The 143,503-nt window shown below is 33.4% G+C and overlaps 19 protein-coding genes and 1 long non-coding RNA gene across 20 annotated transcripts; 8 read left to right on the top strand and 12 right to left on the bottom strand.

Moving 5' to 3' along the window:
* Positions 1-4,441: 4,441 nt before the first annotated feature.
* Positions 4,442-5,310, bottom strand: LOC122606104 (transcription factor HEC2-like). The gene has a single exon (XM_043779068.1). The coding sequence runs from the start codon at positions 5,301-5,303 to the stop codon at positions 4,569-4,571; it is 735 nt and encodes a 244-aa protein (XP_043635003.1). The 5' UTR covers positions 5,304-5,310; the 3' UTR covers positions 4,442-4,568.
* A 6,938-nt stretch (positions 5,311-12,248) lies between these two features.
* On the bottom strand, positions 12,249-12,590 carry LOC122604700. Its single transcript, XM_043777570.1, has one exon. The coding sequence runs from the start codon at positions 12,588-12,590 to the stop codon at positions 12,249-12,251; it is 342 nt and encodes a 113-aa protein (XP_043633505.1).
* Positions 12,591-27,689: 15,099 nt separating this feature from the next.
* LOC122605756 (mitogen-activated protein kinase kinase kinase 20-like) lies at positions 27,690-28,883 on the top strand. Its single transcript, XM_043778711.1, has one exon. It carries the CDS (start codon positions 27,726-27,728, stop codon positions 28,746-28,748), a length of 1,023 nt encoding a protein of 340 aa, XP_043634646.1. The 5' UTR covers positions 27,690-27,725; the 3' UTR covers positions 28,749-28,883.
* Positions 28,884-35,872: 6,989 nt separating this feature from the next.
* Positions 35,873-36,772, top strand: LOC122604699 (mitogen-activated protein kinase kinase kinase 20-like). The gene has a single exon (XM_043777569.1). It carries the CDS (start codon positions 35,873-35,875, stop codon positions 36,770-36,772), a length of 900 nt encoding a protein of 299 aa, XP_043633504.1.
* A 2,045-nt stretch (positions 36,773-38,817) lies between these two features.
* On the bottom strand, positions 38,818-41,068 carry LOC122605757. Its single transcript, XM_043778712.1, has 3 exons — positions 40,337-41,068; positions 39,567-39,752; positions 38,818-39,463 (listed from the first exon to the last, which is right to left on the bottom strand). The coding sequence occupies exons 1-3, from the start codon at positions 40,790-40,792 to the stop codon at positions 39,176-39,178; spliced, it is 930 nt and encodes a 309-aa protein (XP_043634647.1). The 5' UTR covers positions 40,793-41,068; the 3' UTR covers positions 38,818-39,175.
* Positions 41,069-44,657: 3,589 nt separating this feature from the next.
* LOC122605755 (PI-PLC X domain-containing protein At5g67130) lies at positions 44,658-48,299 on the top strand. Its single transcript, XM_043778709.1, has 8 exons — positions 44,658-44,796; positions 44,887-45,012; positions 45,104-45,241; positions 46,864-46,962; positions 47,078-47,381; positions 47,484-47,707; positions 47,808-47,894; positions 47,969-48,299. Exons 1-8 carry the CDS (start codon positions 44,689-44,691, stop codon positions 48,143-48,145), a joined length of 1,263 nt encoding a protein of 420 aa, XP_043634644.1. The 5' UTR covers positions 44,658-44,688; the 3' UTR covers positions 48,146-48,299.
* An 8,957-nt stretch (positions 48,300-57,256) lies between these two features.
* Positions 57,257-66,696, top strand: LOC122602565 (DNA polymerase alpha catalytic subunit). Its single transcript, XM_043775169.1, has 31 exons — positions 57,257-58,362; positions 59,550-59,708; positions 59,833-59,916; positions 60,032-60,106; positions 60,239-60,303; positions 60,681-60,771; positions 60,884-61,072; positions 61,174-61,337; positions 61,418-61,532; positions 61,702-61,881; positions 61,959-62,072; positions 62,204-62,323; positions 62,423-62,722; positions 62,828-62,920; positions 63,000-63,118; positions 63,196-63,268; positions 63,350-63,406; positions 63,488-63,580; positions 63,674-63,796; positions 63,883-63,980; positions 64,056-64,101; positions 64,256-64,369; positions 64,470-64,553; positions 64,650-64,763; positions 64,851-64,940; positions 65,051-65,127; positions 65,295-65,496; positions 65,630-65,683; positions 65,770-65,889; positions 66,027-66,101; positions 66,304-66,696. Exons 1-31 carry the CDS (start codon positions 57,364-57,366, stop codon positions 66,454-66,456), a joined length of 4,440 nt encoding a protein of 1,479 aa, XP_043631104.1. The 5' UTR covers positions 57,257-57,363; the 3' UTR covers positions 66,457-66,696.
* Positions 66,167-66,763, bottom strand: LOC122602566. The gene is made up of 2 exons (XR_006324320.1): positions 66,635-66,763; positions 66,167-66,545 (listed from the first exon to the last, which is right to left on the bottom strand). It is a non-coding gene; the product is annotated as an uncharacterized LOC122602566 (long non-coding RNA).
* Positions 66,764-67,728: 965 nt separating this feature from the next.
* Positions 67,729-72,338, bottom strand: LOC122603278 (nicotinate phosphoribosyltransferase 2-like). The gene is made up of 15 exons (XM_043775948.1): positions 71,954-72,338; positions 70,941-71,088; positions 70,715-70,834; positions 70,491-70,625; positions 70,327-70,388; positions 70,155-70,230; positions 69,927-70,028; positions 69,488-69,604; positions 69,279-69,337; positions 68,993-69,167; positions 68,766-68,900; positions 68,597-68,695; positions 68,335-68,443; positions 68,065-68,177; positions 67,729-67,984 (listed from the first exon to the last, which is right to left on the bottom strand). Exons 1-15 carry the CDS (start codon positions 72,163-72,165, stop codon positions 67,907-67,909), a joined length of 1,740 nt encoding a protein of 579 aa, XP_043631883.1. The 5' UTR covers positions 72,166-72,338; the 3' UTR covers positions 67,729-67,906.
* Positions 72,339-79,476: 7,138 nt separating this feature from the next.
* LOC122605842 (transcription factor SPATULA-like) lies at positions 79,477-81,980 on the bottom strand. The gene is made up of 7 exons (XM_043778798.1): positions 81,517-81,980; positions 80,953-81,063; positions 80,787-80,852; positions 80,403-80,468; positions 80,052-80,312; positions 79,888-79,953; positions 79,477-79,717 (listed from the first exon to the last, which is right to left on the bottom strand). Exons 1-7 carry the CDS (start codon positions 81,946-81,948, stop codon positions 79,700-79,702), a joined length of 1,020 nt encoding a protein of 339 aa, XP_043634733.1. The 5' UTR covers positions 81,949-81,980; the 3' UTR covers positions 79,477-79,699.
* A 9,822-nt stretch (positions 81,981-91,802) lies between these two features.
* LOC122603489 (caffeoyl-CoA O-methyltransferase) lies at positions 91,803-92,975 on the top strand. The gene is made up of 2 exons (XM_043776202.1): positions 91,803-92,042; positions 92,158-92,975. Exons 1-2 carry the CDS (start codon positions 91,876-91,878, stop codon positions 92,726-92,728), a joined length of 738 nt encoding a protein of 245 aa, XP_043632137.1. The 5' UTR covers positions 91,803-91,875; the 3' UTR covers positions 92,729-92,975.
* A 4,351-nt stretch (positions 92,976-97,326) lies between these two features.
* LOC122606044 (caffeoyl-CoA O-methyltransferase-like) lies at positions 97,327-98,460 on the bottom strand. Its single transcript, XM_043779008.1, has 2 exons — positions 98,249-98,460; positions 97,327-98,099 (listed from the first exon to the last, which is right to left on the bottom strand). The coding sequence occupies exons 1-2, from the start codon at positions 98,410-98,412 to the stop codon at positions 97,529-97,531; spliced, it is 735 nt and encodes a 244-aa protein (XP_043634943.1). The 5' UTR covers positions 98,413-98,460; the 3' UTR covers positions 97,327-97,528.
* Positions 98,461-99,370: 910 nt separating this feature from the next.
* On the bottom strand, positions 99,371-100,433 carry LOC122606043 (caffeoyl-CoA O-methyltransferase-like). The gene is made up of 2 exons (XM_043779007.1): positions 100,191-100,433; positions 99,371-100,075 (listed from the first exon to the last, which is right to left on the bottom strand). Exons 1-2 carry the CDS (start codon positions 100,352-100,354, stop codon positions 99,505-99,507), a joined length of 735 nt encoding a protein of 244 aa, XP_043634942.1. The 5' UTR covers positions 100,355-100,433; the 3' UTR covers positions 99,371-99,504.
* A 4,572-nt stretch (positions 100,434-105,005) lies between these two features.
* Positions 105,006-106,250, top strand: LOC122603643 (caffeoyl-CoA O-methyltransferase-like). The gene is made up of 2 exons (XM_043776409.1): positions 105,006-105,259; positions 105,578-106,250. Exons 1-2 carry the CDS (start codon positions 105,096-105,098, stop codon positions 106,146-106,148), a joined length of 735 nt encoding a protein of 244 aa, XP_043632344.1. The 5' UTR covers positions 105,006-105,095; the 3' UTR covers positions 106,149-106,250.
* A 9,081-nt stretch (positions 106,251-115,331) lies between these two features.
* LOC122604698 (F-box/kelch-repeat protein At3g06240-like) lies at positions 115,332-116,608 on the bottom strand. The gene is made up of 2 exons (XM_043777568.1): positions 116,546-116,608; positions 115,332-116,114 (listed from the first exon to the last, which is right to left on the bottom strand). The coding sequence occupies exons 1-2, from the start codon at positions 116,606-116,608 to the stop codon at positions 115,332-115,334; spliced, it is 846 nt and encodes a 281-aa protein (XP_043633503.1).
* A 323-nt stretch (positions 116,609-116,931) lies between these two features.
* Positions 116,932-119,435, top strand: LOC122604697 (tRNA nucleotidyltransferase cca2-like). The gene is made up of 2 exons (XM_043777567.1): positions 116,932-116,954; positions 117,848-119,435. The coding sequence occupies exons 1-2, from the start codon at positions 116,932-116,934 to the stop codon at positions 119,433-119,435; spliced, it is 1,611 nt and encodes a 536-aa protein (XP_043633502.1).
* A 2,193-nt stretch (positions 119,436-121,628) lies between these two features.
* On the bottom strand, positions 121,629-122,583 carry LOC122604696 (F-box/kelch-repeat protein At3g06240-like). Its single transcript, XM_043777565.1, has 2 exons — positions 122,499-122,583; positions 121,629-122,248 (listed from the first exon to the last, which is right to left on the bottom strand). The coding sequence occupies exons 1-2, from the start codon at positions 122,581-122,583 to the stop codon at positions 121,629-121,631; spliced, it is 705 nt and encodes a 234-aa protein (XP_043633500.1).
* Positions 122,584-124,070: 1,487 nt separating this feature from the next.
* On the top strand, positions 124,071-124,785 carry LOC122604016 (17.3 kDa class I heat shock protein-like). The gene has a single exon (XM_043776901.1). The coding sequence runs from the start codon at positions 124,136-124,138 to the stop codon at positions 124,583-124,585; it is 450 nt and encodes a 149-aa protein (XP_043632836.1). The 5' UTR covers positions 124,071-124,135; the 3' UTR covers positions 124,586-124,785.
* A 912-nt stretch (positions 124,786-125,697) lies between these two features.
* On the bottom strand, positions 125,698-127,443 carry LOC122605409 (U6 snRNA-associated Sm-like protein LSm6). The gene is made up of 3 exons (XM_043778356.1): positions 127,185-127,443; positions 126,017-126,130; positions 125,698-125,929 (listed from the first exon to the last, which is right to left on the bottom strand). The coding sequence occupies exons 1-3, from the start codon at positions 127,348-127,350 to the stop codon at positions 125,883-125,885; spliced, it is 327 nt and encodes a 108-aa protein (XP_043634291.1). The 5' UTR covers positions 127,351-127,443; the 3' UTR covers positions 125,698-125,882.
* Positions 127,444-128,640: 1,197 nt separating this feature from the next.
* On the bottom strand, positions 128,641-133,758 carry LOC122605298 (histone-lysine N-methyltransferase CLF-like). Its single transcript, XM_043778208.1, has 17 exons — positions 133,690-133,758; positions 133,292-133,596; positions 132,872-133,033; positions 132,685-132,769; positions 132,416-132,559; positions 132,284-132,331; positions 132,137-132,205; positions 131,276-131,465; positions 131,125-131,194; positions 130,851-131,004; positions 130,526-130,746; positions 130,327-130,458; positions 130,072-130,162; positions 129,906-129,953; positions 129,704-129,832; positions 129,520-129,597; positions 128,641-129,047 (listed from the first exon to the last, which is right to left on the bottom strand). The coding sequence occupies exons 1-17, from the start codon at positions 133,690-133,692 to the stop codon at positions 128,859-128,861; spliced, it is 2,118 nt and encodes a 705-aa protein (XP_043634143.1). The 5' UTR covers positions 133,693-133,758; the 3' UTR covers positions 128,641-128,858.
* Positions 133,759-143,503: the final 9,745 nt, after the last annotated feature.

Raw genomic sequence — 143,503 nt, 5'->3', positions numbered from 1 at the left:
AATAAAATCCACCCACAAAAGTGGGAGGTGGGATCAAAAAATCCGACATGTTATCTGGAAAAGCTTCTCGGTATTTGTTTTAATAAGCCTCTAATAAGTAGAGTTGGTATAAGAATCATGAGTAGGTAATGAGGAATTGAGGATTACAAATCCAATTCAATGATGGGGAAATTCAGTAAACACGAAGAAAAAACAGATAAATAGAAATCTCTGAAGGCACATAGTTGCTTTAATATTGAATCAATTTGGTGGTTCACTCCAACATATAATTGGATATAATTAGATATTGAGAAATGAGAATGCTTTGTGTGTGTTATCTGAGAGAAAAACTAGAGAAAGGGAAATATGATTGTGAATGAAGAAGACAAACATATACATCCTTTTTAGGCCCATAAACTATCTTTTAGACGGTTAACTTTGATAGGTTTTTAAGTTGTCAAATTTAGTCTCTCAAATTTCAAAATCTTAACTTTAATTTTAAGAGATTTTCATCTTAACAACTTAACTTCAAGTTCGACCCTAACCAAGGGATCTACCCTTTGAATCTCATCAGGGGCTACTGCCTTTTGGACCCCGCTCCCAGGGGCTCTGCCTCCGGACTCCGTCCTTAGGGGCTTGGTAAAAAAAAATTCAAACATGTGTGCACTCTGCAATTTTAAAACTATATGATTTTTTTTATTATGATGATACCGATCAAACAACTTAATTCAGTTATACTAAAATATCTAACATTAAGAAGTGCTAAAATATCTAACATTAAGAAGTGCGTTTCTATTGGAGATGCAAACTAAGGAAAGATATATTATAAGTAATTGGGATTAGTGTCTGGAGATGTAATGAACTATCTACGAATGTCTATGTTATGCAATGATCTACTCGAATGTTTATGTAATGTAATGAGCTCGTTATTTTGTCTAAGTGATGTAAGCTACCGGGTAACGGCTTACGTGTAATAGGTTAATGCCACGTAATGTCATATTAGTTGACACGTATGTTACATACAATAGACTTTAAGTTATAGTTCATTACATTTTATAGAATTCTGATGAATTTAGTCTCCAGTCTTCTTCTCCGACGAACTTTCAACCAACTTCCGGCAACATGATAGATTCAGACAAATACTTTGACCACGAAATCCACTATATTTTTCAACTATAATAATACCGAGTAATAATAATAGTGGCCGTATGTTTAACACAAATACACAATCCATCCATCCAATTCTATCACTCCAATTTCTACTTGCTCCATAAGTGTATATACATCCAATAAATATAAATAGACAATTAAACATCACATATGTAATAAGAATCACATATGGCCATATGAAAAATTAGAGAAACGAGATTGGTGGACTGGTGGTGGTGGTTAAAAAATATATATTATATATATACATATCTATATCCATATTTAGATTTTCCTTTCAGATCTATATCTATGATATATCCATCTATATCTATGGGAAAGGACAACAACAGATCGAACAACCACCATCACGCCGCCCAACAGATTTGGTGGGTAACAGCGACTCAATGGTTCAAGAAAAAGGAGGGAGTGAATTAACAGAAGCCGGTGGTCGTTGCCGGAGATGGGAAAAAGCCGTCGGTGTTGGTGATGTTCCTGTTTCATTCCTAACTCCATCCGCCGATCCTCACACTCTTGCTCCGACTACATCGCAATCTATCAAGGTTTTTGGTGGTTCCTCGTTTTGTGTGTGTGTGTGTATTCATATATGGATGTCTCTTTGAAGAATCAACAAATCTTTTGATTGCTCGGAAAGTGATGGATTGTTTTGATAATAATTTTCATATGTTTGGCTTGTTTCTCATCCCTATTTCGACTTGTGTTTGGATTTTATGTTTAATAAAGCTTTGATGGAAACTAATTAACTCACAAGAAATCAGAAATTTGTTGGAAATGACTGGAAACTGGAAATTGGTAACCGAAACTGAAAATGCTCATCTGGAACGGGAAATTATATATATGTTGTATAAATAGTTAATTTCAATCTATCCTTTAATGGCCACATATGAAGATGGGGCTATCTAAGCATGGAAAGTTTGGTCAAACTTAAATAAAGTCAAAATGGAGACTGGAAACTGGTTGTTCAGCCGGTAGCTTGCATCGCTTAGACAAAATAACGAGTTCATTACATTACATAAACACTCGAGTAGATCATTGCATAACATAGACATTTGTTGATAGTTCATTACATCTCCGGACACTAATTTCTAAGTAATTTGTCTATATCTAGGTTTCAAAATGTATACTTAGATATGTAAGGAATATATTGATTAAAATATCCTACCACTACAAATTGTTGGTGTACATATGTTGCCACTATATATAGTCGGTCTTCACCACATATAAGGTTTTCGACTATACATGCTGACAAATTGAGAAGCTTTTTAACGGATTTGATTTGATATATTCGATTGAAAATACAAAAAAATATTTTCCAATGACACGTTAGTACGTTACCATGAATATTAGTCTACATTCTTATTGTTAACGTCACATGACACATGGCTAGTTAGCTTTTTCTTTTACACCAGAAATAACTATTGTTACATCACATAATTATCTTGTACTATACGTAACATATTCTCTTTATTTTATTTTATTTTGAGATTTTATACACATATATATACATGTATGATATGATGATGTAGCTTTCTTATTAACATGATGCATATAATCTACATTGTAAAACAAACCAAATATAAAGTTTATTGCGAAAATTAATAATGTATGTTACTCGTATTTTATTTAATTAGAAGTGTCATTATGATTATTATTATTTGTTCACGTAAAGGTTAATCTATATCTTCTTAATTATATGTCGTCAGAGTTGAAATCCAGATAATCAAGCATTTCATAGTTTATAGTTGTTGAGATGATGATTTAGTTGAAATGCAAATATTGCAATATACGCCAAATAAAATTGGACGTTGATATGCTTGGAAAGAGTTGTCCATTGTTGTCATTGTCAGACGAAATGTTTTTATTCAGTTTCAGTTTATAACGAAATTACCAATACGTACGTACTGGAAGTCATAAATAACACTATAAATAGTAGATGAATATACATAATATATTACGAAATATAATATAATATGTGGGTTTTGCTAAACGAACTTTAAGATACATTAAATAGTTATATACTTAACTAATATAACATTCAGGGGTAAACTTTTGATATTGAAAGATACAAATTATTTATGCACGTTAAGTACAATACTAGCGTTTAAGATTTTCATTATAAATATAATATATAATATAATAATATAGATAATATCTTTAAAAAAGTCAAAGAAATAACAATATTTGGCACAGACAAGCATAACCAATCTCATTCTTCTACCAAGCTTTAAGCTAAAGGGAAGCCCTACCTCACCATAAAGTAAATACTCGTTTTCTTGTTTATCCGTGGGCACACACATATTTCGATCATGTATTAATCATTATTATACAAATAACAAAAAACTCTTTAATTAATTACAGCTGCGCCATAAATCGATATATATATCCTTGCAGCAAATACAAACCAATAAGTACGAGTATATAATAATAAATTTATTAAACTAGAATACTATCTAGCTAGCTATGATTTTGAAGTTATTTTTATAATCAAGCGTTAATTAATTAGCTTTATATTATCACAAAGTTATCTTTAGTAGTCGCTATATATGGAAGAAGTTTATCATAAATTTGTACTTAAATATAATTTCGTCATCATTCATCCACGATCGATTTTGGCTGTCCTATCAAAAAAGTTATATGGAACTGTTACGGCCGTCAATGCGTTGCCGTATAGTTGGTTGACATTAACCTTTGAAAAACTTAAAATAACATATTTTTATTTTTCTTTTCGCATAGGTGCATTATTTTAATCTATATTTCTGACAATCTAATTAAAATGTAAAAATAATAATGACAATTGCAGAATAGCATGATTCTTTTATTATCATTATTTTAAATATAGAGATACATCGATCTTCCTCCTTACAAGGAACAAAAGGATTTCTTGTATCCATATCTAAAAATTAAAATTAATTTCATCATTTTCTGTAAAACAATTTATCCAGTTAGCAAGCTGAATACTGTTTATATGGCAGCTGGTTAATTAAGTAACACAACTTCTTAATCACACATGCATTATCTTCTTATACTTTTGAATTCGGGCAAACAAACTTCATTTTCTTTTTCTTTTTCTTTTTTTTATAAAAAACAATACAAAGCTTACAGAATCCTAATTTTATCAGATTAATTACCACTGTTATATATAATTCAACCATATATATCATACTACTTGAACTAATAATCAGATTATGATATACAACCATTTATATATTAGCTTATATATTGCTACACACAACTAATAGATTCAAATTACACTGCAAATTAATTAATAAAACACTAGCTAGCATATATATATATATATAGCTCGACCACAAGGTTTTTACAAACATAATATATAATTAATTAATTAATCATGCCATCACAAATTACTAAACTACTATACGTACCGGCCATATATATATCCTTAATTCCTGATCAATTCATCATCACCTAAGCAACTCCATAGAACCTAACATATAATGAGAAGCTTGATCATTAGCAGCAGGCTGACCACATGCTCTAACTGATGTCAAATTAGCATGATTGTTACTAGTTGTTGTAGTAGTAGTACTAGTGCAACAGCCAATATTTGGAGTTGATGTTTTAATTGGTACACCACTACTACCACCGGCTGATGATGATGATGCCGCGGCTGCTTGTTCCAGTGATTGGACTTGTTTCTTCAAGAATTTCATATAATGGGCAGCTTCATCCAACATAGACGCAGTATCCATCTTTGTACCACCAGGTACTAATCTTTGCAATATCCGAATCCTCTCGCTTATCCTCTCCCTCCTATGCCTAGCCGCTACGCTTTGTGGGTCTTTTGATATCTTCACGTTCCGTCTCTTTGGTGGCTTTATTGATTCCGGGTCTATTTGCACCGGCTGCAAAGCCGCCATCCTGAAAATCATCTCCCTCATGGCCTCCACTGAATCCGGCTTCTGTTGATGAAACCAACTCCCACCACGTAACGCCCTTACATGTTGGGACGGCATGATGGTAGGCGGAGGGTTGCGATAAAGAAGGTGGTGTGATAATTGTGGTGGTGTGTGGTGGTTTGTGGTGGAACTTCCACCTGAGAACTCCAAAAGTGGTGATGTGTGATCAGATAGATCTTGGAAAGGAAGCTGATGAGGGAATTGTTCAGGGAGTTCATCTAGTTCCATCATCATTTCCATTTGGTATTTTTCGGTTTCAAATTATTATATACAGAGTGATGATATATGTATTGGAATGAGAGAATTGTGAAAAAGAAATTAGGGTTTTTATGAATTGAATAGAACAGTACCACTGCTCCAGGAACATGTGAGTGGAAGGGTATATATACAGTATACTAGCTAGTCATAACATCCTTACGATGTACGGTAGCTATATAGATTAATGTATGGTAAAGAAATTCGAATATGCCTCATACATGATTCGTGAGTATGAAATAAATTGTGTTTAAAGTAAATCGATGATTGAAACGAAATTATAATAAACGATAATGATAAATATAATATGTGTTTAGTTAGAGTTATGGATTTACCTTAAATTTTTAGAATCACATCAAAATCTAAACTTGTAAGCATAGTGAATGACGACAAATATCCTTGTGATTTCGGATCGTAAACACTAAAATTTTAAAATCTTCATTTTATTAACTTATTATAAGTAATATAAGTAAATAGAAGCTAGTTGAAGAATTGAAAACGAATAAAAGACAATGTATTAATGAGAAAACGATCAATCAAATAAGGTTATAATATCTTTTGTATTAATAAGCAAAGAATTAGAGTTTAGTTATAAGTCTAATAAGAAAATTGAATATATATACAATTAAAAAAGTTAATTCAATAAAACAAATAAATTAGAAGGACAGGTGTCAATCAAAGATTACGCCATGTGTCGTTTCAAGAACATATCAATACTGTTTTAGTTTATTGGTAGATAAATAACATTTTCTGATAATTATTTGATGTTGTTAAAGTGAGTGTTGTATTTATTGCTACAACATATTATATAATATTAACTTTTTATGTGAAAAAAAAATACAAGAACCTTTTTTTGAACATTCAGTTGATGTACGATATCGAGAAAATCTTAACGTATAATGATGAAGTCTTGCACGTACTCTAAACAACGAGATGTTGACCATGAGCTGTTACAAATATTCAGAGGGGAAAACCCCAAGGTTTTGTCATCCCCAAGGATTGAACTCAAGACCTTAGGTAAAACCGAAAGTGTCTCTGAGTTCATTGGCTAATACAAGAATCTAATAAGTGGTGGTACCACATTGGGGGGGGGGGGGGGGGGGGGGGGCAAGGGAGTCAATGCTCACTTTTAAAATTCTTTTTTATATTATCTTTTAAGTTTTTTAAAATTTTACTCCCTTTGAGATTTTTTTCTGGTACCATATTTGAACCTATTATAGAAAGAAATGACATGATTTACGTTACCTTTAAGAATGAATAATACGAATAGCAGGAAATTCCTTTTCCCTTTTTGTTGTTACTTACAAATTCAACTTTAGAAATTAACTAATTAGGTTGTTACTACTTACTAGAGATGTTTTGTTTTCAAATCTCATTCCAATAGTGTTCCGGTATTCTTGCCAAATTTCAAGTGGAATTATGGCCAGTAACCATATATTTTTGATGGTTTCCGGAATCCGTACAAAGTAAATATTGGATATACTGGAATATACTAGGAAACACATCACCGGTCCGGTTTATATGGGACTAGGATCGTATTACATTTTAATGATTTTTGGGATTGGTACATACATTTTGATCATATTCGGAATGAGTATCATCAATGCCGAGTACGTTAAAAAGAACAGAAATGTTAGATTCACAAATAAATTATAAACGAATGTTTACATATTAATTTGTTGAGGTAAATTAATTATATCAAAATCTTTTCTAGAAAAAAGGATATAAATAGAATTAACAGTTTGTCCGTTCGTATAAGGATTGTTCTGTGGTTTTAAACAAACCATACATAGTTTATTCATGTAATTATTACTCGTAACAAAAACCTTTTCAAAGATTCACAAAGTTTTAATTCAGCTTGTTCATAAATAATTGAGGCTCGAGCGATAAATGTATGTAGCGATTGAATGAAATGAAGCGAATTAAGGGAAAAGGAGGCCAGGGTGACAAAACAAAATTGTAGATTTGTTAAACTTTGAAAGTGTTGTGGTTGCTTTAAGGAAACCCCACTTATCACATGCCATGCGCGTGGACCAGTCTCTTCTAAATTCGACTCATATCTAAATATCGTCTTGAATAGCCTTGGGCCGTTTGGTTCTCGAAATATATGATAATTTGGTGAAATGTATTTTGAATTTTAATTTTTGTTATGTTAGATTAAAAAAATATATTCTAAATTCTGTTTCTATCAAATTCTCATATATTACGGCCTCTTAGCTTCTTTTTCCATTTACATTGTATCACATCTTGCGAAAGACCCATAAGGTCCATAATCGAGCAACAAATCCGAAAAGCTCTGTTCTGTAATGCACCCCTTCTCAACAAACAGGGTATTTGGGCTCTTGCTCTTGTTAATTAATCAGTTTAAGGTCAAGCATCCCTAAGGCTAGATACATAATGATATTTGTCTCCTGTAATATTGACATTCATTCGTCGTATTGTTTAATATGTGATGACGGTATAGAAACCAGTGATCTCCTGTTTTTACATTGCATCACGGCTAAGAAAATTCTGGCTATAATGAGGGTGCTCACTTCCAATCAATTGTTCCATACGTGATCTACTTGCTTCGACTCAAAACATCACCGTTGCTTCTCCTTTTGACATCTCCATTCGGACTTGCCTTTTGCTAGCTTCTGTGGAAAAACATAAATAAAACATGCTTCCAAAACACTTCTTTAAAACTGAAAAAATTGTTTGACAAGTTAGTGCTTTTTTCCATATAATTGAACTAAAACAAGAAGCAACAAATGAAAATTTAGTTTTTCTAGACTACAATTTAAATACTGTTTTTAAAATACACATAAAAGGCAAATGAAAAGTAAATTTGAGTTCTAACCCAAATTTCTTTATAGATTCTACCATGTATCTAAAATTAGATATCATTGACTTGATAGTCAATGTCCTCATACGATGTCTTAGCGTCTCTAGGGGTAGCTAGAAAAAGGATTAGGAAATATTCATTTGAATCTTAATTCTGAGTCAAAAGACTCGTTCTTTCCAAATAACATGAGCCATATGATGAGGTTGGTATCAGCGATCCCAATTTGCCGTCCCCCCTCCCCCCCCCAAAAAAAAAAAAGCGGCAAAACGAATTCCTAGTTTTCCAAGTATACAAACTTCAATGATTCTAAGAATGAAGCTAAGAATGAAGTTTTGTCCTTGGTGTGGTGAGTGGCCTTGACTTATAAGTCCTCTGTTGCTTTCCATTTTCTAGTTGTCCCTCTCAAATGATAACTCAACATTCAATGATATTGTTCAAGCCATAAATGCATAATGGCTGCACCCCCTAATCAACTTTCACGTTGTACCTTTCACAACTTCAAAATCAAAATCTACGTACTTTTATATCAGTAAATGAAGTAAATGAAACCCCGACCTTTTTCTTACTTTCTATTTCATGCTATAGCACGTGGGCCTATTTTCTTATCTTTTTATGTTGACAATCCAATGAATAATAACATTATCATATGAACATGTTATGTTATATACTTTTGAAAGGCATTAAATCACTTAAACAACTGCAAACTTATAAAACCCATGACATAGCCTAAATTTGAGTGCGATTTTTTTTTTGAAAGTTAACTTTTGATTTGAGTGCGATATCTAACCAAGAGTTGTTCCAAAACCTATTTCTAGCAGTCATATAACTAAAAGACATAATCCAATATCATCAAGAGGAGCACGGCAAATCTCGTTATAGAGGCTAAGGGTTAAAGCAATATACTAGTTTTTCCGCTAATACCACTTAGGTAGGTTGGTCAGAGAGTTTTCCTTACGAGTAACGAATTAAAAAAAAATGGAAACTTTCCCGTTTAATAGGAAAAAGTAGAAGATACAAATTGAATAAAACCACAATTCAAATCTATCTTTGAGTTGATACCTTTTGGAAAAAATTAACAGCAAACTAGATGGGAATTGATTAGTGTAGTAAATAGCTAGAGGCTAAAATTAAAGAAGTGGTCCAAATGTTCCATTTTTCTTGATTACACAGGCTTTTGCTATTAAGTTATTTCCTTACATGGGTGTTCTTCTTTGTGAATAGGAGAGACCTAATTTAGTTACCTTATTTGGATAACCCCTAGTCCACCACTAGATTTAACATCTTTTTCAGATTGTCTGCCCATTTTTTCTCATTTTCTCTTTCTCATACTTTTTTCACTCTGCCATATCTCTCTGCAAAAGAAATAATAAAATTCAAAGTTACTACTACAACTCTGAACCATTTGCAGTTATCCCCACAGCACACAAAAAGAAAACACATTTTGCCATTTGGGTCCCAATCCCCTTGTAATTTAATTGGTAAAAAACTGAATCTTGTATTCATGGACTTATTAACAGTTGACATTAATTGATAACAAGTCATTGGTCAATCTACAAAATAAAGATGAAAGATGCATGTAATTAACCAACATATCCATTTGTGTCAACATAGTTTAGATCATTTTTTAGAGAAATGATATGTGCACAACGATATAATATTTCATTCTATATGCTTTAGTTTTACCTTGCCTTGACTGTAATCATATCTATATCCGTGTAATTCCAATTCCATTAGGTTTCTTCAAAATCTGTGAACCAAACATGACCTATGAGATATCTGTAATGCTCCCGAAGCAGAAACCCATGAACTAATAGGATAATCTTTCGGTACGTTCAACCAAAAAACATGATGAAAGGAGTAGTCCACAATTTTGAGCTTATAATGGTCTCAAACTGTAAGATAATGAAGTAAGTCTGAGCGAACCTCGAAGGAGTAACCGGCTGTAGCGGCTGGGTGACCTGGGCAGTGGTGTAGGCCGGTTGATCAAGAGGTGGGGTAGTTGGGTGGTCAGATGATGTAGAATGTTAGGATGAAGATCCGAATCAGTTGTCCTGTGAAGGAAATCATAAGACCGAGGAGACTGGGTATTTTGAAACGGGAAGGTGGACTCATCGAACAACACATGACGAGAAATATGGATTTTCTTGGTGGAAAGGTCATAACACTTGTACCCCCGATGATCGGACGGGTAACCAAGAAAGACGCATGGAGTGGATCTTTGTTGAAGTTTATTGATGTTGGTGGCAGGAAAAGGGGATAACACAAACACCCGAAGGTGCGAAGATGTGTGTAGGAGGGGGATTTGTGATAAAGAAGATGAGTCGGAGTGTTGAAAGCTTTTAATTTGGAAGGGAAGATGTTAAGAATGTAGGTGGCCATGTCGAGGGCATGATGCCAAAACGACGGTGGAAGAGAAGCATGGGTAAGCAACGTACGAATGATATTATTAATGGAACGTATTTTACGTTTAGCTTTCCCATTTTGAGAAGAGGTGTGAGGACACGAAAAACGAAATTGCATTCCAAATTGTTTACAAAAATTATGGAATTGGTGATTATTGTATTCGGTTCCATTATCACATTGAATGGTTTTAACAGATTTTTCAAACTGAGTCTTAACGAGGCTATGAAAGTGTAGAAAAGTCGAATAGACACTCGATTTGGTTGCTAAGGGATAAGTCCATAAATAGTTTGTAAAATCATCTAAAAACAATACATAATAACAGTGACCCCCTGTACTAACAACGGGAGAGGTCCAAAGATCACTATGAATAATATCAAACAGTGCATAAGTAATAGATGATGAATTGAAAAATGGAAGCTTAATATGTTTACCAAACAAACATGATTGACAAAGCTTCTTAGTATTCGAACTAGACAATGAAATAGACGAATTATTATGCAAAAAACGAAGTAAAGTAGAATCCGGATGCCCTAAACGATGATGCCAAATGTCTTGAGTAAAAGCTGCAAAAGCTGATGGAGAGCGGTTGGTTGGAAGAGATAGCGGGTAGAGATCCCCGGAACTATTGCTTCTAAAAATAGGACGTTTGGTCTTGAAATCCTTCACAAGAAAACCATATGGATCAAATTCAATGGAAACATTGTCGTCCCTAGTGAGTTTTCTAACAGAAATTACGTTTTTGATTAAAGAGGGTGAAACAAGGATGTTAGGTAGTTTTAAAGGTGGAAACGGTGGTTTTAAGGTGGTTTGGCCAATTCCAGTAGTGGGTATGTGGAAACCATTGCCAACAACGATTTGTTTAAAATTATTATTGACATAAGAAGGAAGCATACCTGAGTTGTTAGACATGTGGTTCGTTGCTGCGCTGTCCATATACCAAGTCTGATCAGGATTCAAGGACATCGTCTGAAAGGCATAGTCGATGTTGGTGGGCGTGTAAGAGTAATCCTGTGCAGAAACATATGACGCTGATGGAGCTGGTCCAAGTATCCCCGGGTTGCGTGACGATGGTCGAGTCAGAGGAACAGTAGGATAGGGGGATGGTGGAATCGGCCATTGGGGACGATACGGAACCTGCCATTGCTGCCATTGAGGCAAGTAGCCAAAGTTACCAAAGTTGGAGGTCCAATTATTTCCACGTCCACGACCACGACCCCCGCGACGTCCACCCCTGTCGCGGCCACGATAGTCATAACCGCGACCCTGGTTGTTCGGTGGTTAGGGATCGGTAGCTGATGAAACGGTATTCTGAACCGGAACCGGGGGGGGGGGGGGGCTGGTGGATTTGGAGCCGGATGGTATGTGGTGGCCGTGAGATTGACACTTGCTGCTTGACGGGCTTTGCGACCCTCTTCGAGAAATAGGCGAGATCTGGCGGATTCAAAAGTGGGGAGGGTGGCCGATTGTTGAAGACTAGTAGCCACGTTATCATACTCGACACTTAGGCCCGCAATCAATTGGAGAACTAAATTTGAATCTGCTATCGGGGCATGAACATTACAAAGTTGATCAGAAAGATGTTTCATTTCTTGACAGTATGCTGAAACGGACTGAAAGTCAGATAGCTTGGTGTTACTGAATTTTTGTTGAAGATACACCGCCCAGGTCGGTTTATTGCCGGTAAAAATACTTGCAAGAGCAGCCTAAGCTTGTGCGGCAGTGTCATCTGGATGAAGGATGGTTGTCAACAGATTCGGGGTGATGGTGATGTAGATCCACTGAAGTACAATGGCGTCAAGACGGAGCCACTCCGCATTAGAAGGAGTGGGGGTTGCGGTTGAAGAGGATTCTGTGGCAGGAGGGGTAAGGTGATCCAAGACCTTACACGCAGTGCACTGTACCTTAAAAAGAGCCATCCATGAATTATAGTTACCTTCTTCGCTATCAAGGATGATGGGGATATGGTTGCGGATGTTGGTGACGGTTGTTGCGGGATGGAAGGGTGTAGTGGTGGTTGTTTGCTTGTCTTTGTCGGAGCCGGTCATAATTGTAGGTGTTTGTGGAGTGGGAAAAAGGAAACAAATATGAAAATAAAAATTAGGGTTTCTGAAAAAATTTCCGGCGGCGGCGGACGGTGGCCGAATGTAAAATTAATTATATGGGTTTGACCGAAATTATGCAAGGAGGAAGATGGTGGCGGCGGTGACACTGTACTCGCCGGAAAAAGGGGTGAAATCGCTGAAATTCAAAGTTTTCCGGTGACTGTTGTGCTGGCGCGTGGTGGCTCCGGCGGATACGAAATTTTAAAGGGTTTTTCGGTTTTAAATTACGAAGCTAATGGTATAGGTGGTGTTGTGTGATTCGAAGAATAGAGGGTTGTAAGTCGATCGCACAGCTGCTGATCGGAAAAGAGAATGTCGGTCGGAAAAACAAGAAAGAAATTAGGGTTTTGATCGGAAAAGAGGGACGAAATCTGATACCATGTAAGATAATGAATCCTTTGGGGTTTTCCCTTCTCATTCATCTCAATTTATAGAATTACAAATTACAATTAACTACCTTCAAATTATTACATTCGATTACCTCAAAATCTAAACTAATATATATACGGTCTAATACAAACTTTACATCGCATACCAATGTAGGACGGGTTAATTTGTTACAACATTGGTGCAACGATAAGAAAACATCTTAGATTCTCAAATATTTGGAACTTTGTCAGTGTGATACCGTTATCGATGGTAAGTAATCAACATGAATGCTATATATCTACGGGAACTGATATTCGTACCATCTTTTTTTATAAATGTGCCACTATGTACAAACTGTGTAGCTAACTATACACGTCAATAATACATAACTGTGGTACATAAATCAAAATAAATATAAATGGTACGAATATCACTTTCCTATATCTACATATCCTGATAACAAGACCAAAGGGTAAACTAAAAGGCACAAGGATGTAGTAAATACAACGATAAAAGTGTCTTTAGAAAAGCACATGCATGGTTGCCTGAGAATGCACACACACTGTCATGAGTTGTGAATGGAAACAATCAATCCTTATATAAACACACTGACATCATCACATGTTTTAACTAAAAATTCTTGTTCTTTTACCCCTCATGTGAATATGATAGTAACAAAAAGTTTTTTTTAAACAAAACATTTAAGAATTGGAATCAGTGTCTTTCATCTTCATAATCATGGTATGTCAAACATGGAAGTTCCAAGGCCTATTCTCATTTATTTTATAATACAACACACATAATTCAATGAACATGAATCCAAAATCTTCATTTAAACTAAACTAAAATAAAACCAACAAATATGTATGATATATAGAAAGCTATATACAGAATGGATACAACTTAATTGGTTGTTGCTAATTAAACAAAACAGTGACTTCATCATTTTCCAACCAAACTGCTTATTTCCAAAATCATATATAACTTTTGGGTTTCAGATGTGAAATTAAAGTAAAAAGTTATCTAAATGAGTGGTGGAATGATGCAAGCAAATTCAACTAAGGTAATCTATCAAATATCTTGAGATCATATTCATTATTAGTTGCATGCGCATAAAGTACATTTGTGCTTATTGTATTGACATCACCGGTATCTTTGTGATCAAATAAACATGAAATTATATAATGTAAGCCTTATCAGAATGTTTGGTGATATCGGGTTATCAGTTTATGAGACATGAAATCTATATATAATATAACTAAAAGAGGAGCTGGGGGTACACTTAGCACCACTAATCTTCCTCCTCTAGCCTAATCTTATAAAAAAATCTTTAATAAAATAAATTTATAAAAAAATCTTTAGTTATCAACTCAATACTGTCTATGAGACATATTATAATGGGGAAGTAAATATGGGTTGTCCACGAGAAACACTCCACATTTTTTTTTTAATGATAAAATTCAATTTTTGGGGGCCTATCATTTATTTAAAATACAAAATAATGCATTTCAAAAAAAAAAAAAGTACAAAATAATATTTAAATATCTGAATGTGAGGTTCTCATCTAAGCTTAGATGAGAAACAACCTCATACATTCACTTTTCCCTAATATAATACGAGTATATAATAAACTAGGTTTTTGATCCGCGCGACGCGCGGGCTGTATAAAAAACTATATAATACACTTTATATATGAAGAAACAATAGCAAACATATTTCATTAGAATTACGTGATGTGAACTATATAAATAGTTTAGTAACATATAAACATATGGTTGAACAGAAATAGATTCAACCAAAAGCTTGACAAAATATGAACTTAAAGAGATAGAAGGACTTAAGCTATTAAGCTATACTTTAAATTATCATTAAGAATTTAGTAATATGTTTTTCTTCTAGTAATTCTAGTAATTTGCCTTTTGTTGCCACTAAATGATCTACATCTAGAACACGTATCATGTAGTTGTCTTGTTACAACATAACTCAAAGACATACAATTTGATCCTTAATGTAGAGTGACAATTCCACTACATTTCTCTCCAAAAAAGTTAAAAGTCACATGAAAAATTACAATTGGCTGGATATATAATTCAAAGAGGATAATTTGACTATGCCTTATGTGTTGAATGTTCTTCTTAACATCCAAAAAGTAAAACAGTTATATTCACTTGAAGGTGTTGCTGCGATTTTTAGAAATGGATTATCAACACCATGGTGGTTTTAATTTTTGTTTAATCTAGCTAATTGACTAATCCAGAAGAGGTAGAATGTGTCGTTCCAAAAGAGAAAGAAAAAGAAAATTAGGATGTAGAATTTGGTTTAACAGTGGGGTAGGTCTCGGACTCCGGGTGATTTACAATTACTTGAATTTATATGACTCAATTTTTTGGGGGGTTTTGCTAAACGAAACCCTAAGAATTTTTGTTAAAGTGTATTAATTAGTTGAACGTTTACCATAAAACTCATCTTATTTGTACTTATCGGCTATTGGCAAAGAAGAAGGTATACACCAAGGTACTTTTTATACTTAAAAGAGGATATTGTTTTATTAAAACAAAAAGTTTAAATTTGGAACATATATTCAAGGTGTAATTAATATAATGTTAAGATTTATGAGTTTCGATGTTATCTTTTAACTAATTAAATCTATTTTTTTCACTTAATTTGTTTTATTTATTTGTTTTATTTTTGTATATTCATATAGTTTTGAAAACTTCCATATAATCATCATAAGAAAAAAAGGAAAAGAACTTTATGTAATGTTGAATAAAAAATATAACAAAATATCATTAGGTATAGACGTGATTTTTTAATTAAAGAGAAGATATCATTTTATCTAATGAGAAGATCTTAGATTTCTACAATATATTTATTTATTTATTTATTATTAATTAATTAATATATATATATATAAGTTCATTTTTTTTAAAAAATATATAGTTTATTTTTGAAAAAAATATGGAGTTTGACACATAGGATAAAATCCTATGTGGCATTTTTTCAATATAGTTTTAGATTGCAAGAGGGCTTTAAAAAGCTTGGTTAACTAATTTTTATCCTATGTGACATTTTTTCAATATAATTTTAGATTGCAAGAGGGCTTTAAAAAGCTTGGTTAACTACTTTTTATCCTATGTGGCATTTTTTCAATATAGTTTTAGATTGCAAGAGGGTTTTATAAAGCTTGGTTAACTACTTTTTTAATAAGAGTTATAGATAGGTAGATAGATATATCTAATTATGTAAATAATGTTAGGTAGAAACAAAAAGCGGCAATGGCCTAATCGATAAGGCCTCTAAGTTTCTGACTTCTAATCTGTCCGATTAAGGGTTGGGCTCCACATTTTTGTGTTCAATTTTCATCATTTCATGTTTTCTTTTTGGGCTTGGTCTATGTTTTATTCTTTTATTTTCTAATGTTCTTAACTAATGGGCTAAATATGGATGGGCCTGTTAGGGTCAGCTCAAATGCTCAATAGCTCATACTCTAAAGTCTAAACCCCGTAACGCCTCATTATAATATTTTGTTAGGCTACGAATATTAGGCCATAATTCTCCTTTCCTATTGGGGACATTGTGCGTTTAGTTGTGGAATACTAAATTGATTTCTAAAAAATTTCTTACCAAAATATATGTTCAAATGCGATTTTCTAAAATAGTTTTCATGAAAAACAGATACCTAGCTTTTCAACTTGTAACTACATATTCGATAACTCATTTTTATATCTTTCCAAACTATTTCCACTTTAGAAACGGAAAACCCCATGTGTTTTCCAAGCTTGCAGCTAAACGTGTTTCCAAGATTACATAAAGGAAATAGTTTGGAAAGTGTTTGACCAAGAAACTAAAAATACTCTTCTCATTTTCTTGAAAAATGAAAATAGAAAACTATAAAACATTTTCTGTAACTAAATGCACCCGATTCTTAAGAAATCGGTTTTACCTCTCTATCGATACTATTGAGTTAGCTTTTGTTTAATAATATGCAAAAGTACATACACAAATAAAAGTTGTTAAAATGACATCTTCCCATTTGAAGGTAATATTTGGATTTGAAGTTGATCGATGCTTCATAGGACACAATGTGTTGTATACTCGATATGTTTTACAGACAAAATTGCAAATACCACCTACGTACATTATCAATTGTTCGTCTTTATAAATCCCATTAATATACTAGGTTCCTTATTATAAATTTATTTTTGATATTTCTTAATTACGTCTCTTATTTATCCGAGTAATAGTTGATCATGTTAAGATTAGCTAATAAGAACATCCTTTTCTATGAATGACTATATGAGTTCTACCTTTTTGTTTTTGTTCATAACCAATAAAAGTGTCTGAACTTCAAATGAATGTGATATATATCGGTCGTGAGTTCTTTTAGAGTTTTAGGTTGGTAACAATTCAATAGTGTGATATAATGCTTCAAATGTGCCAAAATAACATTTTTTTTAGAACGGCGTGTTAGTAGGTAAGTGGTTCGAACCCTAACAATGACATCCAAGCAGAAAGTATGTTATCGGTTAGAACCCAAAGGTACCCTGAAGATCAAATGTGCGATAACACGGTCCGCACGCATCATCTGAAGAGATAAATATATTAATTTAATATTTAAACATGTTACTTTATTATATATTAACTTAATATTTACAGTATGATGCAACTAATATAGTAGTCTCTCCGTCCCATTTTAATTGTCCTATTTTGACTGGTAAAGTCTTTTTTTTTCCCGATTTTGATCGTAAATATCTTTGTTTGTGCTATATATTAGTTGATGAAAGTTATATCAAGTGTTATATAACACAAACAAAAATATTTACGGTTAAAGTTAAAAAAAAAGACTCAAAAAGTCAAAATATGACACTTAATATGAGACGGAGAGAGTATCATATACTACAAGACATTATATTATATTATATATTTCTGAAAGGCTATATTATATTTTATTATATTGTATTGTGCCTACGAATCATGTGTATATTATTTTATATTGTATTATTTTGTATTATATTGTATTAGTTATGCCAATGAATCATGTGTCTTAAATAAATATGTATAGGTACAAGACTACAAGCATTGTGGTGAGAATTTATCTTTCCCACGTTTAAAAAGGAACTAACGTCTGTTGCTTCAACATTGATCAATAAACACTTCATATTGTTTGAAAAGCGCTTTGACTTCAATTATGTTTGTTTTTTCTTCTCATAATTCATTTGAATTTTTTGTTTTCATGAAGAAACATATGCTACATCTTTTCAAGTTTTCAGTAGTCAGAATTTACAAAATTGCAAGTTAAATTAACCACTTTGGTATTTCACTAGTAATAAACCTCGGGCGTTGTTATGACAGTTTTGGTAAGAAATTATCGTTGTTGATCTAGATACTTACTGTGCATTAACACAAAAATAGTTTGCGTTGACATATATACAATGCACACCTTTTTGATACCTTAAAAGTGTTAACAAAAAAAAATATGTTATTGTTATCTACTACATTTGGTAGGGAGAATGCAGAGAAATAAAAATTGAATAGTGTTGGTGCATTTCCGGGTGACAACATCATTATAAAAGTTTTGTCTTGAGTCTATTGAATATGTACTTGTTATAAACGTTAAGTTTTCGCGTATAATAAAGTCAACCTCGAATTGGTCAGCACGTTGACTTGGTCGAGCTCGACCTGGTCAAGCTCGAATTGGTCAACACGTTGACTTGGTCGAGCTCGACCTAGTCAAGGTCGAGTTGGGCTCGGTCCATGAAATTCGAGGTCCGTCAAGTCCATTAAGTTTTAGTATAAATAGAGATTAAACCTTATGTTTAAGGTTAATCTTCCCGTCATTTTGTTTTTCATACTTTAGTATTCCGAACCTGGTGTATTACTTGTAATTGCATTTACCGAACTAATATACGGTTCCAGTTTATTCATATTCATGTTCGTGTTGTTGATTGCTTTTGTATAATAATTTCCGCACTTGTACATTAGATACTTAATCTCGTTAGATCCGGTGGCAAAGAGACTTTCAATTGGTATCAGAGCCACTTGAGGTATTCTATTGGTTCGGGGTTAAGGTTTCAACAACGATTAAGGTGTATACACTCGATTCTTCAAGATTTTCGGTTCGGTCAAGTTTCAGACGCTCCACTCGAGCTCGACCTGGTCGAGATCGACCTCCCAAGCTCGACCTCGACCTCCCAAGCTCAACCTCGATCTCTCAAGCTCGACCTCGACCTCTCAAGCTCGACCTCAACCTAGTATGGAGCTCGACCTGGTTAAGCTCGACCTAGTCAAACTCGACCTGATTTTGTTTTGGCCATAACTTTCAAACCGTAACTCCGTTTTTGACGATTCAAGCGGCCAAGAATTCGTAAATGAGTCTACTTTCCAATGGTTATGGGAACATCACTTGACCTCGACCAGGTCGAGCTCGACCTCAAGCTCGACCTCGACCTCCTACTAGCTCGACCAACCTTCTGATATTTTGTGTTCGAAGGTTCGTGCACTATATAGATATGTATCTTTTGTTCGAGTAAAATACATTTTAGAATTTGCAATCTTGATTATGTTTAGGTTCTGAACTTGTCTAAATATTGAACTTGTAAACTCTTTTGAGTTTAGGTTTGATATCTATTAATCGAGTTTTGGACTTGTAAACTTGATCAACTTTGGATTCTAATTTATCACTTTTTGAATTGTCAAGAACTTGTAAATTTGATTTAGTTTTGGTCTAAGCTTGTTGGAATATTGAACTTGTAAACTCTTTGAGTTTTGGTTCGAATTATGTAATAAAGCAATAGACTTAAAAACTTGATCAACTTTAGGTTCTAAATTTAGACAACTCGAATCAATGATGGCTAGAGTTCTATCCTTTATAGAAGATTCTGAGAAATCTTAGAAGGAATTCAAGACCAGGCCAAAAAAGTTGTTCTAACAATGAGCTACTTGGTTATCTCTTGATTGTATATGTGAACAATTGTGTCACCATGTTGTTATGGCAATGAGCTATTGTGTTATCTCTGGATTGCATATGTGAACAACTATGGGATTAAGATGAGAATGGGAGAATTGTTGTAACAAAAAACAAACATATAGGTTGTTTTAAGAATTTTGTAGAGAAAAGGGGGGGATAAAAATTTAAAGCTTCCATGTTTTCTATGCAAAATTCTTGGATGTTCGTAGCAGTGAAGATCATGGTGTTTCGACAGGGTTTAGTCATGGTATCTTTTTGGTTTTGAATCTGTGTGACATGTGTCCGACCTAGTTTTTGGATCAAAAGCGCCTGATTTAAGATTAGGTGATTCAGATGAAGATTGAAGACCGTGATTGAAAATCCGAGTAAACTATTCATGATCTTTGCTTAACATGTGTTTGGGATTTTGTCGAAAAGCTTTTGTGATCAAGTTAATCATTTGTAGCCGAGTAATTGAAAATCAAACATTTATTTAATGCCAATGATGTAGAGATGATTAATCCGGTGACTAGTGAAGAGGTTGCAGATTAAGTGGTTCTCTATGTATTTTGGAGATGCTTACCTTGAGGGGGAGATTTGATATGAAAGACTTTAGGTGATTGGTGGATTCATGAAGATACAAGACAAAGTCAGACACTATTGGTTGAAGACATTGATCTTGTGAGTGTTGCATATCTGAAATTCAAGTTACAGAATTTATTATCATTGTGAGAGCTGATTAAATTCGATTCTGATTGTTGGAGATTCAACTTCTTTAACATATGTCGGTTAAGCTTGAAGATCAAAATAGATTGAGCGATGTCATTTTGCATAATATTTGGAGTGATGATATCCGAATTGCATGAGGAGGCAATGATGTCTGTATTACTTTGAAGTGATGATGTTTGGCGTGATAATATTGCTTGGAGCTTAATTTGGATGTTATTGTTCAGGGGGAGAATTACAATCTGAGTATTGGATTTGTTAATTGTCATTAGGATACAGAGATTTTGCAGTTTGAAGATCGGTGTGCAGCGCATAAAGATCAAGTCTTACCAAAAGAAGACATAATATTATTAGTTAACGAAAATTTGTTGATTGCAGATTTTTTAACTAATGATTGTCATAAGTGATAGCAATAGTCAAGGAGTGCTTGATTGGGCATTTCTGTTACTATTTCTATGCATTACAAGTGAAGACTTTGAAGATCGATGAAAACTTCTAAATGCTGATATCAAGGGGGAGTCTGTTGGTGCATTTCCGGGTGACAACATCATTATAGAAGTTTTGTCTTGAGTCTATTGAATATGTACTTGTAATAAACGTTAAGTTTTCACGTATAATAAAGTCAACTTCGAATTGGTCAACACGTTGACTTGGTCGAGCTCGACCTGGTCAAGCTCGAATTGGTCAACATGTTGACTTGGTCGAGCTCGACCTAGTCAAGGTCGAGTTGGGCTCGGTCCATGAAATTCGAGGTCCGTCAAGTCCATTAAGTTTTAGTATAAATAGAGATTAAACCTTATGTTTAAGGTTAATCTTCCTGTCATTTTGTTTTTCATACTTTCGTATTCCGAACCTGGTGTATTACTTGTAATTGCATTTACCGAAGTAATATACAGTTTCAGTTTATTCATATTCATGTTCGTGTTGTTGATTGCTTTTGTATAAGAATTTCCGCACTTGTATATTAGATACTTAATCTCGTTAGATCCGGTGACGAAGGGACATTCAAATAGATTATACCAGAAACATCCAAGATGATCATACTTTATTGCAAGATCGGAAACAAATAGCTAGATAGTCAGTGTTGCAAAAACATGATTTATATAATCAATAGATAACATCCGTTTATACAAAATTTATCTCGATCCCAATCTGTAGCAAATCGCAAAGATGTATATTGATGCCTTCTTACTTTTGGAACGAGAAGACAATCATAGTAGCAACATGAACAACAAAAACGTAGAAAGCGGAAGACATCAACAACAAAATCGTTACCGTGGAAGCCATCAACAAACCTGAAAGCATTAGTTTTTATTACAAACACGCTACAAATTTTGTTTTATGAAAAAATCCAAACATCAATCAATAATTCAAATTTTAGTTTATAAATTAAGATAATAACTATATAGAAATAAAAACCATAAAGTTGGTGATATTATTATTGGTTAATTACCATTTCATAGATATCAATTGCTAAAAATTTGAGAACCCACCGATGTTAAGCATCACTAGAACATTAAATATGATTAATTGGTTTGCTCAGATCAAACATGTCATTAGTAATCCGAAAACAATTAAAGACGAGGATTGCATGCTCAGATCTTACCCCTGGAGACGCAAAGCAACCGAAAATGAAGAAAATAAAATGCCTGACTTTGCACGTGATGGGGTCTTATATAACCACACCTTTTTTCAACCCTGACAATTCTCTCAAACAAAACACGGAGAAATTTCCCTTTACAAAACTAATTTCTTCACATTTCCTTACATATAGGATGGAAATCAATTTATGTAGAAAGTGATTTCCTGGGAAATACAATTCTTCGCCTTTTTTCTCTCGTTGACTTGCCAAACAATTTCCATTTCTCTTTGCTTATTTCCTTTTACCAAACACACCCTAAGACTAAAAAGAACAAGGCATGGCTTGTAACGCCAAGTGGGCCCTCCCCTTGTTTAACGCCATCTTTTCTCGTCGGATATCTCACGCCCTTCACTATTTTTGTCCAAGAACGCCTCTCGGGGCATTGTTCCGGGCGTTCCCGGGGCGTTTTGGGACGTTCCGAGGGAGAAAAAGTGAAATTGAAAGCATGTGAAGCGCCTTGTTCCGTTCAGTCTTATGTTCTACTTTTGTCGTCTGAGAGTATGAGACATTGGTGATAAAGTTGCATCGATTTTCAAAAGGCATGTCATTTGTCAGCGAGTTTTAGCTTTGTAATACTATTAATACTATCAATGAAAAAAAAAGGTCATTTATAATTGCCGCTAGAATTTTATTTTGTTTGTAGCTATATTGTAATTGATTACACATTGGAGAAAATGTAGCAATATTAACAAAGAGTATATATTGGTAGTGATATAAATTTTTATTTGCAGAGAAAAAGAACACATATCCATACATCTATGCAATAAAATAAGGGAAAATGTTACATAATGTTAACATCATCTAACTTAAATGATGTTCTCTCACAAACTTACTCACATCAATTTTTACACATGTCAAAAAGCCCCACATGATTTTCATGGTTTGTGAGAGCAACATCATCTAAGTAGATGATGTTAACATCATCTAAGTTATCCCCATAAAGTAATACAAAATGCATTAAAAGATGTAAAGTTAAAAAGTTATTTGAGCTCGTACCTTATGCATAACTTTTGGTAAACAGCATATTGATTTTTAGAATGTGTATAACATAAGGGGTCGAATATGCAGCGAATTGCAGGCTGCAGCTATTATGGCTACAGTTATGTACAAATTTTTAAAGTTTTTTTTTAATTTAAACCTTTTAATTTATACACATACAAAATTTTCTCTTGATTTTCACTTTGCTGCAGCTAAAAATGATTGTAGTCCACAGCAAAGGTGTTAAGCCCATAATATATTTAGTTGCTCAATTTTTCGGAGTAATATTTTTACTTTGTGTCTTTGTGATATCACATGGTAACTTGTACGTACGGTTTCTCTTATTGAGACACGGTTTAATTGTTTTGGCCATTTGGGCTAATTCCATTGGCCTAGTGCTCTTATAAATTGCACTTTAATATATATTAAAAGAGTTAAAAAAAAAATTTAAATAACAATATGAAGTAATCTTTACCTTTTATTAAATTTTCATTTTTATTCTCCACCTTTAGATCATATTGCTTACATCATCTTTGTCTAAATTTTAAAAAAAAATGATATTAGTCCTCCAACTTTAATTAATTTGCTTTAAACTAAAACACAATATTAATTACACTTTCAAATTGTCCGATTTGTAGTTTTTTTTAAAACATATGAAGATATAAAAATGTATTTATGTTTTTATTGTTCGTTTGTGTAATTGTTTTTATTTTGTTCTTCCAGTTATTTATTATTATTATGTCAGTTTTATTTTTGTATAAATGTATGTATATCTTTTATATGATTCTCTCGCGTTTTACGTGGATTATAATCTAGTAATACTTGAATAGTTGACTGCAATTTGTATTTGTAAGTTCGTCGGTGTAAATGTGTAATATACTTTTAAGTTACACAGTATATACGGAGTAGTTAGTTTAAAGGAAAAATGATATATTAGTCTATAAATAATTTAATACGGAGTAATATTTTTAAAAACTTTAGAATATGACAAGCAGTGGCGGAGCCAAGGGGGGCTAGCCGGTGCTTAGCCACCCCAACCAGCCATGTATTCCATTGCAAGGTTAGTCTCATAGCTGATTGTTGGCAATGTTTTTGCAATCAAGCATCCCCCAATCTTGATCGATTTCCGGTTATGCGAAAAGTATGAGTGAAAAATCATAACATTTAGTCGGAAGTTACATGTTTCCAACAAGCAAAACAGTTGAGCCGACACATATATGCTCTGAAAATGGATGCGCGGTTGAGTTTTAATTGTTATGATGGTGCTCGATGTTACATATGGTGGTGTTTGGTGGGTGGATGTAGGAATATAAGACAATGAAGAAGATGAATGTGATTATTATTATTTTGTTTTTATCCATTGGGTATCGGTATTGGTATGATTAAATATACTTAGATGGGCAGATGAAGTCAAAGGATACAAAAATAATAATAATTTATTTGAGATGCATTTCTACATTACTGATCAAAATCTGGAAAAAATTGTTTATTTACCATCAGATTAAAATTTCCTAATCAATAATATGTAGTATACTTTTTCTTTACAAGTTTGTAACAGATAACTTTTTAAATCTTATCAGTAATGTTTTTTACTAGCTGGTTGATTAGCAGTTGCATTATACTTGTATAGCATCTCAGCATTTTGGTTGAAAGTAGAAAGTGAGCGTTTTGTATTTTCGTAACCATAAACAGCTATTTTAAAAATGTTTGAATAATATATTTGTTGTAACCGGTCGAGCCCCTGCCAATCAAAATTTCTGGCTCCACCTCTGATGACAAGTATAATTCATTCATTGTATTTTTTTATTTCATCATTTGATTTGATCTCATAGTTAGGAAAAATTCTAAGGGAATTATTAAGAAAGATTTATTATTTTTCTAGTTTAAGATATGTCCTTTTAATATATCGTTATTTTACTCTATATTTATTGTATTATATATTAGATTGAGATTTAACTATTAATTCTTCGATCTAACATAAGGGGTTAGCTTAAAGCCCTAAGGGGTGTTTGGTATGAGTGAATCAAAGATAATGGAAATGTAATAGAAAACGAATATAGTGGGAAAGAGAATGAGTATTTGGAAAAATGATCGATTCCGTCGTTTGGTACAAGCAGAGAATGAATATATATAAAAAATACTAAATTTTAAATAATAATCAAATTTAATACATATAACATCACTAAAAAAAAATTTTTTAAAATTTTCATTACCATCAATTCTCTACATTTCATAGAGAATTGAGGGAATGGAATCAATTCCCTATTCTCGATTCTCTTTCCCATTCTCCATTACAACCAAACATGAGAAGTGTTTCTCATTCCATTTCCACCCTTTCCATTCCATTGTACCAAACACCCCCTAGACTTTTAAATACAAGCTTTTCTTTAAATGGTATTCTCATTTGAATATGGATGAGAGATAACAAGTCTCAATTTCAAAAATCTACTAAAATCCCCAAAAGTTTGCGCCTTAAGCTCCAACTTCAAGCCTCTCATCACAATTCCAGCTCGATTTTTTTTTCTTTTTTTTTGTTTTCCCAATGAAGACTTTTATTTAAAATCAGTAAGCTTTAACTTCTAAAAATCCCTCAAACAACCCTTACCAAATAGGCCCAAGGCCTAGTCGTCTTTATATTCCATATATATATTTCTACTAGTCATAATACCCGTACGATATACGATAGTCATATAAATTGTATCATAAGGAAATTCAAATATCCCTCATGCATGATTCGTGAATATAAAATAAATTGTGGTTAAAGTAATTCGATGAACGAAGCTAAATTACAATAAACATTAATGATAAATATAACATATGTTTAGTTAGAGTTTTGGATTTACCATAATTTTTTAGAATCACATCAAAATCCAAACTTGTAAACATAGTGGATGATGACAAATAGTTTTATGATTTCAGATTGTAAATTCAAAATTTTGATGTCTTCATGTTAATAACTTATCTATACTTCTTTATAAAAAAATAGTACTCTCTCTCCTAAATGTTGAAAGTTACACATGACGAAATTAATTAATTAAAAGGCTGCGTATCGATTAAGCATTATGTCACGTGTCGTTTTAAAAATATGTTAATCCTATTTTACTTTATTAGTAGATGGGCTAATGTATTTTAAAAGAGCAAAATAGCTTGTGCAAATTGGGTCTTGCTTGTGAAAGAATTAACTTAAGAGGTTAATTTCTTTATGAAAAGCGTGGGTTCGATCTTTATTACGAGGGACATTCTTCCGATGCTCTATATTCATCTAAAACGTCTATGAACATCCCCTTTACAACATTATCTTGGTTCAAATTCGGATAAGTTTCATCAATACTCGAAAGTGTTGTCAGCTTGTCTAAAAACAAAATTATACGTTGACCTTGTCAAACATGGTAATGTCATGCATTAATTTTTAAAATTGTAAACAAATCTTGTTTGATGATATACTATTACTTTGAACCCCAACTCTTGTATTAATTAAACAACTAATAACTATCATCATAATCTTTAATACAAGAACCAAGCACTTGTAACAAAAGTAAACCGGTAAATAGAATAGATTTTTTCCGATGGCGAATTGGCGATCCGTTTTCCACTAATATGTAACGAACTAATGATTTAACCGGTTTTTTTTTTAAATCATTATCAGTTCCAAACATTTTCCTTATCATTTCAAAATATTTGCTTAGAATAAAATTCAAATATTAACCTCATGTGAAAAACGAAACTTCTTACCATCTTACCAATGGATAAACACTTAGTAACAAATCTGAGCTAGTTAATATTTGTTCTTAGTCATGCCACTCGGATAAGATTATGTAAAGTATTTATCAGATACTTTGAACCACATTCTTCCATTAATATAACAATCAATACCTTCTAATTAATTAATCTTCTTTAGATTAAAATTCAATTCCGATTCCAAAAATCTTTCAATACCTTTCCTTGTATTTAATATTTCTTTACAATGTTTCACACACCATACAATTATTCTCTTTACTATGATAAAATAAATAAATTGTTAACTTAATGAACAAATTTACAAAATAAACAATATTCGTATTTTAAACGTTTTAATCATTAGAAAAAATAGAAGGTACCACAACAAACCGAAACCGAATCGCGTAATAATCACTTCACTCGTTGTCATATATCTTTTGCCACAAATATAAATCTTAATAAAAATTATATTCTACACGCCACATGAAAAATATCGATCTCATTCCCAAAATAAAAATATCCTTAAGTATCACGCGCTCTTTTCCTTCCAAATTTTTTAAACCATTTTTTAAAAAAAAATTTTCCATATATTTCCAAACTCAATGTCTTACACGCTTTGCTTACATACATATATATATACACCTCACTTTCACTATACCTTCTTCCCCAAATTCACATCTTACTTCCAAAAGCGATATTAATGGAGTTCATAAAAGTTAAAGAAATCGGCCATGGAAGCTTCAGTAAAGTCAGCTTAGCAAAACCCATATTTCAAAATTCAAACTTTCCGTCTTTGGTGGCTGTAAAATCATGTGGGCTGAGTCAATTTGGTTTTTTAATGAAAGAACGTGTAATCCTGGACGAATTGTCGGGTTGTCCGGAGATTATTAAGTGTTATGGAGATTGTTTTAAAGTTGAAAACAGAGAAAAATTGTATAATGTGGTTTTGGAGTATGCTTGTGGCGGGTCGTTGGCGAATCGGGTCATGAATTCGGGTCAAGTATTTGATGAATGTGAAATTAGAGATTATACACATTCGGTACTGAAAGGGATTCGGTATTTTCATGAAAAAGGGTATGTACATTGTGATATAAAGCTTGAAAATATTTTGTTATCTGATAATGGGGATGTGAAAATTGCCGATTTTGGGCTAGCGAAAAGGATAACAGAGGAGAAGGGTTCAACATTCGATATACGAGGTACGCCGTTATATATGGCGCCTGAGACGGTTAAAAAAGGGGAACAAGGACAGGCGGCCGATATTTGGGCGTTTGGTTGTTTGGTTTTGGAGATGTTTACTAGGAAGCCAGTTTGGAATATTTCGGATGTTTGTGGGCTTTTTTTGAAAATTGGTGTGGGTGAAGAAATTCCCGAAATTCCCGGGGAATTATCAGACGCGGGAAAAGATTTTTTATCAAAGTGTTTAGTGAAGGATGTGAGGAGAAGATGGACGGCTGAGATGCTTTTAGGCCATCCGTTTGTTAACGGCGGAAAGCGTTGGGTCAGTCCATCGAGATCTCCGAGAAACCCGTTTGATTTCTCGGATTGGGAGACCGAAAAATCGTGTTGGGTGACACCGTGCTCGCGGCCGGAAATGAAATTGGAAGTGGGGTTATGGACCCGACAAGAAAAGAGAGTGTCAGTATCAAATAGATTACGACATCTAGTGAACAATGAAAGACCAAATTGGTCTGATATTGAAAGTTGGATCACAATTAGATGAACTTTTTACATTTTTCATGGATTAGACATTAGATTAAGAGGATGGGATCTTGGATTTGGAAAATTTTGTAAGATTATTGTAAATATTCAAAGTTTTATACTCGTAATTCTGTAGATATGATGTTGGTAGTTATAAAGTCACAATTAACTTTCTGAATGCAGAAATACTTTCTCATTAGTATCCATATGTTTTTTTTTTAAAATGAAAAATAGTAAATTCTCCTAACCAATTAGTCTAGTAATCCTTTTAAAACATTAAGAATGTGACATGTGATATCCAATAATTCTATTTCCTAATCTTGTATTTTGATTTTTTCACATGCCATCATCTCATAGTTGATATCCACTAATTCTTTTTCCTAATCTTGTCTCTTGATTTTTTCACATGTCATTATCTCATAGTTGAGAAAATTATTAGGCTATTTGGTTACGATGATTAATCATTTCCCCTTTTTATATTATTATTTTTTACAGGAAGTTAGTAGTTAGTAGTTAGCATTCGATACATCACAATAACATCCAATTTGGCTGTATGCAAAGCTTGAACCACATAGGTTTAGGATGAAGCACATGAATCTCGAAAACTCTCTCTAATAATTTACTCATACAAATCTAGGAAGTGAAATTTGAGCCGTTTCCCAAAGCTAGAGACCTTAACAATGAACCACCAACCCATTAACATTTATATGTTTGTTTTTATAGTTACATGGATAATTAAAATTACATTATCTATATTATCTTATAAAGCATTTTGTCCTTTTTTAAAATCTCAAAAGATGATTTGAACTACCTAAATTATCTCTCTTCTTTATTCACTAATTTAAACATCTCTACCTAATATACTTATAATACCCTTAAATCCTAACTACTCATTTCTTTCTCTCTCCTCAAATCTCAACCACTCGTTTTTTTTTTCTCCTTCCTCCATAAATCATTTTAATCATCTAATTTATTCAAAATCTTTTATTTCAAAAACCGTATATCGATAAATTATAAAAATTGTATGAGTGTTCTTAAAAATTAATGCTCTTTCATTAGAGATGTCATTCGATATACTTTCGACGAATTTTTAAATCCGAGTATGGAGCCCGTATGACTAAGGCATTTGGCTATCATACTCTATGACTTATCACCCCCTATGACCTATCACCCCAACATCTCACCGTCACATTGCGCGAGTAATATTGCTCGTAAATTTTAAAATAGATTAGAATATTTATAATTATATATTTTCCTTTTCAACCTTTTCTTTTAAGTCTATATCAACTAAAATATTAACTACAAACCAAACACACCATAACTATTTATGAATATATAGTTACTAAAATAGTATAATGTAATAAATATGGAAGAAAGGTTCAAAAGTAAATTTACAAAACAAATTTATCTGTAATAATCAAAAGAGAAAAAGTAAAAGTTTATGTGACCAGTTTTTTGAATCCAACTTTCCTGTGAAAAGATAGAGATGAAACTTGGACTTGAAGCAAAGATAACTAGATAAGATATTCCAACAATTAACAGTCGGTTTAATATTAATTAAACAGTGAGAAATTAATTAGTGGCTGCTAATATTATGCAACCAAGGTGCTTTGGTTTTATTAAGTGCAATTAATGAATTTATAGTTTTTGATCATTAGTTGAGAGGTTGAAATTGTTAAAAGGACATCTTCGGTTCAAGAGGTCCTGTGTTCAAACATTATGGTAGACATAGGAAGTCTCTCTATGATAGTTTGATATTAGTATACTCAGGTTCAAGTCTGAGGACAAAGTTTATCCCCATTAATCGTCGTTTTTTCGGACGGATTAGTAAGGTATTTTCCCCTATCAGGTATTTGATAGGCATTTCTACTTCGAGGAACGTTTCTAGCGCAGATCCGGTTAAGACAACATATGCTAGACCTCCTGTTGTCGAACCATGATACGAATTATCAAGCGAAATTCTGAACAAGTCGCACATACATCCTAGTACATGTTCCTCGACGCTGAGGGCATCCTTGAAGCGCGGGGGATTTTGTAAACTTTTTTTTTACAAAAAAGTGCAACTAATAATGATGTAGCGAACATAATGTATATAAATAGGATGAGGATTCCTTCAAGTTGAAACTCCAACTTGAGTCAAGTTGAGGGGATCTTGACCATTGAATGAAAATTAAGGGTTAAGATTAAAAGATGATCTTTGCATCTAAACCCTTGAATTTCATCTAAGACTAAGAAACTCTTAACTTGACCCCTCAAGTTGAAAGTAACTCAAGAGGATCTAACATGAAAAGGACATTTGTAGAACCGGATCAGAAAATAGGGGGACAAAAAAAAGGTTTATTGAATTGATATTTTTTAAAGACACGGAAACTATTTAGTATTTACCAAATTAGTCCAAAGATGTTTGGGTAGAAAAAGAAAACCCGGAAAATAAGAATGATTATTCATATTCAAAAAGTATAAATTATCCATTTTTAGCATGGCGTGTGTTCGAGCTTGCCAATGAGTTCTTCGTTATGATTAATGTGATTCAATCGGCCGGTTAGAAAAAACCAACTGGTTCACTGTAAATTAACCAGTCCGGTCAAGTTTTCAAAACTATAGAAGAAATGTTAACATAAAAAGAAGAAATATATGTAAAAAGGTGGGCCAAAAAATTCCTTTTAAAACCCATCAGCTTGCCTGAAGGCATTGGTGTTTGAATCCGACTTTCATACCAAGTTTTTCTTATCAAATAGATTACTCCACTCTATATCAAAACCATTAAAACCAAGACCAGGTTTTTCAAAAAAATTTTTATTGATGAAGATAATTTTGATGATGTTAGGCACACGTCACTATTCACAGCACAAAAGTTAGTTTTAGTCATCCCAATGTCACAAATGATACATGTTGAGCAATGACTACAATGTTTGAACCCAAAACTTTTTATTTTTAAAGATGTGATTAGTTTCCTGGAATTTAAGAAACTTTGAACGAATATCTATAGTAGGAAATAACTAAAGTTGTGTGTATTGTATATAAACAACTCGAAATAATGTTTATTATATGTAAGAATTTTGTTTTAACCAATTAAAATCTGACAAGTGACACCTGTATATGGTTGCTACGTGTGTTTTCTTACATACAATAAACATTGTTTCGAGTTTCTTACATACAATACACACAACTTTAGTTTTTTTCCTACTATAGACATTCAGTCAAAGATAATTACATTCCAGGAAACTAATCCCTTCAAATATTTTTACTATGAGCCATGTATTTTACGAATGTGGATATCTATATGAGCTATGCTTGATTGTTCCAACAATATATTCCGATTACGTATTATATATATATATGTATTTAATTTATAACGACATATTAATTTACTTTATTCATACACAAGGTTACGGAACTCGGGAATCGGGATCGGATATGTGAACAGTGAGTTTTTTATGCATAAGATAATAGTTATTCAAATTATATATAAGAAAAAATTAAAAATATATATAAAACTTCAAACTTAAATATAACAAAATTTTTCAACTTAAACATAATTGTCTAGAAACAATAACATAATTCATAAAAGCTTTAACAAAAAAAAAAGTTTGACTTTGGTTGACCCGATCCGATATAACTGAGTTTTGACCGATACAACCGAGTTTTGACCAAGTTGACCCGAGTCTAGAACCCTGGTTAATTTTCTGATCGAGTATGACAAACTCATATCGTCAGTCGGCCGATACACGATCCGAATCAGTGAAATCGACTGTATCGGTCGAGTTTCACAACCTTGCTCATACATTACACCAGGGGCGGATGTAAGAGTCAAGTACCGGGGGGTAATGCCCCCTATAACTCTTGGCCAACAATTAAAACATATATTTACAATTTTTGTCCTGATGATGTACCATCCCTCTAATAACTTTGGGATAATAATCTCTCTTCTACCCTATGGAGGCTACTAGGCTCCAGCCCAGACGAAGCCTCCGGACTTGAGCATGGTTGCTCTTGAGAGGCTCCGGATATAGCCTCCGGATTGATCCATAGAGGCTCTGGACATAGCCTCCGGACCCTCCTCCATAGAGGCTCCGGACATAGCCTCCAAACCCTCCTCCATTGAGGCTCCTGACGTATCCTCCGGATCTAAGCTGCGGAGACTCTTGAAACCTTCAGACCTGAACATGACCTCATCTATGTTAAGTCATGGGCTTGATTTAGGCCCAAGCATGTAAAGCCCATGACCCAAATCCTAAAACCTTAGCAGCATCTCTATAAATAGAAGATCAAGGCACCAACCAAGGGGCTTCTCTCCCTCACTCTCTCTCTTCCCCTCATTTCTCTTACACACACTCCTTAGCCTACTTCGGCTTGTGGCGTCACATCTTGTGGTCACCAATTGGGCACCGCCACCCGAAGTAGCAACAATCTAATCTCCCCCATTACACCTTATAGATCAAGGATTAACCCCCCAGTAATTAAGGATAAACGCTATACCTAAACGGGTGTAGACTTATGCTTAAACATGTCCAAATATACATGGAAGTTCAATAATTTTCCAAAATGCCCCCCAACATTAAATTGACATGCTCTCGTTTCTTTAACCAAAAGCGAAAATATATATCCCTTATCATTTTATATTACAGTACAGTATTATAAGTATTAGTTTGTGTCTGACTGTGGGCCTTTTATGCTATATTGCCTCTTGCTAGTATTTTTGTAGATGATATACAAATATCTTTGACAACTTTTTTTAAGGGTTTAGTGCGACGAACTAACGTTATAGTGTGCATAAACTAACTAAAACTTTTATTTATTATATGCATAAACTTAGTAAAAATGTTTATATCATGTAACTTTTTGTGACCGATCAATCAAAACCTTACACGTGGCCTGTTGAATTTTTTTTGTTTTGCACGTGGTAAATCATATGGGCTGTCACGTATACACATTGCATGATTTGAACTTTTTTACTAAGTTTATGTATACAATAAACAAAAATGTTAGTTCGTGCACACTATAACTTTTTGGGCATAATTTGTTTCATTCCGGCGCACTAAACCCTTTTTTTAAACCATTATATCTGTTTAGAGTTATGCATTTATCTTTTTAATACATTTATTCAATGTTCTAAATTCAATTATAAATGTATAACTATTACTCTCATGTTCCATTAAACCTGTCCACGTTTAAATTTTCAAAGTCAAATTTTACGAATTTTGACAATAAGTATTTTTGTTCGTGTTATATAATATTTGATGAAATTTATACGAATCGATTGTGTTTTAAATGTATGTTTAATTGGTATAACTTTCGATTATCAACTATTATATAACACAAATAAAAATATTTATGGTCAAAGTTAGTAAAGTTTGACTTTAAAATTTTACAAGGTGACAAGTTTAGCCAGACGGAGAGAGTATTTACTAGTCTATGTCCCTTTTTCAAATGACAAAATTTAATAAAAGTGACTTATATAAGTCTATTTATATCATTTTGTAGAATTATCTATATTTGATAAACATAAGTATTCTGGTTACAACCTTAAGTTAAGGTCCTTAACTAATTTTCAAAAATATAATATGAGTATTTTTTATGAGTTCAAGTATAATATGAGTATTCATTTCATGAGTTCATGAAAAATAATATTAAGTTCAAATAGTGTTGATTCAATAAAAAATATATATATATATAATGAGAAATCAATGTAAGGATGACCCATCTAACTTAACATGGTTGTAAACCTTTAAGAGGGTGCCCAATGCCCTCGTCCCTGCGCTCGTTCACCTTCGAGGGACGAGTCCATACCATTGGGTGAGACTCGTCCCTGGTTCGTCTGATGCATTCGTTTGTGTGACTCGTTCCTGGAGGGACGAGAAAGGCGCGGGGTTCTTGTTTTTTTGTTTAAATCTAACGGATATATTGCAAAACAGGTCCCTTAATGGCCATTTTGACCAAAACAGGTTCTAAAAAGTGTCATTTTTAGATCTTAACGGCTAGTTTTTCAAAATGGCTATATATACACTTCAATTGAGCTACTTTATCACACCACTCTTTCATATATTCAAATATATTATACCAAAACAAACTTTTGTATACGCAAAATTTAGATAAAATGATAGAATTAACTAGTTAGTGACTCCAAAACTAGTCCTTAAGAGATGAGTGTATTGAGTGTGTTTTGGGGGAATTAGTCCTTGGAGTATTTTTTGCTAATGTGACACTGACAAGTACTAGTCATCGAGAGATGAGTCTCTGGCATTGGGTAGCCTCTAAAAAAGGAAGTGTATTTCTCGTTAACCAAATTTTACAGGGGCATTTTTAAAACTTTTCATTCTGGGCATCAAAAATCTCATGACCGAACTCTGCCCATAACTTATTGCATTAGTGTTACCACCTTTGTCATTGTGCCCCTTGTATACAAAAATCATACATCCGCCTCTGCATTACACGAATGTCTGATATAAAACTCGAGACTCTCACAAAAAACGAAAACTAAGACTCGAACCCTAAAGAATTCTCCGTTGTTCAAAAACCTTACCAATAGGCCACCGATATAATAACATTTTTTATAGCCAATGTACTAAAGTATTAGATATTTTACATTTGCATTATGGTGCGTACATATTAGCATATATGCAACAATAATTGTCGCATACAACAGACAATCAAATTAAGTTTCAGAATAGGAAGTTATTTAAGTTTTAGTTTATTTAACTATATCAAAAGTTACTGTAATTATCCGAATAAACAGGGGCACAAACCGCGTATATTTACCTAGGTACGTGTAACAATTAAAGATCTTACCATAACAACTTTGTTTCCAAACGCGAATGGGAAGTGATATTAGTACCACTACTTTTGATAGATTTATTATAACTATGCATTACTGACTTGTACAGTCAGCTGCAAAACTTATATGTTGTGGTAAATATATCAAAAATAGTGGTACGTGAAAACCACGTTTCCAAATCTTTTTTTTTCAACAGACGTTTCCAAATCTTATATAAATAAATTCTCCTATATATATTGGTTGCCCAATACCTTACTAAAATATCACATGATATTCGAGAGAGAAAAAAAACCTAAAAAAAGAGAGTTTTCGACTACAAAGAGAGAGCAGAGAAAATTTACGGCTGAGAGTTTACGAATACAACAATGGATATGGAGATAGTTCAAGAAATCGGCAAAGGAAGCTATGCGACGGTTAGTTTGGTTAAACCCGTAAAACATAATTCTTGTTTTCCTTCTTTAATGGCTATGAAATCTTGTGAGGAGAGCGAATCCGCTTCGTTAGTGAAAGAGCGAACGTATTTAGATGAACTTAAGGATTGCCCAGATGTTATCAAGTGTTATGGTGATAGTTACACAGTTGTTGAAAAGGAGGAAAAGTTGTATAATGTTTTTTTGGAGTATGCTTCTTGTGGGTCATTATGCGATAGAGTTATGAATTCGGAAAATACAAGTTTGTCTGAATCTGAAGTTAGACGGTATACGAGGTCAATATTAAAAGGTGTCGATTTTATTCACAAGAAAGGGTTCGTGCATTGTGATATGAAGCTTGAGAACATTCTTTTGTTCTCCGGGGACAAGGTTAAGATTGCGGATTTTGGGTTAGCGAAAAAGATAACTGATGAGCCAAAGTCAAGGTTTAAACATGATATACGGGGTAGCCCATTGTATATGGCTCCTGAGATGGTTAGTCGGGGCGAGCAAGGGCAAGCGGCTGATATTTGGGCTTTCGGGTGTTTGGTATTGGAGATGTTTACGAGAGATACTGCTTGGACGTGTTCTGATGTTGGTGCGTTGTTTAAGAAAATTGGTGTTGGTGAAGAGATCCCTCATATTCCTGAGACGTTATCGGATGAAGGAAGAGATTTCTTGGAGAGATGTTTTGTCAAGAATTCGAGAGAAAGATGGACTGCTGAGATGCTATTAGATCACCCATTTGTTAACTATGAAGATGAATGCCTATCAAGATCTCCACGAAGCCCGTTTGAATTTGGTGACTTATTGGATGCGCTTTCAGAGATATCATCAGAATCAGAAACAGAATCAGATTAATATTGATAGATCAATGGGAGAACAAAGTTGTTTTTCAGTGCCAAGGAGATTACAAGAGTTGATGAAGGATGGCTCGTGAGGATATGTCGACCGCTTGGAGTATCAAACAGATGAAGATCACAATTCCTCGGGGCTTGTATGGGCTGTATCAAAAACACCACGGAGTGAAAACCGGCGACACGGCCTCCGTATGTGGGGGTTTTTCTCGTGTCTCGGTAATTGGCACGAGTTTTTTCATCCCTTTTACAGTCCTCGCAGTTAAAGTCCCAGGTGGAATCTAGAATGTGTAGTATCGTTTTATTTCTAGATTTGTAGTTGTATTTTATCTTCTAGTGCTTGCGAGTAGGAATAGTGAGTCGTGAAAGATGAGACTACTTGGTCCTACTCTGGCACCAGGAAGATTGGATTTTTATAATAGGCATTGATATTGATAAGTATGTTGAGTTGTATTTGTTTGAATATGGGTAGAGTCTGAATTGTAAAGTACAGGAGATATGATCATTATTCTGTTGCAAGAAGTTGAAGCTCAAGTTATATGAGTTAAACTGAAGTTTCATGATTTAGATTACGAAAATTCCGATTTTGCAATTTTTGCTTCACAATGTGATACAAAGTATTAAAAACTGTATAAATTCTGTAACTAAAGTGATTGTTAAAGACTTGGAGTATCATAAAAATTTTCTCAAAAATTTGTTGAGTGTACTTCATTATAGTATCTCACATGCATCCAAGTTGAGAATACATTTGTAGTTATAGCAATATATTGGATTAACTAGTATACTAATCTGTAATCTGTCACAATTTGGCATAACCAAATTAAAAACATATAATACCAAATTAAACCACAAGTTGAAAGTAATTCTAGTTAGAGTTGCGGATATTGTTTACTACCATTAATTTCGATCTTCTGATGATATAATGTCACGTACTTGCATTGATATTCCAAAGTTCGGATTTTCTGTTGATACTAACTAATGTAATAGAAGTGCCTTATTCCCAACCATCGGTTGGTTTTGAAACCAGACCTGTTGAACGGTTTGTAGAATCTAGTCTGGTTTTTAGCAAATCGAATCGTCACTATATATATTTAAATCAACATAAAAGTTTAAGATGTTCGAACTTGCAGACCTTCTCTTTACCCCCGTCAAACAAAAAATGGATGGATGAAAAGCTGAAAAAAACTTTTAAGCGTTTCTTATTTTTAAAGTTTCACTTTAAAAAATTTTCAATTTATTCAATTTGAGTTTTTCTAACTTGTGCTTCCAGACTCCAGAGCACATGTTAACGAGTTCTCAATGAACAGATTGTTTTTATATCATCATAAAATACATTCAACGTACATCAATTCAATTTAACAGTTTCTTTTTTTCGTATGAATAATTAATACATATTCCAGCTCGCGGTATGTATGCCAACATCTTCACGAAACGACTTCACACGATGGATGTTTTCTTCAATGAATTTGATCTAGTTTGAATGTTTGGATTTCTCCTCCCGATAACTAAGGGGGGTGTTACTTGTTGCGAGTAGTATATTGTATTTTGGATAGTTGGACAGATGGAAATGGTTACTTGGTTAGCCCATTTCATTGTATAGCATGTTGTATAATCGCCCCAAACAAGATTACAAGCCCACCCATATAATGAGATATACAGCCCATTGGGTTGTTAACAAAGAAGACAGTGATCAGTTCTTTTAAAAGAAATGCGATCATCCAAGTTTAAAATAATAAGTTAAATGAAAAAAACATGTTCAAATTAGGTTAAGTAAAATTAAGAAGGAAAACTATTTTCAGAACTAAAATAGTGTAGTAGTAAAGCTAAACATAACATTTTCACTAATATTCATTAACTTCAATAAACAAATTTTAATTCCAATTTGAAACACCGACTTTTTCCCCAAATCATTTAGTGGGGATTTGCACTTATTTCAGACAATGAGATATTGACCATGGATCGACTACTTTGTTTTTCAGTGCGTGGATTCCGAATTTGTATTTGTATATAATAAAAATCCAAATACACTCAAATATCAACAAAGGAAAATCCAAGAAAGTAAATAAACATAAATATAAATATGCCCTTATACGAGTAATAACAAAACAAATCAAAATATAATACAGTAAGCACCAATTGACCAATTAAATACTCGTAGTTCCCAAAGGTCACCGACACTTTTTCACTACCAATCAGATCACTGGTTGTTGCCTTGCTCCTCATCTTTTTGACTTTTCACCCCAATTTCCCCCACGCTCTAAAGTTTGACTTTATTTTTTTTCACTGTAGTACAAAAACAATGGTCACCAAACTGTTCCTATGTTTTGTGTCTGAATGAGCTAAAATCGCCAGATTATTGTTTCTTTGACAAGTATCAGATCCCAAATATAGGCGAAACTTTGATGGGCTATACGACGGTGCACGAGTTCTTGAGAGAAATGGGTGTGTTAATGACCTTGGTCGGTTTATAGACAATGGCACACGACACCCTTTTGTTGAACCTTGGCTTGACTAATTTTCCTAGCACGTAAGCCTTGGCTTTAACCGTAAAATTTAGGTTTAATGGAACGGGTGCAGTCAGTTTACCGTTCTCGCTACTCCAATTCACACCTCCCCCGTACAATGGTACACCAACACCACGCACGTTCACACTCACGATTCTTTGACCCTTCCTTTTTTGGTAAAATTTCTTGATCTGCATAACAAAAGATCATAAGCCCGTTTGAGTTTAGACGACTTCTAGTTAGCACTTGGTTAAAACTGAAATCATAATTTGGAGTAGAGTATTTGTTACTTACACTTCCAGTAGCTAATGTCAACTCGGTATAGGCAAGATCAAGTAGTGTGGATGATACATGAACCCCAAAAAACGTACCACGATTGCGAAAGTTGAATTTAATTGTTGCGTTCAGTGTCACCATTTCAGTTGCAACTCCAGATGCATCTGCCCCCGCATTGACTACAAATTGATCAAATGCAATACTCTGCAAACAAATAACCCAGATTAACCATTCATACCCATTCTAAATTATTCACTTTAAGACCTCTAAACAGTTGCCCTTTTTAATCTAGACCGTCCAATATTTTTTTGATCCATGTTCATTCAATCTAGCTCGACAAATACTATTTTGATCATGATACAAGAGTGTATGGAAAGTGACAAGTTATATGTCAATAATTAGATGGTGGGGAAATACATTAGCGAAAGAGGCTTACATTAAAAAGAATATCAAATAAAGAGATTGAGACGTATCGACAAGTACACAAATTGTTTTATGAAAAATATTTATTTCAAATGTCTTTTATCAAAATTAATGCACAATCGCTCAAAAATCTTTTTACCTAAGATAGTTACTAGGTGTAACGAGATGCAAAACAAAATTAATCTCGATTTATCCCAATCTTTGTTTAACTAATTACATCAACTAGAATTAGGTGATGAGATTAGCTACTCATTCATGTACCAAAATGACTGATCTAACAAATAAGTTAGAATAAAAGTACACCTAAATATACAAGACTACTTAATTAACGAAATTTTGTTGGATAAAAGATTGGGAAGATTTACCCTCATGGTGATAACCGGCTTTTGAGGTCTAGCAGCTCCCCACAACACAAGAGCGAAAAATGTAAACAGAACAAAGAACCCAACAACAAACGCTAGAAAATAACACCTTCGAGGAATTAGACCCTTTCGACCATCTTCATCGTACAGACCTTCTTCCTCAATAGCATCAAAACCCTTTTCTCCTTTTCTATGATGTTGATGGTGGCTCCCTTTCCTTGACCCGGGTCGTAGAGACCCAGAGTATCTAGTAGATGAAGAGTTCCTAGATTGACGGCCCGGTGATCCACTAGGACTAAGCACTGGAGTTGAGTGAAAAGAATTTGTAGTCTTTTCACCGTCGTGAGAGTCCCTTGATGGACTCTGCACGTAATACACTGGTCCCCGTGGCAGGGACCGTGTAGGTGACGATGCTGTTAAGCTCGTCACCTCGGAATCTGTCTTTGCGTGCATAGACATTATTTTTGGTTAAGAAAAAAAAAAAGAGTGATGAGTGTGTAACGATGATATATGTATTGGTGTCAGAAACTGAAAAAGAGGAACAAGAACTGGATCTAGCTAGTACTGTCTGTGCTACACAATGGTTAGTGAGTGCTTAATGTTTCTTTCACACATAGTATATAGAAATAGACAAGGAAAGAGGTAGCATGTTATTGGGGTTAGTTTTTTGCTCAAAAATATTGGGGGTTGGTTTGAAGGCTGGATTTTAGTGAATTTGTTTATTAATAGGAACAAAGCAAAGCAAGAAGAAGGTGAGACATGTTACTACATGTATATGTATATTTATTTATAATCTATATTTTATAATGATGATGAATAATGTGGCAGCAAAATTCAATACATGTTATTATAAGTCATGTTGTGATGAAGACAATTTCTAAACAAACTACTGTAAAAAGAAATAATAATTAGAATACTTATATTGTGTTTGGTTCCATAGATATAAGATAACAGAGTAAAAGGTATGCAGCTAGTTTTTCACTTTAGAGGTCAATTGTTCAAATTATGCTATATGCAAGTGTGATGAGAAAACATTAGCTATACTATATACTCGTCTACACATGTGAGAACAACCCTTTAGGGCGTCGTCAGTATTCGAACCCGACATAGTCATACCAAAATTGAAAATATTAGTCATTTATTGGCTTTACCTTTTAAAAAAAGTTATAATATATGGTAGAAAATGTTTATAAAATATTACTTTGAGGTATTAAATGATCGTAAATGAAATATATATACTTTTTTATTTTTTTTATTTTAGTTATAGATCACAATTAACCAACTAATATTCGTTATAAATTTTAGTTTTTTGTTTATATTAAGTTTTAAATATGATTTAAAGGTGTTCCGTGTATTAACACGGGACATAATCTAGTGTAACTATATATAAATACATCTATTACTTAGGGCTCCAAAAACTAGATTAGAGCTTGAAAAGCTCAAAATGCTCGATCAAAGCTTGAGTCAAACTCGATATTCATAGGCTTCTATTTTGAAACAAATAAACAAAAGAAAACGAATAATCCTTGTTATTAGGTGTTTTGAAATCAATTTTTTGTTCCAACTCAGTCGATATAAAACTATATAAATGGAGAAATTTGATAAAACTAATATTATATATAATAAGAAAATTAATTCGTTTTTTTGGAGAACTTCAAATGTCAAATGGACATGTTTAGATTAGAAAGAATGTCACATGTCACTACAAGAATACTTCAATCATATTTAAGATTGTTTAACGATTCACAAACGGAGTGGTAGGATATCTATATTTTACTCATGAAGTTGGGGGTTTGAACATTGGCAAAGACCTCGATCTTGAGTTTTTCCCAAGATTGAGATACATGATAATGTTAGGCTACTTAGCACTGTCTACGTTCGTACGTAGACATGAGGACATAATGTCATTGGGTTACCCCAGCCAGGTGGTCAGATTTTATTCATTGATCGTTAAAAAAAAAATCATACCTAAGATTAAGTGATGATATATAGGTCTAAAACTCACAAGCTAAACATACCTAATCAACTCAAATATTAATATTTTGTTTCACATTTTTATATTTATTAGTTTACTTTCAATTTGGGTAAGTATTCTGAAACTTTATGAATTTTATTGTTGTATATATTGATCGTGGGCTTGTGGCGTGGCATGTGTTCTCGAAATGGTTAGAGACAGACAGGATTGATATTACTGCCCGGTTGGCATGAATAGAGGCGGTATTAGAAAAAAAAATTCAAGAGGGCAAAATTAAAATGTTCAGGAAAAATAAATTTAAAAGGGGGCAAAATGTTAAAAACCTATATAAAAATTTCAAATATCGATGAAAAATTTAAAAATACATGACAAAATCTAAATTTGGAAGGGGACATTAGCCCCTCGCCTCTGAGCATGAAGTAATTTATTGACCACTACCGACAAAGTTAAAATAGTACTGATTTAACTACGGAGTATTTTTACTGGTTTAACTACGGAGTAATTTATTATATTACTACGGAGTATATACTTTCTTAATTTAACTACGGAGTATTTCCTATGACTACTCCAAATTTCCAAAACCTTCTTCGTCACTATTAAACATTTCCAATTAATAAAGTTGAATAAACTAGCATTGAGTGGCAGAAGGTGGTTGCCATATGAATAATTTAGCATTCATATATATAGATGCTAGTTGGCGATTAACATATAAAAATGATCATCATCATAATAATAATCATATGATATATGATCATAATACATCCCTTGGCCCACCAATCCGTTTGATGTTTCATGTACACTAAAAAAGAAATGTTCTAAATAATGGTATTATATACTGGCCGATATGTAATTGATATCGAAGGGTACTCTGATATTTTAAGCCCGATATATTTTTGGTACTTTCACCATTCAATATCGATCGGTATTTCCGGTAATACTGATAATACCAGTAATATCAGAAAGTTTTTCACACCGATATGATTAAAATATTGTTTTTAGAGCATCGACAAAAAGTAACTTGATGACATATTTTTTTATTGAAATATACTAAAATTAATTTGGTGTTTAGGGATATTTTTGTAAACAAGTATATATAGGTGAAAGTTATAAATTTCAAATTTTATAGTTTTATTTTTTTCTTCTAATGACATTTTTAAAAAATGTTATGAAAAGATAAAAACTTCTATTCATCAATGTTATAAGTTAAAAGTATGATAAACAATGAATACTTTTCGTCACACTATTTTATTTTATTTTTTAAAAAAGTATTGAAAGATGATGATTTTAGTGAAATATTTTGAGAAAATAATTTTCACAAATAAGTGAAACAATTTATGTCACACTTTATTTTAGTTAATACGTGAACATTGGTTTTAATTTACTAGTACAGTACACGCGCAATGCAGCAATGATCGTCGTAACAACAGTGTGATTGTGGGGTAAAAGTAATTGATATAAAACGTTAAAAATTTATTTTTTTGAAGGATCAATGATTTATAGTGTAATTTAATTTTTAAAGTTAAGGGGTATTGTAGATTCAAATATTTTAAGGGATGTCATGTGTAAATATTACACAAGTTTCAACCTTTTCAAAAATAAGAATCTATTTTTTTAATATATAATACATAATAGACTGCGATAAAAACTTATGTAATTTTTAATTTTTTTATTGATACTTTATTATCAATGGTGATTCACACAATTATGGTTCATTGACTTCGACTATTCTTGACATGGTCTGTATACTATTAAGGCCGGTCCCAACTCACCCGTCCACACCCCATCCACCACCTCATTGACGAGGATAAGGTTGGCGGCGAGCTCATCCAGGCCCTCATCGTCGAATGACATCCACCCATGGATGAGTGTAGACGAGGAGGAAGGAGCATGTGTGGGTCCGTTTGAAGTTTTTTTTTTTTTTTTTCTTTTTCAAAGCTACAAAAGGGGCATTTAGGAGAGAGGAGTAATTTAAGAAGAAATGAGGAAAAAGTGATGAAAATGTATGATTGGTAGTGAGTGCGGAAGAGATGATTTAAGTTATAAAACTAAATTACACAACAATTACCTTTTAAAACTAAAAAAAAACTAAATAATAATAATATTAAACTTTATTGAAGAGTATTAAAGTTGGCTTTTCATGAGTGTTGCATATATAAAATTTCCCTAAGAAAGAAACCAACAAAGGTCAAACTAAACTCACGTAAGAAAATAAATAATAAAAGTCAAAAATAATAGTCACAAAGAAAGATGTCGAAAGAACATTAATTTGAAAAACAAATATCAACTTCAACTTGTATAACTAACCGCCCGCCCCGCTTCTCTCTCTACGTCTATCATCAAATACTAGTATCAAATATCCTGCCGAAGAACAAGGCTCCAAATGACGCGATATGATCATAATAATATTTCTATCCTTGTCATCAATATTTTTCTCTTAACATTCTTCATTTCTTCTCTATTCCAATTCCAATTATCATCATCTCTCAAGGTTGTTCTTCTTCTTTCATTTATTGTTTACTTCATAATATCTAGTCATAATTCATGGGTAATTAAATAATGTTTTGATATATGTTTGCAGATCGGAGAAACATGTTCGTTGGACGACAACAAATGTGACAACGGGTTGCGTTGTGGGACATGCCCCGCGAGTGGCAATACCCGTCCTAGATGTACTCGAATTCAACCCATTAGTCCGACTTCTAAGGTGCTGATTTGTTTGTTGGATTTTTATTACAAGTTTTATGGTTTTTAAGATTTTTTTTGTGTGACTTTGTGCTTTTGTTTTGGAATCATAGGTTAATGGGCTTCCATTTAATCGGTATTCATGGCTAACGACTCATAATTCATTTGCTCTTTCTGGTTCAAAATCACCTTCTGGTTCTCCGGTCCTTGGACCGGCCAACCAGGAAGATGATGTTGCCACTCAATTACGTGTAAGTATGATTTCAAAGCAAATTCCTTATAGTCTTATACTACTTTTGTGCATGAAAAATCTTTAGATTTGTGTATTTTTTTTTGTATTGCGATTTCTTCTTGGCTCATTTTCTAGTGTTCGTATTCCTTTGATGAATTTAATTAATGACAACCTTAATATCAAACTATACCAAAATGATTGGAGGTTATATAATTTCGTGTTGTTCCAAATTTAGAAAAAAGATTTAGCATGGTGTTTTTGATATGTAGAGTACAAGTAAGTAATGCATACTCAAACAGTATATAGAAAAAATTTCAATCAAAATTGTCCACGAATTGTGTTTTTGCTTGAAAATTTTGGTCTTTAAAACGCATGTAACACTTGTGTTCGCTATAGACGCCTGGGACTAATTCCATCTTCAAAGTCAAATATTAGTATAGATATAGACTTGGTCAACTTCGTAAAAGAAGTGCCCCTAGAAGAAAGATATATAGCAATTATTATTAAATTTTATTGGCAAATTAATTATATATATCCATGTACGGATCATCCACAAATTTAATTATATATCTGTTATACATGAGACTTGAACAACTTACAATCTTATTTGATGTGGTTAGTATGCATACCACTAAAAAGAAAGCCCTCATAGCAATGTTTTGACTTCAAATAATGTACATGCAGTCATGGATTGATTGGTTTCATATTGATATTGCACTAAAAGTTTATTACGTATAGAAATGCATCAATAAACATCTCATTAAGAAAAGTTATCACATTCAATATGCGGTTCATTTGGTTCTTTTAATTTAGTAGATCGAGTTTTTCAAGTTTCAACCTAGGATGCATGCATTATGTTTATTTTTGAACATTTAAGATGCATGTTTTAATTTGCAAAAACCTTTAACCTTTATTGCTGGGACGGGTTAGGTACGTTTATTAGGTTAGAAAATTAATTGATTAATTAATTCCTTGTTTGTCAACCTATGATATATATAAACGCGTCTTATATGTCATATCTTTGGTTGGTCATGGCTACTAGTAGATGATTATACTTATCAATATCAATTTATACGTTTTAAAAAGTAAAAACAAATTCTAGTGGCTATTCAAAGACGTACTGCTAAAACTTTCGTTAATTATATATGTGGGAAAATTCATTTATGTGAGAAAAGTATTAAAGTTGAGGAAAAAAAGAATAAAAGCGATAGTGGATTGTTACATAGTCTGGACATGGAATTGGTTGCAAATTTGTGGTCATATTGTTATGTTAACCAATACTCGTATAACTTTTGGCATATGTGAGAAAGTTCATTTATATAATTGCATGTTAAATTAAGTCGCTTTTAGTGCCATCCTTTAATTTATGTTAGGGAGAAAGAACTTGGAAATCTTTTTAATGAAGCTATGGTTGATCTTTCTTTGCCATGAAAGATCCCAAAAAACTTGACTAGGTTGTAAATTAATTTCATTTTTATTTCTTTTATATTACTGCTTAAAAAAATGGTGATGGTGCTGAGTTCACCATTCCATTCATCACACACAAGACACAAGTAAAGATAAAATGAAACCATCCTAGAGAATATTTGTTTTTTAAATATAGAGGTGTATGTAACTTAACTGATTTTTCTCTCTATGTAGAATGGGGTTCGAGGGCTAATGTTGGATATGTATGACTTCAATAATGACATTTGGATGTGCCATTCCTTTGGTGGCCGATGTTACAATATCACAGCATATGTAAGCATACATATATATCTTCTTTATATTCGTGTGCCTTAAAATTAATTGGGAGTCAAGAATCTTGTGTTGTGTAATTAATGCAACTTATTAACGTTTGTTGTTTTACTTCTAGCAACCAGCCATCAATGTGCTAAGAGAGGTTCAAAAGTTTTTAGAAGCAAATCCAACTGAAATTGTCACCTTTTTCATCGAAGATTATGTGACATCCCCAAATGGATTGACCAAGGTTTTTAATGACTCTGGGCTCACTAAATACATGTTTCCTTTGAGTCGGATGCCAAGAGATGGCGGAGATTGGCCAACAATCACTGATATGGTTGCACAAAATCAGCGGCTTGTTGTCTTTACTTCCAAATCGGCTAAAGAAGCTACTGAGGGTATCGCTTATGAGTGGACATTCGTCGTAGAAAACCAATGTAAGTTTAGATTAGCAACACTCAGCCACACTACTTTCAGGATCTTGTTTTTTTTTTGTTTTAAATAAGGAAAACAATCGGTTAACTTTTCAATTACTCCAGATGGAAATGAGGGTCAGATTGCTGGTTCATGTCCTACTCGGTCTGAATCTTCTCCAATGAACACAACATCCCGATCTTTGGTTATTCAAAACTACTTCTCTACTAATCCTAATGTAACTGGAGCTTGTATCGATAACTCTGCTCCTTTGATATCAATGATGAACACATGCCAACAGGCGGCAGGTGGGCGCTGGCCTAATTATATTGCTGTTGATTTTTACCAGGTATCAACTAATTATTTCACTTTGTCTTTATACTAAAAAAGCGTCGCTTTTGAAGTTGGAAATCAGTACTTTTTTTCTCTGTTTTTGTTGATTGTTGCAGAGGAGTGATGGCGGAGGAGCGGCAGAAGCAGTTGATGTAGCCAATGGTCATCTTACATGTGGATGTCCAAACATCGCATATTGCAGGGTATGTTCATTGTCTGATTTCTTCATACATATGAATAACTATATATATGTTCTAATGAATAAGTTTTCATATAGGTCAATGCAACATTTGGGACGTGTGACATACCTCTTCTCTCACCTCCACCACCTGCACAGTTGCCGGCAGGCGGATCATTAGGAGGTTTTGGCAACGGTTTCTCAATTCATGCCGCGGGTCAAATACGATGGCTTCATGTAGCAACTGTTATCACGATGATATTGCTAGTATTATAGGCTAATGTACCACCAATGGTCTTTCCTTAATGCCATGGACTCGTTTTGGTAATTCATATATTGATTTGGTCCATGGTCTCTCACGTGTGTATATATGTACATTCACTACATTGTTGCTGCCAAATTATTCATATCATTGTTATTGTTACTTATCTATATTTATCTCTTAATACTACTAAAGGAGATTAGAGCATGACCTCACAAAAGTGAGGTGTCAAGCAACTAGCTTAGCCACATTAGTGTAAAGTGCATTTTTAATGACATAAGATTTTAGTTAGGGACTTAGTTAAGAAGTTAGTTTGTTTGTAACTATGTTTTTAGCATGTGGTTTCTTTTTGTTTGACTACTTTCTCTGTTTCTTAACACATGTATTAGAGAAGATGTTTGTATACATGTTTCCCATGCACAAAAGATGCCTTCCACTGAATTACTCTTATCAAGAATTCAAATTTTTGCTTCTTTTCCTTAAACATATACATAATTCTATCCTTAAATTGTACTTATGTTCAAAAGATGCTCTATCAAATCAGGAAGTCAAACAAGAAACCCAGATTTTGTAAATTCCCAACACAAATCTTGAAAAGCAAGAAAATCAAACACACCATTGTTGTTACCTTATAAATCGGGTCATAAGCAACAAGTTTCTCCACACATTTTCTCTTTCTTATCTCAGTTTACTATTAATTTTCTCTCTAATCATGGAAAACGATAGTTTCAGTTTTGTGGAAGATCTTAGTGTGGCTAGCGACTTCTGGAACATGAAAGCCCGGATCATACGTAAGTGGGAACAAACCTTCAAGGTTGACATGGTGTTTCTCGATGAGAGGATAGTGAATATGGTTTTCATTTTTTAGTTTATAACATGTATATAACCTGTTTTGATATCCCGTGTAATATAAGGTGTTGATATTTTATTACTCTATCCAATATATTTTTTGTTGTATGGTTTTTATTATTGGGGGTTTTTGTATATCAAAAAATCAACACAGTAACATATTTATTTTGTGGTGTTTTTTTTTTTGTGCAAGATGGATGATTGTCTTCCAACTGTTTGATGAAATGTTTCGAATGGATTGTTCCGTGCAAAACAGGTAATTTTGAAGGTTTGATATCATCATTAATTGAAACTAATGATAAGAATAAGAAAAAGGCAGTTATCTCATATAAAAGTTTTAATTTCTTACCTGGTTTAGTGTTCTTGAATGTTGGATTTTGGTTTTACGAGCTTTATTGTATTCTGGGTTTTATGGAGCAGATTCTTCATGAAGCAGATAAGATGTTTTGAGATAATGAAGGTAATATTTGGATATGTATGTACAAGATATTAATATATATATATATATATTATGTATATGAGGCAATAATGCAAGATATTAAATTGAAACAAGCAGATTCAACTATGGAAACCCCATTAAACCGAAGGCGTGGGAAGAATACTTTGGTTTAATTTAAAACTTTTTGTTGAGATAGCAGACTAAAGAAGCAGGGATGAATCAGAAGATTGTAGATATATTTTGTTTGTTCGATCTTTTGGCAAGAGGCAGCCATCGGTCAATCAAAATATGATATAGTGATATATCGGAGGTATGAGATTCTTCTTCATATTTTTGGGTTTTTTCCCATCTATTTCTACTTCACAATTTTTGAAAATTTTATAGTTTTATATATAGATTTTACATTTTTCTTCCATGTGCTTTATTTGATTATATATATACATGTGTTTTTTAAGATTTTTTGTGTTGATGGAAAAAAGATGTCTATGAAGGATACTCAAATCATGGTATGTTTTTGTGAATTTCAATTTATATACTTCAAGCTTAAAGATGAAAAAAATAACATGAACGAATGTTTATAAAGGATACTCAAATCATGGTATGTTTTTGAATTTCAATTTTGTGAGGCAATTTATAGTTTACTATAGATAAGGTTGTGTAGAATCACTATGTTTACAGGCGACTGGGTTGTTGCTTTAGATTGATGAAGCTGACATGTCAAATATATGTAAATTTGTGGGATTATGATGCAAGGCAAGTTCTGATTTTTATAGCTACTTATGTAATAAGTTTGTTGTTCATTTAAGTTACTTACTTGGGTTATGTTTTTTCTATAGGTATATTGGTCGTTGGAAAGAAGATTGGGTACTACAGGCATATCAAAAAGCCTAGCTAGGGCTAAACTTGTGATTGATTCTTTGCCTGACAAATGGATTCGATTCCTGGTTGCAAATTTTTCTCTATACTGGATACTTAGCCCATGCTTTAATTCAAACAAAAATCAAGAATCAAAAGTGTATATGGATATATATCTTCAATGATTGTGTTAACATGTTTATATAATGTGTCATTTTAGTTGGAAGGTTAGGCCTATCTATATTACATGCAGGGCATCTTTCGTTGTATATTAATGATACAGTGGAGTTGGCTAATTATCTGGTAGAGACTTACTCATGATTTATTGCTTTATTAGATTTAGATTTTGTGTTTTTGTTGAATAGAATTCAGTTGAGGATCATGTGAACAAGTCATTCAAGTGAGTGTGTTTTACTCAATGTCTAATAATCAATATCTTAATGTTAGATGTGTCATGAGTTTTTTTTATGTATGGACAGGGACGAAGATGGAGTCTTTGGTTTGCTTCTAAATCATAATTATGATGTTCTTATGATCACTTTTTGGGAAAAAGATTTTCGTGGAAAACATATCATCAACAATAGTTGATAAAATCGGGACTCTAATGCACAAAAGGTATGGCCCTATTACTTGTCTTATCATGGTTGCAGATTTATTCGAGAAGGCTCAAAAAATTCATTATTTGATTTTTGATAAACAGGGACCCTAACTCAAATGAGGGGTTCTAATTCTAGAATTTTGGGTGTTTTTATAACAACCTGCATCTGCTCCTCAGTTGATTGTTTGTGGACATGAACATGTTTCTAATATAATGAGGTATGTTTGTTTGGTTTACTACATTTATGATCTCTGTTACCTGTTCTTTTTCTCCGAGTCGATAAGTTTAGCGATATATGTTATTCGTGACTAATGATGCAGGCAATATAGGTTGTCAACATGATCAAATTAGGTTTATCAAAAATGAAGGTTTCTAAGTGGCCGAAAAGTAGGACCCAAAAACATCCCCTCGGCTGATTTTAGTCTCATCATTTTTACTTGACATTGCAAACTAACTGTTCATCGTTAATGACTTTTATCTATGGAGGTTATCTATGGGTGGGTCGGGTAACAAGTCACATTAGTAAGACACACATTGAAGACTTTTAATGCGTTTCTTGCTACTGATAATGCCGAAGACACACATTTATCAAATGATTCATCATTTGATTTGTAAGATATCTTCACATGGAAGTCTTTAAATGCGTTTCTTGACAAAAATTAAACAAGATGACAATGTCAAAGATAGAGTCCAAGTTAACTTGACTCTTTTGCTATTGAATTATCATTTGAATCTCATCAACACTTATAATTCAGTTAAGAAGATACTTGAAGAACTGGTTAAACCTACTTGCTTCTTCTTCTTGTTCAACTCAGCTAGATACTTAGGACAATTCCTCTTTCAGTGTTTCACCTTAGCATAGTGATGACAAGACTGATCTTTAGCCGTATGCTCCTTTTTCCAAAGGGTCTTTTAAGGTTTTGAGACTAAATACTTTGTTTTCTCTTACCTAAGTTCTTGCCTTTAGCTTTACGGTTGTTTTGCTTTCTAAACCATTCCCCCCTTGATCATAAGAAATTGGGTATCTCAGATTTCGTAGGAAGGTGTTTCTCATACTCAATCAACATGGTATGAAGTTCAACTATGTTGTGCAAATTGTAATTGCGCATTAACTTCTCAAAGTCCCTTATGTCAATGACAATAGGCAGAAGATACACATAGTTTAACCTTACCAAATGCTCAAAGTAACTCTTTATCTTGAGTACATGAGCACTCACTGGTTTCTCATACTCGTGTTCAAGTTATGAAGTGACTTAATTAGCTCAAGTAATTCAACTCCAACTTGATTTCCGTACATAAACTTGAGTTATTTGATCATATCACACGGATTTTGCAATCCGAATTGCTTTTTGAAGCTCGGGAGCCATGCTTCTAGCATCAAATAAGCAACCTCAATATGTCTATTGTACCGAGTATTTTATGCTTCCAACTGCAAAGCAGTGGTACTTGCATTAGGAATGGCGATATCTGAGTTTTAATGACATCAGTTTTCTTTTCAACAGTCATTGAAATTGGGTTCAGAAAGTTTTCTCTTTCTAGCATCGACCTGAAAGCTGATTGGTGTATGTTTTGTGAAGGATTTGTTGCCTTTTACAAAACAGATTCAAGTTCAATTATCGGTATTTTCGATAATAAATCCTTAAGAAATTAATTACCCAACGTTTACAAAATAAACAATTAATTTCATTAAGGCTAGGATCCAATTGACATGCAACCATTTCATCAGTTGATCTGCTAGAAATGTTTGCACTCAAAAGGTAAGTGACGATCAGTAATTGCATACATGTGCAATTCGTAGTAAGTATGGGACCTACGTATGACACTTGATTCATCAAGTGATCCTTTGTAGTCATGTTTTGTCCCATCTTTTGCCATGGGTCAAGGTCTTACCGCTTAGCTCGCTTTAAGTCGTCCAACTAAGAACGCGCAAAATTGTCCACCACTGTGTACCAGTGAGTAAAACAACAGCCACATGTGTCCTTGACAAATTGGATGATAAATGACTTAAGTTTACTGGGTCATTCAATTTGATGTGTGATCAAAAAGTTATGTTTTGAAGATTCATGCATATCTTCTAAACATAATATGTTTATAAAACTCATTTTTATTGCCTTTAAATACAAAAGAGCTCGGTAGCTCCATTTGAACTCACAAAGAAGCGCAAGGGCAAAGGTTTGCGATGAACGCAATTAAAAACCCGCCCTTTTAGAAGGCTAACGCACTCCGACTTATACCTCTCTTAGAGTTCGTTCAAATGGGTGAGCCGGTGTATCTTTTGATTTTAGGGCACCAATTTTATAAACAAAATCATTATTTCGATATTAATTAGTCAAGTTTATTTTTTCAAAAACAATTTTGCATACAATTTTCATAAAATAAGCAAAATTAAACTTACTAAAAATACAACTTAACAATTAAGGTAAGTTACTAAATATACAACTTAACGATTTAAGGTAACTTACTAAATTTACAACTTAATAATTAAGGCAATCAACCTAATTTTGGTCACTATGGTATAAGATTTGGCTCATCTTTCATAAGGAAAGAGACCACATACATCAAGTTACCTTGATTGCGTAAGCCAAAAATATAATAACAAATTTATCTACCATAATTACAATATGCTGATTCTGGAAAATCCAACAGCTTGACGACCCATTCTGGCCCTGAAGAAGGCCGAAATGGGCTTTGCACAAAACACGAAAGTTGTAGCCCTATGAGTTAAGCATCTACAGTAAAATTTTGAGCTTCCAACTCCTTAAGGTTGATTAGTTATGATTTTTTTAGTGAACTGGTGTCAAACAGGAAATTTCACAAAGCATAATCACATTGTCACACAATTAATTCTTCAATTATCTAGCATAATTAACCCTAATGATCAAGATTTCATATCAATATATCTAAGTAATAATCATGAATAATTTGCATGAAAAATTCATGATTTTTACTTCTTTTTAACCATTAAAAATAAAGGTACACCATATATATACATGCAATTTATCACATAAACATGTAATTAATCAAAACTTGAATTAGGAACCCTAAAAAACAATTTTTTTTTAATTTTCTGGAAAATTTTGAACCATATATATATATATATATTAAATAATACCTTTTTCTTATTTAAATTAAAAAATCAATTTAAATATGTATATATATATATCCGAAAATTTTAAAAATCAAGAACCCTAACCCCCCTTCAAGTTTTGATTTAATTGGTAATCAAGAAACATACATAGTAGGCTCGTGATACCACTGTTGGGTTATATAACTATTTATCGAATCAAATCACAGAGCACGCAACGGAAAAATAGATATATGTAGTTAATTGATTAACCAGAAAAGAAAGCATGTACCTTTAATTGAAGATGAAAAGTAAGAAACTTTATGAGGATTTGAAGTAAATCCCTCTACGTTTGCACACACAACGTTAGAATGTATGCGTGCTAACACTTGATCACGAACTGAACAACCATTTGTTACTACCCTTTAATTCGAACCAAACAAAAACCCAAAACCCTTTGTTTTGTTGAATTCAGCCGAAGCCAAGAGAGAAGGGAGGAGAGGAGAGAAAAACCCTAAGATTTTAATTGTGTGTTAAAAATCAATTAGGTTAGCCCTTCTTATATAGGAGTAGGAAACTTGATGACCAAGTTTAGGGTTTTAAAACCCTCCATATGGCTGCCCCCTGAGAACATTTTAGAGGGTTTCCTAATTTTTTTTCTAATTACAATTCTCTCCTTCGTTAAGTCCGTTAATTAAGTACCGTTAACTATTAACCTTTTAACGGACGATCGTTAGTTTTTCGTGATCTAATTAATTAATAAATTACATTTAATATATTAATCAATTATAGTTACATTCGTGTTGAACGTGTGACCCCGTAGGCTTAAATACTTTTCGAACATACGTTCATTTTACGTGATCATATACCTACATGCCGCCCCTATCCCTGGTGGTTAATTTGTTAATTTGTTAATTTCCCGTCTCCAAATATCAGTTCTTTCAATATTTTTTCTTAATTTCCCATCGGTTAGCTGGAAGGTTGTTGAAAGAAGGTTTGTTGGCCTTATGACCGCATCCTCCAATGCGCATGGCTTGCTTTCCCAAGTTCCCCATCTCCTAATTTCCTGCAAATTGTGTTTTAGGTTTGAAATAAATGTGATTGTATGTGAGTTTTTGGTGATAAGTGTATATATGTTTATTGGTTAGAAATGATAATAACACTAAAATTGTGTATTTAAAAAGGTAATAAACTGATTTCTAGAAGCATGTATGAAGACTTGAAGAGTCAGTAGTCTGAAGAATGAGGCCAATATTATGATCTTATCACTACACCGTGCATGATTAATTACCACTTGAAACTTACAAACACTTATTTGATAACTAGAGTGTAGCCCGTGCAATGCAATTTGTATAGACGTGGACATTGTAAAAGAGTATCAGAAGCTTGATAAAACCATTCCTTAGAAATGTCTGCACTTTTTGTAGTTGTCAATTATTAATATCAATCACATCCCGATGATGATGAAGATGGGTCTAAACGGTGAGCACCGGGCTGATTGTAGAGTGACTGGCCGAGATGCATGACCTCTTGGTTAAGAGCGACCACGACATCCTTAATTGTTTTGGTTGAGTCACCAGTGATAGCCTCAACGTTTCTTTAACAGGCAAGAGCATCGTCTCCCAATTCCTTAAGCTGTTTTTCAGCTTCATTAATCATGAAACAATGTTACCAAAGTCAACCTGAAAGTCAGTACCAACCAAATTTAATGCTTTATATATAATTGATGAAATACTTGCATAACCCGATGATTTGGTGTTGTTCAATTCATATTTTTTTTTTTGAACGGCAATATAATATTAAAATATAAGGCCTCGGCCTCTAGCAAAGTACTAAAGGCCAAAGAGTATAACAAGAGATACAACTACAACACGAGAATGAAAAACACTAACAAGAATTGGATTCTTTAGCCAATCCGACCATGAAATACGATTCTTTTTACACCAACGTTGTGTGTAACCTTGGAGGCATCTTTGTCAGCCAGCAACCGAAATGTCTACCTTTCAAGTCTGTTTGGTAGCCTCTTTGCTCGCCGATGGTTTGGTTGTATTTGGACACTTAGTTTCGTAGATGCTGCAACACAATTGATAGTTTTTACAGGAAGGCTGCAATGAGTTGTTTACACTCTTTCAAAGATTATTACAGTGGACATAAGTATGTTAGATGAGTTTGGGAATTTTCATATAAACCTTTTAATCGATTAAGTTAAATTTCTCAATTAGTATTTTGGTTTGCCAAATTGTCTTATGTTATCAATAAGTCTTTATAGGAATAATTCAAAGCAAAAAGAAATGTTTGACTCTAATAGAAAATTGATTTTAACTTATTTTATAAGTTATTTAATGCAAAACTATGTCCATCACTCTATAATTTGGTTGAAAGCCATCATCCAATATGTATTTGGAGCTGCGATGTAGGCATGTAGCCCAATGACCCAAAAAAGTGTAAGACCTTATCCAGGACTTATTTTTGTTTTAGATTTATTACATTAACATCACATTATCAATTTTCTTCCAAAAATTTCAATGACAAACCGCCACTTATTATGATATTTCTTTTATTCTTTTCCAAATACTTTATTATTAAATAAAATAAAACAAAATAAAACAATAATATCGGTTCATATTACACTGACCATGTCCTAACCCCACTTATCCCTATTCTTTGCTCGCCTCACCACGACAAAGGAAGAAAGACGAGACCCAAGATGTCACCATCGAAAGTTCTGCTTCAGCTTTAGCCATCCAAATTTTCAATATTCCTTTTTTCGATATTCCTAACCCCGTCATTCCTATTCGAATTTTGGTACTAAAAACTTGACATTGACCAGATCAAGTGCTTTAGGGAGATCACCTTCACCCATGTTCCGAGAATATAGAATAACAACCTCGTCTTCAAGCTCCACATTTTTCATCTTCAAACAATGATATCAAAAATCATAAGTTTTTATCTCAATACAAAATGACTAATTTGGACATGTATTCCTAAAGTTTTTAATTATTTAATGAGTTACTCAAAAAACAATGGTTTTTAAATAATTGACGATGGTTTAAAATATAATATAATTTGGTTTATTAAGTCGTGATTTGTGTTATTACCAGAGTATAAAATAAGCAAGACTTTGTTCTTATATTTTATTATTTTTCATTCATTTACAAAAACATAACTTGATCGAGCAATTCTTTTATATACATTCTAGAAAAGAAATTTCATTACTTGATTATTCTAGAAAAAAAAGAATAATGGAAAAAAACGTTTTTATTTAGCCGGACTAATTTTGGCGCTAAAACAATATTCCCGCCAATCCATTTTCCCCCCTTTCCAATTTAATCAAAAACCCTAGAAAAAACACACACACACACACACACTCAGATCCATTTCACAAACCATCAAATCCCCCAAAATAATTCCTAATCCAAAAATTCAAATGGAAGAGAGACAGAAAAGAAAATCAAGAGGAGCCGAAGCCGAAAAACGCGCTGAAGCTCTCCGGAAACTCAAAACCCTAAGAGAAGGCGGAGTAACCGAACCGGGCGAACGATACACGATTAAATTCGACGAACCGATTTATGACACGGTAGACGACGACGAGTACCAAAGCTTAGTAGCAAAACGTCAAAAGGATTACAAATCATTTATAGTTGATGATGATGGATTAGGTTATGTTGATGAAGGACAAGAAGTGGATTGGACTCAATCCGGCGTCGTTCCGTCTTCCGAAGAAGAGTATTCGGAAGACGAAAATAAAAAAAAGCAGCCCAAAAAAAAGAAAAAAGAAAATAATAATGTTAGAAAGCCTTCCTTTGAAGCTGCTTCTGCTTTGATGGGTAAGCAACGGATATCGAATTTGTTTACGTCTGCGGTTTTTAATAAGAATGTTAATAAGGCGAATAATGCGGTTTCTTGTGATAGTATTCTTGATGATGTTTTAGCTGAATTTGCGCCTGACGAGAATGATAAGGAGAAAAGGAGGAGAGGGAATAAGAAACCTGGGGTTAAGGTCGAGAGTTTGTCGGTGGTTCAGGGTAACGAGGACGACGTATCGGTGAATGGTTTTTCGGCGTTTGAGAATGAGGTTGTGTTTGAAGAGAATAAGGAGGTGATTGAGATGAATAAAGATTCGGGTGATGTCGTCGAGGCGTTGAAGGATGAGAGTGAGGTGAAAGTTGAGAAAGTGGTGAAGGCGGATCAAGTGAGGACGTTGAATGCGAAAGTTAAAGAGGAAAAGGATCCTACTTTTAGTGCAACCGCGGGTTTGCAGACGGTTAAAGGTTTGAATTTGAATAGTGAGGTTGAGTCGGTTTTGAGTTCGGATGGAAAGCATCCGTTTGTGGTGAATTCTGATGGGTCGATGCCTTTTTATATGCTCGATGCTTATGAGGAGGCGTTTGGTGCGAATGCCGGGAATATTTATTTGTTCGGAAAGGTAAGTTGGCTGTGTAAGTTTATGTCATTACTTTACATGGTAAATATCATAATATTGCTGATTGAATATTTGTATATAGCTTTGTGTTAATGTACTAGGAAAGATATCTTAGGTCATGTTTCATGATGTTTGTTTCATTACAGTTCAAGAATTAATGAACACTTGGTTCACTTATCACATTGTGTCAGACTATAGATTAATAATACCACATTGTCATAGAGATGTTATCACTTACAAGTTTTATGTTATCACTTTATGGACATCATCGATGGAATCACTAACAAAGTAGCATGATAATCAAACACCTGGCTCTAGTTGTGTCGAAGCATTGCTGTGCAAGGTATTAGGAAGAGGTCTTACACGGGTTTTTTCGTTACTATTAATGAGTAATAATCGGACTATAGGAGCCTGTATACAATTATAGAGGTAGATATTATATGTTAAGCTGGTCCCTCTAGTTATGAGTCTCCTGATCTATAAAGTAGCAAACTTGAAAATAGAGGACAGCAAACTAATACCTGGAAAAAGAAATGTATGGACTTTATCCCAACCGGGAGTATTTTATATTTCTAAAGATAGTATATGTTGTGCTTATGTGCCTTTCTAACTCCACCACTGTTCTTATACCCTGTTACATTAGAAAAAAACTCTTCCAAAGCAATATGGGCTTTGATGAAGATATAATGAACTTCATTCATATCTGCCGAACAATGGGTTTTAGTTTAGTTAAGATTCACCTTATTACGATTTATAACTTTTAATCATATGTAAAAAGGTAGTGATCAGCTTTATTTTCTAAGTAAAATGATGGACTTAGCTCTCTTTATAAATATTAGCTGCTTTGTAAATTCTTAAGGGTAGGATTGATTTTGTTGTCAGTGGTAGGATTGATTTTGTTTAATATCAACATTTATTATTAGCTGATGTAAGGTTATATTAGAAACTCATAATATACAAGTTGAGTTTTCTTCATGCCTTGTGGATTTTTGGCGTGAAAATGTAGTTTTATAAACTGCTATCTGCTATGTATCCTAATTTCTAATCCTTGCTGGATATTTTTACTATTTACTTTGAATTCATACGCCAATGCTAATTTAAATGAGTAATTGTATGCAACATGGTTAATGTTGCCTATTCAAAAAGTGATTTTGTATTCTTGATCATAAAAAAATGTCATTTATATCAAGGTCAAAACTGGGAGGACGTACGAAAGCTGCTGTATAGTTGTGAAGAATATGCAAAGATGCGTATATGCTGTCCCCAATGGTTCTGTATTTGAAGAGTCTACCATTGTGAAGCTTGAAGAGTCAAAAATGTCACCTGCAGATTTTCACACTAAGCTTCATGTAATACGCCTTTTCACTTTACATCCCTTTTTCTTCTTTTAAGTTACATTATTATCATATTTTTCTTGTGTATTTGATTTATTTTCACTGTTGCTTATGGAAGTATTTTCGTTTACTTTGTTAGGAGATGGCATCTGCATTAAAGACAAACATAGCAGAGCAGTTGCTTGACAGAAATGTCTCAAACTTTAGCATGAAACCAGTCAAGGTCTGTTCAAATATGATTCTCAATTAAAAATTTCATGTATACTTGCCCATGACTCGAGCTTTGTTAACCAATTTCTTTTAGATGATGATATTTGTTATCTTTTATCTATCTTCAGAGGAATTATGCATTTGAGAGATCCGACATAGAGCGCAGAGCAAATTATGTACTTAAAATCAGTTATCCGTTTAAGGTACTTAATACATTTCTTGAAGAAGATTAATGGTTTCATATGCTTTTTAATTCTTTAATCTTTTCTTATTAGGTGATAATGGACTTTCCAAGTTATGTATAGTTTTTGACATTTCATATGTTGAAATTACAGGACCCACCACTTCCTGCAGATCTTAAGGGACAGACCTTCTGTGCTCTGCTTGGAACACACAGCAGGTAAAATAAGTTGAAATACGTAAGTACAATATACAATTGAACATATTGAGATTGCTCATTTTCATGTGTTACGCTTTCTGTGCTCTGCTTGGAACACACAGCAGGTAAAATAAGTTGAAATACTTGAGTACAATATACAATTGAACATATTGAGATTGCTCATTTTCATGTGTTTTTTTTATATATTTGCCAACTTTTTGGCACTCGCCATTGTACTTCTGTCATGATTATTCTCTGTTGACTTCATTAACTAGTTAGATATTAGGTATCACCATTAGCGTACTTTTTGCTAAGGGTTGCAGAAAGTGGCTGAAAACTAGTATTTGGAAATAGATTTTCATATTATAGATCCTGATTAATTATTGTGTTAAATGCAGTGCTTTGGAGCTTTTTCTTATTAAAAGGAAAATAAAGGGACCCTCGTGGCTATCAGTATCAAAGTTTTCTAGCCGTTCCACTTCTCAGAGAGTGAGACACTGAGGCTTCTAAAGTCGTAGTTTCTTTTATATATAGGGTTGTGGTCTTCAAAACATGCTTTAGTTACTCCTATCATTATAATAACTTGATTATACTTGAACAGGTAAGCTGGTGCAAATTTGAGGTTACTATTGATTGTTCAAAGGACATTAAAGTTGCAACTAACCCAGAAAATACTGGAGAGATTCCTCCTGTGGTTGTTACTGCAATCAATTTGAAAACTATAATAAACCAAAAACAGAATACAAACGAAATTGCCTCTGCATCTGTCATTTGCTGTCATAAGGCTAAGGTACATCACATTTTTGAAAGTCCGGGTGTTAACATTAGTGATGACATCAAGTATAGATACTACGTGTAAATCCGCTTCCAATTGATAGCCGAACCTTACAGATTGACACCCCCATGTTAGCCTCAGAATGGACAAGACCTGGAATGCTTAGCCATTTTACTGTTGTGCGTAAACTTGAGGATGGCTTGTTTCCGATGGGATTTAGTAAAGAGGCGGCTGATAGAAATTCAAAGGCTGGATCAGACATCATTAGCATGGAGAGCAGGCGAGTTTTTTGTTTTAGTTTGCCTTACTCAATCACCTGCCTTCAGTTACTCATATTCTTTCTGCTACAAATATCTACAGTGAAAGAGCTCTATTAAACCGGTTGATGATTGAATTACACAAATTGGATACTGATATTCTCGTTGGCCACAACATATCTGGCTTTGACTTGGATGTGCTTCTCAACAGAGTGAAGGTTCAATCTTTAACACAAAGTTACTTTGTTGTAGTGTGATTTGTTTTGCTGTATGCTTGATTACTGAAATTTCAGTAAAAGAACTGATGATTGTAGTGTCTTATGTGTTATATCACATAAGTAAAGAAGACCTTATTTATAGAGTTTATTGATAGCATGTTATTTGCAGGTGTCTAAAGTTCCTAACAACATGTGGTCCAAAATTGGGCGGCTCAAGCGCTCTGAGATGCCTAGACTCAATAAAGGAAGCACTGTTTTTGGATCCGGAGCAAGTCCAGGAATTATGTCTTGCATTGCAGGCCGCCTTTTATGTGACACCTTTTTGTGTTCACGTGACCTGCTAAAGGAGGTGTGAAATAAAGTTTGGTAATACAATAAGACCACAAATTAGTTTAGTATGTTACTAACAATAAGCATTCTATGCAGATTAGTTATTCATTGACTGAACTTGCAAAGACGCAACTGAATAAGAACCGAAAGGAAATTGCTCCACACAATATTCCCCAGATGTTTCAGAGCTCTCAGAGCCTAATGGAACTTGTATGTTCAACTGACCAATTTGGTCAATATATATAATTTCATTTTTCGCTATCTATTTCAATGACAACTTGACAAGTGTTCCCATATTAGTTTGATTGCACTATTGATTCACAAATACTGTATATTTGCAGATTGAGATTGGGGAGACAGATGCATGGTTGTCAATGGAACTTATGTTTCATTTGAGTGTTCTACCTCTAACACGTCAATTGACCAATATTAGTGGTAATCTTTGGGGGAAAACTCTTCAGGTAAACTAGTGAAAAACATCTACAACTAATACTCTTTCACACAACCTGTTCACTGACATATTAAAAATAAAAAAAAATCATACATATACATGATGACAGGGAGCTAGAGCTCAAAGAGTTGAGTATCTCTTGTTGCATGCATTCCATGCTAAAAAATTTATGGTACCAGACAAGTTTTATTCGCCAAAGGAGAGCAAAGTAGCAAAGCGTAAATCGGATGACCCGGAGGAAAAAGTAGTCAATGATTTAGGGGTGAATGATGAGATAGAAAATGAGCCTGTAAAATCCAAAAAAGCACCGTCGTATGCAGGTGGATTAGTGTTGGAACCCAAAAAAGGTTTATATGATAGATACATATTACTTTTGGATTTCAACAGTCTCTACCCTTCTATCATCCAGGTATGTCATATCTCCATCTAGCTTACTGTTTGGTTTTTTAAACTCTCTCTCTAAACATTTTCTGATAAAACCTTGTATGATTCTGTCTGAATGTTTTTTCATCAGGAGTATAATATCTGCTTTACAACAGTAGATAGATCCCAAGGTGGTTTAGTTCCCTGCTTACCATCTTCAAAAACAACTGGAGTTCTACCTGAGGTAAAAAGTTATAAGTCATCTAAAAGCATTTGCCACCGATAATGATTAAAATGTGTCTATATGCTTTTGCTTTCTGTAGCTATTGAGAAATTTGGTTGAGAGAAGGAAAAATGTAAAAGAGTGGTTGAAGACTGCAACGGGTCTCAAGTACCAACAGTTTGATATACAACAGCAAGCACTGAAGCTAACAGCTAATAGGTTTGTGCTTGCTTTCATGGTTTCACTTCAGTTAATATCTTGTTTGCTTACTAGCTTCTTTCTACCTATGCATGCAGTATGTATGGATGCCTGGGTTTTTCTAATTCCAGGTTCTATGCAAAGCCACTTGCAGAACTTATTACGCAACAAGTAAGAAAGCTATGAATTTCTTTCTAAAATATGAAATGATCTTGGGAATTCATATGAACTTATCACATGACTTTTCTACAGGGGAGAGAGATTTTACAAAAAACTGTTGATCTTGTTCGGGACAGTTTAAACTTGGAGGTGATTTTTCTGATATGAAAACATAGTTCATTCTGTTATTCATAATTACTTGATTTTTGAAGTATGCTCTTTCGTATCCAGGTTATATATGGTGATACTGATTCAATAATGATATATACCGGACTTGATGATATAAACAAAGCCAAATCGATTGCAGTGAATGTCATCAGAGAGGTAGGGTTACAACTGCAAAACTAACATTATGTGGTTATATATTAGCTTACGGTATTATTATGTGATCTGACCCCAAGTCCTTCTAAATGTAAGGTAAACAAGAGATACAAGAAATTAGAAATTGATCTTGATGGTCTATACAAAAGAATGCTGTTACTTAAAAAGAAGAAATATGCAGCTGTGAAAGAGCAAATAAGAGATGGGAAAGTCTACAAGGTACTTGATTATATTCATCTTACTGGGTGCTCTATTAACACTTGATTATTTTCTGTTGTAGTTCATAAATGTTCTCATTTGTGTAGGTTATAGAGCGAAAAGGTCTTGATATGGTACGACGTGACTGGAGTTTGCTATCAAAGGAGACAGGAGATTTTTGCCTGGAACAAATATTATCTGAGCTGTATGTCTATTTGTGTCTTCTTTTTCTTTTATAAGAATCGCTTTCTAAAAATACAATGCATGAACTGTTATACAGGTCATGTGAGGAAGTTGTTGAATCAATACACAACAAACTCAGGAAGGTACATTCATACTCGTTATATGCTAATGTAGTGGCTTGCATTTTAGTTAATTTTTCTATATTAGATACTCCTAGATAGGATCAACTCATATTGTCAATAATTTTATGTTGATTTGATTCATAAGTGAACTTTACAAACATTATTAAATTAACAGGTACAAGAGGAAATGAGGAATGGAGAAATAGCTTTGGAGAAATATATCATTACAAAAACATTAACAAAACCACCTGAAGCCTACCCAGACGCTAGAAGTCAACCTCATGTGGAAGTAAGTAACTGTACAAAACCTTTTGTTATGTGCACCTCCCCATAATCTTAATTACTTGTGGGTTTGAGAGTATTCATTCGTCTTACATGCTCATATATAGGTAGCACTTAGGTTGCGGAAACTAGGATACACCAGTGGTTGTTCTGCTGGTGATACAGTTCCATATATAGTATGCTGTGAGCAGGTTTGTGTGAAGGTTTTTACCCATTTTTTAATTCTCTTATTTAACGTGGTGGCTTCTGATATCACATCTCTTTGCATGACATTTTTTTCTATACAGGGTAATGGTTCGAGCTCATCAGCAGGGATTGCTCAGCGTGCAAGACATCCTGATGAACTGATGAAAGATAATGAAAACTTGATGATTGACATTGACTATTATCTGGCACAGCAGGTATCGTTTTTTTAATATTTGCTAGTTTTAATTTGGTAGTTCTTGTTCTATTACATGTCCTGAAAGCCTTGTTTTGGGTTCATTCAGATACATCCAGTCGTATCACGTCTCTGTGCATCAATCGAGGGTACAAGTCCATCCGTTTTGGCTGATTGTTTAGGACTTGATCCTTCCAAGGTACAGAACTGTTTCTCTAAGGCTCGAATCAGCATAACAGTTTAAATATCTTTTCAGCAATGGTGCATTTACTAATAAAATTGACAATTCTATTGATGATTCATTTTTAGTTTCAAAGCAAATCGATTGAAGTCGCAAACAATGATCATGCTGGCTCAGCTATCTACCTGAAAGATGACGAAGAGAGGTAGTAATTTTTTTTTCTTCCCAATTCTGCTACTGCTGCAGCTTTGTTACAAATTCAATTGATGACGTTCTTAAGTTTGTTTCTAGGTTCAACTGTGTATTCCTTAAATTATAATCATAACAACTAGATACAAGCTGTAACTACAGTAAATGTAATATGAATTGCAGATACCGTGGTTGTGAGCCTTTAATTTTGTCATGTCCTGGCTGCTCTGGTACTTTTGACTGTCCATCTGTTCTCAGTTACATACGCACAGTAATCCTTGAAAAGTCAACGGACTTGGATCCGTCATCCAACAACAGCTTCTGGCACAAATTGTGTTGCCCTAAATGTCAAGTTGAAGTTCCTCCGGTTTCAATAGCCAACCAGGTAATTTTTATAAATAAACCATATTCAGCAACTTCACTACGAGATATTATATTTTTTTTACTTGCAATGATATTAAATCATTAGAATGTAGCTTAATAAAATGTAATGTGTTTTGCACTAAATTGTGGTTCAGGTAAAAAGACGAGCTGAATCATTCATATCAACATACTACAAGGGATTAATGACGGTACGCAAGCATTTCATGTTGGATTTCTATGATTAGTTGGTATACTAGAATGCAGTTCATTAGTTGGCTTCTATGTGAAATTTCAGTGCGATGATGAAACCTGCAACTATACTACAAGAAGTTTAAACTTGCGTGTCGTTGGGGACTCCGAGAGAGGAACTGTATGTCCAAATTATCCTCGTTGTAATGGTCGTCTTGTGAGACAGGTTTACATCTTTCTCTTACTCCTATGAATACTATATATTTGTGATTATTTTTTGGTTAAAGGCTTTAGGCTTGGTAAATAAATTTGTCATTATTTTTTCAACATTTCACTGAAAAGTTATTATTTTACTGTGACTAGTATTCTGAGGCAGATATGTTCAAGCAACTATCTCACTTCTGTTATCTCCTGGATGCTGATCGGTGCATTAACAAGGTTACCATTTTTCTCACTTTAGGAATCCTCTATTCTGAGATAATTAATTGGCTAACACCTTAAAGTAACTTTGAAATTGATTTATATTATGCCATAATTTTTGACAAACAGTACAAACATAGAATGTTGGTTCTTAATATACAACATTACCCAACCGAAATTTGAATCTGCAAAGCTCTAAAATTATGCTCACAAGTTTCAGGTCGACGCAAAGTTCAGAACTTCAGTGGAGAAAGAGGTTGTCAGAATAACACCTTCTGTTGAAATAGCATTAATGGCAGCACAGAAGATCAGGGATCGGTGTGATTATGGTTGGGTGAACTTACCCGATTTGTTTGACTTCTCTACAATCTAGCTACTCTGAAAATGAAATATCTTCAAGCTGCATTTAGAAAAATCCAACTGGCTTGCAAATCATGTCAAGAACTCGAGAGTTTCGTGCATCTGCCATAAAAGAAAGATGGATGGATGGATGATGATATAGACTGGATGTATATAATATAATATTAAATATATTTTTTTCTTCAACTAACTTATCTTTGTCAGCTGCGATGCATATGGACATACTCGATTTGCATTTAGTAGAGTTTTCCCATTTCTGTTGTATTGTCACAAAATCATTGATTTGCTAATTAATTCGTTAGAAAAAGTGAGAATATGGATTTGTGTTGTATTACAATAGTTAACAATTAGGGAAAAAGTGAGAATATGGATTTGTGTTGTATTACAATAGTTAACAATTAGGGCGCGTTTGGTTCGCAGAATGTTTTTGGAATGAATAGAATCTTTCAAAGGAAATGAAATCTGAAGGAATGGAATTTGATGGAATGTTTTTGATTTTTTGAAGATTTAAGTGAGGGACGGAATGAGATTCCTTTCCCCATCCTCAAAGGATGGAGATTCCATCAAATGAGGGAATGTTAACATTTCAACGGAATGTGATTCCTCCATCTTTAACCAACCAAACACACTAAGGAATAGAATTCAATTTCAATTCCATCAGATTTCATCAAATTTTGTGAACCAAACGCGACCTTATATGTTGTGCCAAACTGTTTTATAATGAGATTAGGGTTAAAGATGGAAAAAAAAAAGGCTAATATTAAAAAATGGTTTTTAGATAAAAATATAATATGACATCATGCATATTTATATATCGAAGGTAGCATATTTATAGTTCTTAAGTCATTAGTTTAATCAAAGCAGTATCAGATCAATATTCTAAAATCATTAGCATCTTATACATATCGTGATATTAAACAATCCATGTATAATTAACAAGTTCTACTAATCAAAATCATTAGTTATTTAGTTAATAAAAAAATACTCTTAACTTAATTTGGTTTAAGATGCTAAGACAAAAAAATGTGGCTCAGGATCTTAAATATCATGGTTAGACAACATTCATTTGCTAATTGCTCACCATAAATTAAAAAAGGGTAACTGATCCTCTGATGGCCCCACTGACTAGTCCCATGCCAACATTGGAGAGGTAAACCGCATAAACATGGTTAATCGGACAAGGGGCTCTCGTGTTCAAACATATTACTAAACTTTTCCTACTTGTCTTCCGCAACTAGACTACCATCACAGGGACTAACACACCAGATACGGTGAACAAACAAGATTGAATATATAAAGTTCATCAATGGAAACTTTTATTTTTTGTATGTTATAAGCAAGTTGGAACATCAGAGGCTCAAAAAACCTCAAAACAAAAAATCGAAATTATTATGTATCCAAAGAAAGATATCATGAATGACTATATGATGGTTTGTTTATCTGTCTGCATAGCATTTACATCCTTACTGCAGCTCTCCAACGGGTGCTTCGTTGAGCCATAGAAAATGAATGAATTCATACAACTTCGCACTAACACTAACCTGCGCCAAAAGCATTACATAAAGTCGTACTTCAGTTAAAGATTTCTTGAAAGTGTGTGCATCATAATAGATAGCATTACCTTGTAAGGGGTTGGATTCAATCTTCTCATGTGATCAGTCCGCATTTGCTCCAGTTGCCTCATACAATGTTCTCTGATCTGCTCAAGCGTTGGCAATTCTTCCCTTGCTTTATCTTCACATGTTATAAACATATTAATCAAACAGAGTATATATATTGGATATGCTCAACGGGAGGAACACATTTCTTGATCTGGAATGTGTAGGTTGACCAAAAGTTCACATATTGATATTAATTATTATTATATAATACAAAAAGACACAAGTCTCACCTACACTTCCAGGCCAATAACATTTCATAAGATCCTCAACACGCTGTGGCACCACATAAGCCCTCTTGGATTCATTAAATGGGTGCCGGCATAAAATCCTTTGGCCTTCCTGTAGTTTACAATGACTGATAAACGTTAGATTTTCCCCTTAACTTTAAAATGCAACAACCTGTAACATGATAATGGGGGTATGTTCCTACAATAAAGCGTAATGATTTTCAACAAGGCATAAACAAATTTACACAAAACACAAGAAACTTACCTTTGGCGCTGGTTCATTTTCCCCTGACATTATATCTACAAGGGCATAACCTTCCTTGCCATACAATCTGAAAGATCGCTTTTTACAAGGAATAGAGACCTAAAACCACGACACCCAATTGTTATAATATATACATTGTACAGCAGAAATCAAGTTATTGATTTCAAACCTTTGAGACATCTTCTGACAGCTTTATACGCGGCTGATTATTAATCTCAACAAGCTTGAACACACAGCCTAGAGCAGGTTGAGCAAAGCATGTGACCAAATTGGTTCCGATGCCGAAAGAGTCAACCTCGTGGCCCTGATCAGAACCAGCAACCAAAATTAACATAGAATCTTTTATATGTTTAAAGAGTTTTATCATTGTTGGACTCAAGAAAACTGACACCTCACCTGTTTGTTTAAAGCATCTAATGTTTCCTCATTGAGGTCATTACTAGCAGTAATACCAGTCTTTCCAAAACCAGGAACTTGAAATTCCTTTTCTATGGTTTGAAAGAACTTCCTGGTCTCGCATGACAAATAAGCAAGGTCGCCCGAGTCTAATCTAATTCCCTTTGCTTCATACCTGAAGGGAGCAGTTATCAAACGAAGATATGTGATTGTAATAACAACTGTAATACAAGCACTTGCATAAAGATAAAGCCACATATGCATGATTAACATGTTAAAAACATACCCTAAATCATTTAGTGCTAGAGCAACAGCACAAAAATTAGGAACACCACTCCTCATCACCTGATTGTATGCAACCATATAACCATATTAGGTAACCAAACAATAAAAGTAAGTTATAAAAATGTAATCAAATAAAATGCTTAAGCATGTACTACTGCAACTTTAAATGAGCAAAAGAAGACTAATGGCAATTGGAATTCTATGACTTACATCATATGTGTCCACAAGAGCCAGAAAGTTGTCAGGAAATGCCAAGGCATATGAAACAAAAGCTGCTAGCTCACTTTGATTAGTTTCGCCAAATACACCTTCTGATGAACTTAACCGCTGAAACACACAATTCATAGCACATATGTTACAATGTTGATAAACAATGGACGTCTTTATTGACAATTTAACCCTTGACCCACATGGTACATCGCGAATTATACATTTATTTACATGTTTACTTTTCAAACTAAATTAATGTGTTTCTAATTACTCTGTGCTACATAAGGAAACTGCAAAAGGGCTAAGAGAGTGAGGTAAGGTTTTCCGCGGTTCTAATTTGAAGCATATAAGGTAAAGCATTTATTATAATAACATCTTTGCATTAGGTATTCTACACTTTGAATTCGTAATTGTGACATCCATGAGAACAGAATTACACCTTGAGTTTGCCCAACCACGTCTGTGTAAGGCCAACGAAATCCTTGCATACTGTAGACTTATCATGACTATGGAGAGACTTCTCTGTTATCTCATCAGGTCCCTAAACATAACCAAATTTACTAACATAAGTGAATAAATAGCAAAAATACATGCTCAGAATAATATTGTATTGCACATGTAATTGAATATTCGCTGAACAAATAGAAAGGTTATGCATTAAACCTACCGTGAATGAGCTGACAAAAGCATGAGAATGGGTCCCACGAAGCGGTATTCCAAATAATTTTCCAGCTGCACAATTGCTATCAACACACAAAAATGATGAGACACAAAGATATAATAGAAAGATTCGATGGTTACTACCATCGAAGTGAAAAATATGTGGTCAAAAAAATCACCTTGTTGCATCAAATCCTCCCATGTAGCAATACCTTGATGCCCCTACACCACCATCTGGGCCCTATACATGAAAGTAACAAAAGATTCTTTATAATTCTAAATTTCTAATGAACCGAATCAGTTTATAATATACATTAAATAGGAAGGAATAAAAGTATAAAACCTGTGCACGCCGTAGCCCAAACTCAAGAAGAAGTTTGGATTTCCCAGCAACAAAACGGTGCCTTGCAGCATTTGTAGTAACTAAAGAAGCAAAATTTATAAGATTTACAAAAGGAGTTTCCAATAATTGAACCACCTGAAAAAGAATATATATGATTTGTAACAGTCTGAATCTTTTAATGAATATCATGCAAAATGAACAAAGTAAGAGATCACAAGACTCACAGCCACAGGGCCTTCAATCCTCATCAAGGGGACTTTAGGAAATACGACAGATCCCTCGGCAATAGCATATACCTCAACATCAGAACAATCGATTCCTCTAAGGTAATCAAAGAAGCCATCCTATGATCAACATCAAAAAGGTTAATGACCCTCATGCCCTTTCTGGTTTCCATTCAGAATGGAGTAGCCATAACGTTACTTTTGACTCTAGAGAGCAATTACTTACCTCACATGTGGGAGATAGACATTCTCGAACAAAAGCAATCTCATCCTCCGATAATTTAAAATTAGCAATGAATCTTATGCACTCTTCAAGACCTGCAAAAACTGTATATTCACCGCCAAAGGGATTCCTTCTAAAATACAAGTCAAACCTGAAAAGGCCCAAGATTATAGAAAATATAATTAGATTATAGTGCAATAAATTCTAAAAGGCTGCCATCTAATTCACACTAGTAAGAAAATGAGTAATACATTTAAACACAACCTAAAGTACAACGTATGATTCTTAATAAAACCTAATACACTAAAATATGCATTAAAAGTCTAGCAAGATTCAACCTTTTTCTTATGGTTTCATATATACATATCTACTACATGAAAGTATTTAGACCTCTACATGCTAGCACCAAATCTAACTCATAATTCCATGTCAAAGAATAGCCCATATGGTTGCAGAAAAAAATCCTTCTTTTCATTTCTAAAAAACCAAAGAAAATTAATATAGAAAACGTGTTTAGTTAGTTAAGCGCCTCTTTTAAATGATTTATAAAATAACCAGGGGTGACAACCTTTTACCGAAAAAAACGTGTTTAGTTGTCTTCATTTTGCAATTTCAAAAACACAAGATTAATTCTACTTCATTATGGTAAAAAAAATACAGAAAGGTTGTTTTGAATACACATCCTTTCTTGAAATCCAAAGGCTAGGTGCATAATTTTAGCTTATTTAAAGAAAGCACTAATTTTTAACACACTTACAAATATGCACTCCTAAACAACCTTCAATTTTTTTTTTTGCTATATAAAGAAAGATACAAAATTCATCAAAACACAATTCAAATATACTTTCTACTTTTCGGGCTTATGTTTTTTATAAAAAAGTTTCAATCTTTCTGCAAAAAATAGCAAAATTTTACCTCTAAACTATATTCAAGAAACACAACAAGCATATAGTATAATAACAATAATATATATATATATATATAAGAAAAGAACAAGGAAAAAGGGAATTGCATACACAGCAGGGTCATTATGTTTGCCGGCTTTCCAATAAGCATAAGCCATGGTGAACTGATAAAGATCCGTTAGTAACGGCGTCACCATTGGATTTGTGGGCCCATTTATTATTCCACCCCTCGCCACCCTCTTTTTTTCTTCTGCTACGCCGCCGTTCATCTTCTTTTCCATTCCCCCCCTATTATATCTATTGCTTATATCTATATTTTGCATCTATATATGTATGTTTATTTATATATTTGTGTGTATGTGTATGTGTATGTGTATGTGTGCGCGCGGGTAAACAATGAAGAGGGAAGATATATAAATAAAGAAAAGAAAAGAAAAAATTGTGTGTTGTTGGAGGAGGAAGAAGGGAGAAAGAAATGGATGCGCGATTTTAACAAAGTCTATTTAATAGAATCCAATTTATAATTTATGTGTATATATTCTTTCTTACTATATATATATTCTATTTTATATATATTCTATTTCACAAATTTTTAATATATAAATAAAATGCTTTTAAAGCATGCTTTGAACATACATATAATTATGTCTTTAACATGGAACATATATGTAAATCTCCCTTCTTTCTTTTCACGCATTTTTATATTATTACATATTTGCCCTTCGAACAGGATCAAATGAAAATCTTTATGGAACCCGTCTCAACTTTAGGTAACCAAATCTGTCTATATCTTATGTCTCTCATAGCCCAATTAAGAATGGATTAGACATTGTTGTTGTTATACTTGTATATATTTGCCTTTCTAACAAAGTTTTTTTTTCTCTTTTTAATAAACAATCAATTGATCATGTAAATAAACATTTTGTCTTACAAAATGGATGATGTCTTGTTAATTAAACTATTTTTCATATGGTTTTAAAGATAAGCAAACATTTGCCTTTTTAACGATTTTTTTTTCCTCTTTTTAATAAACATTCAATTGATCATGTAAATAAACATTTTATCTTACAAAATGGATGATGTCTTATTAATTAAGTTGTTTCTCATATGGTTTAAAAGATAAGCAAACATTTCAAAAAGAAAATCACACAAACATATTATTTTAAAAGATCAAACCTAAAACTTACAGGTAGAAATTAAATACATCAACTAATTTAAGTAACATCGTTTGTTCTAACAACCAAGGAGTCTAAAAACCAAGTCTAACAACCAAGGAGTCTAACAACCAACTTAACTTAACGAGACTTTTAATTCATTTATGAGGTATTTGCCTTTAGCTTATTTGTAAATTAACTTACTTATTTGAGTTGATTTATGTTTCATACTTCTCATTTTTAAAACTATCAAAGATAAATTAAAATAAGCTAAGCCAAACACATCTTATTACAATATATATATATATATATATATATATATATATATATATATATATATATATTGTAGTTACAGTTTTTATGAATCCTCCTCCAAAAAAGATATTCTAGGTATATCATCTCACTTCTAACGATTGGTCTCATTTTAAAAACAACAAATTTTAATAGTCTTCTTTAAACATTTTGTTGTTATTAAATTTGTCTACCTACAAGTCATTTGTTGTTCTACTTGTGTGTCTTGATTGTTGTCGACTATATACTAGGTTTTGGTTTTTTATTTCTTCTATTATTTAACTAAAAAGATTTTGTTTTACGTTGTTATATTGTTATTAGTTAAATGTTTATAAAAGGGTACATACTTAGATGTTAAATTAATAAATTGTTACTAAAAATTAAAGATGGTTGGCTAGCTTTTTGTCTTAATCCTGAAGGAATGGCGGATATTTCAGGTTGTGTCACGGTTTTGATTAATAATCTAATTAAAGTTAGGGGTTTGCTAAATACAGCCCTTAGGGTTGTGTTTAAGATGCATAAATTGTTTGTACATTTACCATGAAAATAAGGGGTCGAACTTTTAATATGGAAGGTACAAGTTTTTTATGCACGTTAAATACAGCCCTTATGGTTGTATTTAGCATTTCCCTTAAAGTTATTTAGTTTGAAGGGATAATTCAATAATAAATCCATCGAATAATTACCTTTGTTAGTCCTGAATGTAGTTTATGGGTAGGATTCTAGGAAAACCAATACCATGGTCATGCTCATGTGTCGACCGCACAAATTTCGACTGCCAAATTCATTAGTGGTATGAATAAGGATGTATAAGATTTTTGAGGTCAAGGACAAGAAGTGAATCTAAAAGTATGATAACATATTCATCAAAGATACATTACTTCTTTGGTTTTTTTAACTTGGAGTTATAAAGGTCTAAATTAGTGCTCAAGTTAATAGATTTGACATGTTAAAATAGTATTGTGTCGTGTTAACGGGTCGGTATAATAATAAATTCCACAGTTTTCATTATGTTGAATTAAATAATACTACTTTTGTCATCCTATGTTTATTGTTTATATCAATATCAACTATACAGTGTGTAACAAGTAAAGAAACGACAAATGAGTAATTAAAAGTTCGTTTGAGAAAGGCTACTTGAATTCCAATTTGACCCTTCTTTCTACACCAACTATCACGCTTATGAATCATTCCTCTTCTTTGATTCCTCCTACCACTAACTTGCCATGTATTAATTTCCTCCTGAGTTATTGGTATGAAGAAATCATAAAGAATAGAATTGTAATATAAAATAAAAATAGCGAGAAAGAGAATGAGTATTTGGAAAGAGAATGGATTATGTTGTTTGGTACCCACAGAGAATAAATATATATAAAAAATAAAATTTTAAATAATAATATATTTATTACATATAACATCTCCAAAAAAATATAAATTTTTTTTTTCATTCTCTACAATTTGTAGAGAATGGAGAAAATGGAGAAAATAGAATTGATTCCCCTTTCTCATTTTCTTTCTTCGTCGCAAACAAACAAGGAAAATCTTTCTCATTCCCTTTTTCTCCTTTCCATTCCATCATACCAAACACCTCAGTCTTATGTGAATCTTGAACTCCTATTGTTACTTAAACATGTCACTTTGTGTCTTCAACTTTTAAAATTTCATTTCAAAGAACGGTCATTTAAATTACTCTCAATGACAAATAAACATAAATTTGGTCATTTGTATTTATATTTGAATAAATTATCAACCGATAACAAACATATCATCACAAATATATCCTTATGTATTATTCGATACAAAGCCGACGGTCGGCAAAGACAACCATCGATCACCATCAATCCTGACCGCTTATATGAATTAAATTTATAACTTTTATTTCTGGATTTGAATATATTTCAAAAATTAAAGTTATTTAAAAAATGATCCATACAATTTTTTTTATAACTAACTATATAGTATTATTAGTATAGTATTAACTACTTTTTTTAACGTTCGTGTTACGGGACGGCTAGCCGTTACATCCATACGGGCAGACAGTCACTAACGACCGATCCACGAAGTCAGGGACCACAGGGGAGGGAAAACCAACCAATTTAACCGTTACAGAAGACATGACGTTATATTGGAGGTAAAACCTCATCTGCTCAGACTCGAACCCTGGTCTCCCAGGATCTAAACATCATTGCAGGACTTCGAAATGTCGCTAGGGTTTTAACCCATTGGCATAACTATTAGTTAAAGCAATTTAGTATGTACAAAAAAAGATTATCAACCATTTTGACCAAGACCCAATCCATTTTCATAGTTTAATAACTGGACTTTAGAGTTGGGTCATAACTAGGCTTTACTCTCTAACCCAGTCTACATGGCAATCCATTTTAATAATATAATAGCTGGACTTTAGACTTGGGTCATAACCAAGTCATTTCTATGCATCTTTGTTTGACATTACTCGTCTTTCTTATTATTATTACTAGTAAAATTGGGCACCGCGTTGCGGGCTTCAACTGTCATATTGTAACACTTGTATTATTCCGCTTAATATAATATCAATGATGTGTTGTTTCAAATATATATTTATTTAAGGACTAAACCACATTAGATTATTTCCATGCATTGCGTGCTTTCACCTATTGTGATTACGTTTTGCTATTGATGATGTGTCGCAATATATGCTAGCTAAAAACTTTGGAATATGAAATACATATTTGTCTAAAGTGAAAACCACAAACGCTTCTAAAAAGTCTATAATAACGAATACTTATATTTTATATATGCAATAAAAAAAACGAAAGAAAAAAATTTAAATAAAAAAGTTTTCAATATATTAGTTAAAAACACCAAATGAGAAAAATATGGAAAAAAGTAAATAGTGGTACATAATGGTACATGATATGACAATGAAAAAGTTGCAATACATTGATTGGAAACCCAAAAGGAAAAAAAATGTGAAAGAAACCAATAAGTAACATGCGTTTGAAAATTTGAACGGGATGCACTATGGCAAAATTCGGTGGAAAAGTTGCGATATATTGATTGGACACCCAAAAGGAAAAAAAAGTGTGAAGGAAACCAATAAGTAACCTGCATTTAAAAATTCGAACGGGATGTGATATGACAAAATTCAATTCGTAGTTCAGTATATGTGGTGGACGAATAGTAACTCGCCACATAGGTAGTTACTATTCATCCAAGCTACTGTTCATCCTTCCGTTTGTATTAATATATAGATATAATTATATATATTTTTTTTGAAACGGCAAAATTTCTTGACTTTAGTAATTGGGAAAATTTCATTAAATATTTTTTTTTACGTAAACTTTATAAATCAACGTTTATCATATGGGGTTAATAAGTATGCTGCTAGAAGCAACATATTTTTAGAGTTCTAGCAGATTGTGAGGAGAGATGATTTTGTATTTACACACGTGATTTTTAGGGGGGTGGGGGAGATTGTGAAGGGAAATGGAGAAGGATATATGTTTCTAGCAGTATATTTGTCTTTCCCTTTTCATATATACAAAAAGTAGATAAAATTTTATCACAGCCTGTATCCCGACCCTCTTTTTTGGTATTTCGACCACTCACTTTTTGCAGCGAGGGTCGCTGCAAAAAGGGTCGCTGCAAAAAGTGAATAAAACAAATTCATATTCATCTTTTCTATCTTTTTAATCTCTTTAATAGTTTACATATGTTAACTAAATCAACACACACACTAGATCACAACCCCTCTCTCTCATCGGATTCATCGTCACCAACCACCGCCGCCGGATTCATCATCATCAACTAAGGTTTTTCTTTCTATAATAAACGGTTACGTTTCCTTTGTTTGAAGTCGATATATCATGGTAATTTTTATGGAGTAACACAAGTGTTTGCTTCGCAATTATCGTCGTCGCATCCCCTCACATGTTTTGTATTGTGATCACTGTATAGGCGCTGCAATAGGCGGGCACCAGGCTATTTAGTATAAAAAAAATATTAAAGATTACGTAGAAAAAACGTATAAGTAAACTATATTAGGTATAAAACACAAGTAAATATATAAGTAAAGAGCATATAAATAAAATTAAAAGTATAAAAGTTAATATAAATATATGGCTACTTATCATGTATTTTTAAAATGTGTAAAATGTGTACACTGTTGACTTGACAGACATTAGTGTAAATTTGTTTTATTCACTTTTTGCAGCGACCCTTTTTGTAGTGACCCTCGCTGCAAAAAGTGTGGTCGAGTTACTAAAATACTGGTCGGATCATCAGGCACCAATTTTATAACTCATCAATTATTTTGAATACTTGCGTTAGACTACGGATAACCCAATGGAAGTCAAAAGTCATCAAAAAGATAGTCTATAGTACTCTGCAGTTACTTTTTCGGGTTGGGGACTTGGAAGTACAGTATTTTACCTAATCACTCACAAAATGGACTTTTTCTTGATTTCTTGCAGAATGGTATGATTACATTTTTGTACATACATACCATATGATTACATTTTTGTACATACATACCACCAAGCCACCAACAATTGGAACTAGCTGGTGAAAATCAAACCGAGACTCCTTTGAAACGCTAAGTTTGGCCCTTAAAAATGTGTAGTCATTTCTATCCACAAAATCTTGCATCTTTTCAAATAACGACTCTAAACTTTTGGGTTTCGCTTGTTACTGCATAACCCAATTATCATAAGTATTTCTCTTTTATAGGTTTTACCTATATTTGAATTGTTACAAGGGTGGAAGAAGTACAAAAAAGTTACCCAATTCTTATCTAATTTATCCTCTAATCAAAACTTTTCAACTCACAACTATCCAATTTTACCCAATTCTTACCCAAATCACTGACAATACATACTCAATTCTTACCCAATTTCATTTTCTTTTTCATTTAATTTTAATACATATAATTAAAACCATATAAATATAAAACATAATTTCATTAAAATAAAAACCACAATACATAATATGGAAAATGATTAAATACGACTAAAAAACACTTAAATAAAACTAAAACACTTAAATAAAACTAAAATACTTAAATAAAACTTAAACTAAGCCTCGGAATAATCCGAGTCAACAGTGTTGTCACCGTCATTGCGGTGAATGTAGCGATAGCGCTCAGGAGACTCGGTGGCCGCGTCTGGTAGAGGAGAAACGTACTCCTTCCCCGGGTCAGAGTAGTAAGGTACATCCTGACCACCACCCACATTGACTTGCGAGAATACTCCGTGGTCTAGCGTCCTGGTCAATGTTGAAGAAGCGGCGTTTAACTGAAAAATAACTTGATTCAGTCAGTCGATCTTATGTCGAAGTTATATAAGATGCTCATTCTCCGCGATGTTACGTGCATAACCCGGGCAATGAGTCGGTTGATTGCGGCTTCGTAAGCCGCTTTTTTCTCGGAAACGCCCTGAATGACGTTATTCACATCTGAGAGGTGTTTGGAGTCGTGATTTAGGTGAGTTTGGATAGCCATTTTACAATCACGAAGGTCCATTGTAGTGATTTTGGTTGAAAGGAAGTTGTGAAGTAAATGGAAATTGGGTGAAAATGAAAGTTGTGGTGTAAAAATTGGAAGAAAAATGGGGTTTTTATGGGTGAAAAGGTTGAAAAGTGGATTAAAATTTAAAAAAAAAAAAAAAAATTAGATCTAGCCGTTTGGGGGGGGGGGGGGGGGGGGTGGGGGGAGGGGGACCCACTACCTTCCAACATTCAAAACTTCTTACCCAAACTCGGTTTCAATACTCGAATTACTACCCGATCAGGCCTTAACCGACCCTTACCCGAACACCCTCCATGGTGTAGCCGATCGGGTATGGGTTGCTTGATGAGGCGATGAGTACCCGACTCCCAATCACTCCTATCTAATGTGCATAAAACTGCCAAACCCTCAGATTTATCGGGTATTTTTTCAACAACATTATTTTATTTATACTTTGACAAGACGTTAAACATCAACGTTGATTTTTGAAAAACAAATAATTCGGGCTAACAAATCATGACTGACAAACAAAATAACTTTTCTTAGTCTCATGTCAATTTAACCATGTTTAGCAGATCCTTCACTGAATTGATACAATGAATCACATAATTCAAAAAGACATGTTACCAAAAAAATCAATTTTTTTAAATGACGACTTTAGACTCAACGATATATACTTCTTCATATACTATAAAAAACCGCACTTAATTAATTCATCTAAAGTCTTTCATTAGTCAAATTCAACTCAACCATGGAAAAAAGTCAAAAACTTCACCATCATCATTCAAGGTAATACAATATAACAAAGCAAACATATTGACACCACCTTGAAATCATAGTACAGAATACCATAACAGTTAAAAAGATCGAGCTCAACTTCATGACTTAAAAGTGGCATTTTCACATCTCTGTATCCTCACAAGATATTCATTTCCGGTGCAACCCCTAAAAAAACAAGTCAAAACATAGAAAATAAGGCCTTATTAGTATGGTTATGTTTTTTTTTTTTTTTTTTGGAATGGCAGAATTCATTTTATTTAAAGACAACTAGCAAGACACTAGATGTCATAATATAATTGCAATTATAGTCTAGAGAAAAACCAATATATGCTTACCCGTTCGTGTTGCGAATGCATTAATATTTGAGCCACCTTAGATTCATTGCTACTCATCAAACATTCCTATAAATGAACGAAAACACGTATATGCTACAAGTCATTTTCCTTGTATTATAATAAAATGTAACAATAGACCTTAAAAAAAATATCAAGTTACATACCGCTAAAGGAGATGAAGGTTCTGGCCGATTGATTATGTGTGAAAAATCAAGTAACGTTGGTTGTGGTGGGCCTCGGTTTGTGCAATGAATTGGGAGACTAAGCATGGGATTTGTATACATTTCTTGGTTCATCGACGCCATGTTTATGGTTTCGTTTCTTTCATTTAAGCCGATTCTTGAATTAGGAAGATGGTTAGGCTGAAGAACTACCGGTGGTTGGGACATGGAATATAGATTAATTCCGTTCCGCATTGTTAACATCTATCAATCAAAATGTTAATTAATGGATTTAGTTTTTAAAAATAAATTGACAAGCACTATTATATGAGTTCATATGTATTGCATATATACCTGAACTCGGAGTTGAAGCTGCTTGAGATATTCAATGGCTTCATCCAACATTGACGCCTTATCCGTCTATCAATCAAATCCACAAATACAATAAAAACAAAAAAAGGAAAAAAAAAACGGATCCAAAACAAATTCGACAGCTACTTGATTGTTAACTAAAAAAAAGCGCAAACTCGACAAAAATAAAATAGCAAGCCAGACGCCAATGTTTAGTTTAAGTCCAATTTTGTTGGTCCTTTTGTACCAATTAATTTTAATCATAAAACCCAAACAAAAATACTCGCAAATCAATAGTGACTGGAAATTTTTTGATGTAATAAAAAACATATAATTAAACACATACAATTTGGCTCGAATAAAACATAGTGTAGAAAGCTCACTAACCTTATTGGAATTTGGAATTAGTTTTTGTAAGGCCTTCATTTTCTCATTTATCCTGCTTCTCCTCCTCTGTCCATTACATTACACATTCCATCAAATTTCGAATATTTATATACAAAAATGCAAAAACACAAATAATTTAATTTGGAGATGCAATAATTAAACAAACCTTTTCTGACATATTGTGAACCTCGGCAGCTCTAGTTCGTTTGGATGGGTTACGGCTAGTAGTGTTGGATTTTGTCGACATTTCTTCCATCATATTTTCAAAACCACCCTCCTTAATTATGATCAAACCAAAGTTTGATGAGATATTAATTAAGGAAGCTAATCACAATCACAAATACATTAATATCAAAATGTTTATGGACCTCTTCAACATCCTAGACCTATTCATGACACGTAAACACGTCATAAAAGCTCAATATATAGTTGATAAAAGCTCAAAAAAGGTGTACAATATATATTTTTTTTATAAATTAAACCGATTCTAGCTACAATAAAATGAGGGGATTTACAGTTGATCAAAAAAAAAAACATTAATGCTTTAACAAAATGAGTGACTATATTATAAAACAACAATTAAAACGTACATTTTAATTATAAGTGGCATATCATTTACAGCTAAACATTTTAAAATATACGAGTAAGTAATAGCAAAACGATAACACCACCAAAATCCATTATCTACAATAAAGAAAAAAGAGGAAAGAAACACGAAATGTATTAATACCTCAGTACTTTCATTATCATATTCATCAAAGTCATTATTATTATTATTATTATTATTATCAATATTAGTCGTCGTCGAAGAAGAGACATATGGCATTAGATTTGCCAAAGGGTGATAATGACCACCAGCTGTTGAAGAACAACCAAGAGTGGGGATCCGGTTAGGAACGGGTAACCCGGATGGATAAACGGGTTGAAGTGGTGGCATTTCACATTGTGTTTGTTTAGTAGTAGTAGTAGTAGTAGTTGTAACAATAGATGGCCAAGAATGAGATGTTGTTGTTAAGGATGAAGATGATTTAAGAAGGATTTGTCGGAGGAACAAAGAGATGTCATCGGTGGTTTCAGCTGCTGGTTGGGAATAATTGATGTTAGATGAAGAAGAACAACAAATGATTGGTGTCGTCTCATCATACATATTGTTGTTTGCCATATATTTTTATTACTATACTATATCAAGTTACATGCATTATTATTATTATTATTGTTGGATAAGTATATATATATAATGCAAAAGTAGACACATATATATAGAGTTACAAATAATTAATGATCAAGAGAAATGTTTATGAATGATATGTATAGTATATGTAATTATGTATACATACAAATGTATTTTGTGGGTGTGGGTGTGGGTGTGGGTGTGGGTGTGTGTAATTAAAGACAAATACATAAAACTGTGGGCTGAGTGGTGTGTCTTCAAGTTGTTCGCAACAGATGGAAGATGATTGATGTGGGTGAGTGACGGATATCCACGCGCCTTTGATTAGAAAGTACTATGTGTAGTGGAAAGTGAGAAGGAATGGAATGGAATGGAATGGTAAAAATTCTTTCGTTGATTCCCATTAAACACTTCACAGCATGTCCATGTCCCAAAATTTGAACTACATATATATTTGACTTAAAATTTATTACGAATGGTATTCGTACGATGTGGTGGTGGCGTTTGATGGTGGAGATGGCGGCGATGATGGCGATGTAATTAATGGCGGCACCGGTGGTTACGGATATATATTGGTGGCGTGTGGCGGGGTGGTGGCGGCGGTGATTGGTGGTAGTGGCGGAGAGTAGTGTAAGTTATGGATGTAATGTGATTTAGATGTATCGTACACCATGTATATATTAGCATGTGTATATTGTTTAAAGTTGAATTTTGAAAGTTCAAAACTCTATATGCTTTATAATATGAGTAGTGATATATCTTCAACATTTTTTAAGGATAAAATAAGAATGTAATCTTTTAAGGATACATCAAAATTGTAAAGATAGATTTAGATAGATAAAATAAGGATGTATGAATATTTTTTAAGGAAAATGAAAACCTAATAGTTAAAAATCAACTTAAAATTTACCTTTTCATTAGTTTTTTTAAAGGTGTGGATAATAGAGTATCTAGTTTACGTTGTGTTAATTGGACCCACGCTAAAGAACCCTTCACCCTCAATACCTAGTAGGAGAATAAACTCCCAACTAAAACGCCTGAATTAACGACATTTAATTGGGATATAAATTGTCCAATTAAGTTAGATTTATTACTTTTTTAAATATTGATCGTACAATTAGATCTTATACATAAATACAAGAAAGTAAAAAAAAAAAAAAATTAAAAACACTAGGATTTCTTTTAAATAATTTGTGTATAGGGAGAATAAATCCAAATAACAATGAAATTAGTTGCATTGGCTTAAAAGTGAGCTGAAGCGTGAAGGAAGGCGTGGGGAACATTCTAAACAACTGAAATTAACATGTGCTATACACTAATCTCAATCTTTAACTAGAAAATTAATATGCTTTATTAGAAGTTAATAGTACACATAAAATAGCTAATGTGATATTTGGTAACTTATATGGGAGAAGCTTATGTTTTATTTGGAGAACGGAGAGAATACTAATATTCAAACTTTGGCATAAACATACTTGTACAGATTTAGTGTAATATTTAACAGTTGCAAAAAAGATAATAAAAATAAAATAAGGCAAAATGTTAGAAATTACAACTATACCTACAGCTATATAAAATAAAAATCCAAAAAATAATAGGGGAAAAATTATATTAAAAAAAATATCAAAAAATTTAAAAAAAGGGAAAATTACCTAAATAGTTATATTTGAGGGTGTATATCCTATTTTAGACACCTACATTTAAATTTACTAATATGGTCAAGGGTTTCTTACTACCTAAGTAAGGAACAATATTAACCACTAAAAAAATAACATGTGTTTATAATTAGGTTGACATATTGTACTATATTGTACTTATGACAAATAACTTGTTTATAAAATAGGATATACATATAAAACGGGGATCACAAAAAAAATGACGTCAAATATAATATAATGAGATGGTGGTATTACTTCTCGATAAAACATGTTATTCGATAGTGGTAACCATATAGCCAGTTCAAGAATGTAAAATATATACAAAAAGACATTAAATACAGTAATACACAAATGCATTATGAGAAAATAATGTGATGAAGCTGGCATAGGTGTCAATGACTTGTTAAAGCTAGTAAGGTAGATAATAAAAATCAAAACAATTATACAATAATGTTGGCTTAAAATTGGTGTCATATAGTGATATAGAAGATGAGACTATTAGTTACTAGGAAAAAAAACTTTTAATTTATTTTTTCATATTTGATTTTTTATATTATTGTAAATAAAAATTCATTCCAAATAAATAAATAAGAAAAAAATAGCACCTTACACATAACTAAGGTATGTGCAAAGCATATAAACTTATACAAGTGTAAAAAAATAATAATTTGTTATTCTTTTTAAAATAATGAGTTTTTATTTAAAAAATAAAAAATTAAAAACTACCTGTGCTCACTTTCATACATATATTCCATTTCAAAAAGATTAGTGCTTTCTATCACTAATCTTGCAAAAGAGAAAGCCAATGTTAATTGAAACAAGATTGTTAATGTAGGATTAGTCTACTTGATATTATTTCTTTAAGTAAAACCGATGTTACATACTTACATTATATGCAATGATGTAGTGTTAGAATATATGGTGTATTTGGTTCTAAAAATCTTTCTATTGAAACACAAAAAAGAAAAAAAAAAAAAAATTTTTTTTTGAAAAACCGATTTGAGTTTTGACAACCCGAAAGGACCTCAAATTTAGCGTCAAATTTCAACATTGATGAATGTTGAAGATTGAATATTCGTAATACGTGGCACATCCTTATTGGGGGAAGAAAAAAGATGAGGATACCATGCCCTACAGAAGGTGAGGTGAGATGAGGGACCAGCAGCAAGTGCAACAGCGTATAAAGGTCAGCATCATGGAACGTAACACACGGCAACCACAAACAACCCCCAAAAAAAGCTTTTTCCCGATGTAAAAAAACAATAATCATGATCCATCATCCTACTATACTGTTTGTAATTCTTTGGTCCCCGCTTATGATTGATCTGACGCTCACTATATATTTATGTTGACAGCTTAGTTTAGGTGACTTCATTCTCTGCTGTTTGTATTTAGTTCAATTCAAATCAATGTATGTTTTCTATGTTACAATATCCTTTTGCCTCAAATATAAAGGTGAAAAAAAGGAAATTACACTTACCTCAACTTTTCATAAATCTTATAAAAGAACATTTTAGAAATACTCTTTTGTCTTCCTATTCATCCTTACAACTAAAAAAAAAAAAATTCTAAATTTAAGGAGCTAAATTCATTATTTTATCCATATTTTTATAAAGAAAAACACATCCTACCATTTATAAATTAGAGATTATTAAAAATGAATTGGGATCAGTTTAGGTTAATTTTACTAATAAAGTTTGAGATCTTTACTATTGTGTTAAAATTAAGGGTTAAGATTTGAAAATAATTTTAAAAATCTTGATTATTGGTTTTAATCCAAGAGTAAAAATGTCTTCAATAACTTTAAAGAAACCCTATCAGAGTATCCATTAAAAATAGACAAATGAAAGAATATCTTGTTATTGTTATCTTAGATCATTAACTCTATATGAATAAAGATGTTAGATTTATTTTGTCTAGGGTAATTAAAGATATATTTGTCATGAATTGAAACACATTCCGTTTTTTGGTTTGTGATAGTGTTCACCATGAATCCACACCATTATTATGTGGAATACCGGTCCGTTTATAACCATAAATAACGCTAGTCCCCACTAGACGTGGTCAAAATACCCGATTCCAAAAAAACCGGTCCCAATTATCTAAAAACCGAAATCGAAAATAACCGGTTCCTCAAGAACCGATAAATCCGAACCAATTCCCATTTTTTTTCAAAAAAATGGTTCCTAACCAGTTCATCAGGAACCGGTTTCAAAAATCGGTCAACTGATTTTCTGACTAGCCGTTGGGAGTCGTTAGAAGTAGCCATTTTTGGATCTTTCTGACTCCTAGGAGCTGTTACTAGCCATTTATTTGACCCAGAAATTACGATTTTGCCATTATACAACTTGCATATATGTCTAGCATCATTTTGGATTGTTTTTACACATTCCATCGCTTACAAAAACACAATGTATTCATAAATCTCTTACCAAAATCATTATATTTCTACATATTACATATATATATATACACACACACTATATTATATATATACACACTATATATATAACAAAATATACACTATATTATATATATACACACTATATATATAATATATATCAAGGGGTTGTTTATTGTAAAACAAGTATTAAAGTAAAACAAACAAGATAAAATCTTGACCCTTCGATCATGATAAAATTGATGCACGAAAATTCACAAAACATTGATTCACGGTGATTTTAATGGTGCACGATGATTTTCAGTGAATAAAAACTTATTGTTTTATGTGTTTTACTTTAATACTTGTTTTATTTTACCAAAAACCTATATATCAAATCTCTCACAAAATGGAGCTTAATTCCGCTTCATAAACGCAATCTACCGGTATTGGTTCCACAAGTGAGCCAACGATGGTGGCTATAATAATGGATCATAAAAGAACGGCTCCCGTATTTGAACACTTTCAATTAGTTAAATTGTCGAATGGTGATGTTAAGGCTCGGTGTAATTATTGGCCTAAACGGCTGTTAAATGTATTATTAGTGAGTTTTCAATTTTTTTCAAGTGTTTTTTTGTGAAATAACTTGGAGATTTAGTGTTAGTTCACTAAATATTATCATTATGAAGGTATTTTAGGTCTTAAGGCTCGGTGTGTTAGCAATCAAGGGGGCTAAAATCGATTTACAATGAAAAAAAGACCTTTAACGACCATTAAGTTCTGAAAAACAAAAAAATTAATAATTAGGAACCGATTCCGAAACCGAACCGATCCGGAACCTATATTTTCGGTTCCATCGGCTTGGGTTTTCAAGGCCTAGAACCGCTTCGGTTTTGGTCAAAATCGATTCTTTTTTGGTTGACCCGAACCGGTTCCGGTTCCTGATCCGAACCGGTTCCAACCCAATGCCCACGTATAGTCCATACTCCACACCGTATAGATAGGAATGCTCGTTTATAACCATCGTTAACACTCAGGCTTTGTTTCTTATTTATTTATTTTATTTAATAATTTAGTATTCATATTTACTTAAATTTATGTTTTTTTGTTTTACTTAATTAACAAAAAATAACCACCAATTAATTTTTTTTTTTACTTAATACTTACAAACATTATTTAAAAATCTAGCAACTAATATACTCAACATCTAATGACTAAAAAAAATGACCCGTCATTCTCCAAAATCTATATAACCGAACTTAAGGCATCTTTCATTGAAAATTTATAATTTTCTATTTTAAAAGTTAAATTTTTGAAAAAAGTTGATAGTATTGGGTTGAATAGTATATATCTATCAACACTTTATTTTTGAAAGTGTTGAAAAATATGTAAGATTTTCACTTAGCGTCTCTTAAAATATTTTAACATACACTATCCTTTTACATTAATAATTAAACTACACTATCAATCATTTATTTTTTAAAATATATCTATTAATCTTTTACATCAATTACTTTGACATCTATAATCTACACCACTCGACGCCGCTTTCACTACCAAAAGTCGTCCCCCACCACACACTCGCCGCCACGATCATCACCGCTGCACCGTATTACGTGGATAAGTTGAAAATCCTAACCTTTTTAACAATTTTTTTTCCAAATTAAGTTCCAAAAAAACTTTAGAAAAAACTTTTCATTGAAGTAAATACCTTTATAATAAGTTAAACTTAGTGGATTAATGAGATGATACAATATAAACTTTTAAAGATTTTTTTACCATTGGAGATACTTTTAGAAATTCTCATCAATTTATAAAATATTACTATTAGATTTTCTTTCATTAAACGTTATTATAATAGTTGCGTTACAAGCAAATATAAAAACCAGTATAAAAAGCGAGTATTAAACAATATTCATTCATTCATGTTGGTAGTTGAGTAATTTGATAACAAAAAGATTAGAAGTTGAGTTAATATAATAAGAATTAATATTTGTGTAATATGTTAACGTCGATTGCGACCAAAGGTATCGCGAAGATGCAAATTGATTATTTTTTCTTCCACAAGACAACCAAGAGAATAATGGGCTGCAGGCCTGAAGTCGTGCACTTGTGCCTAAGGGCCCAAACCGAGTTATTTGATTTGAGCCTTAAAAGTGACAATAGTAAAATAATAAGCAGGGAGGAGGACGACATATGAAAATGGCATTGAAGTGCTTCTTATGAAGGTTTGGATTTGAGAAGACCCTGGTTCTAACCCTTAAGGAGGCAAGATTACTTTCCATTAATTGTTTTGTCTTCGTGCGAATTAATAGAGAGTTTTCTTAAGTATTGGGTGTGGAACTGGCCGGTGTATGTGGGGTACTCTAGTGTGATCATGGTTAAAACAACATACTTTAGATCCCATTCAAAAGAAGTTGCGTTTCAAAAAAAAATAAAAAAATTTGTTCATTATGTATAAATTATTAATTCTTCCATTTTAAAAGAAAAACCTTAATAAACCTTAATTTTAATTTGAAGGCGTGTAATTAGTTGTATGGAAAGCAACCAGTCATGGGAAGGTTGACACATGAACATCAAGAACTTTGTCCGGAACGTTCACCTACAACCAGGCACCTACCCGGCCTAATAACTTATTCGTCGTACTTGTCACAATATATACACACAAGCAAATAAAGTTATAAACTATGAAACATGAAGAATAACTTAAGGTTTACGGCATACAAATGTACTCACCTATGACCAAATGGTTATGTAATGTAGTGACCTATTCATGTGGCTATATAATGTATGCACTTATGTTTTATTGGCTATACTATGTAAAATATGTACAGATTTTTCATAGTATAGCAAAAAAAAAAATACATAGGTTTTTACATTGATTGACCCAAATAAAAAGAACCTTACATAGTATAGCTAAGAAAACATAGGTGCATACATTACATAGCTACCTGAATCGGTCACTATATTACATAAACATTTAGTCATAGGTGGTTACATTCGTATGCCATTATCTTTTTTTTTTTTAAATCATTTTGATAGAAAAAGTCGTATCAACGTGCTGTCATGACGTACTCTAAAACCATTTTCTTTCTTACTGAGATATTTTCTCAAGTTTACAAACGTATATTTCGTATCATGATTCATGAATTAGCTAGGAGATCCAAAATGTCTTACTACAAAACAACAAAGTGAAAGAAATTTCAAACCAATTCGAATTCGAGAAACGTTTAGTTTTGGATGGAAAGGGTAGTCGTATAATCGTATTCCAATGGACCATATATATATAGGATTTTTGTACAAGTCCACGGATATTGTACGTCTAACACAAATAGAATATTTTAGTTTGTGATGACATCATAAGCATATCATCCTTTCCATCACATTGACATATTGAATTTTCGTTGGAGCATTCTCAACGAACAATCTGTTTAATTGTAACAAATACCACATCGGGATCCCACTATTGTCCGTTAACTAAGAAGCCCATGTGTCTGTGTAGTGTGGTAGTGACCACAACGTACGTGAAAGGGAAGCGTGAAGCTACTAATAACATTTAGGGATTATGACTTGGGAATGTAACTAACTATGCTAAAATGTTTATGTTATGTAACTAACTATAAAAAAGTTTATGTAATGTAACAAACTACCTGTTTTCGTCTATAGTATGTATAGGATTACCGGTTGAATACGTAGTCGGTCACCATTATGACCTATGAATGTAACTAACTATGCTAAAATGTTTATGTTATGTAACTAACTACAAAAGCGTTTATGTAATGTAACAAACTAATTGTTTTCGTCTATAGTATGTAAATTACTGGTTACCATTGAAAAGTAACCGGTTGTGCTTATGGAGATAGCAGATTCCGACGACACCAGCAAAATCAGTATCTATACACCATCACCACCACCGACAAATCTGTATCTATACACCACCGACAGAAATCTATATTTCTTTTTGTTCTTTTTTTTTCTCAGACCACCATCCAAACCTTGCAACTATCTAAACCCTGGCCGGAGATTAAACCCACAAGAAGTGAAAGGAGATTGAACCCTGTCGGAGCTTCATTTACCCCTTTTAAGAAGACTCGACCCCATCAGTTCTTGCTTTAAAAAAGAAAAAAAATGATGCTACAAGTATACCGAGATTGATTGATCCATATAGATATGGAATCGATGGAATTTCTTTAGATATTAATATGAACAGATCCATTTTCTTTAGAATATATATATATATATATATATATATATATGTATGTATGTATGTATGTATAGATGTGTAGGACAGATTGTTGCTCCGCCATCTCCACCACCACCGTTGCACAGATCGAGATGGTGACATGGAAGTTTAATTTCCGGCTGCTCCACCACCGATCTTTCAACTATCCCCATCGCTTTCGTCACCATCTATATGCAGATCTATGAACTCACCTTAGTTTCTAAGTTTTTGTTTAAACATTGATTCTTCATATTTGTGATATTTAAGCACCATGAAGCAGATGCATACGGGTGGACGTCAAATTTGAAAGACTTGTGTGTGCTTGTTAGTGTGTCTGTAAGAAGGAGAGAGAGAGAGAGAGAGAGAGAGAGAGAGAGAGAAAGAGAGAGAGAGAGAGAGAGAGAGAAAGAGAGAGAGAGAGAGACAAGTTTATGTAATAATTTGTTGTATCTTCATTAGTAGGTGAAGAATAGAAAGATGAGACAAATGTGTGTTTTGATTTTGTAACTTGTTGATGTTTTTAATTGGATCTGTGTTTTTTTTAGAATTGGGTCTGGTTGAATAGTAAGTCAACAACGCCGGAATCTGCTGCTATACATACTATAGACAAAAACAGGTAGTTTGTTACATTATATAAACGTTTTTGTAGTTAGTTACATAACATAAATATTTTGGCATAGTTAGTTATATTCACAGGTCATAATCCTAAGCACAACCGGTTACTTTCCAATGTTAACCGGTAATTTACATACTATAGACGAAAATAGGTAGTATGTTACATTACATAAATGTTTTTTGTAGTTAGTTACATAACATAAACATTTTAGCATAGTTAGTTCTATTCGCAGGTCATAATCCCTAAAATTTATATGTATTCTGAAGTTTATTTTTTCAGTATGATTATTGTTGAATTTTCTTTTTTCTATTTATTTTTTCCCCTCTTAGCTAGTTTAACAAGTCTCTTCTAATCTCATTTAATTATAAAGTCCTCATTTTTCAAGAGATTATGTTTGTACGTAGTACTATATAGTTTTGTATCTTAAGAATGTTTTTTGGCTTCTTTCAAATGTACCAATTAATTAATCAAATATGGATTCATACAAATGTTATCAATCATAGAAGGACTAAAATTAACTAAAAGATATGCCAACAAGGTACATAGTACTACATACAACTGATAAATGTTCGGGACTACGAGGATGCATGCTTCTTTGGTTTTTACTCACATGTCTAAGTTTGACTCTTTGGGTAAATAAGTCTCTAAAATTTTTTAAACTCTTTGGTTGGATTCTGTATATATCCCCCAAGGATCAAAATTGAACGTTAAAAAAAAACATAAAAATAAAGATATAAATGTAAAATAGGCTTTTATTTCACCAACCACAAGTTGCTTTTGGAGATTTGTGAAGGAAAGAGCTCACCAACTACAGGTTCCAAAATGGTTGGCTAAGTCAACTATCTTACAACGACTACTCAAGTCTTACCAACCGCACTCACCTACGTTCACCCGGACCACTACTATGTCTATGCCCACTCACTATATATATTCCAATGCACTTCTTCTTCCATTTCAGGTTCACTTTTACATACAAGTTAACCTTCTATCGGAAAACTAACATAAAAAACACCCTTCATTTCACCCAACATTAATCAACAAAATGGCGTCAACAACGGGAGAAACTCAACCCGCGAAACACCAAGAAGTTGGCCACAAGAGTCTCCTTCAAAGCGACGCGCTTTACCAATACATTCTTGAAACCAGCGTTTACCCGAGAGAGCCCGAATCCATGAAAGAGCTACGCGAGGTCACTGCTAAACACCCTTGGTAAGTATACTCCCTTCTTGTATGCACACTACAATAATGAAGTTATATCAATGTAATTAAGTAGACATTTTCCTAATGTTTTTTTACTAATATTTGTTATATGAAATTTATATAGGAATCTCATGACCACATCCGCGGACGAAGGACAGTTTTTGAACATGCTTCTTAAGCTCATAAACGCTAAGAACACGATGGAGATCGGTGTATACACCGGTTATTCCCTTCTTTCTACCGCTCTTGCTCTCCCAGAAGATGGCAAGATATTGGCTTTAGACATAAACCGTGAAAATTACGAAATTGGTCTTCCGATTATTGAGAAAGCTGGCGTAGCTCACAAGATCGACTTCAGAGAGGGCCCTGCTCTGCCCCTTCTTGACCAAATGGTGGACGATGTCAAGTTCCATGGATCATTTGATTTTATTTTTGTGGATGCTGACAAAGACAACTACCTTAACTACCACAAGAGATTAATTGATCTTGTCAAAATCGGGGGAGTCATTGGTTACGATAACACCCTTTGGAACGGGTCGTTGGTCGCCCCTGCTGATGCACCCCTCAGGAAGTATGTCAGGTATTACCGAGATTTCGTGTTAGAGCTTAACAAAGCGTTGGCTGTTGATCCAAGAGTCGAGATTTGTCAGCTTCCAGTCGGTGATGGAATTACCTTGTGCCGTCGTATAAGTTAATTATGTACTCGGTCGTATAAGGAACCATTTAACCGAAACATGAAGCTGTTGCAAGATGCACCGTGAACTACTCTAATCGATTGATGTTGTTTGACATTTTCATTCTCCTTAAAAGCTTGTTCTTTTGTTGATCATCGTTTCATAATTTGGGTTGTTGTATTTATATGATCGTTTCATCATATGTACATCATTTTCATGTATGTTGACAAATATTCTACAAGATGAACAATATATCAATTCATAAAAATATGCCTATTTCCTATTATTTCTTATTACTTGATTAAATGTGTTATATTTTGATATAAAAAAAATTGTATGGTGTGGTTATTATTATGGATACGGTGTGGTTGATGGATGGTTATGGAATGATGTTAATGTGGCGCTTATGTGTCACACCACCTAGTGTGATGGCGTGAACCATTACGAATACTATAAACCACTCAAAACTAATACAGTATAAACAAAATACAAATAGATATAATTAAAAGAAATATATAAAATTAAAAGTTCATAAACAACCAAAAAATAGTATTATAAGTCTACACGTCATCATGAAAATAGTTAAAAAATCTTTTCAAAATAATTAATAATTTTAAAAAACTGGTTAAACATGGAGAAAAAAAGAAATCGTCTGGTTAAATGCAATGACGGCTCGATTTGAAGATTCGGGTCTAAAACTCAAATTTGGTTTTAGTTGAGTTGAGCGGATATAGGAGATACTGAGATAGAAATCAACCAAAAGCTATTCAAGGATTATTTACTTTATTAAATATTTATTTTAATCTTGTCTCGGATGTATTTAATTTCTACCTCTTTATTTATTTTATCTCGTTTATATGTGTTTTTCTGTGAAAAGAAATATTAATGTAAATAATTAAGTAAATTCATTGAAAAAAATCTTTTAGGAGAAAGATCAATGAAACAATGATCTGTTCCATTACAATTTTTGTCATAGAAGATGCATTAATATCTCCAATTCATGCAAACCTTTTAAAATATTTGAATCTTTTATATTATTCAAAGGATTTTTTACAATAAGTCTTTGATGATGAAGATTTATACCCTATCACAATCTATGCTATATTAGTTTGGGTTTTAATGACTTATTATTGTATTGTAACACTAAAATAATGGTATTGGAGTATTTATACAGTTGAAAAAAGTCATCTTCTCATTCAAGAGGTCTTGTGTTTAAACTTTGGAAAGGACATAAAAAATCCTTTTATAAAGGCTTGGCTTGGGTATACCCAGGTTCAACTCTGAAGGGGCAATGTTTACCCCTATAAATATCGCCATGTCTTCAAGCGGATTTGTAAGAGGTTTCCCCCACGTACCGGGTATTTGAAATATACATTTCCACTTCGAGAGAGCTCTCTATAGCGGACTCTGTTAAGACAAAGTATGCTAGACCTTCTGCTGTCGAATCACGACACGAAGTTTCCAGCAAAATTCACTTTTAAAAAAAAGTACTTATATAGTCTAAAGTTCGTGTAAGAACCATTTAATTTGAAAAAAAATCATGAAAATACTAATATTATAAATTTATGTTCTTATGTGGATAGTATATATAAACAAACTCATGCATATATGAATACATCAAGTTACACCTATAGTTTTCCAATAAATCTTACCCCACACACATATATATATATATATATATATATATATATATATATATATATATATATATATATATCAGATAATAAAATGTAATTGGCTATTTTTAGCAAGTGAAGTTTAGTTTAACTAATGGATGCAGCTATGATTTTTCTCTATCGGTTTTGGATTCGACTTTTTAGAATAACGTACAAATCTGTGGTTTTTTTTCTCGAACCACCTATTATGGATAATGGTTTTTATCTTGTATTCTAAAGTACGTTCATGGCTTCACCATTGTATGGTAAGGTTTTCTCCGTAACTGTTCAAAAAAAAAATTAACTATTCATCTTGAAGTGTCTAAATGCATGTGATTTAGTATAATCAGTTTGTTTTGAGTTAGCGAGCTTATAATCATATCATAACTCTGGATGAATATGTTATACCAAACCATTTTATAGCATATGATACGTTTATTATAAGCTGTGGTATATTTATCAAATCCTTTTGAGTTATCTATTGAAATTTGTAGATTGGTGAGAATACGCTGATTCTTCTTCTTGTTACCCTTTGGGCACCAATCATTTCGTCCGCTAGAAATAGCTCCAGCAACTCGATCCCATGTGTCAGTGAGATGTTTAATGTCTTACTCTAACATGAGACTTCTTATCTATCTAAAGTCCCTAGTGGGCCCATGATCGAACTGATGAACATTTACCAAAAGAGAAAACCAATTACAACAAACATTTACAAATTGATGTGACAAATTAAGTGAACTAATAACATGTAAAGACATTTTTTGTTTCTTCATTCTCTCCCTTTATTTCATTGGTCATGCATGGATTGTATAAATTTGTTTATAAATAATTTGTCATTATAGCATTGTTCTTTGTCGAAAAGGTGCTAGTTAAGTTATAGCCTAATAGTGTGCCATTGCTGGACGTTGATTCATCATCAAGTTAAGTTTAACACTAAGGGATTTCTGAATATGGTAAGTTTTATAAGTGTCCATTAATTAAATATATAATGTAGTGCTTGTTTTAATTAATCTAGATTACTTATTTTTATGTAGATACAACTATACAAGCTATTTTTCTAATAAAAAACATATGCTAGCTAGTTTGTACAGATAAACATAATACGCGTAATTACAACATGGTATTTGACCAGTATATAAAAGTAGAATTAATAAAAGGATAAAAGTATAATGAAATAATAGTGATGATGTGATAAACCAACTCCTCTTTTCCACTATGGTTGGCCAAGTCAGCCTTCCCGGCAATTTAGTGATCATACATAAACTAATATGTCAATGTTGATGATAGGGAATCTAATGATAATCACATATATATTGCATTTAAGTTGTTAATTAACCTGTTAAAATGAAACAAGCTAGTGAGTTTTACCTAATATGATGAAGTCCACCGGCATGGTAGCTAGCTTTCCACAATGGTCGTTGACCAGCATATCTAGTCAACGTCTACTGAAAGCTCAAGTCTGACCAACCTCACTCACGTACATGCACCAACCCACAACCTTATTCCTTTTACTACATTTTTACATACATACACTATATATTTGAATAAAACAGACTTGCAAGACAGTTTGACTCAACCAAACCCAACCCTTTATGGTTGTGATTAGAATTCTCTTAAAGCTACGGATTTTTATTGGTACAGTTACTACACCTGCTAGCCCCTGAAATATTTTGACCTTTAGTAGCAATAGTTAACCCCTTTTTTTAATGACTTACCATCTTACCCAACCCACCCATTTCGCAACTTAACCCTTTTAGTACTAGTATCCCAGTAAACTATTTAATGAGATCTTCTAAGTTCTAACAGGGAATGAAATGAGTGGAAATTAATGGCTATCGAACAGTACTCGATCCCGTGACACAATGACTCTCAAAAACATGAAGCAAGGTGTTTACATGGCTATAAAACCTTATAGCCACTTATCATCACAACAGGATTTGTGTAATCCGCACTTATTTATGAGTTCCCTAAGCAAACATCCAAGACCCTCAACGCGGTGTCTCAAAATATATATGTAAGTAATCTTGGCCCAGGTAGGTATATTTCCATGTATAACTCCAACAACTTATTATTGCAAACTTCAAATGAACAAACATTTAAAGCACCGGCCATTTCCTATAGAGAGAATTAAAATGCTTGTAAAATATTAAGGTTTTGGATAGATATGACAGCATTAAGATAGTAATGGGAAGTTGAAGTCATCGTGGGGGATACACAACATAATAAAATGGTTCCATTCCTCTCTGTATGTGGTTTTTCATTCATTACGCGCAACGAAAGAAATACTAACATTTATCGGAAGCTAGAGTTTTTTCGTTCACAATACACTGATACATTTAGCCAAACTCCCCAGCTCTATTATTCTTTATGTTAGAAATTGATTCCTGGTTGCAAATACTTGTCTTGTTTTTCTACAAGTATTTCATTACCAACATTCTGACAAAGTGTTAATTCATGAAGAAAAGAGTTGAACTGAGAGTTTCTTGATCATGTGAGTCAGGATTTCAATAAGGCACAGTTGGATGTGGAATCAAAACACTTGACATTGTGGAAGCCTCGAGCCCCTAGAGGCCTAGACTATAATGATGATGTCATGTTGCTTACTTTTCTGGAATGTGCATTATACATGTGTTATGTAAAAGGAAAGGAAATTAAATGTCGTCTTCTACGGGTTTTGGGCCACCTCGACGGTGAGGTTAATATGTAGACAGATCTTACCTCTACCAAGGTAGAGAGACTGCTCCAGGTTCTACCTAAATGATAGAAAAGGACCTCTAGCCTTTGCATGAGATAAGGATTGAACCTTTGACCCTATCTCCAGAGGCCAGTGTGTTTACCACATATCCAAATCAAGCTGCTTCTATGCATGTGTTATGTGATAATAAATATAACTAAACAAAGAAAAGACTAACATTCGTAATTAGCCAAGTTTGTGTTTGTAAATTAGTAAATTGTTTGTAGATGTCCATTTCTATGGATGAAAATGATATACATACATAAATATTTGGATTGGAAAATAGCAAAGAACAATTAAAATGATCAATTTAAAGAAAAAAAAAATTGGAATTCAAGAATGATTTTTTCACCATCTTGAAATAGTATACGGATCATGGGCATGATTATATCGTAAAGATATGTGTGTCTTCAGTTGGTTCGTCAGAAGTCATTAGACTACACGACGGCACAAAGTGATTCCATCACCGACCGGAAGTTGACAAATCTCGACTCTTGGGTCAACAGCCAATGCTTTGTTGAGCTCTAGCACGAAATCCCTGTAATACCTGACATACTTCCTGAGGGGTGCATCAGCAGGGGCGACCAACGACCCGTTCCAAAGGGTGTTATCGTAGCCAATGACTCCCCCGATTTTGACAAGATCAATTAGTCTCTTGTGGTAGTTAAGGTAGTTGTCTTTGTCAGCATCCACAAAAATAAAATCAAATGATCCATGGAACTTGACATCGTCCACCATTTGGTCAAGAAGGGGCAGAGCAGGGCCTTCTCTGAAGTCAATCTTATGGGCTACACCGGCTTTCTCAATAATTGGAAGTCCAATTTTGTAGTTCTCACGGTTTATGTCCAAAGCCAATATCTTGCCATCTTCTGGGAGAGCAAGAGCTGTGGAAAGAAGGGAATAACCGGTGTATACACCGATCTCCATGGTGTTCTTAGCGTTTATGAGCTTAAGAAGCATGTTCAAAAACTGTCCTTCATCAGCTGATGTTGTCATGAGATTCCTACATTTAATTAAAAAAAGTGACATGTTTAGAAATCGAAATAAATTGTATTCTACGTACTTTTGAGTTATGCCTACACAATTCAAACGAAATAAAATGTTGTACTATTACAAAAATTAGGTAGTTGAGAGATAGAAGCATTAGTTTACCAAGGATGTTTAGCAGTGACCTCACGTAGCTCTTTCATGGATTCGGGCTCTCTCGGGTAAACGCTGGTTTCAAGAATGTATTGGTAAAGCGCGTCGCTTTGAAGGAGACTCTTGTGGCCAACTTCTTGGTGTTTCGCGGGTTGAGCTTCTCCAATTGCTGCCATACTGATGAATCTTTAATGTTTGTATGTGTGTGTAAAATGTTGGATGGGTTGATGTTGGTAGAAGTGAACCTGAAATGGAAGGAAATGGTGCACCAGAATATATACATACGACCAAGGAGTATAATGGGCTTAATAGGACTATTGAGGAAGGTGGCGAGTTGGTGTGGGCGCGGTTGGTCAGACTAGACTTGAGAGTTCAATATAGACGTTGACTTGGTCAACTGGCCAACTTAAGTGGAAAACAAGAGAGTTGGTAACACTAATTTTTTAAACGTCAGTGCTAAAATTAATTAAAAACCAACTGGGTTGGATCATTGGTTGGAGCTTATGCCTCTGAAAACAGAGGTCATGGGTTCGATCCTCATGCCCAGTAAGGCTGAAGGTCCTTTTCTACCTATGGTAGAACCTGGAAGCAGCCTCTTTACCTTTGGTAGGGGTAAGGCTGTCTACATATCAACCTCCTCCATACAGGTATTGGGACCCAAAACCCGTAAAAGACGGCATTAAGAGTTACTTTATTTTTTTTTTGGGCTAAAACTAATTAAATTAGCAGATTAATTAGATATATGAAATATTAAAATGTGATGTTGGCATATGTTTTGTTAGCTAGTATTGTATACCTTTTGTAGAACGGCCACAACGGGTTGGATTGGGTCAAACGGCCATATATGCAAAGTCTATTTTAGTATTTAACTCATAAATTATACTCGTAAAGTCGTACGAGTAATATTTATACATAATGTTGTAACCCTTTGTCCCCAAATATAAAGAAAAGACACCCAAAGTTATCCAAATTGAACGTCAATGTGTTGGGATTTGTCATCTCTGGTTGATAAGTTGGCTCGTCGGTCGCCAAAAATTAGCTACAAACATACCTATGTTGAGTCATTTAAATTATTGTTCTAATCACTTGTTTTATATGGATATGATAAAACTTTACACTATTGATAATACCGTATTACAGAAATACAATGAGATTCAATTCAAATAAAACTTTGTAGAAAGAACATTAAACAAATGATTGCTAAACAACTTTAGACGTACCCTATGGAACATCAAAGAATTGTTGTGTTAATAATCTTATAACCATTATTAGCTTATACGACGGCACAAGGTAATTCCATCACCGACTGGAAGCTGACAAATCTCGACTCTTGGATCAACAGCCAACGCTTTGTTAAGCTCTAACACGAAATCTCGGTAATACCTGACATACTTCCTGAGGGGTGCATCAGCAGGGGCGACCAACGACCCGTTCCAAAGGGTGTTATCGTAACCAATGACTCCCCCGATTTTGACAAGGTCAATTAATCTCTTGTGGTAGTTAAGGTAGTTGTCTTTGTCAGCATCCACAAAAATAAAATCAAATGATCCATGGAACTTGACATCGTCCACCATTTGGTCAAGAAGGGGCAGAGCAGGGCCCTCTCTGAAGTCGATCTTGTGAGCTACGCCAGCTTTCTCAATAATCGGAAGACCAATTTCGTAATTTTCACGGTTTATGTCTAAAGCCAATATCTTGCCATCTTCTGGGAGAGCAAGAGCGGTAGAAAGAAGGGAATAACCGGTGTATACACCGATCTCCATCGTGTTCTTAGCGTTTATGAGCTTAAGAAGCATGTTCAAAAACTGTCCTTCGTCCGCGGATGTGGTCATGAGATTCCTATATAAATTTCATATAACAAATATTAGTAAAAAAACATTAGGAAAATGTCTACTTAATTACATTGATATAACTTCATTATTGTAGTGTGCATACAAGAAGGGAGTATACTTACCAAGGGTGTTTAGCAGTGACCTCGCGTAGCTCTTTCATGGATTCGGGCTCTCTCGGGTAAACGCTGGTTTCAAGAATGTATTGGTAAAGCGCGTCGCTTTGAAGGAGACTCTTGTGGCCAACTTCTTGGTGTTTCGCGGGTTGAGTTTCTCCGATTGTTGCCATTGTATCGATTAAATTAATAATGTAGTATGTGTCTTTGAAAGTATGAAATGTGAGGTTATTGTGATGTGGTAAGACAATTAGCTAGTGAACCTGAATTGAAACAAAGGGGTGCAGTCTGCTTCTTATAGAGATGGGAGTTGGTCAAGTTAGAGTAAAGGAAGGTGGTGTGTTGGTGCGGTTGGTTAAGTTAATTTTGGAGTGGCTTATTTGACTTGGCCAGCCATAGTAGACAACATGCATACATATATGTGCAAAGATTATGTAAGTTATTAATTTAATTTTTATTTTATAAAGCATATTATTCCAATTTTATTACTATTATTATAGTTAAATAGATTAAATTAGATTAGATGTTATAGCCCTGTTTTACAAAGTTGATTGTCCTTTCATTGATACTTCGTCAATAATTAATGAATATTTGAAGTATTCAAATTCAAATTATATTATATCCTTTTATAAAAGGAAATAGTTGTGAACAGTAATCACTAAGGTTAAAAATAAATACTAGATTTAGCAAATTTTAAATAAAAATATGATTAGAAGAAGTGGTTCAAGCTTTCTCAATACTACAATAAGTATCCGCATATTGCGGCGGTGAGATGGTGAGGGTGATGGGTCATAGAGTGTGATAGGTCATAGAAAGTAATATGTCATAGAGTATCATAGCCAAATGGCTTAGTCGTACAGGCTCCGCCATCAGATTTAAAAAATTGGTCGAAAGTATATCGAATGACATCTCTAATGAAAGGGCATGAAATTTTAAGAACATCCATATAATTTTTATAATTTATCGATGTACGTTTTTGAGATAAAAGATTATAAAAGAATTAGAAGAAAACAATGATTTGTGGAGGAAATAAAAAGTTGTAAGCATTGATGTATAGTACATCATTTATTATCATGTGTATATTATTGAAATTGAAAGTTGAAACTTTATTTACTTTATAATATAAAAAATATAGTATAGATATAGATATAGAAGTATAGATATATAAGGAGTCTTGAGTTAGACTCCATCTCCAATTTTTTTTATTAATTTTTTTTTACTTTGAAATTTTACATTTCAAACTCTTAAAAAGATTTACAACTTTACTATAAAAAATATTTAATTTCAAACAATTCATCTCTCTGGCATTTGTTTTTACATTTTGTTTGTTTTGTTTTTTGTTTTAGTTTACAATTTTATAATTTTTTTTTTAGTTTTATGTTTGATTACATTTTTTGCTTTCTATAACAATTTTGTTTCTTTTAAAACTTTTGGTTTATTTTAATTTTAAAGTTCTTTTTTGTAACATTTATTTTTTCATATTTTTTTCTTTTAGTATTTTTTTTTGCAATTTTTTCAATTTTATTTATGGATGTTTTTGGTAATGATTTTTCTCAATGTAAATTTTGAGAGTAAACATAAACATGGTGGTGTGGTATGATATTGTCTTTAAAAATGAAAACATGCAACCGCGCTTTCTTTTAATATTATGTATACGAAACTCCATGAGAATGACACATTTACGATGTTATGTTTGTGTATTGTATTTAAAAAAGAAAACGAATAAAAACAATAATTACAGGACATGCGAACTACCTAGTTAGAGTTATGTCTATTCCAATGAGAAAACGCTTAACTTTCACCAAATTAAAAATAAAACATTAATATATAATAGTACTAGAATTTAAGTAGTAGTATATACCGACTTACAAATGGCAAACAAGCTCATTATATGATTCTGATCGCCGCGCCAAACAAATATTACAAATTGAATTGTGTAACAATAGTCCAAAACACTATAGAAAATACAAGCATAATATAATCGAAATTTAATCTGGATATGTTTGTGTAGTAAAATCAATATGATATGTATTCACGATAGTTCTACTATCACCGCACACGCACAATACAGCGGCGGTGACGGCGACCGGTGGTGATGGCGGCGATTGATAGTAGTGGTGGTGATAACGACGTCGAATTACGTAGATAATTGATGTAAAAGTAATTTATATAAAAAGTTAATGAAGATATTTTAAAAAATAAAAAATGTAATTTAATATATTGGTAACAAGGGGTGTGTAATCTTTATAAAATACTGAGTAGTATGTATACTTTTAGAGTTATTAAAGTTGATTTTATTTTATTTATTATTTCACATTATCATTTATTGTTATGTTGACTTTTTATTATCTATAATAATAATAAATTAAGGTATTTTTTTTTGAACGACATTTTATTCTACTCCTAAATTACATGTATGCCTGGAAATCAGGACTTTTGAAAAACTCCTATTAATCCATTCTCACAAATGTGAGAAATGAGACTCGAACCCAGGTGGATCCTTTCAAAGTCAAAGACCTTACCAAAAGGTATTAAAATTATGTTTTGTCTACGCTTTTACTACTTAATTAATATTGCACTAATTTGAGTAGGGTATTAATGCAAGAGTAATTTGAAAATTTAAAGCATTCCTCCTTATATTTTACAAAGGGAACCCACACAAGGTAGCGGCGTTGACCACGAGAGTATAGTGGTGGCGTTAAATAATGTAGTTTATTGATGTAAAAAAAGGTTGTGTAATTATTTTAGAGATTAAGGGATAAATTTTATGTATATGGTATTAGGAGGATTTTTAGGCTATTTTTTTAGTATGATTGATCATTTCTTTTTTATAAATTATTTCGTTAAAAGTATTTTTGGAAGATTATTTAAGAAGGTAGGTGGGGAAGGAATAAGAGAGTATTGTTTTAGACTTTTAGGTAGAATGGTTCATTATTTGAGAAGATGAGAGGAGGTAGTTTACTATGAGTAAAGATAAAGATAATTTCATATGGAAATTGAAATTTTAAATGTGGTTCTTTTAGTTAGGATGAGACTCGGAATTGCACTTGGATAATGTCAACTGATCTATAAACATTTGATGATGTACGTGAGAAAGCACAAATAGATTAATCATTTAGTTCTCTGATCACGTCAAGAATCTTGCCGTAACATACAATAATTAATTAAAATAGTTATTAGGTCATCTCAAGAAACATGCCTTCTGTGTTACGAGCAACCATAGTAACCGGATTCACGGAAGACCTGCGAATTTCGTTTTTGTTCGACGATCCAATTTGCGATATGATTTGCGTACCGAATCGCGAAACAAAGACAAAAAAACACTGAACTGTTAGATGGTGATGAATTGGGTTCGGTTAATTGTGTTTGAGTTCAAAGATTTTTGGTTTAACTAGTAATTAAACTTTGCAATTATCAACATATATAAATACATTAAATGCATGTCAAAAGAGATGAGAATTAAGACAAAAGGTTGGGTAATTTTGAAGTATTTGTTTTTTTTCTTTATATAGTTGATTTAAAAATCTAAGTTTAAAAACTTATAATTTGTTTTTTAAAGTATTGAAAGTGTTTGAACCTTGTAGTAACATAATATCTAAATCTATTAATGTATTTTTAAATTCGGGTTTACCGAACCGAAATGAACCGAAGCGAATCGAAATGAGTCTACCTCATCCGAACCAGATTCGTGGGACCTCACGAATTGCAATCCCGAATCGCGAATCCAAACCGGAGCGAATCGTGAAAAATACGATTGCATGTAGTAATAAAGTAGTACTCTATATATTTTTTATAAGTTGAGTTTTGACATCTTTATAATTTAAGATTTGACATAAATGATTGTATCGAGTTATGTTTTAAAGTGCCGAAGTATTAAGCAACGTTTGAAACAATGTCATTAACGTGTTGGTTCGTAGACAATGAAATGAAAGTAATGAGCCGTTAATTGGTTTTTAGAATACAAACGAGTAGTTGCATTCGAGACACCACAATAAAACTCAATTTTATTAATTACCATTTTAAGTTCGAATTATGCGTGCTTGATATGAACTTGATTTTCTTTTCATTACCATTTTAAGTTAATATAAACTACTCTAAATTTCGTTTCATCAAATTTCTATACATTCTGTTAATCGGCTCTTTAGATTTTATAGGTAGTTAATTTGGAACTGGAAAAACAGGTTCATACACTTTCATTTGGAGAAAAGACAAGCTATTATATGAAAAGGAGATGATACATTTTGTTAGATCCACCACACTCATGTTGTAATACTTATAGAGTGTGGTAACATAATCAAAATATATTGTATAATTATCATCTCTCTGTTCGAAAACGTTACAATATCTAAGTGGGAAACATTTTATCTTTTAACGACTATCAAATCTAGTCTTGTATTTCAGATTTTCAGTAGAACTCTAAATGCATCAATCTCTATTCATGTTTACAACACAAAGGGAACCCGTTACCTACCACAAACCAACAAAATCTTCATGTAATGATTGTAATCAACAACAAAACTTTCCACTTGGCACGAAGTCTGTGTCATTACCTAACATATATATATATGACGTGCTTGATCTACTAATATTATCACATACTATAATAATTTGACTAAATGAAAAACTCAAGAATTGTTCATCAAAATTATTATTACAATATAAATAAACGACAAATACACACCAAAATATAGAATGAGTTTACCAATATTTGTAGTTGGCCAAGTCAACTTGTTCATACTCACCAACCATGCCACCTTCCTTGATACTACTATTTTACCAACTCCCTGCTCTTTATATTTCGATACATTTCTCCATTCCATTTCAGGTTCACTTTCACAGCCTAAACTACCTATTTTAGTACCAACCCACCTTTGGCATACATATTAATTCATTCTTGATCATAATTATAATATAATGGCAACAATTGGAGAAACTCAACCCGCGAAACACCAAGAAGTTGGCCACAAGAGCCTCCTTCAAAGCGATGCGCTTTATCAATACATTCTTGAAACGAGTGTTTACCCAAGAGAGCCCGAATCCATGAAAGAGCTACGTGAGGTCACTGCTAAACACCCTTGGTAAGTCCATATAATTTATACGTACACCATGTAATGGAAAATTATAAATCCTCTTAAATAAATAGCTTAAAACTCCTGCTAATTACATGATGATGACACGTGTAAAAATCAGAAGATATGATTATAACAGAGTTATAGTGGAATTAACATGTCATCATCGTATCGTTTTTAAGAAGATTTTTATGCTAATTTTAAGAAGGATATATCATTTTTCTATATATATATATATACTGTATTAATATAAATATTAATTGGATATAATTGCCAATAACTATGATCAGGACGGGACCTAATATTTGTTTTATGAAATTTATATAGGAATCTCATGACAACATCAGCTGATGAAGGACAGTTTTTGAACATGCTTCTTAAGCTCATAAACGCTAAGAACACTATGGAAATCGGTGTATACACCGGTTATTCCCTTCTTTCTACCGCTCTTGCTCTCCCAGAAGATGGCAAGATATTGGCTTTAGACATAAACCGTGAGAATTACGAAATTGGACTTCCAATTATCGAGAAAGCCGGTGTAGCCCACAAGATCGACTTCAGAGAGGGCCCTGCTCTGCCTCTTCTTGACCAAATGGTGGACGATGTCAAGTTCCATGGATCATTCGATTTTATTTTTGTGGATGCTGACAAAGACAACTACCTTAACTACCACAAGAGACTAATTGATCTTGTCAAAATCGGGGGAGTCATTGGCTACGATAACACCCTTTGGAACGGGTCGTTGGTCGCCCCTGCTGATGCACCCCTCAGGAAGTATGTCAGGTATTACAGGGATTTCGTGCTAGAGCTCAACAAAGCATTGGCTGTTGACCCACGTGTGGAAATTTGCCAGCTTCCCGTTGGTGATGGAATCACTTTGTGCCGTCGTATAAGCTAATCAAAAATCGTGGGTTACTTGTAATTCCTTTGCGTGTTGACACCTTTTCTTGATTTTATTACCTACTTTTCTGTTATTATATCTTTATCTCGCTTTCATGTATTCGTTGCAAAATATAACTTGGATTAATGCAATTCTTATAAATCCAGAGACGATTAAAGAAAACAAAATCTTATTATCAAGTGACTGTAGGAAATGCTAGAGATGCCCAATCCGCATATTAAAAAATGACACATAGGGCCGGCTTAACCATTTTAGGCGAATGTAAAGTCTGTCCTTCCTTAGCCTTCATGAAAAATGAAGTAAAAAATTACAATTGGGAAAGCCAATTTTTTTAATGTTATAGTTTCTTTGTGGCACTATTTGACATTGAAATCAATTAGACAGAAGTGTTTAAACTAAACAACTAAAAATAAACTCAAGCAAAAATTTTGAGAAATTATTAAAAAAATTAGTATCAGTTAAACCAAAATTACTATTACAAGAAAGCAAAACAATTGAATAGAAATTATATATAAATATCAAGAAAGCAACTTTAAGTCCCAAGTATTGGTTGAGAATGTAAAACACAACTGCTGATTAAATATTAAAACAAGCCTAAATTTCATAAATACATGTACCAACTTGATTAAAACTTAATTAGGGGGTTTTGGGTTATGGGGGTTCTACGCAATTGCCTAACTTACTAAGCTGCCCATGCATGGACAGGGCTTTTATCAGGCCGGTTTGGGCCAAGCCAAGAACCGTTTTGTATTTTGCCTGATTTGCCCATCTCTAGTACATGCTATAAGCATATGCCATCACCACTTAGGTGGGTTGGTGGAGGCTTTTATGAAGGTTTCATTTGTTAGCGAAGACTCATCAATGTTAGATAGACTTGATAATGCAAGTATCGAGATGGAAGAAGCCAACGAGGTTCTTTATTCCTTAAATTAGCACATCTGTCACACGTGTGTCGTAGCTTTGGATGATAGTTTTCATTTGCTTGTACACTTATCATGTTTGTTTTGCTGTTCTATAGGGTAGATTGAACGGCTTGATAACAGTTGGCTTGAAGGCAGTGCAGGCTAACGTATCATCTAAAAGACCCCGGATGGCTGAGGCTTCTGCTCTTCAGCCGAATGCTTTGGAGCTTCTGCCGACACTGGTAAACCTTTTGTGCTTATGACGCTTTTATATAACCTTCCATTCTAGTTTAGGCTGTTGGTTAGTGTAGCCCATAATGGGTCAGAGTTTAGGGGTTAGTATTTGGTGAAGCATGATAGATTTCTGAAGCAACTGAATTGTTATCAACTCATGGTTCAGCAAATGGAAGTAACAAGCTTGGTGGTTATTTTGAATAGAAGTTGAATGTTCAGTTGTATCAGATCTGTCTAGTTGCATCATATTGTTCTGTGTAGTGTTTCTTCAAAAGCATACTTTGGTATCTGTCTATTATATGCAGAACTTACTGATTTGATAATATTTATCTTACAGGTGAAGCTGACCAAAGATGTTATTGAACAAGTGAGCCTAGCAAAGGATGGGGATGAGAAGCTTACTGAGACAACCTCTTATGACGTAATTTCTCCATATCAGAAATCAAGTGCTCTCGATAAGACAAACAAAGATGTCAACCGCATTGCTGCTGGATTACCTTGTGGGAGTGAGGGCTATCTTCCTAAGTACAATGATGTATGTCTATTTCACTTTAAGATTTAAACATCTATTTTTGATATTGGACTCATGGTATCATTATGCAGGGTGTGTTCCTGTTATATTGAGAAAAGAACATAGGGTCAAAGGTGAAGCCCATATTGACTAGAGGGACAATGCTGAAGTTGGTTGATACTCTGGGCTGTTATGCAAGATATGAAGTTGTGATATATAATTCTTTCATTCATTCATTCTTTCTTTCTTTCTTCTTCTCATATACAACATATGCAAAATGTGAAGTTTTGTTACCCAGATTAAGGCTTTTCTTTTCTTTCAAATACCATCTTGGTATTTTGATTAGTTTGTAATCATCATATACATATCAATTCATAATAATAATAATCATCTTGGTTCTTTGATGAAGTATTGTTCTATTGCTAGAAAAAGGGCTGACTGGAGCTTACTAGTTGATTAATCTGCAAAACTTTGTTTCTAGTTACCATACGGCATACTGAAATGTGGTGGAGAACAAATGGGGTTTTAATTTTAGGGGGATCACAAGTATTTGAAATAAAACAAAACAAATTCTTACTTCTCTTTAGTGAACATGTATGTTCTGTATTCTGTAATTGACCAACATTTGCAATATGAATTCAAAAATACATTTGTCTTGATGCAGTAGATATATGTGGCGGATACACAATAGAATAAATGGGGGCATTAGCCCGCTACAACAGTTTTAGTTGAAATTTACAACGTACATGTGATAGTAACAATACTGCCATGCATCGCAGCTTACAAATATAAGTTGAAGAAAAAATATATAATATATTATATACATTTAGTCTATCATCACCCATCCACACATCTGCTTTTATGGCAGATGCACAAAACTCTTGAGTTCTAACATGATTTGCAAGCCAATTGGATTTAAAGTAGCTAGATTGTAGAAAAGTTGAGCAAATCGGATAAGTTCACCCAACCATAATCGCACTGATCCCTGATCTTCTGTGCTGCCATTGATGCTATTACAACAGGTGTTATTCTGGCAACCTTTTTCTCCACGAACTTTACCTCGACCTGAAACTTGTGAGCATAATTTTAGAGCTTTGCAGATGCAAATTTCGGTTGGGTAATGTTATTGTAATGATTTAACTTCTAGAGTTGACTTATAGCGTTACTCCAGTCACCTTTGATACCAAACTCCAGTCACCTCGCACCATATCAAGACCTTTTCGCTCTATAACCTACACAAATGAGAACATTTATGAACTACAACAGGAAATAACCATGTGTTAAAAGAGCACCCAGTAGAATGAATATAATCAAGTACCTTGTAGACTTTCCCATCTCTTATTTGCTCTTTCACAGCTGCATATTTCTACTTTTTAAGTAAGAGCATTCTCTTGAGACCCGTTGCAGTCTTCAACCACTCTTTTACAAGTTTCGTTCTCTCAACCAAATTTCTCAATAAGCTACAGAAAGCAAGAGCATATAGACACATTTTAATCATTATTGGTGGCAAATGCTTTTAGATGACATAACTTTTACCTCAGGTAGAACTCCAGTTGTTTTTGAGGACGGTAAGCAGGGAACTAAACCAACTTGGGATCTATCTGATGAAAAAACATGCAGACAGAAACTACAAGGTTTATTCAGAAAATGTTTAGAGAGAAAGTTTAGAAAGCCAAGCAGTAAGCTTGATGAAGATATGACAAACCTGGATGATAGAAGGGTAGAGACTGTTGAAATCCCAAAGTAATATATACTCGTATCTATCATATAAACCTTTTTTGGGTTCCAACACCAATCCACCTGCATACGACGGTGCTTTTTTGGATTTTACAGGCTCATTTTCAATCTCATCATTCACCCCTAAATCATTGACTACTTTTTCCTCCGAGTCATCCGATTTACGCTTTGCTACTTTACTCTCCTTTGGCGAATAAAACTTGTCTGGTACCTTAAACTTTTTAGCATGGAACGTATGCAACAAGAGATACTCAACTCTTTGAGCTCTAGCTCCCTGTCATCATGTATACGTATGAGTTTTTTTTATTTTTGATATGTCAGCCAACAGTTTGTGTGAAAGAGTCCATTAGTAGTAGATGGTTTTCACTAGTTACCTGAAGATTTTCTCCCCAAAGATTACCACTAATAATGGTCAGTTGACAACCATGTATCTGTCTCCCCAATCTCAATCTGCAGATATACAGTATTTGTGATAATCGATAGTGCAATCAAACTAATATGGGAACACTTGTCATTAAAATAGATAACGAAAAATGACATTTTATATATTGACCAAATTGGGCAGTGAACATACAACTTCCATTAGGCTCTGAGAGCTCTGGAACATCTGGGGAATATTATGTGGAGCAATCTCCTTTCGGTTCTTATTCAGTTGAGTATAGAAAGTTCAGTCAACAAATAACTAATCTGCATTGAATGTTTATTGTCTGTAACATATAATACTAATTTGTGGTCTTATTGTATTACCAAACTTCCTTTCACACCTCCTCACGTGAACATAAAAAAATATCACATAAAAGGCGGCCTGCAATGCAAGTCATAATTCCTGGACTTGCTCTGGATCCAAAAACCGAGCTTCCTTTATTGAGTCTAGGCATCTCAGAGTGTTAGCCGCCCAATTTTGGACCACAGCTTGTTAGGAACGTTAGACACCTGCAAATAACATGCTATCAATAAACTCTACAAATACTGTCTTTTTTACTTATATTAATATAACACATAAGACGCTACAACCATCAGTTCTTTTACTGAAATTTCAGTAATCAAGCATACTGCAAAACAAATCGCACTACTACAAAGAAACTTTTTGTTAATAGTTGAACCTTCACTCAGTTGAGAAGCACATCCAAGTCAAAGCCAGATATGTTGTGGCCAACGAGAATATCACTATCCAATTTGTGTAATTCAATCATCAACCTATTTAATAGAGCTCTTTCACTGTAAATATTTGTAGCAGTAGTAGTAGTATATAATGATAGATTGATAATCATGTGCTAATTAGATATCTCTTGCACCTGATCCTTGAAGATGGGCTAGTTGTTGCTCAAATAGCAGTGTTTATTTGTCGCTGTAAATTTTTTTGATAAATGAGATATCTCTTAAAACTCGATATGGGTGTACTGCGTACATGTTTTTTTACATAAAAATAAGTTAGGTAAATCCAAAAATAATGTGACTTTTACTTTGTTTATATCTGAACCATCAAAAAAATTGATAAAACCCCCACCCCACCCCCCACCCCAAACTTATTTTATTCCTAGTAAAGATCAATTGCAACAACTCATAAATAATTTCTTGCAAGAATGTGCTTGCCTTTCCTTACTAGAAATACACAATCATTTATAACAGCGCGCGCGCGTAAAGATCAATTGCAACAACTCATAAGTAATTTCTTGCAAGAATGTGCTTGCCTTTCCTTACTAGAAATACTTCCACTTCATGGTTTGCATCCCTACTAGTAATACTTCCACTTCATGGTTTGCACTAGTTTGACTAATTAAACAAAATTTACCAAGAACCATTTCTTATAGTAAGTTTTGTTTAATAATAAAAACTCATTTCCTTTTTTCATAGTTATGATAATTGTCAGAATAGAAGTTAAGTTAATGTTATGACAAGGTAAAACAGGGAATCTTATGAGAATTTCGCTTAATTATTAATAGGTAGGTTTTGAAAGAACTCGCTTTGCGATAAAATTACAATTTAGAATATACGATGTTTTGTAAAAACCCGACCCGACCGAATACGGGGAAATTTTTATTTTTTTTCCCATAAACTAAAATTGGACACACGTAATATTCATTCCTAGATCCGTCACTGCTACATACGGCCCAATTAGATGTCATTGTGATGTGTAAAATGTTAAATACTAACTAACAACTCTATTTATGTTAACTCAGACCCCACTTTTATGTCAAGATCTATATCGTATATAGAATTTATAAATGATAAGTAATAAATAAAACGTAAAAGTAAGATGTATAAGGTATGTGGAATGGAAACAAAACATATAAGTAGGCTCGTATCTAAGAATTTATAAATGGAAACAAAATATAAAAGTAAAATTTATGGCAAGATTTATATCGTATGTGGAATTTATAAATGGAAAATAGTAAATAAAACATAAAAGTAAGATTCGTATCTATGTAGGAATTTATAAATGGAAACATAACATAAAAAGTAAGATTTATGCCAAGATTTGTAGTGTGCTAGAGACTTAGATAGTACAGACGGGTTTTGCTAAAAGAGAGGAAAAAAAAATAATGATGGAGAATTCTCAACTCATCAAACCACAAGGACCATATATGCATATAGTAACTTCTCGTTCTATAAATAATGGTTAAATCGAAAAGATTCTAGAAAAACCCAAAACCTAACCCTAATAAATCGTAAAATTCTCTGTTTTTTCCCCTTTTGAGATATGTTCATGTTTATTTCAAGATTTATGTGGTATGTAAAATTTATTAATGAAAAGTAGTAAATAAAACGTAAAAGTAAGATTTATATCCTATGTGGAATTGATAAATGGAAACAAAACATAAAATTAAGATTTATGGCAAGATTTATTTATGTAGAAAAAAAAAGGAAAAGGAAAATAGTAGATAAAACACAAAGGTAAAATTTATAGAGTACGCAAGACTTTGAAAACATTCAAGTAAGATTTGTGCCAAGCAGAAAACATAAAAGAAAAAAAAATAACGTTGGAGAATGCGAAAGTCATCAAACCACAAGGACCATTTATGCATTTTTTAACTTCCTATTCTATAAATAGGGGTTAAATCGAAAAAAAACCCAGAAAAATCCAAAACCCTAACCCTAATAAATCGTAATCTCTCTGAGTTTTCCCCCCAAATAATAAATCGCCATTCATAAATCAATCCGTATATTGGACCATCATCATGTCAGAAAAGTTGAAGTTGGTGAATTCGTTTGATCGCGAGTTGGAGTTTGATTTTCGTTGCGGGGACGATGAGGTAATCAGAATGGATGTCAGATGTTGCTTTGAATCGGAAAGGATCCGTGAGTATGTATTAGAGGGATTATATACAGGGGAGGAGGTGTATATCGATATACCAACCGAAATCATGGATGAGGTTAATTATTTCTGTGTTTCTCGTTCGGAAATCATCAACAACTGTGACGATATTGACAATGATCGTCTCGCCTCCACCACGCTGCAGGATTTCGATTACGAGTATGGGTTCCGTCAGCCTCTTCCCATCCTTGTTTCGCTTATGCAGGTACAATAACATACTACTCTCTGTGTAGTTATTTAATTGTTAAGTGTAGATGTTGTAAATTAAGCTCATTAATGATATTATAGGTATTTCAAGTGGAGATCTTTAAAATAGTGAATATAAAGGGAGGGACATTTTGGGTTTATCAACAACTTAGTCGGAAAAAAAAGGATGGAACTAAATGATTTATAATGTTACTATATGTATAACATTATGGGTTTTTCTTTCTTTTATTACTCAAATAAATATCACGAACACTATGATCGTAATATTATTAATAAAAACACTAATAAAGTTACAATTATATTGTGTTTTATACTCACAAAATATGAAATATTAAAGGTGATGAAGGACTCGAGTCTTATAATTTTGATCTTTGAGTGGAAAATAGTGGAGTAATGAAGATGAAAAAAAATAAAAGGATAAACTAAAAATAGGAAAGAATGAAAGAAAAAGTATATTTATATAATATAAATAAATGTTTATTAGAATATCTTATAATTGTCTACCAAAATTTTTTTTTATAATATATCTGAACTAAAATACCTGATAATATATTGCGCATAATACTAAAATATGTAAGTAGAATATCTTTGGTAAAAGTTGATAAATATGTGAAGTAAATATATTATATATATACATATATATCTTTTGGTCCGGTCCGGTTTTTGACGGTTTACGTTTTGCTCAAACCGTAACCGGACCAAAGAACTCGGTTTTTCAAAAATTAAAACGTCAGACCAGGCTTTAACAATTCAATCCGACCAAACCAATCCAAGTACCCCGGTTTGGTCCGGTTTTGACGGTTTGATGAACACCCCTATATCTAAGTTTCCGTCTACATCAATGAGTCGCATACAAAGCTTCCGCCATATACGAATTGTATGCGCCACATCTAATGCTCAACCAAAAGTAGCCACCAGAGTTACTGATGAAAGTAAGTGACCCATTGATGATCTATTCATCGCATCCTTCCCAAGAGGCCCTGATATGCGACATATACATGAGGTATGCGGCGCATATCTGGGCGACCAACAAAGTAGACATGTTTTGGTGGCCAATTGAAGGTAGATACCAACATATTTATAGTTACAGAATTCATCTAACCACAATTAGGGTCATTAAATCACTCGAAATCAATATAAATCAATCCTGAGGCCACCAACAACTCATTCTAGGCTATGTTCAGATTTTATGCCTTCAACAAAGATTATAATGACACACAAAACATAAGAAGATAGAAGAAAAAAAAATTAAACTAGGAAATAAGAAAATGATCTATATCTATATTAAAACAATAAGAATCCTAACCTTCTAAAGCCTTCTTTCAATTTAAAGCTAATTTTAAATATTGTCACATAGGATTTTATCCTACGTGGTATCTCCATACATTTTTTACAATATATTTATTTTATAACCTTTATTTATTCTCAAAATAATCTATTTTATTTTATTAAATATAATATAAAAAAATAATATCAAAATTCATATTAAAAAAATAAAATAACGTCCATGCATCTACTAAATTGGCACACATATTTGACAAAAATAATATTATTTATTAAAATATATACAACTTTAAAGACTATATCAAATTTTAGAAATTATTTGAATATATTATTAGTTATATATGACCAATCAATTTTGTTGTTTCTCTCCTTTTTTTTCTTTTTGCCGAAACTTTAACTAAAGTTGGTTGTTATTCAAATCACAAAACAAAGTCTATTATATAATAAAAAGCAAAAACTATAATGATTTTCTCTTATTTCTCTTATTGGGTTTTTTTTACTTATCCGTATTGTATTTATGTGTATTTCATATGACTAAATTTATGTATATTTTATATGACTAAATTTTTGTCATGTTTGGTTTTTTACTTTGTACATATTATTACGTTTGATGAATAGATAACATGCTACATTATCGATTTATGTTTGATTTGTTGTAGTGTTAATCTATAAGGTGAATACATTTTTACGCGATTTATGGCTACACAAATGGTGTTGTTGATGATATCAAAATATCTTAGGTTAAATGTTCTTAGAAGGGATGTGTAATCACTATAGTAGGTTAAGTGACTGTGCTATCGACATGTCCGAAAAAACAAAGGGTGACCAAATGATACATGAATTAACCATGAACTATAACATAATCAATTTTTACATAATAAACCTATAGAATAGCTATTTACTAATGTATAAAATAATCTTTTTAGCTAGCCGCGCATCACGCGGGGTAAAATACCTAGTATATTACCATCAGCTTATTATTCTTATTCTTAGGAACCTTGAACGCCTTTCTGGCCGGGTCGCCCATTATAATAATGACGGGGAGATACAAGGGTTTGTAGAAATATAGGGTCACGAACGTAGTCCCACACCAACGTGCTTGTAATCTCATAAGAAACAATGTCCCCTACCAATTTTACTTGGTGTAGAAAACGATAGCTTTTCGCACGAAACTCTCCAGACTCCCAAGGAAACCCTTCCCAAGACTCTTTTTCGTTGTAGTTTTTCATTACCCACATATGGAAAGGTCGTTGACCATCACATATGCATAAACATCCGTTGATACTTCCAAGTGTTTTGTGATATCCATCAGATTTATATACGAGTGAAATGTTATTATCATCGGGTTGGGGGATTTCCTTAAATTCATTTAGAATTAAATCAAAAGAGAGAATAACTTTATTCTCATTATTTCGGCAATTAGTAGTCTTCATAAACCGGTGAAGTGCCCCGTTACATAACATAGCAGATCGGCTACCGATGTTCCTATAGTTCACCACTCCAATCTGTTTCCAAGTATTCGTTTTCAATGTAAACATGACAAAACGTGTCGGTGCATCATATATCTCGAGCCCTACTATAACCTTGTAATCATCTACGGACGAATCATAACCAAAACCCCAACACAATGAGTCTCGTGAGATCGACATAAATTTTGGCAGCTTTATCAACTCTTTTGTCAAAGGATTGGTTATGACTAGTTTGGCATCTACGGGAGAAATGCATACCAGACCATTAGAAGAGTGCAACCATGGAACGACGGGATAACGATCCTAGGATCACCTATGTTACTGTTTCGGACATTAATGTTGTAAGTATTTTCTAGATGGGCATAAACAAAACGAGGATTGGATATAAAAGATTGCCATGACTTACACACACTTTTGAATCGCGTTAGCTCTTTCACATCAAATCCTATGAATATCTAATTGAGGAACTCGTAATGGAGAGAATATATATGTAATTTGGACTTCTTGGGAAATGAAGGCCCACCATATACATTGTAATTAAGCCCGATTGTGTGGCCCGGCCAGGAATATTATAGTTGTAGTGGTGGAAAATATTACTCGTAATTTCTTGAATACACAATTGAAAATAGTATTCAAAGTCAAAAAAATTCATTATTGTCCACGCTAGATATCGATGATCGTTTATGTTTTTTGAGAAAAACTTATTAGCTACTTTTCAAGTTTAAGTTACGTACCAACTCGAACTTGTCGAAGGCCATCTTGTATGACATATACAAATGTTCGAGCACACCGGCCATCTCAGCGACACTAAATCTTCAAGCATAGTAAACAAACATGCTGAACTTATTTTGGTTTCCAATATAATATACCCAGACCCAATTTGCCAAAGTCACATCATCATTCAAATTAAATCAAAAAATATTATGTTAACATATACATAGACACTTACGCTTAAAATATGATTATCCAAAAAGCTTTTGACCCACTAGTATAAAACGCATTCAAAATGCTCCCAGACATTTTGATCCAACAAATTGAGTGGTATATTAGGTCTACAATGAGAGTATGAGAGCACGTACACCAGCGTTCGAGTTATGTAACGTCATAAACACGCTAGATAATGGAAGAAATGGGTATGGTCAGGTAAAAAAAAACCATTTTATTAATTTGTATTACCAAATAGCTATACAACAAGTTTTGTGGAAAAAAATTTGAATTATGAAAAATCTACATTTAGTTATGAGATTTAATCAACTAGTATTAAGATCTATATTATTTGAAACAATTATATTTATAAAAGCCATTGCTTGGAGGTTAAGTTAATTATTACCTTATATATACCCTGCTAATAATGTAAACGCAATAAAAACTTAAAAATATAAAGCATCTCGTTCCTCGGCAGTCGATGAAACGGAAAGAACTAAAATCGTTTTAGTTCCCATTCAAAACAAACAAAGTATAATAATATTAATAATAATAAATCTTTGTTTTAATTTGGGGTTCACGTAAGAAGAACAAGTATATTTTCTTTTGTTTTAATTCGAGAAAAAGAAAAGTCAATATTGGCTTAATTCAAGGTTTCGGTGATTCAAGATCTACCAATCTTATGGTATTGTTTGATGTGTTGGGTGTGACAGAGACTTTAAAGTTTTAAGCCTAAAGTTGACACAACTGATAGTACTTGGTAAATTGGAAAGTGTCTTTTCATAAGTTCAACGATGAATTATATACTTAACTCAGTATGCAAAAAGTGATTAGTTTCGATCAAATTCACATATAGCCCATGTTTGTAGAATTATAGTTATTGACTTATTGTTTTGGAAATTCACAAGTATCAAGAATAACAATATATTAATAGCTTAATTACGAGTATTATTTAAGATAACCGGAAGCAATAATATACTGTAATAGCTTACTTTGGAATCTGTAGTAATTGTTTCTCGTCGATGTGCATTTGCAGCTAGGAAGCAAGACTTTTATATATAGCACAACTTTGTGCAACTTCCTTAATAATTGCCAATACTAAGGAACTACAGATCTCAAGTTTTGTACTGGTGCTGCAGAGCAATAATGTCGAATACAAATGGGACGTTATCGGCTTCCTCAAGTGTTGTGGTGAAAGAAAATATCAGTTTAACTGATAAAGAAAGGCAGATATTTGGGAAGTTGCTTCAAGTTGTTCACCATTTTAATCTTGAAACGCAACTTCGGGTTGCTGGTGGGTGGGTTAGAGACAAGCTATTAGGAAAAGAGTGTTATGATATTGATATTGCTCTTGATAATATGTTGGGTAGAGAATTTTGTGAAAAGGTGAACGATTACTTGGTATCTACGGGAGAAGAAACACCAGGATTTGGTGTTATTCCAAGCAAACCGCATCAAGGCAAGCACTTGGAAACAGCAACAAGGCGTCTTTTTGATGTTTGGATTGATTTTGTTAACTTAATATCCGAAAATAACACTGAAAACGGTAGAAGTCCAACCATGGGGTTTTGTCCTGCAAAACGGGATGCATACAGAAGGGATCTGACCATTAATAGCTTGTTTTATAACATTAATTCTTGCTTAGTTGAAGATTTCACAGGGGGAGGACTTGATGATCTGAAATCTGGTAAAATTGTGACTCCTTTACCCCCAAAAGAAAGATTTTTGGATGACCCTTTGAGAGTTCTTAGAGCCATTCGTTTTGCTACTAGGTTTGAATTTGAGATGGTTGAAGAGCTGAAAGTTGCAGCTGCTGATAATGATGTGAAAACCGCCTTTTCTGATAAAATCAGTAGAGAACGTGTTGGTCACGAGATAGATCGTATGGTTGGTGGCAACCAACCGGTCAAAGCAATAACATGCTTGTCCGAGTTAGGCCTATTCTGGGTTGTCTTCAAATTGCCTTCAAAGTATGACCCTCCAATCTCAGAAGAACGTGATAGGATTTGTCTTTGGTACATGAGTGCAGCATCGAGATTTCTTTGTGAGGTAGGATCTTGTACCTTGAGTGATGAACAAAGGAGATTGTACTTGTTTGCGGCATTATTCCTTCCACTTAGAAATAACCTTAATGGAGATAAGAAAAGGAGAACGGCATCAGCTGTGAATCACATTTTTAAGAATTCTCTTAAGCTCAAATCTAGCGATGCTGTCAATGTCAACAGATTGCACAATGCAGCTGAAAAGTTCTTAGCTTTAACCCCTTTTATGGTTCCAACTGAAGAAAGTGCAGAACCTGTTGAGGTTGATTGGAATTCAGATATGATTGATGTTCCTAGTTCATTGAAATTGAGAATCTTGATAGGTATTGTTGTTCACAACATCAAAGATCTTTGGCGGGCTGCATTGATGTTGTCGACCCTTTTAAACGAAGACTCTTCATTTGAGAGAAAAATAGGAGTGTACAAGAATGCAGAGGAGGAAATCTTGAAATTAGGCTTAGAGAAAGTATGGGAGGTTCAACCTTTGATAAATGGGCCGACTATAATGAAGCTTTTGAAACTTAAAAATGGAGGTCCGGTTATTGGTGAGTGGCAGCAAAAATTACTACAATGGCAGCTTGCTTACCCATCTGGTAATGTGCAAGAAGGTACTGATTGGATGACAACGCAAATACAGTTAAATCGACCTACGACTTGAAGACACCAACTGGTGGTACTTTTGGAGTCAAACGTTTAGCTTGATGATGTCTAGTTTCTTAGTAATATCTTACAGATCATTTCTTTTATATATAGCATAATTTTTTTGGAATAACTTTTACTATATACTTAGAAGCATCACATTCTTGGGTAACTTGTTGCGTCAATATTTGGACTGATGTAGTCAATCAAAGGACCAATAAACTTCATTGTAAAAGTTGGGTTTACTTGTTTAGATGATTGGAGTTTTAGTTTAGATGTGATTCAGAATATCTAAATCGATGTTCAAATATAAAAATTGTCATCTGGCATAAATTTTCAACTATATAAGTTGGTTAAACTTTGCCAAATATTACAAGAAAAAAAAAACTGGAGAGTACAAATTTGGCAGTTTTCACAACCCTGGTATCACTAGTTCAGCAGGCACGTACGGGAGAGATTCATATTAGACCATTAGAAGAGTAGCGTATGTCCAACCATGCGAGCAGTAAAAAAAGACCTGTCGTGAAACGACATAACGATCCTACATGCAACCTTGTCATTATTGTTGTGGACATTGTTATTAAGTATGTTTTAGTCAGTATCATACTCACTGATTCAACTTCAGTGAGTTATAACCTGTTTTCAAGTACTTCTTCAAACTAGTTACCTCAACCTTTTTCTGTTTTGATGACTTAGAAGATCAATATAGATGTGCTTCACTGAACTACATACATCGAGCATTCTTATAATTACATTATAAGGTGGGATTTAAATCCTAATAAATGCGATAAGATTTGTTTTTAAAAAAACTTAACAGACACCTAACCGGTGCGGTTACTCAATCCAGTTTGGTGTTACTTATTGCATCATGACCATAAACTAAAGAACTCCAAAAGACAACCAAACAAACAAGTAAAACATCATAGTCAATGTCTAACTAAATGAAGCCAAGCTAAGGAAATGTCTTCATCTCCTAATACATTAAGCCATCATTCTACCCAGCCTCACTCATGCAACTATTATCAATCCTTGCAAACCTGAGAGACACGACACATATTCAAAGCCAATGTCAGTTAATTAAAACTAAGTAACATAACAAATTAAGACAACAAATACGTTAGATTGTGTCCATCTCATGGCAAAAGTAGGTTATCTTACCTTAAACGAGTACACAATCAATCACAATTAGTTTACAATGCTTGTAGTGTATCCCCACAAGTAAGGCTGAGATTTAGGCCCAGAAACCCAAAACCCATTTTCAACCCACCGAACCTGGACCGACCCGACAGGGTCCGGGCCTCGGTCCACCAAAACAGCAGTTTCTCGGATTCAGTTTGGGTTTTGACATGTGCTCATGCCTACCCACAACCTACGCATATAACATGTGTATGAAAAACTTAGACAAACGAGTCGACTAATTAAGGAAATCTCCTCGGTATATGCAATGTAGAGATGATGTACGAGTCGCATCCGAAGCTTCCATAAGAATACACTTTTGTTCTGATTAAAATGTGTGCCACATCCATGAGCCATGCGCCGCATCACACTGAAATGCGTCACATGTTTTTCCTGATCTGACCATCTCTAATACATGCTACATTATAAGCATATACCACGTGTGTACGACTACTAACACACTTACCATCTTGAAAATCAGTTGATGACTTAAGTATATTGTATAAGATTTTATAATATTCATTAGTATGTAAAAACCAGAAACTAAAAGGGACATTTGAAGTCCTCTGTAACTAAGATATATAAATGTTCTTTGTTTGTGTATAGATGATGGAAAATAATCAATCAATCTAACTCATAAACCTAAAAATCAACCTAAATCCTAACCTCTTGCGTGTTGGTTGCTGACAACACTATAGAGATCGAGCTTTGTATAATCTAAATACCGCCAATTGGGTATATAATTAACCATTTTATTTCACAGGATGCATTTGATTTGTACATTATTTTCATTCCATTCTACAATTTTGATAACAACATGAGTTACTTTGCCCAACCCATTTGTAGAAATAAAAGCTGAAACTTTCGGCTAGGCAAAAAAAAAAACTTCAAGCTAACAACATTAGTTTTGCCAAATACTCCGTATTACTCTAGAAGGAAAAAAGAACAAGGGTTCGATATAAGAACATGATTAAAACGCACCTTTACATTCTTCTTGCTATTGTTTGCCTCTTTCTCCACACCTTGCCGACCCGCTTTAAACACCCTTCTTGTTATTCTTAGAAACCTTTGAGGCCTTCTTGGGTCGCCCGTTATTATAAAGATGGGGAGATGCAAGGCTTTGCACAAATATAGGGTCACTAACACAGTACGCCGACAACGAGCTTCTAATGATCTTGTAAGAAATAATACCCCCAGCTACTAATTCTACATGGTGTACAATATCAGACTTCGTAGCACAATAATCTCCATACTGATACAAATCTCTTAGATCCCAAGACTCTTTAACATTGTAGTTTTTCATCACCCACATATGGTAAGGTTTTTGATCATCACATATGCATAAGCATTCGTTGATAATTCCGAGTGATTTGTGATCTCTATCAGATTTATTATTATCATGATCATCCGGTAGGGGGATTTCCTTATATTCATTTAGAGATAAATCAAAAGAGAGAATAACATTCTCATTTTTTTCACGATTAGTAGTCTTCATAAACCAGTGAAGTGCCCCGTTACATAAGATAGCAGACTGTCTACCAATGTTCCTATAGTTCACCAGCCCGATATATTTCCATGTATATGTTTGCAATGTTAATACAAGAAAACGTGCCGGTCCATTATCTTTCATGAACCCTACTATAACCATGTAATCATCTATGCACGAATCATAACCGAAACCCCAACACAATGAGTCTCAACACTCGTGTCAAAGGATTGGTTATCACTAGTTTAGCACCTCCGGGAGAAATGCATACCAGACCATTAGAAGAACCAACCATGCAAGCAGTAGACGTAATGATCCTACGCCCAAGTTTGTTATTTTTGCGGACATTAATGTTGTAAGTATGTTTTACATGGGCATTAACAAAACATGGATTGGATTATAAGGATTGCCATGACTTACACACGCACTTGAACCGCATTAGTTCTTTCACATCAAATCCTATGAATATCTTCTCCGCCACATCAAACTGAAGTTCTGCCGCCATTTATATTAATGGAAACCTACTTGCGGCAACAAACAAGAGTACAAGACTCCTATATCGTAATGGAGAGAGTAGATACGTATAGCTCGGGATATATAAGCAATCTTGGACGTGTTGGGATTTAAAGGCCCACCGTATACTTTATTGAAAGCCCGATGATGTGGCCCAGGATCATAATAGTGGTAGTGAAAAATTTAACTCAGTAGAATTTTTACTCGTGAGTCGTAATAATGTGTCATACATACTTGTTTTACGAGCAGATTAATTTCAATAGTTAATTCGTTTTACAAGTCCAGAGTCAGAATAGGTGAGTCTCTGTTGACTATATTTTGTCGTCCATCTTGCAGTTAGCTCTCGTAAAGGGTATCAAAGTTGGTACATCTCCGTCCCGGCGCTCGTAATGTTTCTGTTTCTTGTTTCCAGTAGTCCTTCTGCGCCACTAGTTTCCTTATCATGGCCGATAGCTCGTCTTGGGTGTTGTTGGCGTTTAGCATGTGTAACTGCATCAAGTCCTTGACCTCGAAGAGTGTCATTTCTGACCTGTGGGCAACCATTAGGTTGATTGAATGAAGTATTTGAAGTAAGATAGTTGTGGTGGAGATGATAGTGAAAAATGAAATATTTGAAGATGATAATTAAAGTGATGAAGTGGTATTGATTTGGTTGTGTATTTATAGTGAAAAAAAAAAGAAAAAAAAACTGTCCGTCGAATTCAAAATCATTTGAAAAAAAAGTTCTAGTATAGTTGTATATAGCTGTTTACGCCGTCTTCCAGCTTCTTTACTAGAAAGATTGGCTCGGACGCACCTCGATAGACGCTTGGTGGGCGATGAGGTCTAACCTTTTGGAACTCCATGACGCAACAAGGGTAGCTGACAATTTAGTAATTTGTTATTATAACAATTTATTCTCCTTTTTGGATAAAGTTTTTGCTATTTTGTGCCCCGAACCGATTATATATGTCTTGCTAATTTAATTAGTCTCAAGATACTGATTTAAGTTAGTCATAGGTTCACGAAACATATAAACATGATACATTTTTCTATTGGATCTAGTGCTTATGTGCACCACGGCCATTCCTGGATCCGCTCGTGAGGTTATTTTAAAAAAATGATTGGTCGAAGTTCACAGATTTTCATCATCAAAAAAGGGTAGAATATGGTTCTCATACTGTCCCTAAAAAAAATTTATATGGTAAACCTAATAGAACAACATGCCACAATATATTTTTTTCTATAGTGTTTTGTATAAGAGACAACTATTCCGAACAGATAATATATAAAAACTAAAGATAATATTTGGATCATCCTTATTTTGTATGTAACTAAAATGGATAAAAAGGTTTCCAAGAAGGATCAGGATGCTTCTGGTCCTGACAAGAACATTTGATGAAGGATCAACAAACTCTAGGTCCAGAAAGTTCTGGAAGATACCCAATCATAATATATAAATTCACCTTTCTCTTCAGAAAATCTCAAACAAAAAAAACACAACAATTCGAATCAAGGCTTATATCACACTTTCAAACATTAATCTACAACAAACACTATAAACAATGTCAATCATTCCAAGCTTATTTGGTGGCCAAAGGAGAAGCTTTTTCGACCCATTTTCAGTTGACATATGGGATCCATTCAGAGAGATGCATGTGCAATCTGAAACATCTGCATTGGCTAATACACGAGTGGATTGGAAGGAAACACCTGAAGCTCACGTGTTTAAGGCTGATCTTCCTGGGATTAAGAAAGAGGAAGTGAAGGTTGAGGTTGAAGACGGCAGGGTGTTACAGATAAGCGGCGAAAGGAATGTGGAGAAAGAAGATAAGAATGATAAATGGCATCATGTTGAACGTAGCAGTGGAAAATTTACGAGGAGGTTTAGGCTGCCTGAAAATGCTAAGATGGATCAGGTCAAGGCTGCCATGGAGAATGGAGTGCTAACGATTACTGTGCCTAAGGAGGAAGTTAAGAAGCCCAGTGTCAAGTCTATTGACATTTCCGGTTAAAAAGGTTACACAATGCATCATATCAATCATGTCCGTAGTGACAATCCAAGTCCAGTCAATGTCTAATGTGCTTGTAGTGTCCTTTTGTGTCTGGTCGCTCTAGATGCGTATGTGCCTGTTTGTTTATGTGTGCATATAGCAGAAATGGTGCGACTTTCTTAAGGTTAAGAATAAATAGAATGATTGTTGGATTCTAACTACCAGTGCTTGTTTTAGTATTTGATTAACTCAAATTCATTTACATCACCACTTGATTTATAGCCCCATATACATCAAGGGGGCTATTTGCAAGCAGCAGCTTTTAGGATTTTTACAGCTGCGTTTTCTTAATGTAGTAATCAGAAAACCGGAATAAAAACACAATCTCAAAAACCATATAAGACCCCTCTCACTAGTTAGTAATCTCAAGGCCACAAAGGCAGGCTAAATAAATAAATTCCGGTATCTAGTATCTAGCTTATCTGGTTTCATAGGACTTATCTAGCTTATCTGGATTTGTAGGACCTATCTAGCTTATCTGGTTTCGTAGAACTTATCTAGCTTATCTGGTTTCATGGGACCTTTCTTACGAATTTTAAAAGGCACAGAAGCATACAAGATCTGCATGAGTTCTGTTATTACTACAATAAATAAATTCTGAATGTAATTATGCAATTTGAAAAGGGACTAAACAACCAAAATTGCAAGTTAGTCACATATGTCAGGGGATATATTTGTACCTCACGCCGTACTTAGAGGTGTGGATAATTCATTTCATTGATCTCAACTGCATTAAAACTTACAAATTCACATATAAGCCAACAATCAACTTTATTTTATCTACCAATTTTTATTATATACTACAAGAAAGAACAAGGGTGGGCCTAAAAAGGCCAGAAATGGATGACATTCAGCTATAGTTTTTTTTATTTTGGGTCCTTAAGAGTTGAGGGTCCAGCACCAGTAGATCAGCAATAAAGTACGAGTTTGAGAATCATATTTTGCCACTACTTTGGTGGTGAAGACATGTTAAGGTTAGGAGTGGAAACGGTAAAAACATATGACTGCCAGCTACCTATAAGGACCCAAAGATGAGACTACTCATGCATTGAAACAACATGTGATGCCCATAATAGACGAAAAACCTGCTTTTAGATTTCCTAAGAAAAAACTGTTAAATATTACACACTTAATAACTTCTTGAGTTCATCACATTAATAAAAGTAGAAAAATTGCAGCACATAATATCTGGAAAAGAGAAAAGCACCAGACATATGGAATGAAGCAGGATGTGCTGGGTCTGCTGTAAGCATGTGAACTAGGCGCCTTCTGCAAGGGTACTCTTGGAGGTACTGATGTAAAGAACTGCAATAACAAACCAAAAACAAAATTTAAGGCTACAGCCAAAATAATAATTAGGTATAAATTTAGCTCTAAATAACACAAACTTACCGTTGTTTCCTCGAATAAAAGCATCACCATATTTGTTTTTCAATTGTCCATTAACATATTCTTCAGTCTGCTCCATTGCTATGTTCATGTATCCATCCAAGCAAGCCAATATACCTGCACAACTAGTGTTTCATTAACTTACTAATACCTAACCGCACCTCTCAGTACTCATCAGATGACCATTTGCTTAAATATTGTGTGCTAGTCTTTTAACTTAGATACGAAACATTCAACTTCCTAAGCAACCACATTGTGTTTGTTAGAACATTGCTTTTTTTAGGTTAACTATTTCTTGTATTGTTATCTATTAACACATGAGAAACTAACAAATTGCATTAAACCCCGAATATTTACTCCTTTTAAATTACCTTAATAGATAGAACTACAAATAAAATATCTAGTTCTAAAAACAATGTAAGTGTGGCATTGCAGAATCTGAGCATATACCTACTTATCAACTAATGACTAATATTTAGGAGTATCTTTATACATAAGCAATTCACTTGAATCAAGACAAAGTACCCACTACTTCACTAGTTTCATAAATAATTAGTGAATTTATCGTTTGGTGTTTTACAAAACAAGTATTAAACTGGCTAGAAACGAATAACTCGACCCTTTATTTGTCTGGATTACATGAATTTTGTTTCTTGATTATCAGAATAGTTTATTCTTGATTTTGGAAAAAAAAAACAAGACTCCAGTCACAAAAGAAATTGAAATTCGTGTTTCTGTTACATTTATATAGCACACCTAAGAATCTAAAAGGCACGGGCATCTAAAACCGCCTAAAAACGTTCTAATCACTTATACGTCTCAGGACACCTGTGTACATTTACGTCTCAGGACACCGCTCCTATATCCTTACAAAGGGTCCCTCAATCCTACATTTAGGTCCGGAATACAGGTTTACGCTCCCAACCCGATTCCATGCCCAAAATAAATCCATCAATTATACTAACATATCCAATAATAACACTTAGTTATAAGCTGTGACCTAATTTTATGAAGCTCTATAAACTAAATCTTCTTATAAGCACGATATATATATATATAAGAGGTTCTAAATGGTGAGAGTGACAGTGAAATATATATGTATAACTTTACTAATTAGAATTGAAGATATCAAATATTGAAGCAGTAATAATAGAATGAATGAAAAACGAACCGCGATAATCAACGCCGGAATTTAATTTGACAACGACGGGTCTGCCGCGGATTGATTTGAGGAAATCCGATGGTGTTTTTATTGTTGATGATGACGATTTCTCTCTTATTGATGACGCTACACTTCCTCCATCTGTTGTTGTCGTTGTTGTTGTTGTTCCGCTCATGACTTCGATTATTGTTATGATTATTGTTCAAGTGAAAGAGTAAGATCCAATTCTAGGGTTTAGGTTTTTAACAACAGAAAGGGGGAAGATAGCGCGGCTGTTTTTTTATTTATTTACTGTGTTTATACTTTTTTATATATATGACGTCAGGCTGGAAATGCCATCTTGCAATGAGAGTTGATCTGTATACACTAATTTTTAACCATACACCACCTTAAGATGTTACGATATTGTAATGTGTGATATTAGACAAATTTGATGGTATATGGATTATTACCCTTTTGTAATAGTCATTCATCACGTACTCATGTTAATTTATGTGAAATTTTGAATATGTACCTATTTTGAAATTTTTGATAGGCGGACTGACGATGATAGATCATAGTGTCGATTGTGGTGGTGGTGGCGACAGCAGTGTCGGTAGCAATGTGGTTATTAATGGAAAAAATTGATGTAAAACAGTTAGTGTAGTTATTTTAAAGATATATGTTGTAAATAATTTTATCAACGGTAGTATAAGTATATTAAACGGATATATTCAAATTAGGGAACAAAGTAAAGAGACATTTTATCGTTATCAACTTTATAGTTGGAGAAAAATAAGGAGGGAATAAATTTTTTAAAATGTAATATAGATTTACATAGTAATACCGAATTTAAAACTTTTAATTTAGTTTATTTTGAGACTTTATAACATGTTACTTATAGTAAAAGTGATTTTAGAACTCTATCTACATGTACCTCTATTAGTCTATTTACTTTGTTTTTTAATTGACTAATTAAAAGTCGAATAATTTAAGACTACACTTTCTTGTCTAGAAAAAAACCTTCACATTTCATTGGATTCAAGCCAAATTTAAATTTACTTAGAAATTAGACTTTCCTATTTAAAAATATATTAAAGTTTAATAAATTTACTATTTATTTTTTTAACATAAAAAAAAAAAAACAATTAAAAAGTATGACTAGATGATCCAAAAAAACTAATAAAAAGAGTATGGCCGGTCACCACCTCTGGTCATACTCTTCAATAACTGTCTTTTATGATTACAAGTTTACTAACATAAATTTGTTGTGATGAACCATTAAGTAAAAAAGTTCCCAAAAAGCTATTTTACACCAAAAAGAGTATATTGCATCTTTTTTACATTGCCTCTATGAAAACGAATTGTATGGCTACAGTAGGTTCCTTAAATCCATCACAGGAAGACATTACAAGAAAGAAAAAGTAAAATCAAAAGTCACAAACATCAGGTCCAAATTAATCCAAAAGACTGCAAAGCAGAGGACTTGATAGCATGCAAATTCATCTTTCAAAGATAATATGGGTCTTAAATTACAACTTCCTGCTCCGGTAATATGCATATCTATATACACATGCTACGCAAGTTATGGCAATGTCAAGATGATGATAACGGCTTCTACATTAAAGATTAGCCAAATGTACATTCTATGTAAGAAAAGGACCAAAAACTTTTGAACTAATAAGGTGAAACTAAATCCTTTACTCAAGCTATCTTCTTGGCCCGGCCACTAGAGATAGTATCCACTTTCTTTAAACCAGGGTCTCCGGGCTTCTTTGCCCAAGCAGGAGCTCTATCAGGTTCATAACGGTAATCATAAAAAAGCTCCTCCCCAGCTGTGATCCTCTCTTTTGCAAATATGCCGACTCGGTGATCTCCCGCCACCATCATCACCTGAAAATTTATGATTGAAAGAATACTTCAGTCAAATGTAGTGCATTATTCTGCTAATGATAAGTTTTGCCCATTCCGTTAGGTCATTCTAGATTCGAATTATGTAATAGGTAAAACTTTAACCAAAAAGACTTCCATATAAAAAAATAGGTCGCCAATTTGTATAATTATAGCATAAAACCTTTTAAATCAATTTATTCACCCATTATCATCTAAATAATAACTTTTGTAATCTTATTTGACACATTGGTTCTTTCAGAAAATCTTAAAAAATTGGGCAAAAAGTGTTTTGGTCAACTCAACGCAAATTAAATCAAAAAAATTATAGCTTTTTAATCCAAACCCATTCTCGCTGTAACCAACATCCTGACCCGCTCATTTTGTCAGCTATACTGCTATTTTAGTCAAGATACAGCTACAAGGTACGTATGATGCAAGTATCTACATTAACCATCAAGAAAATAGCTGATACCTTTGCATAACAATTAGGATTGGGAGAATGATTGGCGAATTTCAGTTTATCACCCTTCCGGTGTGCATCAAGAACGAACTACATACATAGTGAAACAAGAGTAGCAATTATTTAGTTAGTTAATAGAAGCATAGGGGGAGAAGAATAGACATCTCAAGTTGATAAAAGGCACAACGTATCATACTTGGTCATTAAGGTTGAAGAGAAATGAAGAATTTTCCCGATCATAGATCTTTCCACGCTTGTCAGCTTCGTGATGTGAGATCAATTCTCCAGTGTATTCACCCAGATATTCATGTTTGGGTACACTATCCTGAACGTGGAAGCTAGAAATGAGTAACCTTAAGGAGAGAATAGCAACCATAATGCATAACACTTCAACATACCTTTAAGAAAGCACCCCAGCCTGAGACCTCAGATTTTCCTAGCAACACCTGTTTAGAAGCACCGACATGATATCAATAATATAAATTATATAATCTGAATTGACATACTAATTTTATATAAAAAATCAAAATAATTGGACAACATGACTACATAAACAATAGTTACCCTTTGTTGTTGTCTGAGGAGAAGCTTCATATTCCTGCATTCGTAGTTGTCACCTTTATGGCCAGGAGTACCAAGAGTGCCATCACCACAACTGCAAAGTTGATGAAAAAGTTTGATGAACTCAAACAATAATAGGGAAAACATATCACACGTGCAGAACACAGCAAACAATGTAATTTTGATGAGAACCTAAAATCTTTTCCATCTTTGATTATAATAAGTTTAGTAGGTTAACCAAGACACCAAGTATCTTACCTAATCCAACAATGTCGGCATACATCTGGGTCACATTCCCTGTTAGCTGCAAAGCAAGGGCATTGCCGACTCCGGCACTGGCTCTTGGCGCAGTGGCACCCCCTAAAACGAATCTTGCACGTTCTCGGGCATCTAAAGAAAAAACATAGAAATTGTTAAACAAGAAATATAAACAAAAACTCAACAACAAAAGCATTACCCGCAGTATTTCTCACAAGTAGTCCCACTTATAAGGCAGCAACAATCATCTCGACATATAGATTGACACCCACAGGGATTGTATTGACGACATGGCAAATCCTTTTTCTCAGAAATACGTTTTCTCATCAAAGGGTACCCAGCAGACTTCCATGACTGTTTTAAACGACGAACTTTACTTCTTCTGCGTAAGACTTTGGATGTTGTTCTTAGTGTGGTACCCTGGTAAATGATTAGCCACAAATACAAGCTAAATTAAGTAAATATATTATGATTGCAGCAAAAGTTTTACCATTGCAACAGGTTGAGGATAGCACTATACTAACCATATTCTCATTACTCTCAACATTGGAACCATCCTCTACAGAATTTCTGTTGTTGCTATCTGTAGAAGATGGCTTATTTTCATAATTCTTCAAGACATGAAACACTTCGACACATGTCTTTAATTCCCCCATAAGATTCCTAGCTATTAAACAGCTGCAATATTGACAACAGATCAAAGCATCACAAAATGAATGTAAAAATACAAAGCATGCAAAAAAACATGATACTCCAGAGTCCAGAACTTTCCCAGAATCATGGAAACGATCTACTAACCTGTTCCGCCCGAAGATCTCCAGACCCTTTCGAAAAAGATCCTTCTCTAAAGTTCTCCATGATTCAAAATCTGTTAATTGTCGAGAATTACTCTTATCCCCAAACTCGTTTTTCGTTTGCGTGTCATCGCCAATGCTAGTTAATTGCTTACCTGGAGAAACAATACAGTCTTTTCTCCTAGGCCTTCTAGTATTCAAGGATTTTGACTTGGGTGAGGATGAGCTAGTTTTCTTGCCTTTTTTGAGTAGTGATGATAGAGACCCCAACTTTTGTAGGGTAGCAGTTTCTTCAGTATTAATCTGCAATGGAGATGTACCTACAATGTCCTCCAACTTTTGGACCTGCAGACAGCAAGTAGAAGGTCCTATATTGACCATAGGGTTCAAAAAGCTTGTCATTGATAGGTGGAAATGGGAGGGGGTCGGATTAAAGGTCAACATAGGTTGGGGTCAAAATGGGCTTGAAAATGGGTAAATTATAGCATATGATCTTATGAGCTATATTGTGTGTCAAATTTTATTTTAGTTTTAAAAACACAAGATAAAGTCGGGGTCAAATTCATTATAAAGAAAATAATTTACTAATAAATAAAAAGTATAGATAATGATAAAATTGAACTTTGTGTGCAGAAAGAGAGCCAGGAAAACAAACGTCAGTTTCTGACTTGCCCATTCCCTTATTGTACTATGGTACACATAACCTGTCTTCCAGATCAATTTGACATGGTTTGTTTCTTACCTTGTATATACTTCAGCCCACTTCAACCAGTGGGGTAATTTTAACGGGTCACTCATGTTATTCCTAAAACTTTGAGCAAGATTTGCCAGACATGCTTTTGGGTTTAGCAAATTTAAATAAAGAGAAAACCTTGATCAACATATAAAACTAAAAATATGAATAAGCAGTATGGCAATGGCGGACATTTAAAAGTGAAACTGTGAAAGTTTCATAGCGCTAAACAATTCTTCTTAATTCGTAGGTAATATCCACAGTGGTATGAAATAACATATACCTGGAGATAACAATCTGGGCCACAAGGGACATTTTCTTCATTCGTCTCATTCCGTGATGGTTTTACCGCCTACTTAGAATATTTAAAGTAGCATAAATAGCCATAGGATTCAAGTAAATTTACCTAATTAAAGAAAGGTCAACTTACAGGAAATATAAGCTCCTGTGAACAGCCATGTAATTTACAATCAAATATCTGGCATTGCAAAGATAAAAGATTGACTGGTTACAAGTAGATCTTCAAAAAAGAGAACAGAACACAAATTATGACGAGGCTTACCAAGCATCTGCGGCAAAATAGATTGTCATATGAATCCTGAACTTCTTCAAGACTTTTATCAAGAAAAGAGCTCATAAAATTAGTGTCCTCAGATTTCGAGCTTTCTATAGCAATTTCATTACCAACAAGTGCTTCATATCTTGCCTATATTAAGATGTCCGATAAATATCCATTAATCATACACAAACAACCACAAAACAGAAGAGGAATAAAGTTGAAATAAAGAATTACTATCATGAACAAGAAAGTCATATCAAGTAAGTGCTTACCTTAAGTTCGGCAGGCTTTCTCGATAAGCGTTTGGCCAGTGTATCATAGACAATATCAGATGATCCAACCTGTTTAATGGTCATACTGGAAACATTGCAACACCATACAGTAATATTATTTCTGCTGAACGGAAAAAACAAGTATATGTCATGAAGCATAGAAACATATAGATGGAAGTAAACAAACCAGATAATGTAATCTTCAGATTCAACAAACTCATTATTGTCCTCTTCTTCATCAATCGCTTCTTCCTCGCTATCACTGCAGATTAGAGCTTCACCCCCATTTCGGTCATAATAAATCCTCCTACGACCTACTACAGATTGATCTTCTGCCATCCTTTGATTTCTGCATACACATTCAATATTAAAAACAATAACTAATAGGTCACCTGAAAATAGCCAATATGCAGAAGAAACTAAGCAAGATGAAGATCCGCAGAAAATATAATAGTGTGATGTTAACATAGAAAAGTCTTTGCTTTTAACAAACACACAAAAAAATCTGCAAATACTGATCATCAATGAACCTGCAGAGTAAGAGTTGCGTCGTATATCAGTTATCTATCAGTTCACTGTAAGTACTTTGAGGGGAAAAAAATCATACCTATCCAAGAAAATCCATGTGGTATAAGGAGGTAGTTTTTCCACTTTTGGAAGACCGGTAGGCCGAACAGAATTCTTGACTGCAATGCCAGATCCTAAGAGAATTACCGAAGTCTTTTTATCTTCCTGAGAGCTACTGCAGAAGCTTACATCAACTCCATTTTGCATAGCAATTGCCTCCGTCGCTCTTTGTGTCAATAAATCGACTGGTTCACCTGCAATTTTGATCTTACTCCTTTCATTTGAAAACCTGTGATGGTTGTTAGTGAATTCAGCCAATTTAATCTGGTTCTCTTCCATTCTTTTCTGCAGGCATTACAATTCAACAAGGCATGATGAAATAAGGTGCTGTCAAAAAGTGAGGTATGTTGCAGTGATGTAGAGGGTGTAATACTGTACCATGATATACACACCACGGTCAGCGTCAACCTTCTTCTTCAATGAGTCAATAACTAGTGAAATTTGTGAAACATTAATACTATCTTCTTGCAGTACAGCATTCTGTTCAATATGAATAAAATTCAACTTACAATATTCAATCTATAAACTAGAAGCTTGAAACTAAGTGGAAAACTTTAAAAGGTAAGAGCACAGTTTTTACTGTTACATACTTTTTAGGAGTTTCATTCCAAAATACATCGATAGAGGAGATCTTGGAATACACAGTAGAGGGTACCACATGAAGCCACATATTTTGAGGAACCTCCGTCTTTATAGACTCATAATTATATATTAGTATACTCTAAATATTTATAGTAAGAATCCAACTTTCAAATATTGCTATTGTATGAATTCGGTGGTACTTTCGCTGATGGAGCAGTTTGTATGGATGCCACGTGGCAAGTTACATAGATGTCAGGTAAGCAAAACTGTTATCAGTTTCATACAATAGCAATATGTGAAAATATTTGAAAATCAGATACACACAATAGAAGCATTTAGAATTGGATACATACATTAGACTACAGACTAAAGTTAAATACATTTTTAAGCACTTAACCCGTTGAGATTAGCCTATCCTACATTTCATAAGTCGAACTCATTAGCTAATTTCCTCCGTATAAGTCGAGCTCATTATTAAATTTCCTCCTCATAATGCATCCAGATTTGTATGATACAAATCAAGGAACCATATATGCCCATCTTTTGCCAATTGCTAAGCTACTCTCATGGGCACATTTTCACACTCAAATTAAGGATATGCAGTTGTGATGCATCACTTTGATATATCTATACACTGTATATCATTGGATTAAAATTTTCTCATCCACAGAATATGTTTCAACATTCACCTTCCAAATCTAGTATAACTTACTGCTTCAGCTTAAGTGTGGTCTTGAGGTAACAAGAGTGTTGCTATGTATATTGTCACAATCTCAGCATATGACTTAGGTTCACATCTATATCCCATTTTTATCTTGCTATTAATATAAATAAAAGTATCCTTTTAAAGTACCTTCTTCAATAAATCCATGTACCTAGAAGCTAAAGTTTTTAGATGGTAAACAATCAAACATTGAATAAGGAGTAACATACCAAGAAGAGAGGGTTATCAATTCTCCACCACAACACATAATATTTCGGGTCCATGGTTCTTAAGAAGAATCGTGAATTACTCTCTTTTCTATGCCTTCAGGAATGTTACTATGAAGCTTACGATCCTATGAGGTTATACAAAAGGTCCCTGTTAGTTTCTAAGTGAGCTTATCTGCTCTTCTGCTTTTCGACTTATATAAAACTTTTTTATTAAGTCCTCACCATGAGCTTATTGGAGCTAATTTGGCTTATTTACTACATTACCCATATCATCTTTGTTCCTATAACCTTTTGAAAGGTGTGTTTTGATGATAGATAGGCTAATAAGAGATAATTACGTATAAACTTAATCGCTTACCCAGACACCACTAAGTAGCCACTAGCCACGTCCACTCGACAAATAGAAGGAAAAAAACTTACAGTCCGGTATTTACTATTCGGGTTTACTTCTAAAATACTAATGTACTTTTTCGATTTGTACTCGTTTAAGCCATGTAGCTTTTTATTGACCTATATACACATTAACCTTTCTAAAGGTATACATATATGGTACTTTAGACAAGATTTCGGCAAAATCCCAGGCAACAATTCTCCATTTTAGCCAGAAAAACTAAGGGAGATGTCAGTAAAAGAACTTTATACAACCAAAAAGTACATTAGCTTTTTAAAAGCATATTAAGATATAAATATTAAAAAGAACGTCGATTTATACCGTAGAAGCCTCCAAAGACTCAGACCCCGATCTTCCTGCGGTGGTCCATGACGACATTGTGATCTTTTAATAAAAGTGTATCAGAATTGGCTCAAATTTTGGTTGTTTTTTTTTTTTAGTGGGGGTGTTATACCCTAAAAGTTGGTTGGGGTTTAAGAATTGGGGGCAATGGTGGCTGCTGATGCTGAAAAAGATAATCAAGGCCCAAGGTGTGCTTTACTTGCGTGTGTTTCAGTGTATGACTTGTATAGTTGCAGAATGTGACACGTGGATGTGGGCATGGGTGAACGTGTCATATTTGAAAGCTGAATATATTCATCAGCCATTTGATGTTGCCAAACGCCCAGAAATAGATTATGAATGGATGAGATTATATTTTTATTTTTCCCCTTTTTGTTTATAAAAATTGATGATGTGATGTTTCATTATATCCTGAGTAATAACCAATTAGAATAACCAATTACAATAACAATAAAAGGGGAATAAATAAAAATCAAAATACACAGTTGATAATTCGTTACATATAATTTTAGTTAACAAGAGAAAAGTAGACATATCAATCTAAAATGAATGGTTAGCACGTATCGTCACCTCTCCAAAACAAGAAGAAAAATTTCTTCGCAACAGAACCTATATAAACATCTTAAAAATTTGATTAGCTCACCCCTAAATCTAACACCACTCCAAATTTTTAATCATGAGAAAACTCATCTCCTCTCCCTCTTACAACACTTCTCCAAAACCCAGTCCACCAAAATCCTCAAATCCCACCTCCCTAACCAAGTTCAAAATGGGTTTTTTCTTAAAGCAAAAAAAGTATGTTCTACAACCCGGCCAAATCCCTGTCATTCCAACACCCATCACCCCCGACTTAACCCCAAAAGCCCCCAAATCCCGATTGACTAAAACTGTTCCAAAATCTCAAGTGGTTGTCTCTACTTCAAATTAGCGTCTGTCATTAAAAGTGCTACAAAATCACAAATTGTTGCTGCTAGTTTCATATATTATGTAGAAGATTGGAGATTTTTCCTTGTTTTTTTCTTATTTCTTTTCAAAATTACATATCATATTTGATATTTCAATATATTTCATAGCAAAAACTTATATGATATTAACATCATAGTGCTACACTCAAATCAACTTTTACACATGTTGAACAATCTCCTTTAAATTAAAAGTTTATAAAAAGAATATCATGTAACTATATAATGTTAACATAATATAGGTTGTCTCCTATTTCATAAACACAAAAGATATAACTTGTGTTAACGGTTTTCACTTTCAATTAGAGTTATAATCGGGTTTGGTATGTTTTATGTTTTAGGATGTTTTGATGTGATCTTAATATAATAATATTCTCACAGATGTAGAAAATTGATTATAGTCATTACTATCTCCTCCTCTACTAGAGGAGGAGTTCGGCTGATGTCACAAAATAGCAGGTGTCACATAGTTGACTAGGCCACGTTAGTATTTTTCCATTTTTAGCCAAATCTGCTGATGAAATTAGTAGGTATTTCATGGTGTTTATATTATGTGATATTGGCTATACGTATAGATATTTTGGTTGGATGTGTATAATAATTAGGCGGTTGTTTGAAATTTGAATTTGAAGGTTAAACTTAAAAGTAAGTTGTCAGCCTTTTATTTTCACTTTACAGTCTCTCAGACTTTTTCTCTCTCTCAAAAATAACACACATTTCCTATTATTTTCTCATTTGGATTATGTTTTTTCTTTTATATGCATTAAAAAAAACGAAGGGAAGAAGATTAATTTGTTTATCTTTGTTACGCAGTGTTAGAAAAGTTTTCAGAAGGGGAAGAATTTGTTTCTCAGAAAGGTATAAAGATTACTCATGTGTAAGTGTTTTGATTTTCTCAAGTTTTTTTTAAAACTATTTATAGGCAATTTATTTGTGACTTTTGAAGTGGGTTTTTGTTTAAAAAGAGGCTTTGATTATTACAATTCATATGTTTCATCTCCATATTTGTGATTTAGGTGATTACTCATATAAAGAAATAAAATTTATGGTGATGCATATAAAGTGCTCGATTAAATGTCTAAAAGAAATTTATAAAAAGTTTTTTTACAAAACTTTATGTCTTTTTGTTGAATTTATGTGGGAGCACACCAAGTGTTTGTGAAAAGTTTTGTGAGAGTTTGTTTGTAATATTTCTACATCATATTATATGGTATTCAAATAGGAACTTCTTTTTCATGCAAATACTTACCTATATTTTTTTTGGGAAATAAATTTTTAGTTGGAAAATCAAGTTGTGTTTGGGAAATGGTTTTTTAGTTTGGTTGGAAATGGTGGCAGGTAGTGTAGTTGATGAGTTTGAAATACCATTGAAATTTGTGGGTGTTAGGGAAGGGATGGAAGATCTTTTCATGAGGCATCAATAATTTTCAATTTTTCATCCACATAACTTTCTTATATCATACTGAATTTATCATTGAAATAAATTTACATGAGAATTGATGTTTTAATCTTGTGTTTGTTGTGCAGGTTGTATGCATTTGATCTATTCATCTTGACTTCGCATCTTAAATATCCAGTTTCTTTCTTTCGGATCATTTTCTGAAAAGCGACAAACAAAGTGGTCGTGGACTCGTGGTTGCTGATGGTTCAAGAATTCAGTTGGATGGTTGATGTTTCATCCACTACAAACAAGTCAATACAAGCTAGGTAACCAAGTCAAACATTCAACTACTTAATAGTTAACATTTTTGGTGAATGGATGAAATATGTACATTCAGTTGTTTTTTTTTTATCATATGTTTGGTTGGATGAAATATGTACAATTAGCTATATATATATATATATATATATATATACATTAAGATGGAATACTTAGTTTTAATGTTTGGTTGAACAAATTTTGATTTAAGAGTTTTTTGAGGTAATGTTTGTTTCAGGTAATATTTGTATCATATAATGGCATCTTTGCTATGTGGGTTTGCAGGGTTTTTCCTATTGCTTATGCTATTGTTTTGCAATCAGTTTGCTGTTTGGGAATTATAGTATTGCTGTTTTTTTCCCAGGTTTTCTTCTGCTGTTTTAGTTGTTGTTTGGAGGCTTCTTGGAGACTGTTGTGTAGATTTTTGTGATCTATATAAGGTTTTTTTGCTGTTGTTTTGAGGCTATTGTTGTGTCAGCTTTAGAGGCTGTTTTGAGGCTGATTTTGCTAATGTTTTGGTTGTCCCCCCCCCCCCCCGCGCAGATTTGGAGGCTTATTTTACTACTGTTATGGCAGATTTGGAGGTTGTTTTTTCAAGCTATCTTGGTGTCGTTAAGGTTTTGACCATTTTATAATTATAAGTTAGAACACTATATGCCGTAATTATAGGTTTGTTGATCTTGAAAAAGGTGAGCCGGAGACTGTTAACAATGAGCAAACTTTTGGTAATTTGAAGAACGAAGAAGTGTTGACGGTTGTGAGATATACCAAGGTTGGTGGGTCAGGCAGGTTTTGGGTCAACATGGGTGAACTTAGTACCATTTGGGTTGGCCTAAAATCATTTTTTGATCATTTTTAATAGTTAAATTAGAGTACTAAGATAATAAATATCTTAACTTATAATGGAGCAATTTTAGTAGTTATGTGCATCACATGTACACTTAAGTTGACTTTATTTGACATTTTCTCTCTTTTGTTTTTTCCAAAAGAGAGAAAATGTCAAATATGAGTGGGTTGGGTACAAATGTCAATTTTAGTAGTAAATATCTTAACTTTATTTGACAGTAGTTGGTATATCTGTATTAGTTTAGCGGTAAAGATGGCAATATGGGTGGGTTGGGTACAAATGGTTAAGCTATGAAAGATGTCAGATTTCAGATGTATCTATCCATTTATAACTCTAATTTGTGTCTTGGAACATATAATCATAAGTTGTGATAACCGGTTTTAGTCTTTGGGTAAAAAGGTTATGAAAAGGTTATGTTTTTTGATTTATTATAGATTCGTATAATTAATTTCATATGGATAGAAACAAACTGAGTTTTCAAGGATATAAGCAGTTAAGCACTGAATTTGCGATACTTCTATTTCTATATAACTACATGTCGCTTCGTTCTCAATAATGTTGTTTGGTTTATTAGTATTCTATTTTTGTTTTCTATATTCAAATCAAATTTTCAAAATATTTATAACTATTGTTAGTTTCCTTCTTTTTTATGACTGATGCATGAAAATATCTCTCTGGTATTGCATGTTGTACATGGTTCACCCAACTGATCCTTATATTTTATTGTACTAAGCAATCAGAAACATATGTTGATCATCTTTTAGCTGAAGCATTAACTGAATTGTTTAAAATATACAGGGGAGAGCATATGTCAGTTGGGCGAGGTGTCAGCAAGTGGTAGCCATGTTAGCCAAGAAAACCGTTTGAGTAAAAGACAAAAGGAAGGTTTTTTTCTAGCCTGGTTATTACTATTACACAGTTATTGTATGCACATCATATACCCCGTAATAGTTTCAATATCTGGTCTGACTTTTCATTTTGTATTTCAAAATCAAATCATATCAAAATTAAATACTTAAAACCACATGGTGTTAAAAGAACACTATTATTAAAGACCGGATTCCATTATGGCATTACCCCAATTGTACTAATCCCCGCTATTATCTAACTAAGCATACATCAATCAGTCGTTTGATTCGCAAGAATATTTTTTGTGTTTCTGTCCTAATGTGATTTCACAAATAGAAGCTTCGTACGTGACTGCTCAAATCATGTATGATCTCCTAGCATTTGAGGCTAACAGGGGAGCGTTTATATCACCATTAACAGGTGCTGCCAGCCATCTGAAATTTTGTTTTCTTTATATGGGTGATATTCAAGCTTCTAATGTGAATTTGTTAGTCTTTTGTCACATTTTTTGCATTTGCAGCACTGGAACATGGCTGACCCGAGATGATCGTGTGTTCTAGCTTTGCTTTATTGTAAGTTAAAGAACCTTGTCATTGTTGTGGTATCTTAGTGTATTCTTCGTGTGCAATTAATATATTTCCGTCTTCCTGTTTTTGGCCAAGAGGACCTTGGTGTTTGTGAGGAGACATCAGTTATGCTTTATTTCTAAAAGCGTCTTATCAAAGTTTTGAAGTATTTTTATGTACTCTTTGATTGAAAGGTAAGTAGTCAGTCTCATTGAGCTTTATAAATGGACATTGTAGTTTTGTGGTGTATTGGAGAAATACCCTCCACCCCTTACAACCAGTTCCCTTATTACTTCTTAATGATGATATGGGTTTCGGGAAGGCCATCCAAGCAATGGCATTCTTGGCTCATTTGGTTGAAGTAGATGAACTACATGACCATCTCCGAAGAGACTATAACGTAAAGTTTTAACAGTTGGGCTCTTTTTATATATCAAATTTGAAAAGAATTTAGTCAAAAGCATCCCATATGTTAAGTTATTGATTATGCAAGTTTTGGTTCAAAATCACAGCCTGATGTGTCAAAATTGGTAGATGGTTAATTCAAAAGTGTTGGATAAGTTTTCAAATTTTGATGAAGCGGGTGGGTTGACAACTTGGGTAAAAAGCAAAATCTGACACGGGCAGTTTTGAAGGGCTATAACTCTTGGACTATACTGTTTTGGTAGAAACTAAAAATAGGTAATGAAAGTAGGGGTCAAAGGTCTTTCAAATTGTATAAGATTGGCAGATAACGGACATGTCTAAGTGGTTCAACTATGGGTCATAAAACAGCATGTGGGGCTGTTTGTTGAGTATCCAGCAGCCAAAATTGGCTTTTGATAGTTTTCAACGAGCAATAACTTTTTGCGTAAATTGTTTTGATAAAATCAGAAAATAGGTACACACAGTATGGGATTAGGTCTTTTTAATGCCTTAAGTTTTGCTGAATATGGTTGTCTAAGTGGGGCAAATTTGAGTCACAAAACAACGAGTTGAAGCTGTGTGTTAGTAAACTAAATTTATTTGCCATTCTGTTCTTGCAGATGTCATTTAGTATAGATGAATCTAGACGTGCAGTTTCTACAAGTGAAATGCGAGGATCACAAGTCTATGCGTTATAGTCTCAACGTTCATGTTCTCCCATTTTTTTGGTTTTATAGAGGGGCTGAAGGTCGTTGTTGTACCCTTTAGTTGTACAAATGCTACGGTTCCTATCCATTTCAATTTCATAATCCTACATCGACACCTCATATGTTTTTAATCTTCTCATTTGATGAAAATTGAAAAACAAGTTTATGTATTCTATATAATTACGTAAAGTAAAAAACAAATCACAATTATTATGTGATAATCCGTGTTTAACACGGGATTTAGATCTATTTTTGCATATTCTTACACGGGAAAAGGACACATTCATCTATCTTGCTCATGATTACAAAGGCTACATGGTTAGTAGATTCTCAACATGAGATAATACAATCTGATCTATTAATAATCTTTTTATAAGTTTAGTTCTAATTTAGCTTTCAAGTGCTAAGGTGCTACCTTGCTTATATTTTTCGTTATTGATTTGATCAGGTTGACGACACAATCGAAACACATAATAAATCCAACCATTCAGAGGTTGAGAGAAACAGATTGCTTATATTTCAGTACATGTTGGATTGGGTGGGTTGACCGGTTAACATTTCTTTTTTCAATTTTCCTAAAATCATACATGGTATCTTATAGCTACAGTTTTTAAAAAAATGTTAATAGTGATTTGTAATTTTGTATAGGCTGCTGAGAAAGTTCCCAAACTATATGTTTAAGGTATCATGCTCAATGCTTCGTGCTTGAACATTTGTATTCATCCTTCATGCATATATGCTGGTCGCTCCAGATTGACTTGCCTGCTGACTTCAAGCTTCAAGTATGTGATCCATTCTTGCAGTTTATGAATCCTCTTGCACTTACTTAATTGATAACTTGGTGTAAAGTAACTTACTCGGTTCATATATTCCAGCAGAAATGGATGAACCTATTGGTCAAGTTCTGAAAGAACAGAGGTGAGGTTAATTTACTTCAAATTCTTATGCATAATGTACTACATTTTTTAGGACCGGGTTACTTTAGGTTTCTTATATACCTTATGTAGTTGAGTTTCATTAGATAATTGGCTTACTATTAATTTTATACTAAAGAAAATCATTCTCCACATGGTGTAGGATACTAGGATGAATACTGCCAGCTATCTCATAATGCATACAGAATCCAAATTGTAGTATCTTCATTCTTCTGATATTCCACTTTATGATCAATTATTGCTGACAGGCATCAATGGATAATCTTGTGTGCAGCTTTCAGAAGGGCTAATCTTAGAGAAGAAGACATGTCCTTTAGGCGTTCTACTCATTGTTTTTGAGTCTCGCCCTGATAAATTAGTTCAAGTAACGATAAACTCCTTTTTACCTTTTTAGGTGAAAAGTATTATGTTCTTGTCATACTTTTAAGTACTATAAGATGCTCATAGCCCCATCTACCTTCCGTCTTTTTTGTTTTATACTTTTCATTAATTTATCTAACTTCACAAAATGATGTACACTTTTCGTAACTGAATTTGCAGATAGCTTCATTGGCTATTCGTAGTGGAAATGGTCTGCTACTGAACATGGAAAGATCTTGTGATCCCTAGAGGCAGCAATAAACTTGTGTCCCAAATAAAGAACTCGACCAAAATTCCAGTTCTTGGTCATTTTGGTAAGAGAAAATATTAACTTGGTTGCATTTCCAAAACGAATGACAAATGGTAAGTTGGGTTTTAAAAGTCCAGGCATGTTCGTGGTTAAAAGGTCTTTTTTGCACTTTTGCATGTTGGGTTTTAAAAGTCCAGGCTACGGTTCAAAGGGCACAGTTCATGGTTAAAAGGTCTTTTTTGCACTTTTGCAAGTTGGGTGTTAAAAGTCCAGGCCACTTTGCACAATTGCACCAGTTATGAAATGTAACTAATTTTTAAATTTTTACTCTATAGTTCATTTTCTTCATCAATTATTTGTTGCT

This window comes from Erigeron canadensis, chromosome 6 (genome assembly GCF_010389155.1).
Source record: "Erigeron canadensis isolate Cc75 chromosome 6, C_canadensis_v1, whole genome shotgun sequence".
NCBI lineage: Eukaryota > Viridiplantae > Streptophyta > Magnoliopsida > Asterales > Asteraceae > Erigeron > Erigeron canadensis.
The sequence above is the reverse complement of the archived record's forward strand: the minus strand, read 5'-3'. Positions and strand labels throughout refer to the sequence as shown.

Coding starts and splice junctions, on each gene's coding strand:
- LOC122605409 (XM_043778356.1), bottom strand. CDS start 127,350: ATGAGCGGAACAACAACAACAACGACAACAACAGATGGAGGAAGTGTA. Junction 126,131..127,184: donor TTCCGGCGTTGATTATCGCG/GTTCGTTTTTCA, acceptor CTAGTTGTGCAG/GTATATTGGCTTGCTTGGAT. Junction 125,930..126,016: donor TTTTATTCGAGGAAACAACG/GTAAGTTTGTGT, acceptor TTGTTATTGCAG/TTCTTTACATCAGTACCTCC.
- LOC122604700 (XM_043777570.1), bottom strand. CDS start 12,590: ATGACCGGCTCCGACAAAGACAAGCAAACAACCACCACTACACCCTTC.
- LOC122602565 (XM_043775169.1), top strand. CDS start 57,364: ATGGAAGAGAGACAGAAAAGAAAATCAAGAGGAGCCGAAGCCGAAAAA. Junction 65,128..65,294: donor CTGAAAGATGACGAAGAGAG/GTAGTAATTTTT, acceptor TATGAATTGCAG/ATACCGTGGTTGTGAGCCTT. Junction 65,497..65,629: donor CGGTTTCAATAGCCAACCAG/GTAATTTTTATA, acceptor ATTGTGGTTCAG/GTAAAAAGACGAGCTGAATC.
- LOC122604697 (XM_043777567.1), top strand. CDS start 116,932: ATGGAAGAAATGGGTATGGTCAG. Junction 116,955..117,847: donor GAAGAAATGGGTATGGTCAG/GTAAAAAAAAAC, acceptor AAGGAACTACAG/ATCTCAAGTTTTGTACTGGT.
- LOC122605757 (XM_043778712.1), bottom strand. CDS start 40,792: ATGTCTATGCACGCAAAGACAGATTCCGAGGTGACGAGCTTAACAGCA. Junction 39,753..40,336: donor AGCCGGTTATCACCATGAGG/GTAAATCTTCCC, acceptor ATTTGTTTGCAG/AGTATTGCATTTGATCAATT. Junction 39,464..39,566: donor TGACATTAGCTACTGGAAGT/GTAAGTAACAAA, acceptor TTTGTTATGCAG/ATCAAGAAATTTTACCAAAA.
- LOC122603278 (XM_043775948.1), bottom strand. CDS start 72,165: ATGCAAAATATAGATATAAGCAATAGATATAATAGGGGGGGAATGGAA. Junction 70,835..70,940: donor GTCTATCTCCCACATGTGAG/GTAAGTAATTGC, acceptor TGTTGATCATAG/GATGGCTTCTTTGATTACCT. Junction 70,029..70,154: donor CTTTTGTCAGCTCATTCACG/GTAGGTTTAATG, acceptor GGTTATGTTTAG/GGACCTGATGAGATAACAGA.
- LOC122604016 (XM_043776901.1), top strand. CDS start 124,136: ATGTCAATCATTCCAAGCTTATTTGGTGGCCAAAGGAGAAGCTTTTTC.
- LOC122606104 (XM_043779068.1), bottom strand. CDS start 5,303: ATGGAAATGATGATGGAACTAGATGAACTCCCTGAACAATTCCCTCAT.
- LOC122606043 (XM_043779007.1), bottom strand. CDS start 100,354: ATGGCAACAATCGGAGAAACTCAACCCGCGAAACACCAAGAAGTTGGC. Junction 100,076..100,190: donor GTCACTGCTAAACACCCTTG/GTAAGTATACTC, acceptor AAATTTATATAG/GAATCTCATGACCACATCCG.
- LOC122604696 (XM_043777565.1), bottom strand. CDS start 122,583: ATGGCGGCAGAACTTCAGTTTGATGTGGCGGAGAAGATATTCATAGGA. Junction 122,249..122,498: donor AATGCGGTTCAAGTGCGTGT/GTAAGTCATGGC, acceptor ATTCGTGCATAG/ATGATTACATGGTTATAGTA.
- LOC122605756 (XM_043778711.1), top strand. CDS start 27,726: ATGGAGTTCATAAAAGTTAAAGAAATCGGCCATGGAAGCTTCAGTAAA.
- LOC122605842 (XM_043778798.1), bottom strand. CDS start 81,948: ATGGCAAACAACAATATGTATGATGAGACGACACCAATCATTTGTTGT. Junction 80,853..80,952: donor TTCACAATATGTCAGAAAAG/GTTTGTTTAATT, acceptor TGTAATGGACAG/AGGAGGAGAAGCAGGATAAA. Junction 79,954..80,051: donor AACCTTCATCTCCTTTAGCG/GTATGTAACTTG, acceptor GTTCATTTATAG/GAATGTTTGATGAGTAGCAA.
- LOC122605755 (XM_043778709.1), top strand. CDS start 44,689: ATGACGCGATATGATCATAATAATATTTCTATCCTTGTCATCAATATT. Junction 45,013..45,103: donor CCATTAGTCCGACTTCTAAG/GTGCTGATTTGT, acceptor TTGGAATCATAG/GTTAATGGGCTTCCATTTAA. Junction 46,963..47,077: donor GTTACAATATCACAGCATAT/GTAAGCATACAT, acceptor TTTTACTTCTAG/CAACCAGCCATCAATGTGCT.
- LOC122603643 (XM_043776409.1), top strand. CDS start 105,096: ATGGCAACAATTGGAGAAACTCAACCCGCGAAACACCAAGAAGTTGGC. Junction 105,260..105,577: donor GTCACTGCTAAACACCCTTG/GTAAGTCCATAT, acceptor AAATTTATATAG/GAATCTCATGACAACATCAG.
- LOC122605298 (XM_043778208.1), bottom strand. Junction 132,332..132,415: donor TATTTTGCCGCAGATGCTTG/GTAAGCCTCGTC, acceptor TTGCAATGCCAG/ATATTTGATTGTAAATTACA. Junction 130,459..130,525: donor ACTTGTGAGAAATACTGCGG/GTAATGCTTTTG, acceptor TTTTTTCTTTAG/ATGCCCGAGAACGTGCAAGA.
- LOC122604698 (XM_043777568.1), bottom strand. CDS start 116,608: ATGGCCGGTGTGCTCGAACATTTGTATATGTCATACAAGATGGCCTTC. Junction 116,115..116,545: donor CCTTCGACAAGTTCGAGTTG/GTACGTAACTTA, acceptor AGGTGATCCTAG/GATCGTTATCCCGTCGTTCC.
- LOC122603489 (XM_043776202.1), top strand. CDS start 91,876: ATGGCGTCAACAACGGGAGAAACTCAACCCGCGAAACACCAAGAAGTT. Junction 92,043..92,157: donor GTCACTGCTAAACACCCTTG/GTAAGTATACTC, acceptor AAATTTATATAG/GAATCTCATGACCACATCCG.
- LOC122606044 (XM_043779008.1), bottom strand. CDS start 98,412: ATGGCAGCAATTGGAGAAGCTCAACCCGCGAAACACCAAGAAGTTGGC. Junction 98,100..98,248: donor GTCACTGCTAAACATCCTTG/GTAAACTAATGC, acceptor AATTAAATGTAG/GAATCTCATGACAACATCAG.
- LOC122604699 (XM_043777569.1), top strand. CDS start 35,873: ATGGAGATAGTTCAAGAAATCGGCAAAGGAAGCTATGCGACGGTTAGT.